We start from the raw sequence: 127530 nt of genomic DNA, 5'->3' as shown, positions 1-127530 counted from the left end.
ATGGGAAGGGGATGGGAAAGGAAATGGGAGGGGATAGGGATGGGAGGAGATGGAGATGGGATAGGATGGGGAAGGGAATTGGATGTGATGAGACAGGGATGTGATGGGATGGGAGTAAGATGGAATGAGAATGGAATGGGATGAGGATGAGAATTGTATGGGAAAAGGATGGAGATGGGAAGGGGATGGGATGAGAGGGCAGTGGGAATGGGGATGGGATGGAGACATAGATGGGATGGAGATATAGACGAGATGGAGATGAGGTGAAATGGGAATGGCTGGGAAAGGGAGAACTGTGGCAGGGAGAGTGGTGTGCATGGGGGAAAAGAGGTGAGGAGATGGGACTAGCCAGGGGAAAGATAGAGAGCAGGGATAGAGATGGGGAAAGAATAGGAGAAAATGCAAGAAAGATGAGTAAGAATTGAGGGAAGTTGGGAAGACAGGCACAAAAGGCTGGGAGAAAAGGGAAAGAAAGAGAAGACAGTGCAAAGAAAAAGGAGGAAGGGAAAAGAAAGGGGAGAAAAAAAAGAAAACTCTCTGAATGTTGCAGGATCTCAACAGCCCTTCTAGTGCACAGTAGGGCTGGGTGAGGGGGAGCAGGGAACCCAGGGCAGCTCTTGGAGCAAACCCACCCACATGGGGCCACAGCTTCCCCGGAATACAGACACCCCTGGGGGCCGGTGGGTTCAATACCTGCTGTGTTATGCAATGAGAGACCTAACTAGAGTAATTCACAGTGGGACTGCTGCTCAATTATCCCCAGGATTCTCAGCAGCCCTAATCCTGCCCCTCCCCAATTCTTAGATTTTGTAAATTTGCTGCATTTGGGATTGACTTTGGCTTCCTTGAAGCCTCCCAACTTCAAGTGGCAGTTTTTAGCTTTTTCCCATCCTCACAGGGCCAATCCCATCCCGGCTGTGGCCCCTGGGCACCACAACATCCCTCCCTGCCACCACAGCAGCTGCTGGAGCATCGCTCCCACTGACACCCACAGAGCTCGTTTGCTGAGATTTATGGGGGTCCTGTCACAGGCCCGGGACCTGTGATTTGCGAGGGCTGAGATTCCCCCGGCAGCGACAGCGGCGCTCGCTGATACCATCTCTTAATTATGTTTGCAGCAAACCCTTTAACGAGCAGAGCATTAGTGCCCTTCATCCGAAACGCCACACTCAGCAGCCTGCCCGGCGCTGAGCTCGGCACAAGCCGGCCAGGATGTCACAGCTTGACTTACATTTCGCAGGTCACCAGCTTTTGAATGCATCACCTTGGCAGGCGTGTGCCCGATAACATCGCCCGGGGGCTGAGCCTGCCCCCGCAACCATCCGAGGCACCAACGGGAGCCGGGACTTTGCGGACCTGACCCTTTGAAAGCTGTGGGGCTTCCAGAGATAACGTGCAGCGTGGGGGAGAGAAAGGGATTACGAAATAAATATTCCCTTTATTGTTTGCTGGATGCCTTGCCTGAAATACATCCCGAGATGTGTAACAAGCGAATATCTTCTGATACGACAGCTTGTGAATTCCGTGATGGAAAATAACCGTCCCCCCTTCCCTTTATTTATCTTATACTAATAAATGTTATTTATTGACATTAAAAAAAATGACAGACAATAGCAGGGGAGGCAGATCAGAGGCTGGGCTCCTTCTTACCATTACCCTGTAGCAAAAGCTCCATTTAAATATCTGATTGGCAACTCCCTGCCTCTCCTTATCAGACACCCTTTGGGACCACGCTTAGCATCATAGTATTTCACTGCTCTGCTGGGACTCTGGGCTTTCCGACTCCTTCAAAGGTTTCAAAACTCTCAGCTCTGCACTTCCAGGCTTTGGGGGAGGAAGGTAGGAAGGGAGAGAGGGCAGGAGAAGCCTTAAATGAAAGAGAAAAGGCCGCCACCGCCTGACTCTGCTGCCTTCTGCCCATGGTGGGGTGGAAGGCAGGCAGGGAGGATGCCAAGGAGGGATGGTGATTCCAGCTGACCCTGGTCTTGGGTCTGGATCACAGTCCCAATGCCTCAGGTCTGGATGCTGGTTCTCTGTGCCTCGAGTCTGGATCCCAGTCCCCAAACCTCAGGTCTGGATCCCACTCCCCATACCTGATTTGCACCAGGCTTCCACGTTTTCCTCGTCTCTTTCTTTTCCAGGAAAGAGTTTGCATTGTGATTTCCCCCGTGCTGTTGTGGTTAGGAAAAGAATCATAGAAGCAACGTTATTTGCATTTTTAAAGCAAGCAAGGAGAAGCCGGAGTGGGCTTTCCGCCAGTGCAGTCTGGCACTTGCTTTGTTGGGAGCGTATAGAATAATTTATAAATAGCATGGTGGGTTTTTTTAAAATGTATAATTATACTTTTAAACCTCCTGCATCGCTGGGGAAAAAGAAGTCTTCAAAAACAGCTTTAGAAAAAGAGCCTCGCGGAGGAAAAATTTCTTTGCTGGCATTCATAAAATCACAAAGAGGAGGGTTTTCCATAGCAGGAGACAATGCAGGATACCCATGGACACCTCTCCTCCCACCTCCTCCTCAGGCAGCTGGATTGTAAGAAGCCTGGATACTTAGGGGCATCATGGGAGGAGATGCTTTAGCAGCACGACCCTCCCTGGCCCCATGAGCAGAGCAGGATGTGCTGAACCTGGATCGTGGGGTGGGTCAATATAAGGGGGATCAGGGAAGACAAACTCATCTCCTCTCCATTGAAACCAGGAGAAATTATGCCCAAATCCAGGGGCTTGGGAGTAGCAGTGCACACCCAGCTCAGTGCAGAGGCAGCAGGGGCATCGTGTGAGGCAATAGCAGCTTTCTGGGTCCTTCACTGCCCTGCCCTGCCCATGAGGTGATTCCTGCTCCAGAGGGAAGACCAGGGGCTTCACTGCCACCACTTGGAAAGAAAGGTATGGAATAAATACAGAAGCAAAAGCAGGTCGGGGCGAGCTTGATGTGGAATGAAGAGGGAATTTAGTAAATCACACCAGAGATGCTGTCCCAACTTCCAGATCAATAGAGCATCAGCCCTGGGCTTCAAACACTCTCGGCATCCTCTGGCCAGCCCCAAACTCTCCCATTATGGGCTTCATCGATAGTGGTCTTGAGAAATGTGGTCGATATATCAGATTTCACAGAGACAGTGGTGAAAAATGCACAAATCCTCCGGCAGCCTGGGCTGGAGCTATTGATTTCTCACACATTTTCCCTCCCCACCGGTACTGATGGAAGATGAGGGTGTGATGATGAGCATCAGGAGCTGGGGGGGGGTCCCGGACCCAGGACAGAGGCAGTGCAAAAGGTCAGACCAGCAGCGGCACAGCCCAATCCCCTGGGAGCTATTAGGGTGTTCATGCAGCCAGGAGAGCTGCCTGCAGGAGGTTTTTTTAAGCCAGGAGGAGCAGTGGTTTCCAGGACAGAGTAATGCACTGATCTGAATGGGTCCGATTCCAGTGGCAGGGATGTTTGTGTCAATCCATCCCTCTTCCAAATTGTCCCGACAGCCATCCCCTCCCACAGCTTTTCAAAGCAGGGTAAGAGGATGATTTTGTCCCACTTCAGGATGAGACCTGCCAGGAGGGGCTGCCTTGGTTGCAGCAGGGTCACTTTATCCACCAGCTGAATTTGATCTGTTGGGACTTGAGCCCATCACAGAGGTGGATTTAGGACTCAAGGTTCCCTACAGCCATCCACAGGGATGGGGCAGACCTGGCCTCAACTGACAGCTCGTGGGAATGTGGGTCTGTGGGGGATAACCATGCCCTCCCAGTCTTACACATCTCCCCTGCATTCCCCAGGGCAGGATTTTCCCCATTCATTGCTCCTCCAGCGTCCACATGCCTGATGTTAAAAATCCCAATGTCAGGCAACAACGCAGCCATGACTGAAAGCCCATGTGTAGAGGTTTGATTGCTACTGACACACTTAGGGATGCAGAAACTCGGAGCAGAAAGCACTTCCCCTTTGCCGGGAGCCTGCTCCGTGGTGGGAGCAGGGCTGCCCCCGTGCAGGGGTGACCTTTCCCGGGATGACTCACGATCGACGTATGCACGGCCACAAGCAGGCAGCAGCTCCTCACGGCTCACACGTGTCCCCTCTGTTTGCTTGAGATCTCAGCCTTGTCCTGCCTGGAAACCCAGCCAGGGAATACAAAATAACCCATCTGCCCAGATGGTTCAAGGCAAGAGGTCCCTGCCAAATGGCTTCAGGGGTGCAGCGTCCCCCAGGACCACAGAGGGATGAGCCTCAGGGAGTTGTGCCAGTGGTGGCTGGGCCGGGGACTTGCTGTGCTGCCTTGAACGGGGAGCAGATGGGGGGTTTCACACCCTTCGCTGGCATGTAAGTGATTGCTCCTGGACGGTTTCCAACCCATATATATGTGTCTGGTTTAATTTATGCACGCTCGCTTTGTGCGAGGAGACAGCAGCTGACCAGTGGTTAAGAAAACTGAACACCCTGAAAAGGTCTAAAATTAGAGGAGAAAAAAGAGCTGCTTCCTCTGAGCCTTGGGGCTGCCTAGGCTGCTTCCACGAGAGCCAGGGAGGTGACTCCAACCTCCCTGATCCAGTCCCAGGGCTGCTCTCCTGCTCTGTCCCCCTCGAAGCTGAAGGGAGTCTGTCCCCAAAGCACCTCACCACCCATAGCATTGCCCCACCGTGCCCTGGGGCAGGATGGACCATTATCCCTTCAGGATGTTTTCCTGGGGACAGGGGCTGGTAAAGTGCCAGGTGGCCTTGGGACCGTTCCCGTCCTGTTTACCCCAACCTCACTTGCCTTGTTAAACACACCACCCCGGCTGCTGGCCCCTTCACAGGGGGATATATCACACGAGTGGGGCAAAGGAAGGGGTTCATCACCCATCAAACAGCAGGAAGGGAGGTGACCTGGGACAAGAAACAGCATCCATGGAGCTGCTGCTGCCAGTTCACACAGCCAATGCCACTGTCACAGTGGAGCCACAGCAGAGCCATACCAGGTTGTGTCAGAAACACTGGACATCAGCACGTCTTGGTGCATCTCTGCTGCAGGCACCCAGCTGCCACAAGCACAACAAAGGCTGGGGGAATCCCCTTTTCTGTGCCATCCCCACGGTGCAGATGGACCATGGCTGGGGTTCTGCCTTGGTGCTGTGCAAAGATGCTTTATGTTTGGCAAATGGTCCTGCTGGGAAGAGCAGCCCATCCCCACGTGTGACACCACATGTAACCACGCACTGGAGGACACGTCACTGCAATTCTCTTCACTAAATCTCTGCCTCTTACCCAGTGTGTCTGTAATAGCAACAAAAAGCTGAGTGCTAGCGAGGTTGAGGCGTGTGATAACAGCTATGGCAGAGGCCTTTAAAGCTGGCTGGACTTCCTACAAGTTTTTGGAAATCCTGTCATAGATTTGTGGGTTTTTTAACAACCTCTGAACCTTATCAAAGTACACAAAAGGCCACAGGTCTTCCTATTTGCAAAGACCACATTAGGAGATTATAATCACTTGAGGGTAGATCTCTTCTCCCACGTAACAAGTGACAGAACTGGAGGAAATGGCCTCAAGTTGCACCAGAGGAGGTTTAGATTGGATATTAAGAAAAACTGCTTCACAGAAAGGGTGGTTAAGCACTGGAACAGGCTGCCTAGGGCAGTGGTAGAATCAAGGTCCCTAAAAGAGTTCAAAAAACATGGCCATATGCTGCTTAGGGATATGGTTTAGTGGTGAATACAGTGCTGCTGGGTTAGTGTCCAGATTCGATGATCTTAGAGGGCTCTTCCAACTTTAATTGATTTTATGGCAGCTGCTCCTGCCAAACCTGGCTTGAGCCCTCCATCATGAGCATCTTTAGGGTGGTCAAGCCCTGCTGATGTCCCCAGTAGGTTGCAGGGGACAGACCTTGTACAGAGTGAGTCTGTTTGGTCATCTCCTCTGACAGCATTAGTTTAGGCTGTTCCTCCACGGAGAGTCTTGTTTGGCCTGGAGAAGGAATCAGGACTGAGTTTGAACCACACATGCTTCTGGTCTCTGACAGCAGCCAGGGACCAGACACAGCCTGGCTTTGTCTTCACTGTAGAAATTAGTCCTAGTGCTGCAAATCTCACATATGTGGAACCCCTACAGTATTTCTTAGTGTCACCGAGCAATGCCAGCAGATTTGGCAAGGGTCACCCTCACAGCCTGAGAACCCCATCCCTGCAGGTCCTCTCTGGCTCCAGACATCATTGTGATTTTATATGGCTGGCAGGAATTACTCTGAAACCCTTCTCTTGCTAACAGGGACCACTGAATGGGCAGGGGCTCTGATACCAGGGCAATGTGGAGGGGTGTCCCCTTCCTCTGAACCACCCCAGCCTGACCCCTCAGGACACACCAACCTGCAGCCTGAGCCCTGCCCGCTCTATTTTATAGCCAAAACAAGCCATAAATCTCCATCCACAGAGCTGGAAGGTGCAATTTCTTTTCTGTAGTGCAGGTTTTTCCTTGTAGCATCACGTGAGGGAAATCTGTAAGTAAAAGCCAGGCTGGAGCCATTTATAACGGCAGCGAAGTGATTGTTACTGCTGACAGCTGCAATTACAGGCACTCCCTTCCATCGCTCCCCGCCGGGAGGAGAGCGGAGCCGGCACCCGAAGCAGCTTTCCCAGAGCTGCATCCCTGCTCCTGTGGACCTTGTCACACACAGGCAGTGCTCAGGGAGAGTTTCAGGGAAGAATGTACGACCGGGAGTAACCCCCAGTAGGGAGGGTTTGGGTAGGGATGCAGGATGGTCCCCAGTAAGGAGAGCTCATCAGCTGGTGTTCATCTCCACGGGCAGGACAGGGATTTAACCAGGGGTTGCAGGGCCAGACAGCAGGTCCAGCTACTCACCAGGGAGAAATGCTGCTGATGGCCCCAGGTAATCCCAAGGCGAGGTGCAGGTGAGGGCAGCTTCCCAGTAGGATCAATGCCAGACACTTCTTTCCAACACCATGGTCTAGATCTCCTGCCTGTGAGATGCTTGGTGTGAGCAAGGCAGGTCAGCACTGGGGTTCCACCAGTCGCAGCAGCCAGGGAGCTGCCCGGGTATTTGGGAGCAGGGTACCAGAGGCATGCAGAGAACCTTGCCTGGGGGAGATGAAAAGGAATATGAGAGACATCTGTGGTCTTGCAGTGACAGGGCAGTGACAAACAGAGCCATTACTGGATGTGAGATGAGGGGAAGCTGACAAGGGGCAGGGGAGTGTGGAGGTGGCAGCCCTGCACCAGCCTGACCTCAGCTGTGCTTTCCTGTTTAATGCCTCAGCTCTGTCTTCTGTACACAGCTTCAGGGGAACTGAATCATCCAAAAACTGAGCTAAATTTCATAATTTTCTTAGGCGAAAAAAACCACCCGTAAGAAGTGACTTTTTCTTTTGCTGTTTTCAGTGAATAACACCATGGAGTTTGTTTCAAAACTAAGGACTCTGCTGCGGTTGTTGCATAGTGACTGCACCACCTCCATGGGCAGCCTGTTCCAGGGCTTGAAAACCCTTTCCATGAAGAAATTTTTCCCGATAGCTAATCTAAAATTCTCCTGGTGGAAGCTGAGACCATTTCCTCTCATCCTGTCACTTATTACCTGGGAGGAGAGACTGACACCCATCTCACTACAACCTCCTTTCAGGGAGTAGTAGAGAGCAATAAGGTCTCCCCTGAGCCTCTTTTTCTCCAGGCTAAACAGCCAGACTTTCCTGCTGAGAAAAAAAAGATGGGGAAAGTGGATGGATGGAGCAGGAGGCTGAGTAAAATGAAACAAAAATGAAGCTTTTTGTGTTTGTTACTCACCAAGCAAAACACCCCAGGTTAACCAAACTGACATTTCTCCTTTACGTTTTAATTTAGAAAACAGAATACATGCAGCACTTGGCTACCCCAAACCAAAAAGACTTAGTGCTGGTATCTCCCTTTCCACAGAAAGATCCACTATTTACATAGCTCTGGTTACAACCTTTGAACTGCTGATCGGTCTCTGTGTTGCAACCACACTGTTGCTGATGTCAGCCCAGCAAGGCTTCGGGCATGCTTGGGGAGCAGCACTCAGCACCTGCCACAGGAGTTTTTTCCATTAGTATTTAAGAGGTTTAATGATATGCTGGGAGAGGGGAGATTTATGCACTTCTGAGGGGGGGTTATGCATTTCTTTCCCATCGCGGATACTGATTTGTATTCAGCACAGCATGGGAATTTATGGAAGGAGGGAATCGATGTTTTATTGATACCTAAAAAAACCTATATGATGGATGTGCTAATTACACATTTTTCTCCCAGACTCCCTTTATTATACACAAACAAATGGCCCTGCTGCAATAACAAATGCAGGTATAACGTGTAGTGGAGCCAAACTCCATGGAGGTGATGCATGCGAGGGAGATCATGCTGGTGCCAGGGCAGAGACCTCAGTCCTTTGTTTAGCTTCTTCCCTGGCCAGTATTGAATTTTGGTTTCCTGTTGCCTGTGACTCCGTTTCCATTTCATGGAAATCACGTCCCTTGTCAGGGACAGGGGGGCACAGCTCTCGCAGCCATGCTGTGGGCTCCTGGCTGCTGTGGTAGTTATTGATTCCCAAAAATACTGAGCAGGATGTGCATGTGCTGTGCCTTGCTAAGAGGGGACACATAGGGTGAAAAACAAGCAGGGTTCTTTTATCTCTCTGCTAAAGCAGTGACTGTGCAGAGGAGAGGGACAGCAGTCGGTGGTCGTATCCTCTTCTCCCCTTCTCTCTCTCCCACTGCTGAGGTGAAGGAGAGCCAAGTGCTGTGACACATGTAGCAATACATGTAAAAAATCCATATTCCAGATGGTAATCACAGCTCAAGACAGGCAAACACCACCCTGTCCGTGCCTGACGAGCCTGAGCCCCGTGCCAGCCCTCCTCCTATGCTCTAGGCAGGGAAGGAGGATGGCTCTGCTCAGTGCAGGGAGGGTCTGTGCTCTAGGGTCTGCTTTCTGCATGGGGGATGTGGGATTTGGGGAGCCATGAGAACAGGGAAAGGACCTCCTGGGTGCAGCACTCAGAGGAGATACAAGAGGTGGTAGCAGCACAGAAGAGAAGGCAGGATTAAACACGGAGCCTGAAGCGTTGCCCCAAAGTGCTGCCAGCCAGAAACTGGCAGCACAGCTTGGGTGTTCACAGTGAGGGCTCTGTGATCCTGGGGCAAGGGGAAAAGCTCCACGGGGATGTTTGGCAAAGGCAAAGGCTCAGTCAGGAGTGAGTCCCTCTCAGTCTCTCCCATGCCTCGGCACGAGGATGGTGGGAGGCACGATGAGAAGGAGGGTTCTCCCCCTGGGACGTGGGTGCAAGGGGCAAATCTCCCAAGAAGTGATGAGTGAGACAAAGAAAACGAGAGCAGCAGGAAGAGGACATATGCAATGAGTAGCCTGGAGGAACTCAAGAGGCAGAAGGGGATATTTATTAACCAGAGGAGCAGCTCTGCCCGCAGCAGAGGTGACAAGCGCTGGGTCGAGGTGTGGCTGTGCTGTGCCACAGAGGGAGTGTGCCTGGGGCTCCCCCTGCTCCCTGTGCCCCTCACCCTCAGGAGGCTCCTCCTCCAAAGACAGGTGTCTCCCACAGTAAAACACATGGCTACAAAAGAACCAGCTCTTAATTGCCTCTTTCTCCTTTTGTTGTGGAAAAAAAAAAAGGTAATCACAGCTTAGCTTACAGAGATCCCTTCAGATGTTACTTTCAGGCTGGCCAAGGTTTGATGTGCTCAGTGGCCTCTGCTCTCTGCACAGGGACAATGACAGGTCTCCAGGCTGACCAGCAGGATGGATATGATAATTATGCAGGGATATTTTTTCCCTGCTTGGCACTGCTGGTCACAGCCTGTTATTGTGTCTCTGCAATCCCAGCGTGGGACCCAGAGCTGACTTGCACACGAAGCCCATGCAAGGGCCCTGCATTATTTTCTTTAATGCTTGGTGCCTGTAATGCTTCCAGTTTCGTGTGCTCTGCAGCTCAGGGATGGGATAATGAGCTGAATTTGGCCCAGCTCATACTGGGATAACTGGGGCTCTCCCAGTTTGCAGGGTGTGGCTGGTGCACGCAGAAGAAGGGTATTGGCACTGGTGTCCCCCAAGCTGCCATCCTGATCTCTCCCAGGCTGCTGGGGACGACCAACTACATAAACATCATCTCACAGAGCAGGTGCAGCGTGTCTGAGCCCAGCATCCCCATCCTCAGTGTTTCCATGCCAGGCTCCTGAAACCCCCGCGGGCGCCTTGCATCAAACTCGCTCCCACGCCTGCCAAAGCGAGGGGGTGGGAGGAAGGATCAGGCCCTCAGTGCTGTCGCTCTTTAAAAAAAAAAAAAAAAAGGCAAGGAAAAAGTGAGAGAGAGCTGGTAGGAGCTGCAAGTGCTCTAGAGAAGAGATCCAGCAAGGCAGTGAGGCCTCTCTCACCATGGAGACGCGCCGGAGAGCGTGTGGAGGCTGTGCGCTCCAGTTCATCCGCTGCAAGGACTTTTCCCAAGCTATTCAAAGGGGATTTCACCCTGCCAGCCTGCCCAGCTGCCTGCTGAATGCTGGAGGGCTCAGACTGGGCGGTGCTTCCCCAAGGCAAGAGGGGCTGGTCAGGGTGGCACAGCCAACTGGATGGAACCCGAACAGCTTGTGGTGGGGAGCGGCGGGAGGAGGAGTTCACTCTAAATATTGCTGTCTGTTTATGAGGCTGGGTGCTAATCAGTCATAGATAGATAGATAGATAGATAGATAGATAGATAGATAGATAGATATTTTTTGTTTGCAAGTGGCACAGCCAAGTTGTATTACCCCCTCCCCAGTGCAAACTTGGGCTTTATTCCACCCCTGCACAGGCAAGGAGGCTGTGGAGGGCACAGACCCACTCACAGGATACTCTTTGTCCCCTCAGCAGGCAGCTATGGGCAGAGCAAGTACTTGCAGGCACATTCCTGGCTCCAGCACAGCCAAACCAATCTCCACTCTGGTGCTGAGCAGATACTGGCATCTCACTGTCCCACTCAGCCTGGGATACAGGGGTCCCCTCCGGCCCTGTGCAGGGCTGTGGTGCTGCTACACCCCCGTGGTTGGATCCTAACTCCCTACTTGTATGCACAGCCCAGGGACAGGCCCAGTGCCTCGGCTTGGTGGCCCAGTGGGAGAGTGGTGGTGGCCCTGCATGCCCAGTGCTCCAGTGATCACAGAAATACAGAATATTCTGATTTGGAAGGGACCCACAAGGATCATTGAGTCCAACTCCTGGCCCTGCACAGGACAGCCCCAGGGATCACACCATGTGCCTGAGAGTTTTGTTCAAATGTTTCTTGAGCTCTGTCAGGCTTGGGGCCATGATCACTTCCCTGGGGAGCCTGCTCCAGTGCCCAACCACCTTCTGGGTGAAGAACATTTTCCTAATATCCAACCTAAATGTCCCCAACACATCTTCATGCTGTTCCCTTGAGTCCTATCACTGTGATGCTCCAGCTTGCTGTTCTGGCTGTGTTGTGGCTCTTTCCACCCTAAGTAAAACCTCCAGCACTCAGTGAGGCTGTGAAGAGAGTTAAGAGGATAAAAACCGTCTTATTCCTGTACCTAATGGAAGCTCTCTTTTAACACAGCTCCTGCATCTCGCCCTGCAAGCCCCAGGATGGAAAGATGGGTGCGTGCATTGCTCACAGGCTGCATGAGTGGAAAAGATTCTTCTCCCAAAGGGTGGTTGGGCACTGGAACAGGCTCCCCAGGGCAGTGGTCACAGCCCCAAAGCCTGACAAAGCTCAAGCAGCGCTTGGACAGCGCTCTCAGATGCATGGTGTGATTCTTGGGGCTGTCCTGTGCAGGTCCAGGAGCTGGATTTGATGATCCTTGTGGGTCCCTTCCAGCTCAGGACATTGTATGACAATTGCATGAGGGAGTCTGTAGTGTCTCAGGCAAGGCTGGGACACACGGCGTGGAAGGAACGCTGCACGTCTGGGATCCACCTCCATCCTCATCCACCACCCAGAGTTTTGGGGTGACACAGGAATCACAGCTCAGCACGAGCAGGTCGGGGGTCTGCAGGGTGGCCGACGGCTCCCCGAGGGACTCCCATTTGCTGCGGCCAGGGGTGGAGGAGGGAGGGAGGGAGATGGACTTGACAGCTGTGCCCGGGAGGGGCGAACTTTCCGCCCGGAGTAAATTCCGGGATAAATATAAACGGCATTTGGGCTGGCGATTGGCCGGGACACCCGGGCAGGGCAGAGTCACCCCCGGGCAGGGCAGGGTCACCCCCGCGAACCCGGCATCGTGCCCCGGGAGGATCCCGGCTGTCCCTCGACACCGTGTCCCGGGAGGATCCCGGCTGTCCCCCGGCATCCACCGCCCCGCTCCCGCCGGGACCGTCCCGGAGCGGCCCGTGAGTGCCCTCCAGCGGCCCCGGGAGGAGGAGGAAGAGAAGGAGGAAGAGGAAGAGGAGGAGAAGGAGAAGGAGAAATGCTCTGCTCTGGTGAGACCCCACCAGAAATGCTGCGCCCAGCTCTGGTGTCCCCAAGATAAAAAGGACATAGAACTGCTGGAGAGAGTCCAGAGAAGGGCCATGAAGTTGATAAGGAGACTGGAGCACCTTCCCTATGGAGACAGGCTGGGAGAGCTGGGGGCGTTCAGCCTGGAGAAGGGAAGGTTGCGTGGAAACCTCACAGCACCTTCCAGTGTCTGAAGCGGCTACAGGGAAGCTGGGGAGGGAATCTTCGTCAGGAACTGTAGCGATGGGACAAGGGGAAATGAGTGCGAATGGAAAGAGGAGAAATTTAACTTAGATATTAGAAAGTTCTTTACTGTGAAGGTAATGAGACACTGGCACAGGTTGCCCAGGGAGGTTGTGGATGCCCTAACCCCGGCAGTGTTCAAAGCAAGGTTGGATAAAGCCTTGAGCAACCCGGTGTGGTGGGAGGTGTCCCTGCCCGTGGAAGGGGGTTTTGGGACTAGATGAGCTTTAAGGTCCATTCCAACCCCTTAACATTCTGTGATTTTAGGATTTGGCTTGTACCAGCCGTGGTGTGGCCAGCAGGACCAGGGCAGTGACTGTCCCCCTGTGCTGGGCACTACTGGGCTCGGTTTTGGGCTCCTCAATTCGGGAAGGACACGGAGACGCTGGAGTGGATCCAGAGAAGGGAACGGAGCTGGAGAAGGGTCTGGAGCACAAGTCCGATGAGGAGCGGCTGAGGGAGCTGGGGGGGCTCAGCCTGGAGAAAAGGCTGAGGGAGGCTCAGGGGGGACCTTCTCGCTCCCTGGAACTCCCTGACAGGAGGTTGTAGTGAGCTGAGTATCAGCCTGTTCTCCCAGGTAACAAGCCACAGGATGAGAGGAAACGGCCTCAAGTTACGCCGGGGGAGGTTTAGATTGGATATTAGGAAATTATTAATTTTTTTAAGGAAGGAGTTGTCAGTCATCGGAACAGGCTGCCCAGGGCAGCGGTGGAGTCGGCACCCCTGTAAGCGTTCAAAAAACGCCTGGGGACACGGTTTAGTGGTGAACACGGTTGCGCCGCTGGCGGAACGGTTGGACTCGATGTTCTTAGAGATCTCTTCCAACCCGAGCGGTTCCGCGATCCTGTAATTTATGACAAATCGCCACTCGCCGACACGCCGTCCCGCTCCCGCCCGCGGAACTCTGGGTGCGCGGCCGCGTGTTTCCCGCGGTCGGCGCGGCGGCGCGTACCGAGGCGGGCTGGGGGGGCTATTTAGCGGGCGGACCGGCGCGGGCGCGGGCCGCCATGGCGTCGCCCCCGCTGTCGGCGGCGGGCGGGAGCGGCGCCGAGCACAGCTCGGGCTCCGAGGCACCGCCGCCGGGCCGCGACCTGCCCGCGCTCTTCGAGCAGGCGGCAGAGCGGCTCCCCGCGCTGCTGCCCGCCGCCAGCAAGGAGCAGCTGCTCTACCTGTACGCCCGCTACAAGCAGGTGAGGCGGGACCGGCCCGCCCGCGGCATGAGCGGGGCTGCCGGGCTGCGGCGGGGGGCGAGGTCGGTGCGGGGCCCGCGGGGCTGGGCGTGGGGCTTTCTCGGGGCCACGGGGCTGCCGACCGAAAGGCGGCGGTGTCAAGGGGAAAGTTGTGTCCCGCGTCTCTTTCCCCCCCCGGTGCCGCCGGCTGCACGTGCGGTGGGAGGGGGTTGGAGTCCGGTGGGACACGGCCCCGCGGGATTTGGGGGGAGAGTGGTTGGGAAGTGTCCCAGCGGGAAAGGACCTGCGGGTGCTGGTCGTGCCCCGGTGGCCCAGAAGGCCAAGGGCATCCCGGCCTATGTCAGCGATGGTGTGGCCACCAGGGCAGTGACTGCCACCCTGTGCTGGGCACTGGTGAGGCTGCACCTCGAATCCTGGCATCACTTTTGGGCTCCTCGATTCAGGAAGGACATTTAGGTGCTGCAGCAAGTCCAGTGAAGGGAACGGACCTGGGGAAGCGCATGTCCTGTGAGGAGCAACTGGGGGAGTTGGGGGAGCTCAGCCTGGAGAAGAGGAGGCTCAGGGGGACCTTCTCATTCTCTACAACTCCCTGAGAGGAGATTGGAGCCAGGTGGGGTTGGGCTCTTCTTCCAGGTGACAAGTTACAGGACGAGAGGAAATGGCCTTCAGCTGTGCCAGGGGAGGTTCAGGTTGGGCATCAGGGACAATTTCATCACTGAAAGGGTGGTCAGGCATTGGAATGGGCTACCCAGAGAGGTGGTGTAGTCCCCATCCCTAGAGGTGTTTAAGGAAAGACTGGACATGGCATTCAGTGCCATGGTCTAGTTCCCAAGGTGGTGATAAGTCAAAGGTTGGACTCAAGGATCTCAGAGGTCTTTTCCAACCTAAATGGTTCTTTAAATCCATCACCCTGGCTCTTGTTCCCAACCTCTCACCCTCGTGCAGTGTGGGTGGCCCTAATGCTGTGTCCTTTGGACTGGCTTTAAGTGGTGCCAGGGGACATTCAGGTTGGATGTTAGGAAAAATTTCTGTATTAGAAGAGCAGTCAAGCACTGGAATGGGCTGCCCAGGGGAGCAGTGGAATCACCATCCCTGGAAGTGTTCAAAAAATGAGTAGGCATTGCACTTCACCATACCATTTAGTGGGAATGGTGGTGTTTGGTCAAAGGCTTGACTTGATCTTGGAGGTCTTTTCCAACCTTTATGACATTGGTTTGCCTTTGGCAGACTCCATAGTGGGTTGAAGTCGGGTGTTGGTGTGGAGGATTTGGCCTTGTCCTTGGTAGGGACATGTCACAGGTGGATTGACGGTCTGTCAGTGTGTCCCTGAGGCTTTGGGGAGAAACTTGACTGGTAAATCCCGCTGCCTCGCCTGTGTTTTCCCAGCTGCCTGTGTCTGCTGGGAGATGAGCTGCTGGGATGGGATGGAGAAGTAGTGCAGAGTGCCCACCTCCTCATCAGAGACAGCGGGGACCTGCACTGGTGACCCAGGGTGGGCACTGCAGCTTTGGGGCTCTGCTGTGACCACACAAAGAATGTGCCTGGGAAGGTCTGTCAGTGAAGGGCTTTAGAGAGGACTGGGAAACTGAACTGCTTGGTTCTGGTTGTAACCTTGAACAGGACTCCTTTACACGTTCAGTCCCTGTGAACTGAGGGAGCTGTAGGAGGCATCCTGTGGGAATATACACAATGTGACTCCTTCCTGCTCCCGCGGGAGGCGTTACATAAAACAAACAAACAAAGCACCTAAAACAAACAAACAAACAAAGCACGATTGCAAAGCTCTGTAATAATCACTTAACTTGGGGAAACAGAAAAAGTGTAAGCATTGTTGCACCTGGAAGATTAAAAAGTACAAGTATAGGCTGGATGGGGATTGGAGCAACGTGGTCTAGTGGAAGGTGTCCCTGCCCATGGCAGGAGGTTGGAGCTGGATGATCTTTAAGGTTGCTTCCAACCCAAACCATCCTATGATTCTGTGGCTCCAGTGTGTGACAAGAGGTGCTGCTACCTGGCCCTGAGAACTGAATCCCACTCGTTTGGATTAATAGTCAAAGTTGAGAATGCACATCTTCCCCATATGTTCCTCCCATATGGATTACCTGTGTCCTACTACTGCCATGTGTAAGTGCTTTCATTTTTTAGGGCAATATTTAATTATCCTCTAAGCTGGCAGCTCCCAGGCTGTGGGTTGTGGACTAGTAATTATATTAAAAGCAGGCTGGTCATGTGAGGTTTTGTTTTCAGATTGTGCCAGTGCTTAAACAGGTCTCCAGGCTTCTCTTTCCCTTGTAAGAAAAGGAGGGTAGAGAAAAAATACTAGGAGAACTTTTAAAAATAATAAGACCGTGCCCAGGATGAGATGAAAAGAGTGGGGTTTTTTCTCTTCTGTAATTTTTTTGTATTTTTTTGTCTCTATTTTCAGGAGGTTTGTTGTAAATAACCTTTTCTTTTTTGCTCTGTTGCAAATGCTTTGTGACTGACCTGGGTGGAAATGGGAAGGGATCGCTTGTGCTTGTCCACAGACTCCAGAGGGTTTCCTGGTGTTAGACCAATAAGGTGTTCAGTGTTAAGAATTACTTAAATCAGAAGATATTTCACAATAGTTTCAATACTAGTCAGAAAAAAGCTGATAATTAACACTGTGTCAGCAGAGATTTCCAGTTGCCTTCCACTGAGGGGAACAGGGCACTTCTGTGTCCGTGTCCTCTGTCCCTGGCCAGGCAGGATGCAACAGCAAGTGCCTTTGTGCTGCTTGGTTTCAGGCTGTGCTTGGCTCCTGGATTTCCATGCCTTTGGCTCCCTGGTCCAGAAAGGTGCCATGTCTGTTGGAGTGCCAGGAGCGTAGTGCTGGCACTGGGAAAAGTTTGCTAGCATAGCTACTGTAGGATTAAGCCCTGCTAACTTTGAGTTTTGCAGCATTTCGTGCTTTAAATCAAAACGAGGGCGCTTAATGCAAGTTTTCTGTATTTAATTACAGCAGCCATATCAGGATGCATAATGAGCTGCTGATATATTGCCCCTGTGGACGGTGGAATTGCTGGCACACAAAAGGTGCTGACTCAGATCTGTCCACTGCCCTTGATTTGGCATCCTTGTCTTTCCTCAGTTTAGTGTTTTGTGACACTAAAGGCTTTGATTTAAGATACAGCACCGTCATAAAAGAGGTGACAGTAACAGCTGAGCTCTCTGTTAAAATACTGTATATTATTTATTTCAAACTGTTTGGGTATATAGGCATTTTCCTGCAATTTTATTACCTTTTATTGGAGGCCATTTCAGGGTTTTATTACTTTTCTCTCTGATTTTGTTTATGTGTCAGAGACTTGAAAATAAGGGGATTGCTTAGTTGTCATCACCAGTGAGGTTTTTAGAAGATGTTGCTGAGTTTACGACTCTGCCCCAGAACAGGAGGAAGAACAGATTAGTCTGTAGGGCTCTGAACTGGGACTGATTTTCCTTTTCTTCCTGTACTTTCTGTGTGTCTTTGGGCAAATCACTTGTCTGTGCCATGAGTCTGTAGTGGTGAAATGAAGGGAGGACTTTACTCTGGTGTTGAGGATGTAAAAACCTGAGATTCAGAGGGTGCAGTAATGGAGACCAGTGTAGTGGTTGTGATTTGGAGAGGGAAAGGAATCCAGAACTTGCTGGAAGTGATCAGAGTGAGAAAACTGCCCTGCCAGGAGGAGGATGTGCCAGTGCCTACATAAATGCTGCAAAGACAGGGCCACTGGCAAAATGGGGCTTACGCTGACTCCCAAGTGTAGGCTCAAGAATATAATCCCATTTTTGCATGACTTCCTTCAAATATTGTGGAACATGATGCCCCAAACCTGCCCTGAATGTGGGAATTTCTGCCTGCAGCTCCCTCTTGCACAGAACCGTGTGATGGCACTGACTCAGTTGTCACTCTCTGTCTCTCAGGGACACGCAGCCCCTTGGTCATCAGGACCCCTTGCCTTCTGTGGCTGGTGTTTGCTTGTCCTTCCTTACACCTCATTTTTAGTCAGGGCTTTCCTGTGGGTTGGGGCAGAGCTTTGGGCAGGAATGGGCAGGAATTGCTGTCTTGCCAAAGAAATTCAACTTATTTGGCTTGTGTACAACTAGACCTTAGTGCTGCTGTCCACGGAGGTTCTGTTCCTGTTACTGCTCCGTAGGGAGGCTGCAGATATGATTCACCTTACTAGATTTACAACCAGGTAAGAATATTTGGCTGGGATTCCCTGCTGTATGAATATATTAGTTGAAAAATTAGCAAAGAGCCTTTTTACCACCACCAGGGAGGGAGAACCAGTCGTGGAGTAATGAGAATCTCAAGTTTTCTGGTAGTCTGGACCAGCAGCTGGAGTTGTATGGGGATGGTATACAGCACTAACACATCCCTGAACATCTCTCTCACTCTGTTGTGACCTTCAGCTCTCAGGTGAAGGCCTCATCCAAGGTTTCCAAATTTCCATTTTGGCCACAAATGGAGGTGACTGCAGACACTGCCCATTTGGGGCTGCCTGGGTCGTCTTTGTACAACCCATGAGAATAATGCCTGCAGAAAGAATACTAGGGAAGTTTTAAATGCATTTTGGCTGTCATATTCCTTTAATGCAGCTGATGAAATGAGCTGTAAATGAGGAGAGCTGAGCATCAAGTGACCAGTCAGCATCCCAGAGACCTTCAGTAATTATTTTGTGGGCACAGAATGAGAAACTCTCAACTTAAAATACTAATATGGGCTCTTGTCTTTCTGCTGGTTATGGAGAAAAACAGCTATTGAGGGCCTCCAGGGAAGTAGCAGGAGGACAGAGTCCTCCACAAAATTTTTCCAGTTTGTCATCATTGACCTGTTTAGCTAGAAGTCCCCTTCCTCAGCTCTCAGTCTCAGGTCCCCTGATATGTTAAATTCCTGGTTGGTTTCTCATGCGTTGTGGAGTCTTGCGGCAAAAAGAGGGAAGCCAAAATCTTTATTTTATTCTTTCCAACAAAACCACTCCAAGCCTTTTTAATACATCTTAAAAATAGCAAACAGGGCAAAAGTGCACTTTTTTCCCTCCTCTTCTTGATGGATGAAATTTAACTACTGTTCCTTGATTTGTATTACTATCGATGTTACTAACAGTCTTCCCCGACGCTGGAACAGCCTTTGAATGCCAAATCTCAGGAGAGGAAACTGCTGTCATGTTTTGATGATGGCAGTGGAAAATTAATATTAAAACAGATTTATTTTTTTTTATCCATCTTGGCCAATTTTTACAGGTTGCCTGTTGAACTAAAGAATTGCCAAGCAGGCATTTTCCATACAGATAGTGAATTTGCATTTTATTCCCCTGTTTGTTTTGCTCTTTTAAAACAAGTGGTCCAGTCCACCTCTGAGCACAGAAGAAAACATTTAGACTACATGAATTGTGACTGATTTATAGGAGTTAACTGTTGCTAACCTGTTCTGCTGTTTCTCCATGAAATGCGATATGTTGTTTGAAGGGCCAGCTAAGATGTTCTAATTTGGATGAATTGCTCACTGGGAGACAGTCAGATGTACAGAAAATTAATTTCAGTTACAGTCGCTCATATCCTGTAACACTTTAAATGAAAACATAGTGTAACTAATAAATATCTCTCAGCACAGGCATGCTCTCTTTAAAGCCTGATTAATGATTCCATCCTTAGCATAAAATCCCCACCCTGTTAAGGCGAAGAATTGTTAGTTGATTTAAGCACTTCACCTGCCTGAACACTTGAGCATATTTCATAAAACATTTGCTGAATGCGGTTTGGTTTTGCTTGGCTAACAAAATGTCCATCCAGCAGCCTTTGCCCACCTCTGGGATGTGCCTGTGTTCCCTCCCTGGGGTCCCCAGCTATGCTGGGCTTTCTTGGCACGGGGCTGTGCTCTGTCTTACAAGGGACTTGGTGTGATAACTGTTGCATTTGGAGCCATAGTTGTGCTTTGCCTTCTAGTCTTTCATCCATCATCCATGTGGGATATACAGCACTTTCATTAAAAAATTTTACAAAAACCCCCAACCAACAACAACAAAAAAACCCCCAAACAAACAAACAAACAAAACCAGCAAAGGAACCAAGAACCAACCCATGTTTCGTGCAAATTCATTCCCTATCACAACAATATTTTAATTTCAGGGAGATTCATTTGCCTGTGACAGCTGTGTGCAAGGGCATTTATTTTCTGTGAGGAAGTGGCACTGATAACAGGGAGATTTGGTGAGTCCTGCCCCATGTTCCCTGGCTTCTCCAAGCAGGGACAGACACACATTCACTTACACGTTTTCCTGAGCTGACCTCAAGAAAACATCTCTGTTACCTGAATCTCAGCTTGCTAATTGCTCTGTTCTTGAGGCAGTTGTCAGTGCTGGCCACAGGGCAGGAACCTGGTTGTGCTTTGGAGCCCTGGGCAGCTGTATCCTCTGTCAGACCCCTGTGGTCCCATTTGTGGGGAGCTTACAGAGGACATGGGGCTGCTGGACTTCCCTGCAGCCACTCTGTGGAAAACTTCTGAGTCCCACTGGCACCAAGTCCACTTTACACTGGCCATAACATTTTTTTTCCATATATCTATCCACCAGTTCTGGCTCGTTCCCTTGCTTCCTTGTGTTTCTTATTTCCCCACACACATTTTAATTTCTGCCTTGTTTCTGACAGACTGGTTCATCTCTGGCACTCAGGCCTTGACTTGTCTCTCACACAGCGCTTCCATGCATCCAGGTGCCTCGGAGCAAATTCAGAAGCTGCCTGGCATTCCTTTACTCTGAGTTTGTCCCCTTGCCTTCCAAAGGACTTCGAAAATAATTAAGCAGGGTCTGTTTACTTGAGCTTTGTGCAGAAGCAGGTGAATTTCAGCCTTAATGAATAATCATCTCTGTAGAAACCCTAATCAACAGAATTTTTCCTGATACTGGTGGGGGATGAGGCATTTGGCAGGGTAATAAACATAACATTAGTGAGAAATCACTGGCTGGTTATCCCTGTTGGGTAATGCATGCAAAATAAATGAGCTGCATAACAGAATTGCTTCCCTTGGGAAGCACACACAAGGGAAACACAGGGATGCAAGGGTGCTAAAATGGGGTTAAGATGGGGTTGAGTTGTGTCACTTGTTTCCCCCCCAAAACCTTTCTTCTGACCTAATAACAAAATTATCCTGAAACCATGAGAACCCAGAATTTTCCTTGAGCAAGTCCCCATTGCTTTGTTCTAACAGAAGAAAATTTCTTTTCTTTAGGTGAAACTTGGAACCTGTAACACCCCCAAGCCCAGCTTCTTTGATTTTGAGGGAAAGCAGAAATGGTAAGAGGAAGTCCTTGTAATTCCTAGCAATTTCTGGCTCTACTTTTTGTTTGTCAGCTATCTGTTGAGGGATTGTGGACCTAGAGGATGTCAACTCAGGGAGTCTGCCACTGAACTGGATTTAAAATCCTTTGTTTAACAGGCAAATGTTTGCTGCTGTGCCTGATGCAGATGTGAAATACAAGACTCCTCTGTTTCACCTTGTTCGTCCAGAACGAGCCCGCACACAACAAAAATGTGAAAATAGCTACAGCTTTGTGAACACAAAGTGTGTTCCAGCCTGGATCAGGATCCCCTGAAAGATCCTTTCATAGCCAAGTGCTGCAGTGACAGTGGCCATTCGTGGCTTCAGAGAAAAGTTGACCATTCCAAACTGAAGGAAAGACGGCTTTGCATCCTCTGAGAAGATTTAGACGAATCCGATCACTGATGACACTGTGGAAACACGCTGTGCTGTCTCTGAGGGACTCACTGATGTTTTTCTGTCTCTCCTAGGGAGGCCTGGAAAGCCCTGGGAGATACCAGCCCTCACCAAGCTATGCAGGAGTACGTTGCTGCAGTGAAGAAGCTCGACCCCAGTTGGAATCCACAGGTAGGAAACGTGAAAACGCCGCTCGGAAAACAAACCAGCGTTTGTCTTTGTAAAGCTGGCAATGGTTCAGCTTCACACGGATTTTTAATTGCTGCGTGGCAAACTTCATTTTGAGCAGATTAAAGTCTAAATTCATTTTAAAAACTCTCCTTTTGTTACGACTGGAACATGAAAAACCATCTCTTTCATTCATAATGATCTTCGTTGCAGCGAGCGCATGCACAGGGTTGGTTTGGCTGTAGTGATCTAATTTATTTTGCTCTTATTGGTTCATGCTGTATTTAGCATGTAAAGATACTTTTTATCCTTTTTTTCATCTTTCCCTTCTCAACTACTAGTTAAATGTTGATCAATAGAAAGCAATCTCCATGAAAGTGACATGAACTGAATGATCAATTCTAAAAATGTTTCCTTTTTGTTTCGATGCAGCAAATTACCAAATCTGATTATGATTAGGTACTCCAACATAACAAGTCCTGTGTCTGTGTTATAGGGAGACTGTGCTGTCATTTTAATTAATCTCTCTTTCATCTACCAGGTTTATTACTTGATTAAATCCTTAAGGATATCTCCTGTTTATAGACTGACTTTTATACAATTTTTAAAGAGGATTGCTCTTTAGAAAAAGTATTGCCTTTGGAAATAGAGATATTTCACTAATAGCAAAATGCTGAAGGCATGGTAATTTCTTTTCACGGTAGGAAATTGATTCTTTTTTGGTCCTGTGCTTTGGAAGCAAAATCTTGTATGAGCACAAGCCTATGAATCAAGAATTTGATTCTCATTCGTCTTCTGATGCTGTTCTGGAGGCTTAAGAGTAATTGTTTTTCCTTCACTAGTTCATGTTTCGTGCCATTGATACTGTTTTTGCAGGAAAGAAATGTTGTCATTTAGAAAAAACCCTTTTAAATGCCCTTGGGGAAAATACTTTTATAAGCTGTACAGTTAGCAAAGTTGCTGCTTGCTGTGTAAATTCTTGTCTGATCTAAAATTCTCATAAAGAAGTGAAATAATTTGTAAAAATCTGTGTATAATTCTGAACAAAGCAAGTGCCAAATGAAACATACAAATATTAATTTAAAAAAATAGTTAAAAAAAAAAACCCAAAACCAACAGACAAAACACTCAGTGCTTTCCTGAACAGATTTCTCAGTGCAGTGACAGGCTTAGCTTTGGTTATTCCCCTCACTTTCTTGCCTCAGAGAAATACTTATTGTCACAAGTGTGAACCTCAGGTTACAACTCTGTCAGCTAGAAAAGTGGAATGTTAGTTTTGTGCAAAACAAATATTTTAAAGAAGGCATGCAGCAAACAAAGGATGGTTAGCAGCAATGCTCCTCCCTTATTCCCCCGAGGTGAGGAGGTCACCTTAGCAGAAAATGTAACTTAAAAGTTAGCATTAAAGTACTGGTGGCATTGCTTTCTTTACATAAGTCACCTGTCCTTCCTACTACAGCTTCCTTTTAATTCCACTTTTACAGGACCAAAATGCTGTCAGGAGTCCTCTCACTCTGTCTCATTGCTGCTCTGCTCTTGTTTTCTTTCCTTCCCCCCACTAAATTCACGTTCTGGAGCCACGAGAGGGAGCTCTGTTCTTGAAAATGATGGAGGTGCATGTGTCAGGGGATGGAGATAAAATAGCTATTTTAGTCTTCAAATTTCAAATTGGATTTATAGAAAAGATCTGTGGGTACATTACAAGGTGCTTCATCACTGTCATTGTGTCCCCTTTATGTGCTCGTCTGCGGGGTGCCTTTGGATTTTTCTTACATTCAGTCGATCATGAATGAAATACTCCCAGTATTTGGTTAAAAGCAGCATAAAGTGCCTGGTACAAATTTGAAAAGTTCATCTTTCAGATCGTTATGAATCATAAATAGTAATTACAGTACAAAGGTGTTGAATTTCTGATTGTGGAGCTTCATGAATTTTGCTGTTGTAAAGCTTTCTCAGTATTACCTACTTATTTTCTCTTCGACAGTTCATCTCATCCATTAAAGTTGTTCTTTTGTGTTATCTCAAATCCTCCTCAGGCTCCTGTTTCATATATTTCCAACAGGGCTTTAATGTCTTGATCCTTTAGTACTAAATATGCAAAATTTTAAACTTAGAAGCAGCTTATATTTTTCATAAGTTCATTTTTTCCCCAGCACATTTGCTGCTGTTCTGGAGCTTTCAGGCTGTCGGTATTTTTGTTAATAAAAATAGAATGGAACTAAGTGCAGTATTTCTTACGCAGTCCAAATGGATCCACTTCTTCATTCCTTTTTCTTGATTCTCCATTGATTCATTCTTTCATATTGATCTTGCAGTTTCTATATTAATACATTTTCTGCAGCAGGCTGTAACTGCTATAATTTAGTATCTTTGTTTTGGATGGTGAAAAAAACCAAAGTAAAAGGATCCTGATGCAGTTGGAGTGCCCTGAATTTGTGTTCAGAAGCAATGAAAACACCAGTAGCAGCCAAAATCTGATCTGCTGCTTCTACTGCTGCATGGAGTCTTGAGTTAACTGCACTTTGTTAGAAGACAACTGAATGTGGAGAGGCAACAGCACAGCGGTTTTCTCCACTCTTTGAAGCTGGTATTTCATTTTTGACAGTGGAGGCACATCTGTTGGCTCATGTCCATGGCTTTTTCCAATGTGTTTTAGTTCCCTCTTCACCCTGCAGGTTGTCTGATAGTCCTGCCAAGTCTCTTCTTTCAGAGCTTAGTCTAAAACCTGGAAAGAATTGGTCATACTCCATTTATTTTCAGCAATTTTATTTGCTGGGAAATCTTTAAAGTAGCAGATAACCGAAATGATATTGAGGTGAGATCCGTTGTCTTTACATCCATGAAGCAACAGGAATGTCCTTGCTGTATTTGTCTTGATCTCAGAAGTGTAGAACCAGTAATCTCAATTGGCTTTTTGGGATGCTTAGGCCCAAGACTGTGTTGGCATAGTCTTACTGTGTGTTGTTTTGTTCCTTTTCCCAGGAACAGCTGTTAGCAGGAGGCCAGGAACATTCTTTTCCATGCAGTCTCCATTCTCCTCTTGATGCAGTCTTCCTTCGTCATCTTCTACCTTTTAGCACATCTTTTGTTTCTTGTTCTTGCTTGTGAGTCATTCCTTTCAGTCTGAAGTTCCAGGCAGTGGAAAGGTAATTGCTTGGACCAGCTCAACTCTATTTGCATATTTCAGAGACATCACCTGTCCTTCAAGTCTATTCACTCTTCCTCCAGAGCAGAGAATAATTTATGAAGCCATTCTTTTGCATTCTCTAGCCTTAAACAGAAACGTTTCATGTCAACACCTCCCACTGGTTTGGGTCCTTTGGAAAGGAATATGTGTCCCAGCAGATTCTGGTATGTTCACCTGTCATCTTCCTGCTTTACTGGCAGCAAGTGACACGTTGCTTTTGGTGGCTTTTGCTGATGTGTGTGGGTTAGGTGATGACACTCAGCTGCCCTCCCTGCCAGGCACTGTGTGCCCATCCCTCTGACCCACCACAGTGGTGCTGTCCTGCAGCCATAGCAATGGGCTCAGGGGTTTTGGGAATATCACCTTCACAAGCTCATGTCTTCCATCTTCATGCAGTGACTGTGTTTTCATGTACATCACTGTATAATCGGATACTTTAGTGCTAGTGGCTGTATTTCCATTCCCTGACACGCTCCAAAATTCTAATCTGTCGTGTATTTCATATCACAAATCCCCACTGGCTTCAATCCAGATTTTTTAAACCTCAGGCAGCCATGGGAGAAGCAGAAGCAGGCCAGCACCTTTCCTCAGCAGCACTGAACACATCCCTTCCACCGAAATCCCATCTCCAGGGCTGTGGAGGGAGGGGGTGTGGCACGACACTGCAGTGGGGTGGTCGGGAGCTGCTATTGATCCCTTCTTGTTACATGGCACAGCTCGAACAATAAAAATAAATAATAAAAAAAGCATCCAGATTTGCTCATCTGTTTTAGCCTTCCATTTGCTGATTGCAGTTTTGGCATCACTCGATTCTGAATATTTCCTTTTCCTATTTCTTGTACTGCGCATTTACCAGTTCCAATCTCAACAGCTTGTCACTACCAACTTCAGTGGCATCCTTTCCCAAACACTTAGAGGCCTCTTCCTATTTGCTTTGACTGCTGAAACTCACAGGAGGGCTTAATGATTTTCTATTTATATATTAAAATTCTAAAAAGCGGCGCTTTAACTTGTTTGACTTGACTTCACCAATAATGCACTTAGCAAGATTTCTGCTGTGTAATGAGGAAAGTTGGATATTAGGAATCTGAAGAGCAGAGACTTGTCTCGAAGGCCAAGTTGGAAGAGAGCTTGAGCTCACAGGAAATAGACATTCACCAAACATCTTTTTAAGCTCTTAAAGGTATGAAATTCCGTGGCTGATGTTTACAGGGGAGAAAGTTGCCCATAGGTTTTTTTTCAAGTACTGTTCCATGCCTTGTTTGAGTAGAGGATTTGTTTCTCTGTACTCTGGGCCAGGTAATGAATGGGAGTAAAATCCCCTCATTGCTGTGTTGGTGTGGGAGCACCGAGTTGTGCCAGGAGAGGACCCTTGGGGAATAGACAACATCATGAAAAAGAAAACAAACTTCAGAGTGAATAAAATAGCAAATGCACTGTTGCTGCAGGCTTGGAGCAATCCAGTAAGCTGGAAAACCTGTGGGAATAAACAAATGGATTGTCCAGTGGGTGTTTTTGCAGGAAGTACTGCAGGGGGCAATATTTGATAAGATGGTTGGCCAGGTACCCTGCACCCAGGGCTGGGCTCTGTCCCCCCTTTCTCCTGGTGAAATAACCTTTCTCTGTCACGTTTTAAATGCAACAAGCAAGTTGAAACTAAAATGTGGAAAAGAGAATTTGCAATCTGAGGATACAGTGAAAAGCAGAATAAACAATTCCCAGATTTGCAGCACAGCTGAGTTTATATGTGTGCTTTTGTTGGGTTGCACCAGGTGTTACTGAGATATTTTAACAATTGATTCAAATTAATGAGCCTCTTGTATTTAAGTGGGATCTCTAAGTCAATTTAGAATTTCTGTCATGTAGGATCTCCAAGGGAACTTAAAAATTTCTGTACTGACTCAAATACAAACTGCATTTCCAATGACATTAAAACAAGCATTTGGAAATCCAATCCTCATTTTTCTTACATTTGGACTCATTGCTCAGGTCTGTCCTCTTCATGTCTGGAACAAGAATCTTTGATCTTTTGCAGCTTACAGGTTTTATGTGTCTGGTCAACTTCTCTAGGAATTAGATTAGTGGCTGGTAAATCACACTGTGGTTTCAGCGTGGGTTTCTTGGTTAGTACTGCAGGCCGATGGAATTCCTTCTGGAAATTAAGAAACGCGTTAGAAAAGCTATTGTCTGTAAACAAAATGAGTGCACCCATGGTGTTTTCCTGTTTTGTCTGTCAGTCAAACAGATGTCTCCCGTGATAATCTGTCCCAGCAGCCACCGTTTGCTCTTGGGGAAGAGCAGCAGAGTGGTGTGGGCAGGATTACAAGGGGGATGGGAAGAACAGGAAGGGAAAAGACCTGTTTGGGTCTCTCCCTGCTGTCACCAGCAGCAGTGTGCTTACATACCTGCTTCATTTGGGTAAATATCTCAATTTATGGCTTGCTGGGCTGCGAGGTCAAAAACTTGGAAAAACAGCGACTTTATTTCTTTTGTAGTATAAAAGCAATTTAATTGCATCGTGTAAAGTGGGCACTAATCAAATTATGGCTGTGCTCCTTAAAGCTTGCTGTCCTGTGCTGTGCTAATGCAGCACCCTGGGAAGAGGAGCAGTGCTGGCAAGGTCTTTGCTTTCTGGGTTTGTACAGAGAGCTCCTTGTGTGGCATTTCACCCTGAGGGAATTTCATGTTTGACTTTGTGGGTTTTTTTAACCCAAATGTTAATAAATGAAATGTAGAAAAGAAACAGCACTGTTTACTATACATATTTTGACAGCTCTTATTTCAGCGAGTGGCCACATTGGAAGATACAAATCACTGAGATAATTCATAAACTCTAATCAGGCTCTTTCCCTTTTGAGGAAAAAAAACCCAAACCAAAACCAACCAAATCATCAAGTCAGGGGTTTTTTTGGTGTTTGTTTTTGTTGTTGTTGTTTGGTTTGTTGTTGTTTTTGGGGGGTTTTTTTATACTTCTAACAGAAAACGAAACACTAGAAATTGAGTAAAACCAGAAAACTGATCCACCCCAGGCTTCTGGCTTTAGGGCATGTAAGACTGTAATGTCCTCTGGGTTTAGCACTGGGATGTGTAATAGTTTTGAGGGTTTTTATGTCCTGAGAAGGGTTAGATCTCAACACACAGAGGGGTTCTTCTGCCCTGCTGCCTTTTGCCAGCTGTATGAGGGACAACCTCTAGCATGCAACTGGTTAGTGGAGGATGCAGCCTTCCTGTGGGAGGGAGTAATTTACTGTGCATAGCTAAGAAAACCTTGTAGTTTCACCTCCCTCCTACCTGTGAGACTACAGGTGGAGTGACCTACCTTATTTTATCCAAGATGGAAAATATTCAGTTTATTAACTGCACAAATTAGATCTTGAGTGCTTTGCTTTTCGAGCATGCCTTCAGAACCAATTCTTTTATTAACAAGGGGATGTTTTCTTGTTTCTGTTGCGTAAGAAGCTAAAATATCAAATCTGAACAGATATCAATTAAATTTCCCCGTTCTTCTGCAATAAAAGTGGGTAGTGTTCCATCCTTTGCTTCTCTGTACCTTCTCATGAGGAAAGTGTGCTGATGCTCTAAGTCTTTGATGTAGGTCCTACTCATAAACAAAGCTGTCCATAGGTGATTTGCTGCCTTTCTGTCCCTGTCTTTGCTCATGTAACTCCAGCAAGTAACACGTTCTAGCAAGTAAACTCACTTGCCAGGCACTGGGGTGTTGTACTGGTGGAGCCATCAGTCACAGTGGGCTGGGATTTTTGCCTATGGACACGCTTGATAAATCACAGGGCTTTTTCTCTCCTGCAGTTGCATTTTACTGTAGAGCACAAAACAAAATGCCAGACGCGGGGTGAGATTCTCAGTCGTTTGGAATCGTGGCTCTGGAAAGCTGTGCAGAAGTGAAGAAGTTAAAATGAACAAGCGTCTCGTAGTAGAAACATAAACAGCTGGAATATGTGCCAGCCTCCCATCCCCTGGGAGCCTGTTGGATTGTTCTCTTTGATTTTACATCTCCGCAGAAATTTATGGTCTCGGCTCCTTTTATTTATGACACTGCGATCCTCGATCAGGCGATTGATTGAAATGCAGGAGTGCCAAGCTGCAAGCCTGTATTTTAGGGAGGATTAGAAAGCAAACCAGCAATGCAGTCATGTATTGCAAGCTGCACTGGAATCCTCTACAGAGGTTGCCCACGTTTCTGTGTCCCTGAACTTCTTCGAAGTAAAGAATTATCATGACGAGGGTTCATACCTCTTTTCTTAGCCTCCTTTTAAGGTGCCTGTTCTGGCTGAAAACATACTGTGTGTTACATGTGCAATCTTACTAGCCCTACAAAGGGTAACTTCTGCTTGTAGAGATGTTAGCTCCTATTTTTCCAGCTCAGATCCAGCAGTGCTGATGCACCATGTTGTGAGCGTGCTGTTGGAAGCATAATATGTTCTCTTGCAGCTGTTTGAATGTAACAGTAGTTGTTTCTGGGATTTGCAAGCAAGAAATTGGGGGGCTCACCATTTTTTGGCTACCAATGTAGTGATTTTGGCTAAATATTTAAGCAAGGATGAAATATTTTTCCTTTTGAATATGTCAGTGAATTAATTTTCATCATCTTGCGCTAATTAAAAAAATATATATTGTACTATTTGGAATGCATTCAGAAAGAAAAAAGAATAATTAGAGGCATAGCTCTGCCTTGCTGAGTGTGCTGCTGCAGCACAGTGATGTGTGGCATCCCAGCATCACGATTCCTGGCTTACAGGGGGATGAAGACACTGCATGAAAGCCAGATACACCAGGAGCAGCTGAAAAAAGATCAAATAAATTTAAATGGATATATCAAACTATTGGCATTCAATGATGACAAGATGTAACAGAATGAGGCAAAGTACTGTGTGACTTTCTGTGCAGTAGGGATTTAGTTGCTTTTTTCTTTTCCCCTTAATCATGCACCAGAAGTGACAGGTTGTGCTGTGTGGCTGCAGTGCACAGGTAGCAGTCCCCCAGCACTGGTTACTCTGTGATCCCATGGCTCTGGGATTGGAAGCACAAGACATAGCTGAGCTCTGGGACCTTAAAACTTCACTTGAGTGAGTGCTTTTCTAGCTCAGAGAACATCTCAATATCAGGGAAGGTGTAAGTTGCTGCTGATCCTCTGCTGAAGGTTATTGCTTCTGTGGCTGAGTTGACAGAATATGGTTAGAGATGCTGATAGTTCCAGGGAGAGTCCAAGATCTTGGCTTAAACTGAGAAGGCAAGGTTGGGTTTGTGTCAGACCACAAGCTGAAATGACTGAGATGCAACCAGAGGTGCCCTCTGTCATTTCTGCCTTGGGGTGGCAATTTCTGGCAAGGCAAGGAAGGGGTTCAAATGCCATGTGCAGTTTTCTTTTGTTGCAGATTTTATCAGCAATGCTGCTGCTCCTCAGCAACAAAAATGTGTATAAGGAAAGTATTGAAAAGCTTGTTTTTATGAAGCAGCTGTGTGAGGCTGGAAGCAGGAAAGAGCAATGCTGTGACAGGAGAAGGATTCTGCCAGTAATGAAAACTTTCCTGTGTAGGTTCATTTCTGTACTGAAACTCCTCTGGCTAAAACAAATTGGTAAATGAGGCTTTTGGTAGCGCTGGGCAGCGTGACAAAAGTGGGGTCTGGGAAAGCTGCAGGGTGGGCTGGCAGAGGAGAGGTGTTGAACCAAGCAGGATGCTGCCATGGGCTGTAGGGACAGGGCAGGTGAGCAGGCAGCGAGGGGCAGTTCAGGAGCTTGGGGCAGAGAGCAGAGCAGGCTGAACCTCAGCCTGATGTAACAGGAGGAAAAATAAATAGCGACTTGCAAGGGAAGGTGGGGAGGACCAGGAGGGTAAGAGATGCTTTCTCTGCTCAGTCTTAGCTGAAGTTGCAACTAGATGACCTTTAAGGTCCCTTCCTACCCAAACCATTCTATGATGATTCCTGCTGGCCAAGCAGCAGACAGCCTTCCTGACATCCGTGACCCCAATATTGTCCTGGAGTGCCCAGAAACATGGAAAAGCCTGATTCAGTGCACCCAAGTCCTGTTGCTTGGGATAGCCCAGTGGGGTGGTGAGTGAGGTTGGGTGGAGCAGACACAACCTCCCCTGCTTGTGGCATGTGGTGGGCATTCAGGAGGGGGGCTTGGACTTGCTCTGCAGCTTGCTTGGGAAATTGTGATCTCCTCTCCTCAAACTCCTCTTTTGGCCAGCAACCCACCAGGCTGGGTTAGCAACCTGGCTGCCTTAAATAGGGGAAGGTGCAACTTCTAATAAAATAATCTAATTTTTCAAAGTCATTGAAGCTGTTGCAGAACTCTCAACTTGATGTGTCAGAGGTTGTTAAAAAAATTCAGAAACTTGGGAAGAAATTGTAAGTTTAGCTTACTGTGGAGTATGTAATGCCTTGATTTTTAGGTATGGAGCTGTAGACATTTTCTTGATGATATTCAGACACAGGAAGGGTCTGTGTACCCTGCTGCTTCACACAGTGATGTAAAAGCTGGTTTAAAAGAGAGAATGTGTTAAATAAAAATAGCACATGCTTTTGGTAAGGAGGGAATAGCTGCAATTGTTTTGTGTATAAGATAAGCTGTAGCATAATTAAGCTGTTTCTTTAGTGAAAATCCAGCTTTTTGTGTTGGAAAAAGGGTAAGTGGTTATGTTTAGCTTGCTCTTCACAGGAAGTATCAAGGAGGTATTGAATGTAATTACTGGAGATCAAGATTTTGTTTGGATGTTAACTAACACATCGGTTAATGTCTTGTAAATGTTATTTGTCTCTTGGAGTGGAAAAGGAGTTATCCCTTAAAAGAGCAGGATTGTTACTACTTAGATTCTTGGGCACTCTTGTACCAAATTAGTCCTATTGGAAGGGAAGGTGGCACTCCTTAAGTGCCTGTGGAGCATCCTGTAAGTATTTTGAGCTGAACTAACCAACACCAAAGGCACGTAAAGGCTCAGGCACAGCACTAAAGTTGCCTCCAGATCCTGCTGCATCCTTCTGGCTGAGTCTGCCAAGGGTTACACCGTCACTTCAGAAACCTTCTGTTCCTGCTGGGGTGCTCAGATCCTTCCCTTGCCCGAGACTGTGGGGATGGGGACCAGCAAAGATCTCTTCATTTTTCCATTTCTCTGCCTGCAGAGCTCATAAATCCATCCTCTGCCTTCACAGCCAGATCTGTTGGAGGAAACAAATGTCCATGGCGCTGGTCAAGTTGCCAGTGGGGACATTGGCCACTGCGGTGCTGTCTGGCCCAGTGTCACTCCAGAAAGTAGAAGATGAATATGTCAACAGACAGGCTGGGAGTCCTTTATTTATCAAAAGTAGTTAGAGTTGCCTTCAGCTTTCAAGCCTCAGAGCACCTGTTTCATCCCAAGCTGTGTAGTCCTTCAGTATTTCCAGTTTGGCTCAGAATATGTTTCTTGCTCATACAAATGTCTGTGTAAATCTATATAAATATCTGTATTAGATTGACAAAAAAAGCAGCAATTACAGTCCAGGCTGTGTTTGTGTCTATAGCTTGGTCCCCTCAGCTTGGGCATTTGTGGATTTTCATAGGGGTGATGATACAGAAACCAAAAGCTGTGGGAAGCCACTGCATTGGGTTTTTTGACTGAGCATATTATTTCCTTCTGTGCATATGCTAAAATGTATAGAGTGAGTGATGAAATCACAGCTGCTAGCAAGCATAAAATTTGTGCAGAATTATGTTAAGCATTTTACATTTCTTTCCCTTCCCCTGACTGTCTTTACTACTAATTTCCAACTATGATTATGGTGCAGTTATTAATTAAGTCGTTATAGTTAAATGAGTAATCTGCAAGGCTTTGCTTTAGATCACAGCTCTGTTTAACTATGGCATTAATTATAGTATGTTTGTTTTTATTTTTTTGAATAATCTGGAAAATATTTTCCCTGTCTTGGATTGTGTTTTTTAAGAGGAAATTCTATGATGATACTTAGAAGAACCAGAAAACTTTTTTTTTTTTTTTTTTTACTTGCCGGCGTGGAAGAAAAATTAAACACCTCCTGCAATATTGAAAACCAAAAAAAACAAACCCCCCCCGTTCGTTTCTGGGCGGTGTGTTTTTTTTTTTTTTTTTTTTTACAGGGCAGTTTGCTCAGATGGTTCGGATCCTCAGTGGTATCTTGAAGAGGCTCCAGGTGCTGAGTCATGTGCACGCTCCGGCCGAGCTGCTGCTGGGAGCCAAGGAGGGATTGTTGAGAGAGGAATATTAAAATAGTCTGTTTATGACAGCCATTAATACGGCTGGTGCGGAGGGGATGGCAGCGGCTCCTGAAAGGTGGCTTTGCAGCAGAGCAAGAGGGAGGCTCAGCCACGGGTGATTCGTGTCTTATTTGGGTGTAACTGGCTTCCACGGAGTGGTGAGAAATGCTGAGCTCATATTTGAGTCAGGAAGGAAGGATTTTGTGAATTTAAACAATGTAAAACACTGCCTAATTTTACGAATGGTCAAAAATAGTAGCGTCACCACTGAAGGGTTAAGATTTACCTTCCCTCTCGCTGCAGGTAGTGTGAAGTTCAGCTGAGCTGTAAAGACAGAAGGATATAGGTGGAAAATACCTTTGGAAGAGAACATTGTTTGTCCTCATTTCACGCCTCATTAGCCGCGCTGCTGGAGGACCCTCCCGCATTGTTATGGGGTCAGGAGCCTCCTGCGGTGCTGGGGGAGAAGGGACGTCTCCCTCCCTGTCCAAGGGCTCTCATTTTCGGACCACCTGCGTTTGGGGTGGAGAGCACCCTCCTCCCCTTGGCTCTCCTGGCACTGGCCTTAACTAGTAAAGGAAAAGACGGCAGCAATTATGGCACACACAATTAACGAGCTTCTAATCTCCAGCCTTGTGTGTAATTGCTGCTGTCAAATACAATTAGTGTCTGCCCAAGTTCCATTCCCAGAGGGACGGGACAGGCTGTGGCACAGAGGGAGAGGAGGGGGGCAAGTCTCTGAAACTTTAGGAGAGTTTACATTTTATTGTTGCCTCCCTAATAATCCTCACTCCTCGAATAGAGAAATGTTAATCCAGAGCATTAAGGGGGCATGGTGACCAGCGGAGAAAGCCTTAAGGTTTGCTCTTGGGTTAGTTCTGAAGTATCTTCTCAAAAATTTCTCACCTGAGACTATAGCAGCTTAATTACAATTCAACCAGCACTCGTCAGGGATTTACTGGTACCTTCCTGTGGGCCTGATGGGGTTCCAGGACATCACCTGTCCTGTTGTAACAACACACTGGAGTTGCTACACCTCCCAGGTGTAGTTTGGGGAGCTGGGACATGGGACAGGGTTTCTCCTACCCATGCCAAGCAGATCCCTGTGAGCACTCAGCACTTGCAGCTCCTCCAGGCTCGATGGCTCAGGACCCTTGGTTGCACCCCAAAGCCCTGCAGCACCTTGTGAGGCCAAGAGAGATTCTGGTGGCTTCTTTGGTGGCTGCTGGAGGCTGCCACATTCCTGTCAAGGAGACTGTTTCACTGCTCTGCTGCTGTGTATGCACCTTGCTGCAGCCTGGGATGGAGTAAGGAAGTGTGTCCCTGTCCCCAGTGTGGGGTGCTGCTCTGGGCAATGCAGGAAAGCCCAGGGAACGTGCCAGGCTGACACCTGTGCTGGAGGAACAGGTGAGCTGGAGGGAGGTGAATTATACAGAACAGATGCAGATTGGAATCTGCACTATGTGTTTGCTGCTGCGGAAACGCTTGGGAAGTTTCGACTGTAGTCATTTTGCTGGGAGTATTTCTTGTCCCCATCCCATGGAGCCGGATACAGCTGCTACTCTGACTCAAGCTGCATCAGACTCAGAGGAGGAGAAAAATAATACAATAAGTAGCACAAACTTCTCCTGTGCAGCGTGGTAGCTCAGCTGTGAGATCCTGATAACACAGCTCTCGTTTAAGTTGTCTCTCTTTCCTGTTTCCAAGGTGCACAATGATGAAAAACCCAAGTCTTGACTGTTTTAAGGCACTAGCGAGGATAGCTTTGGAGATAAGCAGTTGGATGAGATTAACCTTTTTTGCTGATGGCTTTCTCTTTTTTCTTAAATATGTATTTATGAGAAGTTATTTAAAGGGTTTGGGTATGGAGAAAAGCCAGAGTGAGATGTGAGGGAACTAGGGGGATGATAGATGTGCTATGCAACACAGCCACGTGCCTTGCCAAACAGCTATTGCTGTGTGTGCTGGGTGTCTAGGCGTGCAGAACCAGCCAGGCAGAGTTCCCATTTTGCTCTGGATAAAACTGGGATGCCCTACATTTAACCCATGCCTGGGATCTTTTGTTAACTCTTCTGTTAATTCCAAGTTATGGCATTCTATTTTTTTAAAAGCCATACTGAAACCTGTGCCATTCCTGCTGTTTTGTAGTACCTCTGTAGGATTTCTCTCTGCCTTTCCTTCTGTGAGATTCAGGAGTCCCTTGCCCTACATATAAATATCTGTGTACCATTTGGTCCCAGCTAATCACTGATAGTAACTTTATTTGCATCTCTATGGTAAGTTCTGGCTCTTGAGTTTGAAGTGGGTCACTGGAAGGACCCATGAATGTGCCATCTTGTTAAATCTGTTGTAGCCTGGTTTGTGTAGATGGGAACAAAGCTTGGGCTTGGAGATGAAAAATAAAACAACCCTGTCCTGTCTTTAGGGATGTAGCAAAAGATTGACCCACTAAGCCAACCCCCATCAGGAAACTACTGCTCCTTCTGTTAGATGATAATTTTCATCCCACTCCCCAAAAATGCAAAAGGAGAAATGGGTCATGTTGTGATCATGGGCAAGTTTTTAAGACCAAAATAGAAGATGAACTCAAAACCCTACAAAGAAAGTGTTTTTGTCTAATTGTTTTGCATTTCCATAATGCTTAGTAGGATAAAACAGTCTTCTCTTTCTCCTTTATTTTTCAGTCATGATTAGACTTTAATGTTGTTAAAGCTTATAAGTGAGTTTGAGGCACTGTCTTGTTGAAGAGAAGATGGAGCTGAAATTTTCAGTGAGGCATTGGACAGGGTTTTTAATGTGTCTGTCATTATATGTTAACCTCTGAACTGGGACACGACGTCTGTTTTATGGCTGACAACAATTTAAAAATATACATCTTGACATGGTGGATAAAGGAAGAAGGGGGAGTGGAGAAGAAAAAAAGAATTAATGATGTTAGCAAATATTAGTCCCTGTATTTCCATTTTGCTCCGAAAGTGGTTGTCAGGCTTTGAGGCCGCCTGGAGCAGCATTGCCAGTGACAGGCAACCGGGATGGGATTGTCCCTTGAATCGAGCCGGGCTTTTATTGACACACACGGTGCTCCGAGGCAGGGACCGGGACGCTCTGCTGTCTGTTCCGGGATGAGTGCGGCTTTTCTCCCGGCGTTCCTGGTGACATTTGAGAAGGATAGTTCTGGGCTTAGTGGAGTTCCCTGCGCTGATCCGTGAGCACATCGGGAGTCAGGGGAGTTGAAAGTGTCTCTGAATGAGTACAGATGCTGCAGCCAGAGACACGGATCTGTCCGTGATTTATGCTGGCTCTGGTCAGCCAGACCCGCCCACCAAAGTTGACTGTCAGGAGTAACAGTGACTTTGACATCAACCTTAATTGTGCACGAACCAGAAAGCATCAGCGGGCAAGAATTAGGGGAAGACGTGAGAAATTCCATGTACCATTCCATATACCTGTTTAAGGCATCTCTTACACTTCATCATCTCTTCCTGAATCTTTTATGTGCCCCTACCTGTGCTTTGGCACACAAGTGCAATCCTCCAAGGTTTCTTCATGTGCTGCCACAGATTCCTCTTTATTCCCACAATTTTTAACTGGCAGTTTAAGAGCAACCCCCTCGTGCTCATGGAGCCCACAACAATTTTGCCTTTGCAACATCATCTCTCTTGCGTGGTCTAACTGTGGATAATACTGCTGTCTTCTCTGTCAGATTCAACTTGGAAATTATGGGAGCCTGGGATCATGTTATTCCTTAACTATCATTAGTTACATGTGTATCTGCAGTGCTTCTGGGCAGCACTGCCAACAGTGAAAGAAATGGAGCTGGCTTAATTGAGAGCCACATACTTAATTATTAGTGCCTTTTTAGTGGAGGAGAGAGGAAATTTGCAGTGTCAGTTTTTAATTTCATTGTGGTATGCAGGGTAATGTGACTTAAAACTCACCAGTCATTGTCTGTGTATAGGTAGCACTGAGTTTATCCTCCCAACCCTAAAAGCCTTTTTTTTTGCTGTAGAAGTGTCGGGAGATTTAAGAAGGAAAAGGGCATCTCTGGATTACTGTTCCCTTCAACCAGGGTGGGCAATGATTAAAAACGGGTTGTTGTCAGTACAGTGGCTGTGACGTGGTTTGGAAGGAGCAACTGCTGCTGTCCCACCTTTTGTGTCACTGAGTTTAGTTCATTGTGCTTGGGTGTTGCTGGGTAGCACAGATTTTGGAATGAGCTCTTGGATAGGCAGGTTGTCAAGGGCAGCCAGAAAGAAACAGATTTTTATCCACGTGGCAGCACAATTAACATTTCTGGGAAGAAGTGTTCCTCGTAACCTGGGCAGATTCCCCTTGGGAAGTGCAGTGGGGATGAGTGGTGGAGCCATGATGGTTCATTCATGGCTTTGCAGAGTAGGGGCACACATTAAATCCTGGGAGAACAGCTGAACCTTTTCCTGGACATCCTTCATGAACTTGTTCTAGATATCAAGCGCCCTGATGGAATAAGCTTGGTTTGACATTCATAAATTGCATATTGAGTTACTTGTTTCTGTGTGAAAGAGATGAGATAAAAGCTACTTGGACAAAGTAACTTATATATGGATTAAAAGCCGGAGAAGTTTTTGCCTGAGCATTTTTGGTAAAGTCTTTATCGCTGAGTTTCCCAATGACCTTATGTGTACTCAATCAGCGTGATTAATCTTTGGTAGAAATGCATTCGTTGTGCAAAGAAGGTGAACTTAATCCCAGAAACCTTTTTTTTTTTTCCCCCTAACAATTTCTCTAGAAAGATGAAATGTATTTTTTCAAATGTGTTTTTCTGACTTGGGGAAAAAAAACACAACCAAAAACCGGAGTAGGAAGAGGTAAAAGAATATAGATTAAAAATTTTTTGCAGTTTCTGGTGCTGGTTGAATGCCCATCATCCCTCAGAATCAAACAGAGTAGTTGTGAGCATAGCATTACTGTATAGGAATAACTCTTGCATGCACTTGCAGATGATCTGAAATTAATTTTCTTTATAAGTGGTGTGGAAATAATTGATGGACAGTAAGGTTCTCTGCTAAATAATTTTTTAAGAGGGGCACTGCACTGTAAAGACTCTGAAACCCTTTCTCTTCAGGAACTTCATGTCACCTTCTACTCTAAATTAGAAAAAGCCTAAATGCAATAGAATGGTTTTCAAAGCCAATTTCCTTTCCATTTTTTCTTATAAACAAGTATGTCTGTGATATCTGCAAACCCAAAGCAGTAAACGGATTTAAAACAAAAGCAACCTAGGGAGCAGGAAGAAAGATATATAAGCGTGGGAGTTTTTGGAAAAAAAATACAAACAACCCACCATATTTCCAGATAGAATTCTGATGAGGCAATAACATTTTTTGGTGTAAACAAGTTGTTTAGAGGGATGGAGCACCTCTCCTGTAAAGAGAGAATTGGGATTGTTCAGCCTGGACAAGAGAAGGCTTCGGGGTGACCTAATTGCAGCCTTCCAATACCTGAAGGAAGCCTACAAGAAAGATGGAGAGAGGCTATTTAAAAGAGCATGGAGTGACAGGACGAGGAGGAATGGCTTAAACTGACATGTTTAGATTAGGTATTAGATAATTAGGAAGAAATTCTTTAATGTGAGGGTGGTGAGGCCCTGGCACAGGTTGTCCAGAGAAGCTGTGGCTGCCCCATCCCTGGAAGTGTCCAAGGCCACGTTGGACAGGGCTCTGAGCAACCTGGTCTAGTGGAAGATGTCCCTGCCCATGGCAGGGGGTTGGAACATGGTCAGCTTTAAGGTCCTTTGCAACCCAAACCGTTCCAGGATTCTGTGATTCTCTGATTCGATGTATTGCAGCTACAGAGAGGCTTCTAGAGGCTGCAGCTTTGCTCCTGATTTTATTCACCATAACTGTGACAGTCTCTCACCACAGAATGCCACAGACCTGTCCACTGACAACAGCAAGTTGCAATTAATGGACTGGTTTTATAAGGAATTACTGTTGCAAACTGCAAACCAGTTTGGACTGCTTACCTGAAAACCAAAATACTACATGTTGTAGAAGAGTTGGGGTTTCTGATGCCCTGCACCCCCTAATTGGGTCAGGCTGTCAGACAGCAGGCACTGAAAGTCTGGCATCAGTGTAAAGTCAGGCAATTGAAGAGCCCAAGCTGCAGGATGGTTTTTTGAAAAGGTAGGCCTGGGGCTCTGTATCGATCAATCATTATTCTAATTGTTCATTTCTATTATGGTGGGAATCATTCAGAATCCTAGAGTTCCTGGGAGTAAATCATTTGGAAATGCTGCCCATTATAAAATTTAATTTTAAATCTATATTAAATAGATTTATAAAGGCAAGCTTTGCAATCTAGTAACAGAACATTATGCTGCCTCACAGAGGCTCGGATTTGGGGTCCTAAGGGGCCGGGAATGCTGCGGAGGAAACGCTGTGGCTTGTGGTGAGTGGGATGGTGAGGCTGCCAAGCCTCTGGACCACCTTCACAGGAGCATCGATCCCATTTGCTGAGAGATCCAACCAGATGTTCCGGAGGGAGTGGAGTCATGGGGCACTGTCTGCTGTGAAATGAGGCTTCCAGAGGGCTGATCCCATCTCTGGGGCAGGGAAAAGGGTGGGAAGTGACAGAAAGCTGGGAATGGGGTGGGAACCAGAATGCTGGACCAATCTTTCTTTTTCTTTCAGACAACAGAGAAGAGGGCAAAGGAAAGCAAAACTGTATTTGGAGGACCAGTCGTCAGCTCATTATATCAAGAAGAAACAATCAGGTGATTATCTATGCTGGAATTCAGTTGAAAACAGTATTTTTCTAATGTCATGTTGCTAAGCTTTTTTTTTTAATATTGCACAAGTGTGGTGGCAACTACAACAGGATAATAAATGACAGGAAAGAACTTTTCAGGTCCATAATCATTTAAATCAATATCTGCCTGTATCATTGCCAGGTAGTAACCTTTCCCTAGCACAAGATGTGGGGGAAGGGCAAGGCTTCCCATTTTTCAGTTATATGGCTAAAAAAAGGTAATATTGGATATTTTTAATAGAAAGCTATTCAGACACTACCTTTTTCAAATAGTTATTTCTTTACCAATACGTTCATTAGGGATTGTTCAGTGAAGGTTTTAGTGTTGGACAATGTTTGCCTTCAGGGAGAGTTTGTACCTTATATCAAATTAATTTTTTTTTTTCTGGCCTCTGCAGCTAGCAAAGCAGAAATGCATTTACTGAACTAGAGTGGCTGCTATTTAAAACTGTCAAGGTGCAAGTAACAAGTGACATAACCTACTGAATAAGGACAGCTGGATGTTTTTGGTTTGGTTTGGTTTTCTACTGTTCCAGTCAGAGAGAAGAGTGAATTCTTGAGCAGTGTTTGCTGTCATGTTGCAGTCACCCATTTATGTGTATGTGACCCCATTTTTTACTGAATGTCTTGCATCATTTCAGTCCCAGGAAATTAAAAGTTAAACCCTGATTTCTCTATACATAGCCTCCCAAGCTTGATGAGAACTTTCCCAAAGGGTTAAAACTCAACACAGCATTTCTTTGACTTGTTGTCACAAACCAGTCTTGAGCAGGTGGTTCCAAACCCTTTGCAAGGAGCTCAGGTAGGAATTGATACAACTGTTGTAAGCAAATAGGGTGGCATTTTTGTGCTTGGCAGTAACACAGGTATTTCCCTCGGGATTGCAGTCCACTTTATAGTGAAGTGGAGCAGCTGGCCAGGAATAGCCTCCTTCCCTCACATGGGGAGCCAACACGTCTTTAACTTGCCCCTGGACCTTGACCAGAGGTGGTCAGATATGACCTTGATTTAACACAGTGTTTGAGGAATGGCACTTCTGGCAGACACAAGCTCTTTTTTCTTCCCTGCTCTGTCAGTGCAGGTCTCAGCCACCTCCTTGATCTCGTAGTTTGACCCTGTAGTTTAAATCCTGTTCCGGCTCTCCTTTTGGGAATGGAACATACCCCTACAGTGCTGTCAGTCTTGGCTATCCCAAGTGCTACCTGTGTCCTTTCTTGGGTATGAAATGCAGCACCCTGGTTGGCTTGACCAGCTTAAATCTTGCCAAATGTTTGGTTTTATTTCCATGAGAGCATGACTGGTGCAGGACTTGAAGATAAGTGCAGTTCCAAATACTCTTTTTTCCCAAACATGCCATGAGGAATATATGTGCTGTGTGTTTAGCAAAGCACAGCTGTGGTCCATACAAATGAGGCAGATGTTGTCTCTGACACAATGAAGCGTCCTGGCTCTGCTGGCAGAGTGGAAACTCATGTGGTGCATTAACACAGCTTGGCTTGCAGGCGTCCATGTCTTCCTTGCAAGATAGGAATGAGCAAGTGTCACCACCATCTCACCCACACAGAGCTGTACAGCTTCAAATTTCTCAGTACTTCTGTCTACTGTTCATTCCCTTGCTGGAACAAGAAGTAAACATGTGGAAGTATAGGCACATCCCTGAAGTGATAATTATAATAAGAAAAGCATAGCCCTAAATAAGATTGCCCTGATACCAAACCTGCAAGCAGATGAACCAAAGAAGAATGACTCTAGACATTCAGCTTGGTGGCCAAATTTGTCTAGAGCATGAATTAGTTTGGTAGTTGTAGCACTCACCTGAGAAAGGTGACTTTTGTGAGCCTGTGAGTGGTTACTTACAAGAACATAAGGTTAGCATTCAGTAATACTTCATAAAACAGAATGTAGTCTTAAAAAACAAGGCATTTTCTGTGGAGGAAAAACATGCAGATGTTTAAAGAGAAATAAAACTGAATAGCTTGAACCAGCATAAACTTTAACACTTTGATTATTACAGGTGAGTCCCGTGCTGTAAGTTCAGTGTGTACATTTGTGCTACCTCACAACCTACTACCTGAGAAAAGAGACTTTGATGCAGACTGTTTATTGACTGGGTTTTCTATGGTGGGTTGACTGAAGTTTTACGACGAGCTTGCAAAAACTGGGATATAAATCAAACCGCTTTAGTCTCTGTTTCCCAGGGCTGTCGATAGGATAAATATTTTCTTGTTACAGGATCATATTGAGGAAGATCAGAATAAGCAAAAAAACCCCCTTTGTTTTGTACTAAAAAGTAAAACTTGAGTCCTCATCAGCCCTGAGCTCTGAAAGCAATTTCTCAGCAGGCATTACTCTGCCAAACACAGTCTACCATATGCCCTTTAGGATTCTGCTGATGCAAAGGCAGGAAAAGGCTGCTAATCTATCTGGAACATCGTCACAACCTCACCTTGCATCAGGAGGTAGACAAGGGTGCAAGTGCAGAGTTTTGCAGGTTCACCTAAGCAGGATCACTTGTTTTATTCTTGCCAGGAGCTTTTGAACAGTTCATCAAAAAGTTAACATCCTCCAAGCTGCTACTGCGTAATAAATAGGAAGAGGCTTTTGTTTAAATGGAACAAACCACCAGTTTGCCATCAGCAGTAGTTACCAACAAAGCAGCAGTGCCATTGCTTTCAAACTGTGTGTCTAAAATTATGCATAAATAATGCTTACCTTCCTCTTGTGGAATGAAATGCTTGGATTTTAGGATGCAGAGCTATAAATGCTGGACAAAGTGGAGTTACCATATCCTGCCCGAAACTGGATCAGCAGTAGGAGGAACCCAGTGCCAGGCCTGATTTTTACCTTATCACTAATTATCTCAAATGTTTCTGATTGAGAACAAGATAGAAAAGTGGTCAGTCTGGCTCGCAGAAATACATCACACTGATTCCAAATAAATTCGAGGGCATCCATAGAAACAGGTTACACTGATCTAATTAAATCAATTTAGAAAGAGATTGGGTTAAATCAGTGCAATTTGTGTGTTCATAGATCAATCCTCAAATCAGGAGAAGGTCTCTTGAGCTAATGAGGCGTAGCAGTTATTTACTTTGGGGTGCTGGGCACTGGTCATCAATTAGGAGTCATTAATAAACCCTGGCAATAAAGAGCTCGAGTACCCCCAGTGAGTAATGGGGAGCAGTTGCAGGATGTATTAGCATAGTGCTCTGCCTCTGGGCTTCTCTGCAAATCACTTATCTCCCCTCGGGCATTACACAAAAACCCTGTGTGCTGGTGACTGATGATGGGACTTGGAGGTTCCCCTTGGAAGGAAAGATTTAGAAATTATCTGTGATTTCAGGATGTGTATAGTGGTGGTTTGTTTCTTTCTTCTTTTTTTTTTTTCACTGCTACATAAAGCTTTATGTCTCTTTTCTGGTGCTATTACCAGAACAAAGCCATTGTAGTGGAGCTTTTTCATGATCAAATCGCTATAATTAGAGTTTCACAAATGTGGGAAATGAGCAGGGAGCTGAGGTTGACTGATGTGTTACCAGTACAAATCTCATCCAAGACACAAACTGAAGGAGATGCCGAAAATACCATAGCCTTGCAAATTCAGCTTTGAAGTTATTTTTCAGGTGCTTTTTTTTAAAACCAGGGGAAGGAGAAGCAGTTTATAAGTGTTTTCAGCAAACAAAAACCTTGACTTGGCAATGAGAAATTATTATGAGAAATAATTTTGCCAAATGTCCATGTCCCTTTGCACTGCCGCTGGAGGAACCCTCCTGCACTCTGCCATGAGCTGCTTCCATGCAGTCTTGGCATGCTGGCATGGGAATGACATTTACCAGTTGGCAGAGAGGCCTTCCTGAGCTATGCTTTACTCTTCTGCCATCCAGAGGGGTGCTGAAGAAGCCCTTTCCTGGTAGAAACTTCCACCCTTCCCCCTAACGCTTGGGAGCAACCCCGGTCACGAGTGGGGCTCCGTTTAGGATCGGGACGTGGGGCGGGCACCCCTCGGGTTTGGGACCTGCCTGATGCCGTGTAATCTATCAGAATTGTATTAATCCCACTAACGCAGCCGCCATCTGGCCCCGCTGCCGGGCCGGCTCGCACGAGCCCCGGTGATGGATGGCCCTGGGAATTGATTAGTTGTTGTGCGAGACAAATGAACTGTTTTGGCAGAAAATACCAGAGGTCGCTGCATGTGGTCAGGCACAAAGGCTGCTGAATTTTAAAGAGCTGCTTCCAGCATCCATTGCAAGGATGGTGCTTCGGAACAGTTTTGAGACGAGCCCAGTGCTCCGGAGCACGGTTGGGGTTTTGTTGTCTCCCTCCGGGCTCGCTTTCGGGAACGCTGAAACTGGAAATAAGTGCCAAGCTGCAGGGATGTGGGAGCCAGCATCCCTGCTGTGTTGGGAATTACGGGCTCGTGGTGGTATTGTGGGGGTGGGTGGCTGTGCCACAGACGTCTGCCGCTCGGGTAAATGCCGGGCTGTGCAATCCCTGTGGAAGAGCTTTCCCGGTTGTGTGGAACCCAGGCGACCTGGCGTGCTCAGCCGTGGCGCCTCACACAAAACACCTGCGGGTACAGGCAGCTGGGGTTTGGGTTTTTTTCAGGTCAGTGTTATTTAGTAATGGATGCTCTCCTGGTGATGTTCAGCAGGCAAATCTCTTGACTTCAAGACGATTGCCAAGTTTATTGCTCCCTCCCTTTTTGTTGTCCCCGGAGCGGTGACCCTTGGGGCTTTTGCTTTGTTGTGCAAAGGGGGCCTGGGCATAGGCCTGCCTTCTCTCTGGGAGAGCTCATCCTTCAGTGGAGGCTCCTATTTGGGGTTTTCACGGCCACCTCCTCTCCGGTGCTGCTGCTGATGTGCCAAAGTGTGCGTGGCGGGTGGGGAATTGGATGACACATGTCTCGCTATGTCCCGGCGGCTCTCGGAGGACAGCACACAAGTGTGCCGGCAAGTGGGCAACCCTTCCCTCGGGACGGCCTGCCGGCTCAAAATAAACTTGAGTTATGGATTTATTCAGCTTGTAAAACCTCAGCTGGCATAAATAATTGAGAAAGCAAAGGTTTGTCTGTGGTGCGTACCTCAGGGACCCGCTCCTGCCTTCCTCCCTCCCACCACCCTTTCTTATGAAAATGATCCCAGTTGCACTGATAGATAATAACAACACCAAGCAATTAAAAGCTATGGGTGGCTGGAGAGAGGAGAAAAGGTTCAGTTAATGAGCTTTTCCTCTTCCTGTGCCCAGGAGAGCCTCAGAAGTGACGAGGCGATTAAAGCGAAGAGATAATTATAGATTATGTGAAAATGGGTCCCTTGGGGGCCGAGGGCCTTGACATAAACAGTGAGTGTTGCGTGTGTCTCTGGGCTCCCCGCACGCGTCCTGCCCCGCTCCGCCGCGCTCCTCTTCTCTCAGCAGTGTTGTGCCAACCAGACGGGCAAAGCCACCTGTTAGCGGCACCCGGGGCCGCTCCGTGACGAGTCCACTGGGACACGGCTTGGACCAGCCCTGGGAAAAGGGGTGAGGACGCCCCAAGTAGAACCTGATCTCAGCCCTCTGCCCTGAGCTTTGCGCTGGAGGTAACCTGCGAGGGGGGAGGAAGGGCACGGGGCAAACCTGGAGGATGTTCTCTGCGCGAGGGTAAAATGTCTGCATGTCAAGTCTCTTCTGTGCCCTTTTTAGTGGCAGCCTCGGTGGCAAGGAGGTTTATAACACTCCAGGTAAGAAGGAGGTGAAGCCTGATCAACCAGCACCAGATCTTTTCCATGAGCTGTTTAAAAACTGTTGGCTCAATACGTGTGTTTTGGATAGCTTGTGGAGAAGGCTTGCGAAGCCTTCCAAACTTGGGGGAAAGATGGGCTTGGTGTAAGTTCTTCCACATCCTTTTATTCAAGGATGGAAAAAGCTGCCCGTGTGTTACTTGCAGGCAACAGGTACGCTTCAACTCATTGTTAGATCAGAATTAGCATCTCTTACTGGGGATGGGGGAGAGCAGGAGAAAACAGCTTTGGGGGCTGAACATGTGTCAGCAAGGGAGAAGAGAAACCCTCTGACCCTCCTCAGGAAATAGATGTAAACACAGTCACTGCCTTTACTGAGTATCAAGTGATCACTGACTTGAAGGCTCCTTCCTGGCTCAACAATCTGACACGGAAAGAAAATTGCATCCAAGTCTTCCTTTTAGCTACAAGTTTTAAATAACTGTGCACATCTCCATTAGGTTGAGTTTCGTGGTCTTTCCCATCCATTCAGATATGCTGAATACTCTGTTTTTTACATGAATTGAGATTTTTCTGAAAATACTGATGGAAATGCTATGGGTTGTTTCCCTCATAGCATTATCTGAGCAATGTTTTTGCACTGTCACTTACTTCTGTATTTCTGACGTGCTTCTGTCTGGTTTTATACTGTTTTAACCAGTTTCTGGGCCTTCCTGTCAACTCTTACCAGTTTTATGAGGAGTGCAAATTCCTGCTGGGAACAGGTCTGATAAAAACATTACATCCTTTTTGTTTTCTTGTAGCTACTACAGTGGAGGGATTATTAAGTATGAATACATACACACATGTGAAATAAAGGGAGGGAAAAAACTGAGTTGCCAAGTTTTCAAGCTGTGTTTCTTATTTGTCCTGTATGGTTTTAAATGCAAAGTTAGCAAATAACAGTAACTTGTCTTTATTCCATTCACACCATTCAAGGGGAATGTTTTTGCTAGTACTGATCCCTCCAAAAATCTGGTTTTAACTCCTCTGAGCCCTTTTCTCAGTGTCCCCTCATGGTTTTGGCCTGTGTCTAGATTGCATAGTTTTAATTGTCTGGAGTCTAGCTTCATGTGACTGTTTTATTTGTAGGTAAAATGTCTTTGTTGTGACTGTGTGGACTTCCCTCAAATGTATTCAGGAAAGGGCTTGTTTCTCTTTGTTAATATTTATAGAAAAGTTGGATATGATATATGTTTAATTTTTTGAAAGAGGGCATCAGGAGCAGGGCAGTGGTTTAAAGCTTGAGAAATAAATGTGGAGCAGAAGGACGAAATTTCCCGAAACCTTATCTTCAGGTGGGGAAATTGGTATTCTGGATTAATTCCATTGTGGAGACTTCTGAAAGAAAAGTGGTTTTTTGGAAGGGGGATATATAGAGCATTTGCAGAGTTGGTTATTCCAGAAAGCTAAATCATATCCAAATAGCTGTGTCAGGTCATTTTCCCCTTGCAGACAATAATATCCTTGGAAAAAGACTGTAAAAGTCCTGTCTGGAGGCTGTGGTGGAAAGATGGGCTGGGTTTGGTACATCAGGGTTGCAGTGCCCTCTCTGCTGGCACAGGCCCTGCACACACTCCCCCTGGAGCACAGTCAGGTGCTTTATTGCTGCCAGATACTTGCTGGTGCCTCTGGTGCTGCCATGTGAGGTCTGTCAGGGATGGAGGGATGGAGGGTACAGCCCGAGCTCATGATTGTGACATGGAAAATCACCCAGGAATAACTGAGGACTGTCGTGGACTTCTCTAGCAAGGAGACACTGGGGTTTGCTTTGGTGTAATGGAAAAAAGAGTGATCTGCTATAAATGAGAGGTGTGTGGCTGTGCAGTGGGGAGCCAAGTTACTGCACAGCGTTGTCTGAAAAGCAACTTCTCCCAAAAGGCTGCTGTCAGCAGCCAAGGGTGTGTTGGAGAGGATGGACTAACAAGGTGGGACTGGAGGGACTTCCCAGCATATCAAATCAGCCCTTATTAGTAGGGGCAGGCATGTCTCATGACCTCCATCATGAGTCTGTCAAGCTCCATCTCGAGCAGTACAAGCTTTTGCCTTTTCTAATCCCACCATGAGGTTCTTTTTTCCCCCGGAATTCAAGGTAATTGCATCTAAAGCATGCAGTGACCTGTTTCCCAGGAGCTTGTGTGTAGTGAGTGGGTAAGACCTCTACCAACAAATGAGTCCATGACAGACTGGTTAAGAAACTGGGAGACTTCTGTAGTGTCCCTAGGCCTGAACACAGAGTGTGAAATCTTGTGTGGCTCCCAGCTCTTCACTAGAAAGGTGCAACTCAGTTGTCTGCAAGGAAAAATAAGGGTGATGTGCTGGAGACCAGTGCTACTAAGAGAGCAAGGTGAGAGGGAGGTCAGAGGAAGTGACTTCTTTGGAGAAAGTAGTGATCTGCTGCTGGAGAGAGTGTCAGCACTTTTTCCCACTTTTTTCTGGCACCAAGGAAGGAAGGTCTGAGGAATTAGATGCATAACAATCAAAGACAAAGTCAAAGGCATGTCATGGAGCTCTGCCTGCCCTGATGGGAGCAGGGGACGTGGTCTTGGTGGCATTGGTATTTTCTTTTTTTGGGGATTGCAGGTGAAAGAGCAGCCCTTTTGTTTGTAATCCATTGCTCAGAAATACAAATATTATTTAGATTTTACTTTCCCTTCTCCTGACATTATTCAGCCTGTGAGGTTCAAGAGCAGTGCAGATGAATAGGAGGAGTGTTGCCTTTTAGCACCAGTTCATCAGTTTTCAGACTGCACTGTTGGATTTCTCCTGCCCAAAAGGCCCACAACAGAATGACCTCCTGACTGGGTCTGACCAGCTCCAGCAACCTCCCATTTTTACAAGTAGCTGAGGCTGTCAGTCTGAGTTCTGCTGAACATCCAGATGGTCTTAAGTTAAGGTGATTGAAAACTGGGGATGTCGTGAGGCAGCGACTCTGTGTTTAACTCTCGTGAAGCTGCCAAGTCCCTTAGCAACACTGATGGGTTCATTTGAACCACAGTTTTCATTTGGAAACCAGAAAGAGAGGGGAGTGTGTGGGCTTTTGGCTTATTTTGGTAAAACCTGTGGCCTCTTTTCTTTATTCCCTGTTAGCAACACAGTGGGATCAGTGTATTTAAACCTAAAGGTATTATTCTTTTAAGAATCTGGGAAAGGTCTTAACTTCATTGGAGGTTCTGTTTGTTTTGGCTGGTGAGGAGGGAAGCTTTAGTGTGTCTGAAGCCAGGGTATTGCTTTTATCTCTAGAAGAAGCTATAGGTGTGACTCAGGCTCTCGTGACACCACAATTGGATCTTCCTGCCTGCAAGCAGTCCTAAGTGAGCACCTGCTGGTGTTACGTCCAGGATCCAATGTGTAATCAGCCAGATTGCTTTGCATGTGTCCTGCTTGCTCTGCTGTTTTGTCCAGGCCACTGTCCGAGATGGATGGGCATCAGGCAGGGCTTTTGTGGGACACAGAGTGGCTGGGACCCAGAGGAAGAGCAGCTTTAGCCCTTTCTCTTCTGTGGGATTGCAGTGATTTATACCAGAACTCAAACATGGATTTTTCTGGCTAACTTCATACATTTCTTGTGCCATTTCACAGGAGTAAGCTGACTTTTGTCTGGACATAATACTGCTAAAAACCTTTGTTTTTCTAGGAAGCAGGATCTTCTGTCTCCTAACTTGGGAGAAAAAAACCACATTATTTTGCATGTGCAGTACTAGGTGCCTGTTTCAGTCCAGTGACAGCATTGAAATGTCATTGAAATGAACATGTGATGTGTATGTGGCCTTTGTGTTGTGCAGTAACACGGTGCTTCTTTGCTTTTGTTTCCTGAATAGGGAAGAGGACAAGAACATTTTTGATTACTGCAGAGAAAACAACATTGACTATGTAACCAAAGCCATTCAATCAAAAAAAGTGGATGTGAACGTCACAGATGAGGAGGTATGGAGAAAAAGGAACCATTAATCTTTTAACTGTGTTGTGTATTAATTCAGTGCTACTTCTTTTTAAAATTCCCTAGTTGGGTTTGTTATAACAAGGTACTGTAACAGTTGGACAAACACTTGGTCATTCAGACAGGGATAATCTATTGGAAAACAGCTTTCCACTGGATTTCTAGTAGTGTGTGGATGTAGTAACTGTGATGCTTTAGCATATCAGACACTTATTTTCTATGTTATTTTCAGCAGCCACTTGCAGAATAAGATCTCCTGAATACTTCCCTTTCCCCACTTTGTATACTAAATATGATCAGAGTTAGGAAGTGAGGGAAATGTGGGGGTTTTTTTTGGCTGATGACCTCTGTTCAGACTTGAAGTAGGATTTCTGTCATGCCACCAGCTTTTCATCATTCCCAGGTGGAGGGCAAATGAGTGACACTGGCTTTCCAGCTTCACAAAAATAATGACATCATCAGGTCTTTCTCTCCTCATCAAACTCAAAACACCATTTCTCCACAGGGAGATACTACAGGTGTTGCCAGAAACTCCCAAGAAAAAGCTTGTCTAAAACTGTGGATTGGCTTGATCTTTTTCTTGGTAAGAGCAACTGTCCCAGTGTGGACAGTTTCATGTTAATCCTACAGGAACTGTGGCTGTACCAGGTTTGTCACCTTGGTTTCTGTGCTTGCACACTGCCACCTATCCCTGCTCCTGGTCCAGCCTGTGCACAGCTCTTTTTGCCCACTGCCTTCCAGCACGTTGTGTTGTGGTGAACAGATGAAGTGCTTAGACATTCATAGACTGAGACGCCACAAATTCAGTTGGGTTCTCCTGTAGCTCTAAGCAGATTTCTGCCCTCTGAGCCATGACAGCCCCGGCTGGGGCTCTGAATGCTGATGGCAGGGTCTTTTATTATTAATCAGGAATTCATGTGAATTAATTTTCAGAGGAGAGGAGGGAGGGTGTTCACGATCAGGGCTGGAATTTCACATCATAAATTCAATGAACTGAAACTGTCATGTGCCACACAGTCACTGCTACAGCACCGGTCCTGAGCTCCATCCCTCCTCCTGCTGATCACAGGCTACAGAGGGGAATGTCCAGGGCAGTCCCACAGAATACAACTGCAGTCCTTTCATTAAAAAAGAGCTCATTTTTGGGATCAAACGCTTGCAATAAGTGTATAATAATGTCATGTTAACATTGCTTTGTTCCCACTGGCAAGGTGCTCTTTTGTGGTGAGCAGCGTTCAGAAGCTGGTACCTTCCTTGCTGTTCAAGCAACAAATGGGCTTGTTTTCAGCCAAAGAAAGTTTGATTTTTAAAAAACAAAATATTTTGTGAAAGATAGCTGAAATATCTAAACTGTGTAAAATATATTAAGCCAGATCTGAAAACTGCCAGGTGACACATCCTTCTTGGGAATTATCCATGAGTCCTGATGTAAGAGAAGTCCTATTTCTAATGGATAATCCTGTTGCTAATGGATATTAGCACATGACTATTGCAGAGTAGGGAATTGCTTCAGCAAAGGCAGGAGCCAAAAGCACCTGCCTACTGGTGAAGGGCTCGTGGGATGTGACACTAGTGCAGAATTCCTCTATATATGAAATTCTCACAGCTTCAACAATTTTGGTTTACCCCAGCAAATGTGCAAATAGAGAAGTGAAAACCCTTTTTTTTTTGGCAAGTACTGACTTCTTTAGGCTAACCCTAACTGGTCCAAAAAAACCAAAAAATAGCATACCAGAAACAAAAATGTGAAAAAAATACTTATTTCCTGATATGTTAAGGAGCTGAAACCATTACTAGTGTGGTTTGGTATCCAAACATGTTCTTCCCAGTCTGGAGGGTAACTTATTTTCTAATATCATGCAGGTTGTTTGAAGTTTTAGAACCCCTTTTAGACTAGAGATATGCCAGACCGATCCTTTCATAGAGTGAAGTGTGTGCAAGCATAATCTTGTCATTTTTATTAACTATTTTAGTGTAACTGTGTAAATACATCCTGCTGTATCTAAAAGCTGCCTCACCTGGCCTCTGAACATAACTCACGGTGTCAGTCCTTTGATTTAAATACCTATAAATTTAAAATGGCACAGGGATACATACGAAGAGTTAACTTGTAATGAAACAAAATCTACTGAAGCACCAAATAGGCTCGTGCTAAGCTGCAAAGACACTCGGCTCATCCTTGCCTTGAACAATAAAGACCTGGCTGAGGTTGTAGGGTGTTTAGATTTTGTTTTTATGTGATATGTTAGTACTGCATCCACTAGTACCCCCCCCATTTTATGCAAACTTGAAATAAGTCAGCGAAAGGAGAGAAGAAATCAAGAATTAAAATGTAAAGTGGGGGATGAGCCAACTGACTCGAAGCAAAAGGATTTCAGAAAGGGGTTTAGAGAGATGCACTTGGAAACTTCCAAAGCATCAGTGGTCTTCTCCACATAAGACATAAAGCTCTTCATGTACAGCGTTCAGACCAGCATGCCTGCTAACAGTTCAGATATAATAAACTTCAATTTGGAATTAAACAAAGAATCTAATGACAGTAATCATGTACGAGCTTCCATTTACTGTGTCTAAATTGCCCAGAGTTCAACAGAATAGCTTGCACTCACTTATAAGTAGCACAGACTAAAGCAACCTGTTTCCCTTGCATATGTCAGCAGGACTAATGGCATAAGAAATGTCCTGTGGCTGTGAAGTCGCCCCAGGCACATCCTGGGAGTGTGGCTCACTTGCTGCCTTTGCGAGAACAGTGTTTCTTCAACTTCTAACAAACCAGGAGCTGCTCAAAGGCAGAGATGAATTGCTCGTGTAATTTGTGCCGAGGACTGTGGAGGTTGTAGCTAGATAACTTTTTTTTAATTGTTGGATAAATCCCAGTAAACAAACATATTACCTGTGTGCAGTGTTTTAAGTCGTTGCCAAAACTTTAATGAGAGGCATCTGACAAGTTGCTCACTTAGTCCCCAGTCCCCGTGCTTTTGAGACAGCAAGTGCCAAATTGGTGCCAGCTTGCCAAGGAAAGGACAGGGGAAAAAATGAATTTGAAGGAGGATCACATACTTCTGGATTTACAGGCTTGCTCCCATTAGAAAAACTTCACCAGACGTTTCAGAGCTCTGAAAGGGATTCACTTCCAAATCAAGTTTACCTGTATAATTGCAACAACAGCCCTTCCATTCACTGTTTCTGCTGTCACAGAGGGATGCAGTCATTCTCTCTAGATAGATATCTATCTCTTCTTAATTACTGCTAATAAAACACCACAAGTTAGAGTGCCTCACTGCTATACAGCCATTACCGCTGCAAACATCGTGCCTAGAAGTATAGCTTAATATTGTAGCACATCCATTCGGTTTGGCTTTGTTCTCCCCTTTCTGTGCTCCAGCTAATTGATGTGAAAATCATTCCCATCCATTTGTCTGCCGAGACTCGGTATATCAGAGACAAATCCCTGTCCTGTGCTTTGTTTGTGAACACCCTGTGACTTGGAGCTGAGCAGAATTGATGTGCTGTTGGCTTGAGAAGCTGCTGCAGAAGCTGGCCAAGCTGGCAGCGGTTAGCCAGGCAAAGCACGGAAGATTTAAGAGGCAGGGTTAGTGCAGTGGGGCTATTTTTATGCTTTTTTTTTTATTAAATACTTCAAAGGCTGGGGAAAATGCATCCTCTCAAGTAACTTCTGCAACAACTGTCGTGTTTGAATTGCAAGGAGGGAGTACCTTGGTGTTTGATTGCGTCTAGTCAAGACCTCACTGCTGCAGTTCTTCCCTACGTGAAATTATTCATGTTGCTCTGAATCTCTCACTGCTTAATGAAACAGCCATGTGGGAATTGTTTTGGGAAAGCTCAATCTGTGGCTCTTAAGATTTCTGCCATGTTATTTAAACACACAAGCACATGTTATGTGCTGATCCAAAGCAGCAGCTGTGTGGACTAAATAATTTTGCAGCATTCAGAGGTGATATCCATGCTATACAAAAGGCTGGACTGTAAATTCAGTTTAAGTTTCTTATCCCTAAGGCTTATTTTAAGGAAGATATGAGAAACAAATAGACTTTGTGGCTGTATAGCTGCCTAAGTACATTAGCTAGAACTGTTGATTGTTGTTAATTTGCCTGATGCTATGCAAACAGTAGTGAATATTATCTAGTTTTCATAGAATCATTAAGGTTGAAGAAGACCTCTAAGATCATAGAGTCCAACTGTTTTAAATACAGATGCTTTTTGTCACGCAGTAAGTAGGTTGAGATTCTTCTGCAGGTGTCTTTACTCCCACATCTCATGGTGTGCTCTTGCACAGGAGGTCTCCAAAGTCCCTTACACCCTTTGTCGAGGGCGTGGCTGCGAGGATGCAGACATTTCTTGGGTAGAACATGTCAGCTATTTAATAGTGCACAATTACAATGCAGAGCCATTTAAGGCACTAATTAGAAAATACTGTATCCATTTAGAATTGCAGAGAAAATATATAGGTAAGCAGAGTGTAATTACCCAAAGTGGAATTGGCCCAAGGCTTGAAATCCATACTCCTGCAAATAGCACAAGGAGATTTTTAATGACTGTAGATGGTCAGGCTTCAGGTTTTTGCCTTGTTCAGAAGGCAGCATGTGCAGCAGAACCAGCCTTCCAGTGTCATGGGCAAGACCAGCTGCACGGTGCTGTGGTACCCCTGAGCTGTCAGAATTAACTGTTGGTTTTCCTTTATTGGTCTCAGCCAAGTTCAGCACCAGTAAAATGAGATTCTGCTTGTCCAGAGACAAAAGCAAACCAACTTATTATAGCCACTAATCTGTAATGTTAATTTTGATTAAAAATATAGAAATGCCTTTATTATATCATGTAATTGCACAGTAATTACACTTGTGTAATTACACTTGTGTAATTACTGTATGTATAATTATGGTATTATTCCTCTACACATATATAAAGAAACTGAAATCATCTGTTGAAGTATTTATTGCTATTATACATATTGCACATAGTGCTTCTTTCTTTCGACATAAACATCTGTGGCACAAAAAAAGTTGGTATTTGTCCAACTAAAATCCTAACTCTTAAGTAATTACCAGTCCAGAGATGAGTTAAGGATGCTAAACATGAATTAAGGATCTTTCCATGTTTACCCCTTGTTTTAAATTGTACTCTTTCCCCCTTGTAGACTTCAATAGTGGCATTGAGTGCAAGAACATTAATCATTAAATGGCCCATGGATGTCATCAGTGCTTCCATAGAAAGTCACTGTCAGAAAATTCATTGTAATTCAAGGTTAATTAGTGTAACATTAAAATTATGTGTTACAAAAATTAATTACTTACTGGGTCAAAACGTGTGCATTTCCTGACTCAAAATCATGTTCTACCTCTGCTGCCCTGCCCAAGAACATCCAGCAGAAGCAGCGTGAGCTTTGATCACAGGTATCTTCTGCCCCTCCTGCTTTCTGGCACCGTGGTCAGGAAATTTGGCTCACAGTCCCCATTAGCAGATAAATGAGTCGCTCACCTTGTTCCTCACTGCTCTGTCAAGAGATTTATAATCAGGCATGGGCTAATTTAACTGATTTCATCTGTGAGGGTCTGTGACTGTTTTCTGTGGCCTACTGGAAAACACAGGTCAGTCTGATGGTGTCACAACTTATGAGGTGTGATTCCTGGTTATCTGCGGGGTGATTTCCAAGTTTTCCCCTGCAAACCAGGAGAACCTAATAGGAACAGTAAGTATAATTTACCGTGTGTGCGTAGTAAACAAAGAAGAAAATCTATCTCAGACTACTTTGATCTCCCTTTCTCAGGGATCCTAAGCTTCTTCCCATATCTTTAGCAGGCAGGGTGATCTGTACTTCCATTGTATCCCTTCCCATGGTGGCAGACAACTGTAGAAAACGGATGGGAAGAAAACTGCAAAGGTCTGGGAGGGGGCAGAGGCACGGATGCAGCAGCCCATGTTGCAGAGCTGAGAGGGGACAGTTGTGGGTGATGCCTGCCCAGACGCCCAGTTTTAATCTTCTCTTGCAGCAAAGACAGGACCTGTGGGTTAAGTGCTTTGGACCTGCCAGAGGAATGAGCTTTTGGGAACTTGGCATCCAGGTGACTTAGGCAGCATTGAAAATCCTATCCTTATTGTGTAAGTCGTTGCTCCCAGAAAAGTCAGAGGTGCCAAAATCCCAAATCTGTACAGGAAAAAAAATCATGTCATGGCTCCTGTGTTTCATGCTTTCCTGTTTTTCCTCTCTAAGTTTTTTGCTGGCTTGTGGGCTTAGTGCTAAATTAATGAAAAATTGAACTGTGTGTCACTTTTCACTTTTCAAGCATTATTTTTAAGTTCAAATCACAAGGAATAATAAGCTGCATACTAACATTATTTTTTTACTTTGTCTTTTAACTCTGTGTTAATTTGGTTATCGGTGCTCAATACTTATTAGCAAGACTGATTCTTTGTGGGTTTTTTTTGCCTGGCTTTGTTAATTTTTCCCCTGGATGTTGCAGGGCCGGGCTCTGCTCCACTGGGCATGTGACAGAGGACACAAGGAGCTGGTTTCAGCACTGTTACAGCACTCTGCTGATGTCAACATCCAGGTAAGAAAGGAATACAAAGTTGAATTTGATTGATGTGTTACAGAGCCTCCTGACCAAATGTTTCACATGAAGCTGAATTCTTCCAATATACTCCATAGCAAGTTTTCTCAGGGTACTTATCACAGAAAAGCTGCTCAGCTCTGGTGAGACCCCAGTTGGAGCCAGTCCAGGGGAGGCCACCAAGATGATCACAGGGATGGAGCACCTCTGCTATGAGGAAAGGCTGAGAGAGTTGGGATTGCTCAGCCTGGAGTAGAGAAGGCTTTGGAGTGACCTAATTGGAGCCTCCCAGTACCTGAAGGGAGCCTGCAAGGAAGGTGGAGAGGGACTATTTACAAGAGCCTGGAGTGACAGGACAAGGGGGAATGACTTCACACTGACAGAGAGTAGGGTTAGATTAGATATCAGGAAAAAATTCCTCCCTGTGAGGGTGGTGAGACCCTGGCCCAGGTTGCCCAGAGAAGCTGTGGCTGCCGCATCCCTGGAAGTGTTCAAGGCCAAGTTGGACAGGGCTTGGAGCAACCTGGGCTAATGGAAGGTGTTCCTGCTCATGGCAGGGGTGTTGGAACAAGATGATCTTTAATGTCCTTTCCAACCCAAACTATTCTATGATTCTATTATAAGAACATCCAAAAAGGTAGCCTTGGAAAAATACAGAATTTTTAGCCACCACAGTTTTCCCCCACACATGTGAGCTTAACTAGCAGCAGTTTTAGGGTACCTGAATAGCCCAGGTTTTGTCCTACACTGGTTCAGCAACTGCTTTGCAAGTGGTTCCTTCCAGCCAACCAGCTTGGGTCTGTCTGTACCAGTGAGTCAGTGCTCCCAGTTTTGTCAACTTGGTGCAATTAAGAGCTGAGTTGTGTAGATTTGATTGTGTTCAGAAATAATTATCTAATGTATTTCTGTGAAATTATGATTGACTGCTCTTTACCTGCGTGGCTCTTATTGGCTCTGCTCTCCTACCCACAAATAGCAGTGTTGGTACTTAGACACACATGAAATTGTTGTAAAAAAAGGTCTGTTTTGCCCTTTCCTGGGCAGAATTGGTGCTGGTGGGATGGTATGAGGAAGGACAGCTCTGTGGCACCTGGTGACAAACATATGTTCATGCTTAGATCTCCGGGGTTTCGGTTTTAATGGATTTTACAGGAGTTTTTCCTTACACAGAAGGGGGCAGTGAAGCCAGTACGAAGGGGTGCTTTGCATACCCTGTCCATCACCCTTCAGTCAGATCTCGTGAGTGATGTGTTGGATACATACAGGAACAGCTTTGCACTGAAACTGCAGAGAAGTTGGATCAACCTGTTCCGTCACCCTGGCATCCTGGAGATGGTTTTGGGCTCTGTCTGAAACATCTCTTCTCTTTGACACCTGTCTCATTCCTTTGGAGGTAAAGTCTGACTCTTAGAAGAAAAGACAGAAGGGAGAATCATCATAATTTTTTTCCCCGAGCATTCATTTTTCTCTTAAATTCTTCTCTTTTTTCTCTTTGATGCATTGCACATGTTCTAACCAGATTATTTTTGGCCAGTAACAAAAGGTTAATAATAGCCATAAAAAGAAAATCAATCTTTGATATTTTTTTCCCCCATCGAGGTAATAAAGGAGAATTTTTATAAAGGTCTCTGTTTGCAAGTGGGTGTGTTCCCAGAGAAAGCAGACACGTTTTTATTCTCAGCCATATATAAATTGCAATAACATTTCAAGACTTTGTGACTTAATGTTTATTTCTTTTTTTTATTATTATTTTTATTTTAACCTTTACCCTGTAAGAATTCACATCCAAAGCAAGAGCAGGAGGAATTTTAAGATCAACCAGAAGAAAAAGGGAGAGGGAGAAACTCTGGCTTCCTAACAGGCCATAAACACTGCAGTACCTGCTATTACACATTACCAAATCAGTTAATGTGTAGGCTGTAAAGAACAGTGGGTTAAGTGTGAGGGAATCTCTGGTGACTCGAATCTATTATTTCAGAGCAATGCGCTCTCAGCAGAGGTTCCCTTCACACCTCTGTCCAAGCAACGTCCACAATTCCCATCCACCCCTCCAGGTCTTTGGGTGTTCTTCTGTCTTGTTCAGTTTTGCAGCAGCACCTGTGTGCAGGCAGCATAGGAGATCAAGAATAAATTAGGGATTAGGAGGGTTATGAGCAGGTAGTGAAGGAGAGAAATGTTATAGACCAATTTTTTTTTTAATTGCCTGTGTTTTAGTATGCTTCTAAAAAGTTAGTCAAACAGCGTGACAGATTTATGCTCTCTTCCATTACCTTTTTAATAAATGTTCTTCCATCTTGGCTCTCTTGGAGTGTGCTAAAGGATTTAGCTGCCCTAAGCAAACAATGACAGTAGTGCTCTGATAGGTGACCTGGAGCAAGTCAGACCAGTTCACTGTGCCTGTAGATTTGCCTTAATACCTTTTTGCTGCCTTATTTTAGTTACCTTTGTGTTATCTATTGTCAAAGTACTACAGTCTCTGGATCAAGAGGGTCTGCAAGTGTCAACTTATTACTCTTTACTGATAAACAGACAGGTTGGGAGCAGGAGGAGAGGTCTCCTCATTCCTGCTCATTCCTGTAGTGTGCTCAAAACCACTTTAATTCTGGAAATAACCCCACGGCCCAAGACTGCAGTGGTCCAGCCCCTGTGCTTTTTGTTTTTCAGCAGTGCTGCTGCAGTTTCCAAAGGGGGGTTCACTAATGTCACTGAAAAGCTGCAACCATTGAATTCTCTGGTTGTTCATAATTAGCTCTAATAGCACGTTTGAAAAGAGGTGGTAAAGCGATTGCCATGGGCGAGGGGATACAGAAAGGCAACAGGCTGCTCTGCTTTGTTGAAAAGGGGCATTTGTGTAATTGAATTACCTAAATCTTCAGAGCCAGAGGCCGTGTCAAAGTGGGTGGTGGGATGGTATTTTGGAGCCGAGTCTGAGAACAACCTTCTTCCACTGGAAGTGTTTGCCTTAAATGGAATATGTTCATAACGTAACAGTTATGAAGGAGCTCAGCAACGTGATTATAATTTTCATTTCTAGCTTTAAAACACACGAAGACGCAAGTTTTCCTTGCAGAGGATGAGCAAAATTGGAACATCTTTTTCCCCTAAAGAGAGAGTTTTTCCTTGCAGTGTTTTCTCTGGCCTTGGGAAGGAGATTTTCTGGGATCAAGGGAGGCAGTGAATGCGAGCTGTGCAGAGCTGCACCCCAAGCAGCTGTACCATGGCATCCTCAGCATTCCCTGTGCCTGGAGCAGCAAGCTGGCCTGGTCAGAGTCTTTATTTTATAGCATCATGGAATGGTTTGGGTTGCAAGAGACCTTAAAGATCATCTGTTTGTCCTCAGTTTTCTCTGGTGCTGCAGTGCCAGTGCAGAGGAGACAGCAGAAGTCTCCTGGGTGTGAGGTGCTGCTCAACCACCTTCAGAGAAGCTCCTTTAGTGTGTTTGGGGGGACGTTTAGGCACAGTGTGCTGCTTCACTGCTCTTAGGTGGAAGCGTCCTCTTGGGGCAGGGTCTGGACACCTCTTCCTGCAACAGCAAGGCAGGTAAAGGGGCTCAAAAAGGAGAGTTCTGTGCCCTGGTGCCAAGGCCCCACGTGATTGCTCATCCTACTCAGGGTATAGGGGGTGTGTGTGTGTGTATATATATGTATATATCTACTGCAGGTATACAAATTGCTAGCACAAATCTAAGAAAGATGAAGAACATCACGATACAATAATTGTCCAATGAGAGAGAGAAGGACAAATAGCATCTCCCACTTGTAATGTCAAAACAGTAGACCACAGACTCTCCTCCTGGACTTACTGTGGCTGCACTTTGTTCCATTTGTGGGCACTCCTTACTCCAAAATAGTAATGCATGTGTTCAAGGCGTGCCTTTGGGAATGCACAGGAAACTCTCCTGGAGTGGTTGCCACAGCTTAGCTTACTCTGATTAAGCTTTTCAAGCCTATCTGGCCATGCAAGCAAGTCTTAAAAACTGTTAATTGTCAGTGGAACTGTACCACTTGACACACAGGATAATTAAGGGCTGTGTACATATCTATGTGCTAGAGCAGCTGAGTCAAAATTGTATCTAAATATTTTATGATTTTTAAACTGCATCATTGTGCAGTTATCAGTGTTATGGTAATAATTTTCTAGGCTTTCAGTTTTTTTCTGAAAGGAAGAAAAAGGCTATAACTGATGTTGAGTTTTTATTTGCTGACTTTTCACTTTCCTCATAAAGGTGCAAAGCACTGCACTGAGACTTTAAACCTCTTGCCAGCAAGTTCCCAGTGGTCATCCATGGACCCTCAGAGGTTTGAGAGGGAAACTTGAGACCAAAGCTGAAAATCATCAGGTTAGGAAATCTCTTGCTAGTGTATGTGGGTTTTATTTTTTATTCATACATATACAGCAGTAATTTTGGTGAAAAGCATCTAGTGTCTGTGCTGTCTGCAGAGAGCATTGGTGGATTTTTGGTGACAGTGTTGGATTTTTGTCTTTTACCAGTTCATGCAAAACTACCCAGTCATATTTATTCACTGAAGTGATGCTTGTCAACATGATATTTTGAGTTAGATGGATTTTTTTTCCTCTTTTTGTTGTTGTTGTTGCTGTTGTTGTTTTCTAAAAGACAAAAAAAAAAGCAGAAGGAGCGTGGTTGTCTCCCCAGGTGGTTTTTTTTCCCATTTCCCTGCCACACACGTCTAGGAAGACAGCAACTTCCCTCTTCTGTTTGCAGCTAAGACACTGTTGAGTCAGAGGGCTCCTGGAGACAGGAACATGTAGCAGCCATCCCTTGTAATACCTTCACTCACGTCCTCGTTGGGGATAAAAAAAAAGAAAAACCTTTTCAAATGAAGACAATACAAACATAATAAGTGGCAGGGAAGGTTCATCTCCCTCATGACTCAATCCCTCTCAAACAACATTATTATTGACTGGCCTATTGGTTGCCAAAAAGGAAAATCAATTGTACCAGAAGTAGTTGCTGGGCCACAGATCACGGTACTAACCCGGCGGAGACAGGTTGATTTTTATCAACTATCCAAAGACTAATTTCCACCATTAGCTAGAAGTGAAGTAGAAATTATGGATATGTCGAAGATTGCTAAGATTGGTGTGTTCTGTTGGTTTTGTTTTATTTGTATGTTTTTACTGTTTTCCTGCCTGACTCTTAAAGGGATTGCATCTGAATAGGATGAAAAGGAGCAAGGAATAGTCAGGCTTGCCTGCCTGTTTTTTGTTCTTTTCAGCCTTGTTCATTTGGATTTCACAGTAAAAATGCAAACTGCTTCAGTCTTTGCACTGGGAGTTGGGTTTTGGAGGCGTTGCATAGACATTTAAAAATGATGCTGCTCTCAGTAAATGTGTGTCCCTTCCCTGCCTCCTGCACTGAATATGCATCTATCCCTCATGCTTCTGTGTGTCTGTAGGGAGAGGAGGAATTTGATGTGGGCATCTCCACTGTTCTGACTGAGGACCAAAGGCTGTATCTACACATCTTTGCCCCTCCCCAGTGACGTGGGGGTGTGTCCATGCAGCCCACCACCCTTGCTGCGAGCTGGTGGGTGCAAACACCTTGGGGGTAGGATGCCAGCTGCCAAAGGTCTCTGCTGTTAGGACCATTCTCTGAGTCTCAACCTGACTGAGATTAAATAGGAAAATGTCTGAGCCTTTTACCCTTGCATTTAGTGTCCCTAGTATCAGTTTCCCCCTAAACATACTAAAAGCCTGGCTCAGAAAGCCAGGAGGGATTCAGTCCTGTGTCTGATATTGCTGCAGAGGGTTTGGCTCTCAGCAAGCAAAGGATGTCGCAGGTGCTGCTGAACTGACCACTGTGTGCTAGGGAGGTACTGTGGCAAATGGATGAAAACACTAAGCAAAGATGAAAAGCAAAGCAATAAGAGCAGATTTATTAACCACAGTAGTGTCCTTCTTCCCTTAACTGTCCCTTGTCCTGATCCCTGTCTCCATGTTTCCGTGTCAACTTTGTCAAGCAGATCTCCAAAGACTCTGCAGGCTGTACCCCTTCAGTCTTGACACTGTTGCCAATGGGTGTGAAAGCCATTAGCCAAAAGAAAGGAGAGATCTGCTTAGTGACAGAGGGTAGCATTCTACATTAAAGCATTGACATGGTGCCAGTCACACAGTTATTACAAGTGGCACAGCTCCATGTCTCTCCTGCGGGTCTCTCTGTGGAATGTAGATTGGCAGCAGGTTGAATGTTAAATGGTCACCACTCAGCAGATGCTGATTTTACCTACTGGGAGAAAAGTCCCTTTCAGCAGAAACATTTGGAAAATATTTTCAGCTCTAAATATATTCCGGGAAAGGCAAAGATTTATCCCTGGTTTGCTCCTCAGCTTCTGAAGACACCTTAAGCCTCATCAACACAAACTGTAGGTTGTACAGATGTTCCCTTCAGCTTGTGCAGGCTGGGCTTTTTTGCATTGTTTCTTCCAGTCTTCCAGCTTGATGTGTCCAGTCTTTGTTTCTTCTGCTCCCTGAAGACATATGAATCACTGCTTCGTGGCTGGTGCAGCAGAGCAGTTGGCACCCTTGCTCAGGCAGCACACGTTCAGTGTTGCCTGCAAAGCAGGCTTGCCAGCCAGGAATGCTGCTGCAGGCTCCCGTGCTGTGCAAAACCAGGGCTGGAAAAGTGAAATCCAAGAGCTGGTCCTGAAAAACTTAGCAGTGGTCTTTGCTGCTTTACCCTCAAAATCCAAAGCTACTTTCAAGGTAATGAAAATGCAGAGTTTAAAGCCAAGACTGAGGACAGCAGCATGTTTTAGTGGCTTACTGTGGGACTGTGTGGCTTGTGGGCATCACCTTGTACCGAGGGCTGTGCTGTGCAGAGGGAGGCACGACCCATGGCCAGTGCTGGTGCAGGAATGCAGTCTGGCAGAAGGCACATAGTTTTAGCTCAGAGAGCATGAACCACCCTCTGCATCAGGGAGCCTTGTGCCTGATTCCATTCCTGAGCAGCACAGCTCTTCTGTGGTACAATCTCTGCTAATGCTCACAGTAGACAGAAGCCAGCAGCAGCAGTGAGCTTTGGGGTCAGTGCAGGTGGCACCATGGTGCTCTTGTGTGTTCTGCTTCAGAGGAGAAACTCCCTGTTGTCTTCATATGTCCTTGCAGAGGCAGAAAAGAGCCTTACCTTGAATGCCTCCCTGCAAGGGCAGGGGATGATCCCAATGCCCCTTGGTCTCAGGGTCATCTTTGAAATAAGCACGTGTTAAAACACCTGTAATTCCTGAAGTCATTGTTGGAAATGCTTTAATCCCTCATTAAGGTGTTTGGTTAACTGCGCAAACAGGATACCACTGGCAGCCAAGCTAGTTCTTCAAGTGAGCACATCACCATAGGAATGGTCTCTAATCACCCTAGGAATGGTCTCTAATCACCCCAGGAATGGTCTCTAGCCTTGCTTCATTTCCTATGGCCTTGATGTCACCTCTCCCTGCCAGAGGAACCACCTCTGCCAATCAGCTCCTTTTCACTCTGGAGAGATGGTTCCTAGAACATCATCTTTTTAGTTCAGCCCCTTGGAAAAGCTTTCCCTGTTTTGAAGAGGTTAAATTCTGCTGCTCACCTTCTCCCTGAGGACGTTTCAATTTGAGAAAGCTTGGCTTTCCTTTCCAAGTGGAATTTTGTATTCATCTGTTGTCAGCAGTTGTCTCTTCCGGTTTCCTCTAAAAAAAACTAAACAAACCCCCCTACACAACAAAAACCTACAAAAACCCAGTTCCAGTTGCATCACTGGGGCATCTGGAATTTGCAGTCTTTGGTGCAAAGTACTTTTTTTTTAGTTTTCCTAAGATTTTTCTAATGATTTAGATGTTGGGGCAGTAACTCTTTATGCTTACTTTCGTTAGATTTTGAGTAAGATTTTTAATGGTTGTTGCTGTCTCTTGGTTCCATGGATCGTAAGTGACAGAATGGCATTGAAAATGGAAAGCTGATTTAGGATGCTTCTGTCTCTCAGCTTGTACATGTTAATTCAGCATCCATGAGAACAGTGTCAGTACACAAGACTTCCTAGCTTGGCATCGTGTCTCCAGTGGCAGGGAAGAGTGAATGCTTAGGAGAACAGAGTAAGGTAAGGATACAGTGACAATTTCATATATTTTCCCAGAGTCTGTGGCTTGGAGGCTTCCTGAACCATTGGTATTATCTTTCCGCTCCTGGATTTTATTTTGATACATTTCTCTCATCCTTCTTTGGATTCCCAACCTTTTATGCCAGTGGGAGTTGTGTAGTTTAACTGTGCATTTGCTTTGCACTTGCCACAATCTTTCCACATGAGAACCCATCGTTCTTGTGTAATGAGAAATAGTAATTGTTCCCCCAGTTACCTTTTCTGTCTTGCTTTTGACTTTATGGGTCTCCTTCATTCCCCTTGATCACTTCTTTTTCAGACTGAGGAGTTTCATCTCTTTAATCCTACCCCATTTGGAAGATGCTCAGTAACTTTGCTCCTTGTCAATTCTTTGAGTCATTCCCCGTTCTTCCTTATTTCCATTCAGATGAAGGGAGCAGCACTTCTCCCAGTGCCCAAGCTGTAAGTGCAATATGAGCTTTAATGAAGCAATATAATGATGTTTTCTTATTTCCTCTTCTTTTTCCCCCCCCAAATGTCTCCTTGTTGTTTTACCTTTTATTAACTACCACTGAGTACTGTGCTGGTGTTAAAGAGCTGTCTGTAGTAACTCATGATCTGTTTCCACAGAGGGAATAGCTAGTTCAGAGCCCATCGCTCTGGATTTAGACTGAAGATTGTTTTTTCATGTGTGCATTACTTGGTGTTTATCAGCACTGAATTTCACCTGCAGGTTTTTCACCCTGTCACCCTGAGATCCTTTTGCAGCATCTTACAGCCAGGTTCTGGTTTAACACACTTGGATGCTTCACACTCAGCCTGCTTCCCCTGTTCATTTGTGTGGTTGAACAACCCAAGCCCTTACAACAGGTCTCTCAAAGGCTCCAGTGATCACCAATAATTGTGCAAGCTGGTGGTTTATTCCTGTTCAATCTCTACTTTTGTGATCAGTTCTCAAGAAGTGCAAAGACCTTCCCTCTTGGTCTATGACAGCATCATTTAATAGCCTTTGGTGAGATGGAGTGTCCAAAGGCTTTTGGAGTTCCATGTGGACAGGCATCCCCATAGCAGAAGTCTTGGTGCTGCTTGCCTGCATCAGGAAGCAAAGGCTGGTACCATCCTCCCTCTGCCTGTCACAGAAAAACTACTCAGTTGCTCCCTTCTGCAACAAAACAAGTAAATTCTATCCTTGAGTAACCTTCTAGTTTATCTAACAGACCAATAAACTGTCCCAACTTAGAGTTCTAAGTTGAAATGGGTCTTCCACCCTCTTTCGACAAGGCTCAGCTTTGCTGGAATAAAGATTTCTTACAAAACAGAGGCCTGAACTTACACAAAGGTGCATTGAAGTTGTCTGTGGTGTTTGTTCTCAGGTTAGGAGTTGACTGTCTGCAAGCTGGGTACCACTGTTGGAGGCACTGGTAAACTTGCATCATCCAAATCCGTTTCTGCTGTTCCAGCCAATTAAACATTAAAATGAGCATGACAAATAAGTGTTCCTTTATGGGTCAGTAGCTCTGTAGTATGGCTGTGACATGGCTGGCCGAGACAATCCATTTCATACAGGCCTGGGCAACCCTACATCTTTCTTTGGGTATGTAATTGCTTTTGTAGGGAAAGAGAAGCAATAAGGATAATGTAGCCATCAGGCCCTGACTCACTAGTTCGGAAACTTCCCCTTGCCAATCAAATTCCTTTGGTATTCAACCCGTCTTAGCCTCGTTCCAAAGGCATTATTGTGATGTCAGAAAATGTCCTGATGGATATATGCATTTTCTCCAGTGTTAGATGTTACCTTCTGGAAGACACTTGGTTTTGTCCACCAGCCAATAAACTATCTGTACAGAGAGCCCTCAGTGCACTCTTTATGGCAACAGACAGGCTTGTCTTGTCCCTCTCCCTCCCTCCCCCCTCCCCTATTAAATATATTTTTTTTCTCAGCACTATTAGATTATTAAATGCTTAATGACTATTGCATTCCTGCTAACTATACTTTTGATGAGCTGCAGTAATAAAACTTTGTAACAGCAAAGCATGTGTCTGGTTCCTTTATAGGAAGGGCACATTTGGGGAGCTGAAGTAATGGGGGATAAAACTCAATTAATGAATAGAAATAAAAAGAAGTAAATGAGGTAATCAAACTCAGAGAAATTAGTATTGGCAGGCCCTGAATGATGCTCTTGGATGAACAATCTTTCAAAATCCTTCCTTGTATGCTGCTGCTGTCTCTTTATTTATTATTAAAATAACATGATCCATGAGGCTCTCGGGGTGACTCCCAGCCTAGCTAATTCTAATTAATCCAGTCAGGGAGAGCAGCAGGGTAAGTGGAGCAGTCTATCGGATTGAAATTCATAACTTAATTGAGGTCAAAGTCCCGGGTTGGGAGAACAAAAGTCTTTCGCTGGGACCAGGCAGATCAATAGCAATAAATATCTGGCTTGGATGCAAGTAGCTTATAGTGACGGATTATCTGACACTGGCCAGAGGTCTTGGTCTTGTTCAGGGCAAAGTCCTATGGCATCTACAGTGTAGGGTGACTTTTGCCAGTGTTCCCTCCAAAACCCTGAAGAACCCTTAAAGAGTTCATAGGAGGCACAGGAGAGGGATACCCATAAAGAAGTCCATGTGAGTCAAGCTGAAATTTGGATTTGGTTTCTCAAGGTGTGGGTGTCTCATCACTAGCACAAGGGCAAGTGTCACATTAGTGCTGATGGAGGCTGGAAGAAGTTGCTCAGGCTTACAGGAACTTGGAGCTAAATCACATCTTGTCCAGAGAAAGACCTTTAGGACCGGGGGAAGCTGAGCAGTGGATTGATGGGCTTTATGCCAAGTCTGTATTTATAGTGTGTTTACATAAGAGGAGAGAGGAAGGTTGGAAGAGGGAAGTGTAAATAATCATTAAGGTAGGTTTGTAGTGTGAGAGAAACCAGCAGAGGCAGATGCAGTGTTGCCTGTTCCTCAGAAAAGCAGCCACTGGCTCTGCTCTGACCTCCAAAATGTTGTGTTCAAAGGGATTTGCATGTGCTAATGATGGCTGGTTTCCCAAGCACTGCATGGCTTTGGGTGTTGACTGCAACACTGATCCTTTAACTCCTAAGCCAGGGAAGAAGCGTGAGGTGCTGGCCTGGGATCTGTGGCCTTGCACTGTGCACACAGCCTTTGCTGGGAGTGGGCACTGAAATATTCATCAGTACCAGCAACTGAAGAAGCTTCTCTGAACTTTTAAATAAGCAGGTACTTCAGCTGGAGTTCAGTATTAAAATGCAATCTTCACCCAGCCTGTTATTAATGCAATGTTTATGCAGATTTGACTGTTCAGCTCATATCCTCTTTGCAGAGGACAAATACTGCTGTGGTCAGCATTCGATACATCCCTGATGGATGTTGTTCTGCCAATGCACTTCAACACAGCTTGGAAGAGAGATGGAAACCGCAGCTTGGACACAGCCAGTGACTTAGTTTGACATACCTGCTCCTCCCATTAACAGTGCATAAGTCTAAAGCATCTGTTCCTGTCCGGCTTGCCAAAATTGTTCAAAAGATCTCTTTAGCTCCACAATTCAGATTAGAGGTGTAGGACAAACGCCTTGGCTGGTCAGGTGTCAGGTTTTAACATCTAGGTTTCTGTTGCATTGTTGGTGCACTCCTGCTTCACTCCTGCCCAGCCCAGACAAGAGCAAAACAGTTCCTGAGGCTGTTAAACAGCACAAACAAAACTGCATAGGCAGCTGTCATCAGGGGAAGAGTGGGGTTGAGTGATTTATTTTGTTACATATAAAAACTAGCAGAAAAATCCAAGTGCTGAACAATTCACCACTTAACACTGAGATGTTTGTGAGCAACACATGTCCTGAATGTACAGAACTTTGAGATGGGTATTTTCCTTTAGCTTGAGTTACAGCTCTGCTAAGAATTAGGAGAAAAATAAATTAAAATAAGAATGTTACCATTTTTTCCTCTTCACAGAGCCACACCTGTGTTGCAGACCTGCTGTTTGAAATTTTCAGAACCAGCAACTGGTACCTTTAAAGTGCTTTGGCTAAACTTCAGACTCCTCCCACCTGGGAGTGGTAGTGTAGCCATAAAATTAAGTGGTAGCTTAGTTTTATTTATTAGTGAGAGAATTTGCTTTTTTTTTTTTTTTCAGCTGAGAGGAGTAACAGAATCTGTCCATTCAAAGCTGGGTTACCACAGTTATATATGTTATTAAAAAACATAGCAGTAGATACCCAGATCTGTAGAGTCCCTGTGGATTCAGTGAGGAAATTCTCCTTATAGCTCTTTTCAGAATCAAGTTCAGGTTTCTGTCTGTCCAGTTTTGCTACAGGATCCTGGTGTGACCTTGAACAAGTCACTTGATTTCTTTCTGCCGTGGTTTCCCATTTGGGAAATGGTGGGGCAAATAATCGTTTTTTATCTCATGGATATAACGAGATTATAAAAATATGGTACTTTTAAGAACCTCAGAAAACTGATGAAATGAAATTAAACAGATCTTGCAGTCCAGATAAAATGAGATGAAACAAGCATGAAACTATTAGTGAAAGAAATGTTTCTTTATCTTCTACAAATAAAAATGCAAAGTGATTAAGTGGGTCTTTTCTAGCTATTAGCAATAGCAGCTCTAGCCAGCTGACTTCTGCCACCCTTGTAAATTAATTTGCAGGGTACAGTCCTGAATTTAGTATGCTCACAATAAATACCCCTAAAAATGTTGTCACCTTCTCTGATGCACGATATTACTGCCACCATAGTACTGCAATTACTTGCCCTGCAGATAAAAAGTGGCTGCTCTAAAGGAGATGCTCTAACATGATGGTTTGCAAATTTCTTTTAATTGATTTTTTTCCCCCCTGTGATATTTCCTTACTTTACTGTACATCCAGCAGCATTTTTGTGAGGCGAGGAAAGGAATGCGAATAGCATTAAAGGTTATTCTTATCCAGGACTGGTCTGGAGGTCTTGACATGTGTTTGGCCTCAGCCAGTGGCCATGTTACATCTGTGCAGAACATTTCAATTTACTTTTTCTCTTTTTGTTTGTTTTTTTTTTTTTACTCAGTTTTAATCACGTTCAGACTGCACAGATGAAATCTGAGTCAGAAGCTGGGTCTGCCAAAGCTGCCTGGTTCCCTCCTCTGTGATGCCCTATTCCTGCTGCTATTGTCAGGACATTTTCAAGCAGTGCTCACAGATTACATGTTAATTTGGCTTCTGAAGAGGTATGAAATTGAGCATTACACTTTGAATTCCAGTGGTCAGACTCTGAAGAGATTTGTAAAGTTACGGCTCAGCAATTGCAAATGATCAATTTTTCACAGCCTAATGACCAACTGCTTGTTTTTGGAACGGTGGGAAGTGATCACATACCCCCTTACCTCCAGTGCTAATTGCAGAGTAAAAGAGGTTAATTTAAACCATGAAGGCTGTTTCGATCTGGATGTTTCACAGCAGCAGGAAAACTCAGAGCTGTGGTGACTTTAAATCATTCATTTCACTTCTCAGGTGGAAAAGTTAAGTGTGGACGTGGTCGGTTTGCACTCTTCAGCTGATACAAAACAACTTGCTAAGCCCAGTCACTTGGGATAAACCACGTGTAAAGATCATAAATGTGTACTGAGTTGAAGATGGAAGATTATATAAATTAGTCATATAGACCTGGTTTAAATCATTGGGTTTGTTGGGGTTTTTTTGCTTGTCAGCTCAAGGGTTCCTCTTGTGCCTGTGTAAATTGTAAGTCCAGGCATCAAGCAAAAACAAAGACCATCCCTGTCCCAAAGAGAGCATCTTGGCATCAGATGCAGTACAACAGGTAGTGCAAATGGAAAAGCTGAGTGAATGGAAGTAAGAGAATAAAAAAGAGATCAGCAGAAAAATGGTATTCTTGGCTCCTGGCTTCCCCAGGTGATGCCAGACAGCGATGACACGGAGGGTCATGGCAGAAGGAGTCTTACTGAGGATTTAAAGGATGATAAGGTGTCATTACTGAGGACTTCTGACGAAGGATAAACATGTGAATTCCCCACTCAAGTCAATGGGACTTTTATGGGCATTTATCTTAGGGCTGAGTGTGTCCCTTGCTGTGATCAGTTAAAAAGAACTCTACAAGTGCTGCATTTTATCAAGTCCATTGGGAGAAAAAAGTCAGTTATGGGGAAGAGATTGGAGAGTTTTCATAGAGAAAAAAAGAAAATTGCTTCATTTGCATAGGAATGTACACAGTTGTACCCCATGCAGAAAATGTTTCCTCTAGGGATAGGGTGGTTTAAAAACACAGTCATCCAGCTGCAGAATTGGTTCTGGTTCAAGCAAACACTGGCACAGCATTTTTGGGTGGATGATGCTTTCAAACCTTGTGCCCAGCTACTGAAAACACCTGGCACGCTGCTGGTCTCCAGGATTTCATCTTCCACTTAAAGGAGTGGAACTCCATTGGAGTTTGCTCTTTCTGAACAGAGAATATCTGAGCAATATTCCCTAACTGGAGAAATGTTCCTCTAGATTTGCCAGCCACAACCCATCTTGTGGCTGCTTGTTGGCTTCTATGGTGGCATCCTGCATCGTCAAATAGCATATAAACATCCAGCTTGGTGCTTTTCTGTCCTCATTTGGTTTTTGAGACACTTGGTTTGTAGCTGGTGCTAAATTCCAGTGGGTCAGCTGTGTGTCCTGGGAATCTGAAGATGGAGCAAGCCACAGGTGGTCCAAGAGATCAGAAATATAAGATTATGCCAGGGGTATCTGGTGTGCTTTTAGCAACACTCCTAATTTCCCAAATACAAGCAGATTAGTGGTTCCTTTATCATGCTGGCTTTCAGTGTGTTAGGCAGGAAAGGTTGCTGCAGCTCTGGAGAAGGAACAAGGTAGGAAAAAAAGGAGGGTTTTGTCATCTTTTGTTGGCTAAATAAATTCTCTTGAAGATGTGAGTTCTAGTTATTGTTGCTGCCACCAACTTTACGTCCTGCTCTAAGCCTAGGAAGTTATATTTAAGATGCAATGTCTTGGCCAGGTGTGGTTTTCCAGCTGTCTTCCAGTCCAGCAAGATCCTTTTTGCTTCTTCCCTTTTTAAAATACTCATCCAGTTTTTCCCCTCCATTTCTCTCATGTGTCCTTCATAGCTACTGGGCAGCTACAGGTCTACAAAATGTTGGGTGTCCTCTCTTTGAGGAAAAAGAGAGAAATGCAGTAAATTTCTGATCTTTAGCACTGAGGGTTCTGTTCTGCTGCAAAAAAAAAAAAATCCTGAGCAGTGCTTTAGCATGAGATTCAGAAGGTTTCAAAGAGACATCAGTTAAACCTGCCTGCTCAGTGAGAGCCAACAAGTGGATCTTTCAGATGTCTGAGTGTTCCCTGGGGGTTCACATTATTAATATCTGCCTTATGACAAGGTGGCTGTGCTGATGCCAGGCTTTTTTTCCCAGCCGGCATGATTAATTTTTCCTTCCTTTCTTAATATCTCCGAGCCAGATGCTTCTAAATGTCCTCACAGGGGTGTATTGCTGTTCTTTAGCTGCTCCTCCTTCCCCCCACCACCCCTTTCCAACTAATTCTTATAATGGCTCTGGGGATGGCGTTTTGTAGCGTCACAAAAAGCAAAACTTTGAAAGCCTCCTGAGGTGACGGACTTGACACGTGCAGATCTGGCCTCCCGACGTTCCTGGTGGGTTTGAAAGCTTCCTGCCAGGTAGCCTGTCAATAACATTCCCCAGTTCAGAGTGGTGCTTATTTGCTTAGCACTTTACAGATTGTATCCATGCAGAACTGCTGAAATGCAAGTATTCCTGGTGGGCAGAATGACAGCGGGGTGTTGGACTGACGAGTCTGGAGAAAGGAAGTTCTGGCTGAGGAAAAGGAGGAGCACTCGTGTTATTTATGGAAAGTGCTGTGCATCTTCAAGCACTGATTTATTTTAAAGGCTTCCAAACATCGTGATACTAAAAAGGTCTTTGTTCTGCAGACAGAAATTAACTCTCCTTGTTCCAAAGTGCAGCTGCACAGGTTTGAGTGGCACCAGCTTGGGGAGAGAAGAGCTTAGCAAGCTCTACAGCAAACAGCTTGTTCCTCAGATGTTCCTACAGCCAAATCTATCCATTGGTACCCTTCAGACAACAGATCTGTGCATCTTCTGTACTTATCCATGGCTGTTCTCAGCCATTAGTGCACTCACCTGCATCTCAGGGGATTTTTCCTAGAGGAAGCAAAACCCAGAAGGAGAATAGTTATGGTAAATAAATTAGGATTTAGTATGTGTTAATATTGTCTTTGTGAGGTAAATCACTGGAATTAATGATGACAGTCTTAATTTAAGAAGCCTGGAAAATAGTGTTTCTTAATTTCTTACAGGGTAGGCTAAAATCTCCTCAGATCTTTGAAGTTCTGCTATATTTTTTTGCAATTTAACAGTGAGAAAAGGTGTGATATAAAGCAATGGATTTGCCAGTGCAAACAGAGCTGTAATTACGGGAATCAAGTCTTTACTTTCAGTCTCTTTTTTTTTGTGGCAAGGTGATACTAAGAATATCCTCGGAGTAAGGATGCTCTTAAGAGTATCCTAAGAAAAAAGCAGGAGGACTCATACAGCTTTCCTTTCCATAACAGACAGCTGGCCACTTAGCCATGTATCAAGCAGCCTCAGACAGCCCTTTGGCCCACAGCAGCGTGGGAATTAAGTTAAAATTAACCTGAGTTTGGAAAACAACTAGCACCACTTTATTTGTCCATTTAATTGAATTATATGACGCTGTGTAAGTATGCTGACCCACAGACGTAAATTGCTCCACCCTTCCCATTTCCCTCCTTAATTCTTTCATGCTAATGGAGCTGATGGGGATGTTGACTGCACAGATAGAGAGAGAGAGAGGGAAGGAGGCTGGAAATAGAAGGGGCTGTTCCAGCCTCATGCAAACCTTCCCCTTCAGTGAAATGCTCTGAGTGTCACAGCTGCAGTAACTGTGCTGTGATCTTTGTTGCCATTAAGCTGATTATATCCACTGAAGGATTCATCCAACTAATCCCACGATGCTGCAACCGGTTGCTTTATATTTAAACACTATTTTTATTTTCTTTCTAAGAAGTAAAAGTCAGTTCACTGGACTCTCAGAATGGATCAGGCTGTTACAGGGACCCACTTTTTTATGTTTGGTTAATGCAGGAAAATAGGGCATATTAATGGGCTCTGTGCATTAACGGATGTGCTCAGTTTGAGAGAGGTCTGGGCACACATTTAGGACTCAGAAGAGTCTGGTGTAATTTTGGGTGGGTGTACTGGGAAGGTGCTGTGTATTGCTGTACCTTTGGCACTGCATCATTTTGTGGTTTGCCTGGGTGGCCAGACCATATAGGCAGCAGCTCTGCATCTAAGAGTGACTCTAATGAGGGAGATTCTGACAGGTTGGATTGATTTAATTGATTTAATAATCAATTTAAATCTAGTTCTTGGTTATTTTTCTAAGGAAAGGTTGATTATCATTGGTTAGTAGTCATTAAAATATGTTCATTTGTAGCTAAATATAGCCTTTATAGTAAATTTAGTTCTTCATTTGCTAATCAGATACACTATGTCTGACCATGTTTGCTTAATTATGTAGTTTAATCCAGTCTATTCACATTCTTAATTTTTACATTTGAATCAGGCTGGAAAACAGCAAATTCTTCTCTGATAGACTATTAGTTGTTTTGTTTTGTCTTGTGCCCAGGTACATATGAATGGAATTAGAATTTAAAAGATTTCTACAAGGAAATTTTCAAATGCTTCTTAAAAATAAATTAAAATCACATCATACATATGATGGGTTTGCTTTTGAAGGGAAAAACTAAATAGAATTTTCTTTGTATTTATGAATAACATACTACTTAAAGGAGATGATGGCACATTCAAGTAGTCAACTTTCCTCCCCAAGTTTTGTTAACAAAATCAAGGATTTTAGGAGTAAAATGAAGGAACAACTGGAGAAGGACAATGGCCTGACATAGGCTTTAATTCTGTCATTAAGTATTCAGTGTTTGATAAAGTTTTATCCTCTTTTTTCATGCTGTCTGTTGTCTGCCCTGAGACTTTGGGCTGGACTTTGGCTGCCTAAGCAGCACGCTTCCCATGTTCCAGGCCAACTGAGAGTGGAAAGAACATGCCGTGCATTCAGCGACATAAATTATAGAGAAGTGTGCCTAAAGCCTTGCCATGACCTTCCTGCAGGGTTCTGCAGGATTCTCCTAATTTCTTGTCTTCTAAAAGCTACTCCTTCAGATTTAGTGGGTATTTATCACTCAGACACTTTACCTTTTTACAGCTCTCCCACGCTACAGGCGCGGCTGTTGTATACAAAAGCATATGGTCGTTCTTTCCATTTTCTCAGGATTTTAAAGCTAGTAGATCTGTTGTCTCATACTTAATTTGTATCCATTAGTAGTCCAAAGCTGGTCTAATAGCTCAAAAGAACAGTTATAGAGTGTCTTACCTGCTCAGTAGGTTTGACTTGATTTAGAAAGTAGGTATCAGGTGTGTGCTGCTTGAAGACATGTATCGTTTTTCACTGAACTGTAGGTATTTTATGGAATTGTATTCTGTTGGGCTATCACTTGGGGTGCCCTAACTTTGGATATATTAGGGAAGTACTTTTTATTTTAGCAGGGAAAAAAAGGCATTGAATTTCACCCTTCCCAGGCCATGATTATAACCAGCATTCTTTGGTTTCATAGGAGCTTCCAAAAAAGAATTGCTTCACAATTCCAAGTACAACTTCTTGTATAAACTTCAGGGTCCCTTTAGAACTTGTGGAACAAATTATAGTAATTCCTTTTAGATTTTTGTATTCAACACATAATTGACTCATTGACCAAGACTTGTAAAGCTGCCTGAGAGTGGTCTTTAGCAGAAGTGGAAGAAATCTGAGGATAACCATCCAGAAGGCAGGTGCCAGCCCAGTCGTGGTGGGTCTCCATAGCAGCTGGGAGAGTTTCAGTTCTCATCTTATGGTTTTCAACTTGTTTCCTTTCCATATTACTAAATTAAGGCAAGAATCTCACTAAATGTAGGCTTAGGTGAAGACAGATCTTACAAGAGGGAAGAAAAATTGTGGAAAAGGGGACGGCATGTCCTGATAGTCACAGCACAGCACTGGGAGCTCAGCATCCTGAAACTAATCCTGGCCACAGGCTGTGCTCCTCATTTGACCTTGAGCAAGTCAGACAGGGGGGTTTTTTTGTGTGTCTCAGTTTCTGTAACTAACATGGGAATACTATGTGCATATATCCCTGGGTCTTGCCTAGATTAATAAATCAATATTTGTAAAGTAAGGCTTGATAAATGCTAACTGTGTTAACACGTGTACTTCAGCCTTGCACAGAACTTTGGGAATGTGCCTGCATTTCTGCTCTGTGAGTGGGTAAGGTATGTGGGGGCTCTGGGCTGGGGTGGTCAGCAGTGAGAGAGACAGGTTTGGGTCATTTTCTTCCTCCCAAGGGACTGCCTGTAGCACATATCTGCAAGAAGGTCTTGAATACAACTTTTCCACTTAACATGCTCCCCCATCACCCACAGTCAGCAATGAGATTAAATTCTGTGCGACTGCAGAGGACGTTGCATGATTAAAATCCTCTTTTAGAAATTAATATGTACCGTCGCTCAGCAGTACTGTGCCTCCTCACGGAGAAGGGTATTGTCTCCTGAGCACTCAAGGTGTGAAAAGCCACCCAGGGAAGCTGTCTATCTTTGAATTTTATGCTGTTGCACAGTTGCTCTGATGGCGGCTACGACTGCATAAAAATCACAGGGACTTCTCCCTTCACAGGGTCACGGGCTGTGGGGTGAGTTTTGCAGAACAATTAATGGAATACGAAAAGGAGTGTGGGAACTACAAGTCCTGGTTACAGGACTTCAAGTTCTGTAGGAAAGGTTTGTCTTAGAAAAGGTTTTGTGAGGGAGAAGGATGGTCAAAGTCGATATTCACCCCTTCTCCTTAGGAAACGTCTCTCGTAACGGGGTGTTCTGGAGAAGAAAAACAAACAAAACTTTGTCCTCAGATATTGCCCAGCTCTTCCTTACCTTGCTGCCTGTATCAGCCCAGAGAAATACAGTAATCAGTGCATTTGTAGATGCAAATTGAGCCTTCAATTAGGCATCAGACATTGATGCAGCCCACAGAAGGGCTTTATACTTGCCTAAGCTTAGCAAATTATGTATGCGGGGCTGCTGCGTTTGGTACAAACTGAAGCTCTTGCGCCATCATTTCCATTCTGCTTTAGATGCTGGGAGACTTTGTGGCATGACCAGGAGGTGCAGTAAGGTGATTTATCCTGGATGGAATGATGGCTTTCTGGAGGAGCTCTTCAGGAAGCAGCATAGTTGAATATCCATGTTTAGCATGGCTAGGAGGCTTCCTTTTGCTTTGAGGGGGGGCTGCAGCACAAGTGGCTGACTTTGCTGAGAGATCTCCCTTTCCGCTCACATCCTTGGTGGCTGCAGCACAAAACAGCCAATGTTAGCCCATCCCACAGGTGTTCCCTGTTAAATAGACACCTAAATGTGATTCCTGTCAATTTAAAGCAGGCAGATGCTCTGCATCCCTGCTTCAGGCCTCATTGGTAAGTGCAAGTATATTTGCTGGTGTCTGTTATCCACCAAATGACAAAGTGCTGATGTTGCTAGCTCAGCCCATGGGGCTGGTGTTCCCTGAGTTCTCCTACACCTGCAGGGACACCCCAGTGGACAGGGGTTTACCCTACCAGGCTCTGTGTCTCCTTCATTAAAGCTTTCCTATCCCAGCCCTTGCCAGCTGGGATAGAAAGGGAGAATAGCAACTGTACCTTTTTTATAGCAATTCGTATTTTGGTTTAGATCTGGCTTGGTGGAGACTGGAGCATGTTCTCAGGTTTGTTCAGGGCTCCTTCAGCTGCAAGAGATTGTTTTAGGTCACTGTTAATAGATGGAAATCAGTGTGGAGGATGTTGGTCTATTCCCCTTTGTCTTTCTTTTATGGTTCATAAAGAAAACTTTGAGATTATTTGTTTATTTAAAAAGGAAGGGGGAGAATTCATCTTGTTTAAAGACAGAAGTTGTTTTTATCTCTGAGTTTTTTCTAGCATATATTTAGGAATTCATAAAAATATGTATTTGGGATGGAAGAAATCTCATTTGGTGGGATGATCTTTCATTTGAGAGTGTGTAAAACTGGCTTTACTTGCAGTTACTTTTTGCCTGGCATTTGAGTTTAAAATGCTGTTGTTAGATCACTCTTCCACATTGCCTTCAGACAGCACTTCACTCCTGTTGCCAAGGCTTTCAAAGAAGATTTCCTGTGAAATCAGGTTTTACCAGTTTAGGCTTTTTCTAACTTTAAAAAAAAAAAAAAGAGGTAGGAGAAGTCTTTAAAAAACATAAAGTTTGCAAATGTTTTTCTTCCCTCCATCAGTAATAGTGAGCTTTTTAAATATTGATCTTTTTCTGGACTGTTTTCCCTGCCAGCCTCCCATTGTGTTTGATTCCTCTTCCTCTGAAGTACTTACTCCCTGTTTGTATCTGATAGGATCTTGGGAATCAGATGCAATTTGGGCGTTGTACCTGGTGGCTTAAGGCACCTGTGTGTTTTTAGACTGTTCTTTTTTGTGTACAGACAGTGAAGTTGTTCTCAGGATGTGCACTTGGTGCACAGGAGCTGCTTTCATCCCATCATTCAGTCCCTCTTGCCTTAACTCCTGCTCTCCTGACCTGCCCGAGCCTGGCTCACACGCACAGCCCAGCTCCAGCTGAAATTCCCTTCCTGTAGTTGGAAGCACAGGGAAAAATGCCTCAGCTGGAAGGCACATGACATGTTCCCCCTTTTACAGGTAGGGAAACTGAGGCACGGGGTTTGTCCATTCTCTTTGGCAGGGCTCCTTCTCCACACACTGTGCTTTCCCTGGCTCCCTAGGGAAGATGGGCCAGAGCTAAGACTCTGAACACTTTTGCTGCAGGGACTGGATTATGTGGGAGGCTGGATTTGTGCTTGCTGCTTCATGTTCTGAGTGTGCATTTCTGCTAAAGCCTTTCCCTGGCTGCTGGCTGGCTCCTGGCTTCCAAGAGCTCAGCCCCATTTTTCCTTCAGAAAACAGAGGATCCGGGGGAATTTATAAGAGCACTAACTCAAAGCAGACACGTGGTTTCCAAAATTGAATCTGGCTTTCCACGGCTTTTAGCAGAAGGGTTGATTTGGGTCAAAATTAATGCAAACACTTGCGTAGACCATTTAACGTTTAGTTTATGGACCTGTTAAGGCAGCAGGATAATCCCTTTAGATTACCCATGTAATTCCTAGTGAATATTTATTTTAAAGTGACTTCAGTGCCCTTAGTCATTAGCGAAGGTTAGTAATGCCTCTCACAGCTGCCAGGCTCGGTGCAACAGCGTTTGTCAATGGGAGGGTTTCTCCTTTTATTCCCCCTTTTTTTTTGGTTTGTTTGTTTTTTAACATTTCTCCAACTCTTGCCGGCTTAATCCCACGAGCTCACCTCAAATCGCAGGGAAGCACCCGAGCTGCCTTTGCCAGTGTTGACTTCCACTTGGGTGAGGCTAAGGAGGGTGCCTAATCCGGGGCTTTTCTCCTGCTGTCTGCCGAGGGTGTTGGGTACACAGCCTGCGTGGGCTGTGGGGGGAGGATGGAATATTCTGCGGGTTCAAGGACACGCTCCCGCTTTAATGTGCGCAGACATGCTCCCGCTCGCTCTCTGATTGGCAAGGTTAACTCAGAGAGGCTGCAGCTTTTTAAACTGATTTGATTAGACCCACTACTTTATCCCATTCCCTCCCCCACCACTTGGCCCACCACCTCCTGATCCTTTTAACACAGCCCTTGGTCCAATAACCAGCCAGTCTGATTTATTTTTTTTTTTCACCCCCTTTTTCCAATTTTCCTGCTGAATTTTGACATTTTGTAAAATAGATTATGCAGCCCTACAGGGAAGATCAGGAGGCAGTATCTTAGTCTCAGGACTGGGTTTTATTGTGAGTGGTTGAGAGGCTGGGATGTGCCTCCTCTTCCTCACTCTCCTTGGCTCTGCACCTTTCCCAGCTCTCAGTGCACATGTGTGAATTCAGGGACATAAAGGTTTAAGGCTTGGACACTCCTTGCCCTCCAATTCCTCTTTCCTCTGCAAAACCAGGGCTGGGGAGAATTACATGCTCAACCCAAATTAACATGGCACCCCAGGTCCTCTTCTGCTCTGGTATGACGTGTTCACTGTCTTCAAAAATAAACATGGACAGTGTGGATAGAAAGCTCCCATATCCTGTAGGAGCAAAATAATCGTGTATTTCAGTAGCAAGCATTACTAGTTGGGATTACTTTGGGAGATCAGATCACCCGCAGCTTCCAGGCTGGCTGACAAGTGGGATGGGCTCTGAGGGGCCATGAGAAGCTGTTTTGGCACTAATGCCCTCAGCCCTTGGTACAGCAAGGGTGGAGTGGGCACCAGCCCAGCCTTCCAAGGGTCTGTGGCCCTGTTGCCATCTTTAGCTGTTGTGCTTTAGCACGTTGTGTGCTGCCAGTTTGCAATCCTGGGCTCTGCCTCTGGGACGCAGCTTATGTTTGTCATATTAAATATCTCAGGGGAATTTGGAGCCTTGTACACATAGGCACCTCTTGCCAAGTCTCTCTAGTCCTTCTGTAAATAAGTAAATAAATCACAGGTTCTCCCAAACCCAGAGAGCCCCAGTTTGCAGAACAAAACCACTGGAGAGTGACCAGCACTGCTGAATTTTTGGGAGTCCCAGACTGGTCCAGGGGAGGCTGCATCTCATCTCATTATCACTTACTTATTTGTTCACCAGACCTGATCTAAAATGATGTGTGGGCTAGTTGAGCAGCTTGGTGCTGGCAGGGTCAAAATCCAGCGACCAGGACCGACCCTCTGGAATCACCCTGGTGAAAGAGCACAGAATATAGACAATCCCCTACACACAATGTATTAAACCTTGACATGCTGCATTACTTAAGAGGTCTCGGGGAAAATTAAAACCCTTTTGACTGGGTTTTGCAATGCAGGGAAAATTTTAGTGACGTTTAAAAGGTTTCTCTTGTGTTCCTCTAATGGGATAAATAAAAAAAGGCTTGTTTTAGGCCAGCAAATGGGGGGACAATCCAATTTCCCTGATTCCATCAAGACACTCTTAAAGCATTAGCTTGTGCAGTTTTAAAAAAACCCACAACAGACTGACCCCTCTGCCTGATGGCTTTGAAAAGTGTCCTGATGTGGAGGTATTTATCCTACACCACATGCTTCATCGAGGCACTCCAGCAGCACTCTGAAATATACTCCTTTGTTATTAAACTATTTAGGAGGACAGCATGCACAGGAGGAAACTCAAACACCGGTTTATTATGTACTGCAGCCATCCACACTGGGGCTGTGCTCAGAGACTAATGTGTGATGACATGCTCTTTGAATTCAGTGCTTGGAAGGGGAAAAGGATGTCATTAACATTTCTGATCAGAGACTGAAACCTAAGTGTGCCCTTAACTTTCTGGTTTTAAGCGTAGTTTTGCCTCAATATAAATAAAGATTCCCCTGTGGAATATTATACTTGCAGTTTGTTTCCATCAGTCAGAAAGATTAATGTATCAACACTTACTCCAGAGGGGGCTCTGGGGATTGATAATGGGAGATACGAAGCCTTTCACCTCGAGGTCACTGGTTCAGCTCTGCCCCACGTCGGCCACCACCACCAGTACCTGCCATCTGCTCCTCCCTGGTGTGGAATGGGCTGGGCCCAGTTCCGGGCCCAGCTGGTCCCAGGAGGCTCCCTGGGCTGCTTTAGTAAGAAATGGGATGGACCTGCTCATCTCAGCCCCAGATGTGACGGCAGCCCCAGCCCTGGGCTCAGACCGCGCACCGCCAGGGAACTTGACCTTCTGCCATGCTTGTACAACCCATGAATGGTGAACCTGTTATCCCTGCCCTGTGCAGAATAACTCATTCAAAGAGTAGGACATCCCTGAACATAAATCTGTCTGTTATAAAGTTGGCTGCGGTTTTCCCTGGTTGCCTCCAGCTCCTGCTGAATTTCATTAGCAACACCTCTATTATACAGCACAAGGAGGGAGCAAGTGCTGCCTCTAGACTTTGAAAGAGCCCTTTAAAGTGAAGATCAATTTTGCATCTCACTAAATAAGTAATGACAGACCAAACTGCAAGTACTTAGTTCAGCTGTATTTTAATAGCACTGTGGCTCCATCGAGAAATTTCAGTTACTGATGTTGTTTGACGTCCTGAGGCAGTTTTCTCCAGACATTTTTCCTTTTTTTTCTTCAGTATTGGCACTTCATTAATAGCTGTTTGGAAAGCTGACTGTCTGTGAATAAGCAGCACCAATAAACCTTTTCCCTCACTATTTATTTCTCCTTTCTTCCATCGGGAAACAGCCCCAATGATCATAGACTGAGTTTTCAGAGTCTGACGTGTAGTTGTACATGGTGGTGGATGAGCAAATGAAAGAGCAGCTTCATGCCTTATAAAATAACAAATGGTAAATCAGCTACTAATACAATTCACAGAGGCTGCTAAAAGGCTGCTGAATGTCACAAAAACAGCAACCCTTTGAGGTGATGAGACGGGAGCTTCTTAAGTCAGCACGTGCAGTCGGCTTCTCCCTGGCAGTGGTCCACTTCGGGGCAGGATCCAGGCTCTGCTGCCTTCCCCCTGTGGCAGACAGCTGTGAGTGTGCAAACGTCCTCTCTAATTCCAGATTAGCCAGAAAGAGGAGTCCTCATCCTTAAGAAACAGTGCTTGGGAAGGAAAGGCTGTCTAGAGGCTGCAGGGCACAGCGCTATCCTGAGGTGCTTTGAGTTGTCAGAGCAAGGTTCCTGGCACTGGGTTTGTCTGAAGGAGAATTAAAAAAAAAAGTGCCTTTCAAGCTGAGGGCTGTGGCTACTGGAAGTCAGCTCCCCTGCTAGCCCAGGCTTCCCCAAGCTTGGCTTAATAAAATCCAGATCTCATTTAATGAGTTCAGAGGATGGTTCAGACCATCCCAACATGGAAAGTGCTGGTTTTGCACAGCAAGCCAAGGAAGGTTTATGGGACCAAAACAAGAGTCTCTGGAGTCTTTATCCTCACTGACTTAAAGGAGAAAAGGCTCCCTAGGCCATTAGCAGCACCTCTGCTCCTCCTGCAGCACACTGTGGCTCTGCTTTTATTGCAACTGTGCCCATCACCATCACAATACCACAACATCCCTGACAGTGCTCCAGCACTGCCATGGGATTCTTGGGAATTTCAGCTGACCTTGCTTTTGCCCAAATCAGGGGAATCAAACTCATGGGTTCATATGGGCACTGCTTTAGCCCACACAGGGGTGGTTTCCCTCCTTTCTTTTGGATTTCTTCCTCTCTAATGGTCATTCAGTTGTTGGCTTTAAATGACAGTTTATACAAAGAGGACGCCCTGAAATGCAGAGTGGCAGCACTGAGGCCATTGAAGATGACAATTCAAAGTGCAACATCTCCTTGGCCACCCAGGGCTGTGGGTTCAAGCCTGCAGAGGAAAAGAGGTTACTTCCAAAGCCCTGAATCCCTTTAAATAAATATCAGCCAGCATTTGCCTGCCGTCAGCAAGGACCGAGGTGAACCTCAGTGGCAGCAACGCTCTCGGCTCCCGCTGTCTCCCGTCCAGCCTGCTAAATTTAGCAGCCTAATCAAGCTTCCTTCCCTCTCTTTAATCGGGTGGAGCAAGTGGCATGTTGACTTGCTGGTTGCCGCTGGATCCCATCCTGCTCTCAGCGTTCCAGCCCTCGGCAGTGCCCGGGGCAGCCATATGTGGGGGAGCAGCATGACTGATGGGCCACCTCGGCAGCTCTTCCTCCTAATCTCTGTGCTCCCACCCACACGTGCTGTCCTGATATCCGACAGCCGGTCCCACGCGGGCACGGGGCCAGCAGTGACTTTACAGGCTTTGTGGCAGAGATTATTTAAAGGAGATTAACCCTTCTAAACCCCTTAGATTTTAATTATTTCTGTATGTATTTATAAAACCTGCAGTCTGCTAGTTCCAGGGCACAACTGCCCCAGTCCCCATCCTTAACCTGGATTTGTGAGTATACAGCGCAGCCATGTTACGGGGCAGGGGCTGGGCTGGACAGGCCTCACTGGACTTATTTATTTGTTGCCATTCTGGAACAATTCACATCTGGGATGAAAATGAAACATTGTGGTTTCAAATTGTAAAAACAGCTAATAATTTGGATGACTTTCAAATACTAACAGGGCATTAATTGAGTTGTTTGAGTCAATGCAACGTCTCTCACTAATTATTTTGGTTAGGGTAGCTCTGTGAACACGAAGGACTATGTACATCTCTGAAGACAGGGCTGTCTGTAGGGCTGATACACTGGAAGCCAGGAGTGGGAAGGCCTGTTTCTTTCATTCAGTCTCCTAGCAAGATTTTTATATGTATAATGATGCTGTGAAATCACGAAGTCTGGAAAACTGTCATGGTTAGCAGGTACTGGAGGGGGGAAAGAAGGGAGGGAAAAAAGGGTGTGCACCTCTGTCCTCTCATGCTTTCTCTCCTGTTAGTTGTGTTAGTCAGTGCTGGGCTAATTAGGTTGTTGGAGTAAAGGAGTGACAGAGGGAATGTTTCCACTCTGCGTGCAAGCTGTAAAATCTAAATACAGGTGGAAATATCTTATTTCTGTTTCACAGCACAACCTGGCTTATCTCAGGTGATGCACACCTTAGATCTTTAAAAGTGTAGAGAATCATAGACTCCTAGGAGGGGATTGGAAGAGACCTTAAAGATATCTCATTCTAACCCCCTGCCACAGGCATGGACACCTCCCACTAGATCAGGTTGCTCCAAGCCCTGTCCAACCTGGTCTTGAACTCTAGGGATGGGGCAGCCACATCTTCTCTTGGCAACCTGTGTCAGTGCCTCACAGTAATACCCTCACATATCTGCCTGTTCTGTAAATGCAAGCATAAAAGGTGGCTGTTAGAAGGAAACAAACCCCACAGCATTATGGACGTCAGTGATCTGAGAAAAAAAGAGGTCATTTTGAATGCATTTCTTAAAATCAGATGAATTTTATTTATTCTTGTCTCCCAAGCAAGGAAATAAATGCAGACAGTGCCAAGGAGTCCATAAATAATTCTTTTTCTTGGAGAATCTCTTTAATATGCACACTGTCCTGCTTCTGTAGTAGTGAACATTTGACCAGTAGCAATTAATTTCTTATCACAGTCTTTCTATGAGGTAAGAAAACATTAGTGTCTCCATTAGGAGGTGGAGAACAGGAGCTCTCCCAGAGCGAATGATGTGCCCAGCTTCATTCTTCTGCCCCAGGGCTTGCCAAGAGCTGCTGAAGGGAGAGGGCATTGCAGGGATGCCTCTCCTGCAACCTGGCTGGGTGCTCCTCTCCAGGCAGATCCATCCTCCTGATCAAATGATAGACTCAGAAAACGTTCAATATCTGTATATTTCAGGATAAATGTCGCTAAGCTAATGAATTTTCAGCAGCTTACTGTGAAGCATACAGTATTTCCTTTAATGGCAGATGGGAAAAGGGAGAAGGAAAAATAATAAAAGTCCCTGGTATAAATCTTTTCTGTGTAGAAAGGATGAAAAGAGAGTTTCTTACTGAACTGACCTTATGGAAAATAGCGTGTGATCCCATAGCATGTAGATTATTAGGCAAAGTGTCCCAAAGGTTAATATATCTTTTCTCATTAAAATGGGTAGGATCTCCAGCTGAAAGTGCTGGACCCGTGTGTCCAGCCCTGGGGAGGGGGAATGGGAAAGCAAAGGGTTAAATTTCGGGGCTGTAGAAGCAGATTGTGTTTTCCTTCTATGATGTGGGCTGACAAGACATCAGTATTCTATTCATCTGTTGGGAATTAGGCTGTTAATCCAATCAATGACTCTTGAGCTAGCTGCAGCCTGCCTCCCCACTGGGGAACAATCGGATCAGACGGGAGATTGTTTAAGAGCACAGAGCGGTCCCGGTGTCAGGTGGAATTTCCAAGCGTTCCCTAGTGAATTGGGGATGGGAAAGCTGTCTCAGCCCATTTATCCTGCCCCTTAAATAACCAGGTATCTGCCTCAGCCACGCTAAAGTGATAAAGCAGTACAGGAGCGACTAACTTTTACGCGAGGAGGGGGCAGGGAAGCACCCTGATAGGAGAGATTTTGGGATCTTGCCCTTTGGAATACCATCCTCTTCACAGCCTGGGATCACGTTTGCGTGGTTTGTCAGAGTCTGGCTCAGCCACAGCGCCGTGACACTTGTTACAGCTTTAGGCATTGACTTTTCCAAACACATTTTTGATCCCCGCAGCTTCCTGGCAGCTTTTCTATTGCACCAACACACTTGTTTGATGACCAGCAAGATGCCTGGTGCTGGAAGTAACAGGCAGCAGCAAATATTCTTTGGATAACCTATAAATATGTCCAAACACACAGCTGTGCACAGAGTGCTGGCTGCAAAACAGGATGAAAATACTCAACAGCAAAACAGCCCTGAGAGTTTCGGTGCTGCTGCGTGAGCCGCTGTGTAGGTTCAGAAATCGGTTTGTTCTGCAATTAAAGACAGCCATGTCTGCATTGGGATATTGAGAGCCTGTATCTGTGCCAGCAGCACTACATGCTGATCATAGTAGATGTGATAAATCCCACTGAAATTGCACTTGGAAATTTAGGTACGGCACCAGTTAGAAACTAGGGCGATGAGGGATTAGTGTAACCCTGGCACACTGAACTCCTCAGGCTGGGGGCGTTTGGGTGCATTAGCAGATGCAGACTCCAGGAGGGAGCCAGTGGTGCTTCCTGGGCATCCTGTTCTCTCTGAGCTTTCTTAGAGCTGCTTTTAACTCCAAATTAGTGCTCCTAAATGAACCATGAGTATGAGCTCTGGCAGCAAATACGAATAGGGAGGTCCCCAGACAGAAAGATCCCCAGCTCATAGGCTTGGCTTTAAAGGGCTTCAGCATCCCTCTTCCCTTGATCATAATTTTGAATCAAACAAAAGCTAATGCAATTTTCCTTGCCTTTCAGTAGCAGATTGTGCTGTAAGGGTTCATGCCATTAGAAATGTAATAATTGCTTCTCTATGCAGATCTAATTTATCTGTGAGGCACTTAGAAGATAGGCCAAATGATAGCCTGGCAGTAGACTCTGGAGAATGGCCCAAGAGGTGATGATAAAAATCTGTCTAGCACCTTCCATCCTCGGGGATATCTGCCCAGCACAATGCAGGAAAAGTTCTGAATGGTAGGAAGGGGGCAGAGGAGAGAGCTGAGAGCTCTTGGGGAGGGACAGCTCAGTAAGAGAGGGGTCCCTGCCAAACCTACCCACTTGCAGGGGGAGGTGGAAGTTAACTGAGGAACCAAACTTTGAAGATACCCAAGCCCTGCACTTACCAGCCTGGGCTGTTTGCAATCTCCAGATAAAAGCTGTTCATGACCAGTGCATGGATTTTGGTTTTTCTTCTGCCAGAAGTATTGTATGTCCCATCCTTGGGGAGTGCCTGAGCTGCCTTCAAGCTGGGACCAAGGGTGTACCTGGTGATGTCTCACAACAGCCTATGCCAACATTAACAGCCATAACCTTACAAGCACTTCACAAACACCAGCCAACTAATTATCCCCATATGGACCACCTACTTAAAACACCTGGTGAAGGTGAGCAGTCACAAATATATTTTGCTGTAGCAAAACCAAAAGTAGGGAGAAAACATAAAGATCTGCTTTATTTTTCTGGGGTCAGAGCTATTTGGGATCCTAGACTTTGGCACAAAGCTGTTGGATGGTCTTGTTCCTCAAATTGCACTGATGCTGGCATTGCTTTAAGGCTCAGGAGGCAACTAAAAAGCAAAAGTCTATGTGTATGTGGGTGCACACTGGCCTAAGATAGGGATTTTAAAGGAACAGGATCACATGTCAAACTAAACCATCGCTTTTCTATGCCAGCATTTGCCACTCCTCTATCTGCTTCACTTGGGCAAGCATTCAATTGACATGTATTAATGTATGTACATGTACAAACCCAGTCTGCTGCATTCAAAAGCAATGTGAAAATGAATATAAAGGCTGGGTTAAGGCCACCTACTGAATTGTTTGATGGAGTTCAGACTGGTTATTTTAACCCCCATTGCCTGGTTTTACATATTTATTTGTGGGTATTAACATGTGAATTCTGGTGTGCTTTTAGCTGTAGCCTCACCCTCAGTCTTGTTGGAGATAAAATTTCTGAGAGAGAATAAGAAGATGATGAGGTTAAAGTAAATTGTTGGGAAGTTGAAGTCTAAAGTGGAAATAAATGAGAAATAAAACCCTTTTTAAAAGTGGAGGGAAGTATTTTCTTGCTATTTTTCATCTCCCTGGCCTTGAGTGAGTGTGTGTCGTGAGGCTGCAGAGATTTATATTACAGCTCCTAAGCACCAGTGCTTGTTCAGAGGCTGTATTATTCTGGCCCTTTTTATTCACTCACCTTCTAAAGATGTAGTGTAAATATTTATCTTCCCTCTGGCCCATCCCTGCTGCCCAGGACCCAGCAGCTGTTAAACACTCTTATCACCGCATCGTTCTTATCTCCTGCGATCCCTGCCAACATTCGGTGCCTGTCAATGGGAACGAGTGTACACCTTGAAATTTGCCACAAATGAACAGAAAAAGAGGTGACATGGGGGGAAAAATACCTTAAAATGAAAAGCACAAGTGCTATCCCTCAAAGGGAAAGGACAGTGTAGATGTTTTCTGCTGTGCTTTTCACGGTGCGCTCACGGTGTCTGCGCTTGGGGATGTGATTGAAGGCACTGAGATGAGGCCTGTGTGGAGCAGCACTGGAGTCCCCTACAGACTCTCGTGCTGGTGTGGAGGCTGTCCAGTTCATTATCACCTTCATCACTGGTCAGGCTGGACCAAAGCTCACCCAGGTAACCATCATGGACTTGTTCTTCCTCTTTCTCTACTAAGTGCTTAGTAAAACAGGTGAGATGCAGAAGAGGTGGTGTCTCCCTTAGGGCTACCCTCCCTCTCACAGAGATTTCTGCACACAGCTTGTAATGAGGCAGGTCTGGACAATCAATGTTTACAGCACACTGTTTAAAACTGTCCTGTGAAGCCACAGCCAAACGCTGGACACTCAAGGTCTACTTGCAACAGCAAGAAACAGCAGCTATGTTTTATAGAGTGTACAGCATCTCAGTAGGGCTCAGCTGAGCCGTTTCCGTGTCTCTGCCCTTCAGTCCAGAACTTGTGTTAGGTTAAGCAGGGAACAGAAATTCCCAAGGAATGAACATGGGACGGCAACACCGATATAATCCTATCACTTATGAGACAAAATTGACGTACAGTAGCCATAGTACCACTTAGCGGATAAGACAGTTGGTCCATCTGCGCTCGGTCCATCTTCTCTCATTTCTCTTGCTTAAATTTCTCAGGAGCAGCACAAAATCCTGTTATCCAATAAGTTATCCACTGGTAGTTGGATTTTCATTGAGTGACATCTGTCGCAGACCACTGCATGTAGGAGGTACTGCTGATTTTGTAGCATCTTTTGTTTGGATGGGTTTGGTGGACATGGACATTCGGGGTTTGGTTTTGAAGTATTTGGAAGTGCTCTCATCTCCCTCAAAGCTGTGCAGCTTGGCTGTCATCCAGGTGTGCCAGGAACTTGTAAAAGGCATCCAGGATGGCACCCGACGTTAGGAGGCAAGGAGAAAGCTTGGAATCAGATCTGTTGTTGGTCAGTAACATTCATGTGTGGGACTGAGCACTCTTACACTTGAGTGTGTAATGGTCTTTCTTTCTTTTCTGATTGTTTTCTGTCTACGTGTGTGGGTTTCTGCCATTTCCAGGAGCTCCTCCTTTCTATAGATGGAGCATTGCTGAAAGGGCTCTGGGACAGGCACCTATCAGGGCCTTGCAAGCCTTTACAGAATGTGTATTACTGATTTGAGCCTGGCTTTTCCCACCTTTTGTGTTGAAGTTCACTGAATTAGAGCAGGTTTCCTCCTTTTTAACCTGTCACACTGACACATCCCAGCTAACACGTGATGATGAAAGGGCATTTCTCAGAGGCATCCTGGCACAGAGCAGAGCTTGGCATTGTACACTGGCCCTGGAGCTGCTCATCCCTTCTTCTGCACTCCCCAACATCAGCTCCCCTACTCAACACCTTCTCTTCGGTCCATCTGCTGAAACTATCCATCTGATCACAATCAGCATCTCTGTTCCTTGATCGCTGTCAGCATCTCTGCATTCCTCCTGGCTGTGGAGGATGCGCTCCAGGTGCCCTGCTCCTGACTGGTGCCACTAGGATGAGGCTGCACCAGGTTGTCCCTGTCCACTCACTGGGATCACTCATCCCAACAGAGGCACATCCTGGGAGAAGAACACACTGCACCTCCCTAGGATGCTCTAGGAACCGCTGCTTTCTGTCTCATGTCGGGAAATATCCCTTGCATCAAGGCCATCTTAATTCATCTTCCGCGCACTGTGTTTCATTGCAAAACAAACATTTCCAGCTTCTCGTGGGCAATATTCATCTCACATAATTCCCACAATGGGAGCTGTAATCCTCACTTTCACAGCCAATCTTTGATTAGTCTCCAGGTGTGACCGTTTTGCTCTGAAGGCTCAGCGTTGCCGTACCTGGAGCAGCCGGGCACGTCGGGCTGCGATTAGCCACGGTGCTCCAAAAAGCCAAATCAAAGAGGGATTGAGATCAGCAGCTTCCCGAGGGCATTTCAAGGCCTTTAGTGAGTGACCACGCTAAAGCTTTTTCCATTTACCTGGATTAAAATTTGTCACAGAGGAAATACAAGCAAATAGCACAGCATCTGAGGAGTGTAACAAATAGCATTTGGCCAGCCCGAACGCTCAAAGGGGGGTGGGGGGAAATCCACAGCGTAAATAAAGTGCAAACCATGTTTGCATAACATTGGATTAATAGTTCTTTTTAAAAAACCACACTGGGATTAAAGACATGGATCTCCTATGCCAGGACTCGTGCTCCCTCCTTAGCCCAACAGATGCCAGGAAGTACATCTAAGAGAAATAAAAAGCCTCGTTAGATCCAGCCGGCTGCTGAAGCAGCAGTGCTTTCCACAGGCCTTTGGAAGAGGAACAAATGGCTGTAGTATTCCTGGAGCAGTCCTGTGTGTTTTATAGGGAGTTCTGCAGCAAAGTGTTCCCGTGGAAAAGGTATTTCTGCTGCACAGCTCCAGTGCCATTCACCTGTGGGTTTTGTCAGCTGCAGTTTCGAAGGCGGTGATGCAGAGGGGAGCTGGCTTCCCATCCCCCAGCCCACATATCTGACATCCTGCCTTTCCAATAACTCATCTGGAGTGCTGCTGCCTCTTCTTCCCCAGCCCTGCTCCATATTCTGCTGAAGTCAGTACCGGCCCTGTCACTCCTCCGAGCAGGCATGTGCTTAAGGAATGCTCGGGGGCTCTGGCTCAGATCAGTTACCTTATTAATGTGGAATAATCAATGGATACCGTCCTTGATTCCTTCAGTTCTTTGGCTTGAGGTATCTCTAATGACACCCATTTGCATTATGTCCCCGCAGTTTGGGCAGAAAGAGGCTCCTGAAATGAGGAGTCTTCAAACACTGGTGTGAGTTCACTGATGTGAATGGGACATAGTGGCACATTCCTTTGCTTGGAAAAGACATGAAATGGATATTGAGGCAGCAAATGCCTGTTACATCTGGCTTTCCTCTTTTGTCTCTGTTGCTGTGGTTGTTGTGTTGGTGCAGTGTCCCAGAGCAAAGGGTGGCACCTCCCACCCTGAAACACAGATGATTCCTAGTTTTTCAGCTCAGCAGGGTTAATATCAAACAGAATAGCAGGTGGGAAACCAGAAGTCTCCAGCTACGGGTGAGATTTCTACCTGTTTTCCTGTTCTCCTTTTCCCTTTCGCCTGCTCCAGAATCCACAACAGACACCAGAATTTGCACCTTAATCCCAAAGATGATGGTAATTAAAAACTTAAGTCTCCATAGACAGATGCAAATAAATTAAGGAGGCAAAGAACTGAATTAGAGGCTAATCCTGATGGGCTAGTGAAAGCAAAGTGGCCAGTAATTCTTTCCTTCTGTTATTTCACCTGTTCTGGTGGCAGGAGGAGGCTGTGGCGGTGTGAGGTGCCTGGGTGTGCACTGCTGGATGTGCCACATGTGCTCTCTCCAGCAGAGCCTGGGGAGGGACACAGGAGCCTGGGAAGGGGACACACTTCCCAAAGCACTGCAGCTGGTGCAATGGTGTATGTGTTAAGCTGGAAGAGGAGGCTGTGTGCCAACACCTGCAAATCATGTGGTTTGCTTTGCCCTTGTGCTGCAGGTGTTTCACAAGCATGAGTTCGGCAACGTGCTAATCCCTGAGCACTGTACCCTTCCCTCACCCAACAGAACCTACCTGGGCTTTGGGTAGACGTAAATTCTGAAGAGCAGGAACCTAAGATTTGTTCAGTTGGAGAAAAACTGGATTTTTTTTCCTTCTGTGTGATCCTTTGTGCTGAAGAGTGCAGCACAGTGTCCCGGTGCTTTACCCTTCTCTCAAGTAGGCCAAGGCTGGGCTTGCACTGAAACATCTTGCACTAAAGCATCAGGATTAGTGAGAATCCCAGAGTAAGGCCATAGGACTGAAATCCTTCATTTTTATGGGATGGAAGCGATAACACTATGAACTGAGTTACACTCAAGTCATGACGTGATCCACGCACTCTTACAGGTGGATAGATATTGATTATCTGTCAATATGAAGTGATGGTAGATGATGATTCAAATCCCAACTGTCAGGTAGCTGAACGTCCTGGCCTTTTTATCTAGTCAATTAAAACATTGCTGTGATTCAGCTTATTTATTTAAAACTGTGATTTACTTGTGTCCCCACGACATTGCCTGTACCTCTAAAATCAAGTCTCTCTCTCTTTTTTCAGGATGGGGAAGGCCAGACTGCACTCCATTATGGTAAGCTGCCTGTCGTCTTCATTGTCCTCTCTAACAGGATGGATTTGCAGCTGGAGTAAATGCTCAATGCACAGAAAGCAAATTTCAGGAGAAAAATGAGCAGGGAAGCTGGATTTGATTACCTCCGCCATCAAGTCCAGCATGGTAGGAGTAGGAGCTGTGGGAGAAGCAGCAAGGAAGACTGCTGTCTTCCCTTCCTTCTCCTCTGCAAATGTCACCTTAAAGCCTTCCTTTACCCCCAGTTAATGATGCAGAGTTTTCCTGTACACCTGTGTGTCTCTAAGATGTGGTTGTGCCACCTCCAGAGCCAGGAGTGGCTCTGATTAGGGAATACCAAATCCCTGGGCCTTCAGGGAGGATCTGTATCAGTTTTAACAGGTTACACAGGTGAGGGGAAGGGGATGACCAAGGTGGCCTCCACCTCTACGTGTCCTGGTGACAAACCTGTTTGATTGCAGCTGAGAGAGCAGCAGCTTCTCTACTACAAAAATCAGCAGAGGGAAGTCACAGTTACAGGCTAATTAGATACATGATTTTATGGGAGTCTTTAATTGAAAGATTGTCCTATCTCCAAATGAGACTGAAGTGATGCATGCGGTGCTGATGTGTGGGGGAATATGAAAAAAAGTATCGATTTAATCTGGATCATAATTTTTTCCCAAAATTAAGACATAACCAGTTATTATTTTGTACTCTCTCTTGATGCCTGTCACTGTAATTAAGAGCATACTTGTCATTCTGAAGTGTTTGTGTCTTTCTCTCTCTCCCTGATCTCTCCACAAGGACATTAACAGGATGGCAAAATTGCTTTGCAGAGCATCAGTCCAAAGCACAGCATTTGGATCTGGAGCTAAACTCCCAGATTCCAGGGCCCCTGAACTGAGGCTGTAATTACAATAATGTGTGATTTCTCCCCATGTCATCTTTCCTGTAGGATACTCTATTTTTCAAAATCCTATCATTGTGACTGGAGCAGTGAATCTGCTGCTTAGCACAGCGTTGTCCACAGATTGACAACACTTAAAATGCCACATTGCCTCCTTCTCTGCCTAATCCATTCCACGTTTTGGGCTTTCTCTCTCCTGGGAAGATGCTTTCCCTGCTCCCAACTCCAGGACTGACATCTGCCTATGGAGGAGTACACATCACAGTGGGTACATTACATTACTGTAGGTCTTGCACAAGCATAGCACATATATAACTTATCCATGAGAATCTGATTCAAGCAAGGCCAGTATGTGGAAAAAAAGAGTGGATGCATCACCTGAGTGTAAATTCTGTGGAGGTGGATCACTCTGGCTGGTGACTGAGGCAGCCTGTTTAACAATCAAACAAACATAACTGATTTAATGAACGTTATTTCAGAAACAGTCTCTGATCCACCCTGACAGCTCAGATATTTCAATAGTGGCAGTTTACCATGGTTTTCTTCCCAAATCCTTTGAGTGTTAAAATTTTTTCCTCCCCCTTCCCACCTCTCTTCCCTGTATATTGTCTTAGGGAGGCCTTTTTGGCACACAGGTCCAGTGTGTCCATGGGTGCCCAGCTATTCCTGGTGACCATCACTGCACTCAGGCCATCCTCATTCCCTTATCTGATCATAAATCCCCCCGATCTTGGAAACAGCTTGTTAAATGAGGGACTGGTTTGAATTCAAGTGCCTGTTGGCCTGAATGGAACTCACTGAAAACCCCCCAATACCATTTTGGTCAGCACTTCACAACCAAGCTGTTAATTGCAGAGGAGAGGCGTGAGAGCTCCTATGAAAACTGTCTCTGAGCTGAGCAGTGCCTTCACAAGGCCTTCCCTTTTGCTGGAGGCTGTTCAGGGAAGGGTTAAATCCCATCAGCAAGGCCAGCGAGGCAGGCACTGCTTTTAGGGTGTCTGCATCCCTTTTTATGAGGCGGCGTGGCCTGACAGCTGTCCTTGTGGTGACAGCTCTCCTGATTACAGCCGGTGTCAAACTGCATCCTGCTGCGGGTTATAAATCCTGCCTCCTTCCGATGGGCGCCGACCCCGGGTTTAATCGGAGGTTAAGTGGAGGCCATCGGCAGCGTGGTCCGGAGGCACCGGATCACCGGTGGGACCCACTGCCGGGCCCGCTCTGCCCCGGGCTGGTCACTCTGACCATGGTCTCCCTGCTGAAGGGCCTGTTAGCCTTCGGCTCCTCTCCATCCATCCATCCACTCACCCACTGGGAATACTGAAATCATTGCTGCTGCCTCTCCCAGAGGAAATCAAGGCTTCTCTGAGCCGTGGTGGCCACGTGGCCGTGGAGTGGGCAGGCTCTGTATCCTCATGGGCGCTCCGGCTTCCCTGCAAAGCACCATCTGTTCGGCTCTGTCTGCGCTGTGGCAGGGCAGTGGGAGGGGATGCTGGAGGGAAAATAAATAATAAAAAAAAAAAAAAAAAAGAATTCATCATCTGAACCCTGAGGATTAATGGAGTCGGGAGGCGAACTGCGCTGAATGGAAATTCATCTTCACCCGTGCCAGTGTCAGGGCTGCCGCTCCGGCCCCTGACAAATCGAGGGTCCCAGGGTGCCATAAATCCACCAGCTGTGCTCATCCCCTGGGATGTCCCCAGCCCACTCAAGGACATGGGCTGTGCCCAACGGTGGCACCAGACGAGAAAGTTGCATTTCCCTGTGTGGGCAACCAGCTTCCCATCCCCAGAACCTGCCACAACAGCTTCCTTGGCATCTCTGGAAGTCTGCTTTCTGCAAAGGGATGTGCCCCCCGGCTCTTCAGCTCAGCCTCACCCACACCCCCCACCTGCTTCCTCACCAACCCCTTCCCCCTTTTTTCCTCCTTGTTTTATCTTCAGTATAAACTCCAATTGCACATTGACTTTATTTTAATGAGATATTGCTGGATCAGTAGAGAATTGCAGAGTAATGCAAAAGACTCTCTAGTTACTAAAAGAGTCCGTCAGTTGCATTATAAAAGCACCCAAAATACAATTAAAACCAATTGCTAACAATGCAAGAGGAAAGGTACCACCTTCACAGCCTCATAAGACAGTTTTGGCTTCTCTAGGATCTGCTTTGCATGGCCTTAAGGGAAAATCCAGGGTCTGGAACTTCAACTGATATCAGCCAAGTCCATCTCTTAAGTGCTAAAGAGTTTTCCTGATTTTCCTGGTTCTTTTATTTTTTTAGCATCCTTAGGTAGGATTGTTACATCCTGGGGACAGAGAAGAGCTCAGGTCAAACTTGATTCTATCTTGGCAGAGAAAATCAGGGATTTAGAAACAGTTCCTAGTGGAGGTGCAAGTGTGTGTGCCATTACCAGCTGTCCGAGGGCACAGACACAGCCCCTTGGAGCTGGTGCTCAGGGAGGGGATGGCCAGCAGCTAAAAACCATCCGAAGTTTCTGCAAGGAGAAATGATGGATGAAAGCCAGGAGCAAGGCAGTTCTGATGATGTCCTGCCTGGAATGTGCTGCCTGTGGAGCCCTAGGAGGTTCAGGAGGCAGGTGAGGGGCGGGGACTTACAGGGATGTTATACATAAATAGATACGTTAGATATAGATATAGGTATAGATACAGATAAATGCATTATAAATTGTTGGTTCAAAAGCAGACAGGGTATGCTTTCCCAGGTAGCCCTTTGGGGCTCTCTACAGTGCTGCACCAGCACTCTGGGGCCCTTCCCAGGGTCAGTCTCCATTCCTGGATGTGAAGGAGCCCTAGCCAACTGTGCCCAGGCTCCCTCTGTGTCCCAGGTGATGCCGTGCAAACCCCTGGGCTCCCGGCAGCTCCGTGTCTGGGCTGTGGGCTCTGGGGTGCTGGTTGCACCAGTAACACCTCCCCTGGACTTCTGGCTTTGCTCTCACTCTGTCTTTTCTCCTTCCTTTGCACTATTAAATCCAAAGTAATACATTGTGTACTGAACACTGCCCCGAAAAATGATCTGCTGCACCGGGCCAGGTGCTGAGACGGCGTTTCCTGCCTCCGGCACACGCATGGGAAGTCGCCAGCTACAGCCACCGCTCCAGCAACGCCCATCACCGCCGCCTCGGGGCAGGATCCCCAGACTAACCCTTCCCTCTCTCCCTCCAGCTGCCACCTGCGAGTTTTTGGACATCGTGGAGCTGTTGCTGCAGTCGGGAGCAGACCCCGGGCTGCGGGACCAGGAGGGCTGCCTGCCGGAGGAGGTGACAGACTCCAAAGCCATCACTTCGGCTCTGCAGCAGCACGTCACCGGCGAGCCCTGACCCTGCGGGGGGACAGAGATGCTCTGCAATAACACCCCTTCCCCCCCTCCCCGCTGCCCTCCCCAGTCGCCTCGGGTGTTCAAGGGGACCTTTTAGAGCACAGGGTTTGGCCGGGCTCTCCAGCACGAGGGCCAAGCACATACCCTGGGCAGGATGGGATCAGAGTTCTGCATGCTCTGACATTTATCAGTATTTGAGGGGGGAGGGAGTGGGGAGAGGGCCTGGAGAAGGCCCCAGGAATTATTTTAATGTATCAGACACAAGTACTGCATTGGCTGTCTCACTGGAGCAGCCTGGGCTGACTGGTCGGCTCCTCCATGGGGAGGGTAGGGTTGCTGGGCCAGGTGAGGGATGCTCATCTCTCGCTTTCAGGTTGAACTTTGGTTTATGGTTTTTTTTCCCCTGGGTCCAAACGAAATATTATAAATAAAAGCACAGTGTCGGGATGGAGTGTTTGGGTTTTTTATTTTTTTTCCTCAGGGAGTGACTTGATTCCTTGGGAGCAATAAGGATGGGAGGTAGCTCAGTGTTGCCACAGCTCTGCTCAAGCTCTTGTCCTGTGGAGAGAGGCCTGCAAAGACAGGAGGGTCATACAAGTGTCTGTCTGTCCCTCTGTTTCTCACATAACACATGTTGCTAACCAACCCTTCCAAGCTGACAGGACTTTTACCACATCACACAACCACTTTGTTGAATAAAATGGCTTTAAACCCTCACCTCCATAATCAGCTCCAGGTCCTCCTGCCATGTACCAGTCCCTGGAGTGGCTCATTCAGAGCTGAGGTTTGGTAAGAGCTGGGCACAGAGATAAACCTGCACCCACCTTGTCACCCCTGTGGGCCTCTCAGGTACTTCATGGTCTTCTCAGCTGGCCAAATGTCCAGAAAGTGGGAAAAATATGCCTCATGGCAATGCCCAAGTGCTGGAGTTAGGTGGGATGGTTATTGGGCTTCCTCCTTCCTCATCAGGGCTGGGTTTGTGCTTTGGGATAGGTGGGAGGGAGGCTGCTGCCTTGGGTGAGTGTGTGGCAAGAGGAGACCATGCCTTTCCTGTGGGACATTGCTGTGAGTTTGTTTTTCCCCAGACAAGATTTACAACCTTGAAGGGAAGCATAGGAAATCTCCGTTGCTGTGACAGGAAGCCACTTGCCATCAAGTCCTTTCTGCAGCACATCCAGCCTCAGGAAAAGAAATGGGAATGTTCCCTTCGCTGAGGACCGGCTGGGCAGGAGGCACGTGAGGGTTTTGGCCCCTCACGGTGTCTGTGGCTCCTGCCAGCACTGGCAAAGTCACTGCTCTGGCTCCAGCACTGCCACTGCACCACACACAGCACGGGCCAGGCTCCATGGTGGGGAAAATGGCTTGGAGAGTTATTTTCCATTAATATTAAGCCAGGGCCTACAACAGCTTCTGCTCCCCTTCCTCCTGCCCAGGGCACCCCCAGGCTGGCAGTGCCCAGGCTCATCACAGCCCGTAGCTTTTGCATCCGGGTAGCAAAGACCCAACCGCAGTACTGGGGTCACACTGGTTCTGTGATGGTGGCATCAAGGCTGGGGACAAACGAGACCACTGCTGTGCAGTGCCATAATGCACAGCCACTGCCTGGCTTGATGGACACACTGGGTAGTAAAAAAGCTCTTGTTAAAGCCAGGATGGAAAGCAGCAGCCACGGTGCTGGTGCTTTCAGAGAGCACATTTGGGGCCCGAGCGCTCAGCCCTGGAGATGTTTATAGCACTTTAGGTCTGTTTGTGAGGTTGGAGCCTTTCCAAAAAAAAAAAAAAAAAAAAGAAAAGCAGGGGTGGGGGGGAGGAGAGAAAGACATATATTATTGTTTATAATCTGCTTTATTCAGCCAAACCTTTCCCCAGCAGCCTTGCGGATTGCTGTTTAAATCCCTTGGTGCCTTTAACTACCGATACAGAAAGTGGTTAATGTGCATTCGCCCTAAGCTTGGCATCTACTCCAGGAAATCACTTTAATTGAGAAGCATTAAATGTTAAAATGATTAAAATATATAAAACCAACACACCGGTGCCCCCACGGAGGGGCTTGGACTCCCCCCCATCCCGCCTGGCACGGCTCTTCCATCTCACCTGTGCTGGGCGAGCGCTGGGGTGGCACAGCCGGGCACCGACTGCCACTGCTGCAGGTGGCAGGAAAGCTGTGGCACCTTGGGGTGCCGTGTGGCACTGATGGAGATGCCCACCCTAAACCCACCCACCTCTCTAAAAAGCCAGTGCACCATGACCAATGTCACCTGTTCCATACAGGAATGCCAGCTTCCCGGACAGGATGCCAGCGATCCCGATCCCAAACAGCCAGGGGTGCCAGAGCAGGCAGTGCTGATGGTGACCACGGCCCTCCCACTGAGGAAGAAAATCCCAAAGACAGCAGCTGCTAAAGAGCATCCCGAGTTTATTTGCCATCGCTTTCCCTCGCAGCGGAGGGGGTGACTGTACACATCTCATGCCAATGCACCGGGGGCAGGGAACAAAAGCAACGCCCTGGGCCCGAATTCAGGGGCGCTGGGCAGGATCGTTTCTCCCCAAGACATGGCAATAAATAAGGTTTTATTCTTTTAAAATTTTTTTTATTATTATTTTTGTTGGGTTTTTGTTTTTGTGGGGTTTTTTTCCTTTTTTTTTCCCCCCCCCCCCAGGAAACAAGACTCTCACTTTCTGGAACTGTACAAAATTTACACAGCGAGGGGAGGAGGAGACATTTGGCCTTGTCGAAGGGGGATGGAGAGCAGCGGGCACGGCTCTCCCCTGTCCCCCTCCCCACCAGTGCCAGCAAGGCCGGGGGCTTGGCACGAAGCAGCATCCAAGGATGGGGAGGGAGGAGGCACGTGGATGCAGCTGGGGCAGCTCCTGCAGCACCAATGCACCCAGCTGGGGGGGCAAGGAGGGACAGGGACAGACCAGTGATGTGCTTTCTTGTGTGGCTTTTTTTTTTTTTCATTTTTATTCTTTTTTCCTCTTTGCTTTCAGAGCTCCCAATGCCCCTGGCAGCAGCCAGCTGAGGGGATCCACCCCCAGCCCTCCCTGATGGATGGCAGTCTGGGATCATCAGCATCACCCCAGAGCCAGAGGGGATGGCAGGGATCTGGAGGCTGGGGCATCCCTGTGGGGTTGGGACAGAGCTGGGCACCCCGGGCAGAGAGTGTGGAGCTGGATTTTATCCATGGAGCTGAATGTCTGAGGGTAGGGGATGCGGACTGTGCTGGGGGAGACAGGCACATGGGTTTTGAGCAAGGGGCTGGTACTGGGTGGGCATGGACAGGAGCAGACCCCATGGGGCTTGCAGGATGTGCCAAAGCCACCTGAATCCTCCCTGGATGCCTGCACCCACCCTTGGTGCCATCAGCCCCACGGCACCAAAGGACATCGGTGGCCTATACCAGGGACATCTCACACCCCAATCCCCTCCACTCCCCACCACGCAGCTGCTTCTGCAGCTGACAAAATACTCTTTTTCCCCCTTTGGGGGGGAATTTTTTGCAATACCCTCAGAGCAAACATTGACCACCTCTCCCACCCACTCTTCCAGCAGCTGCTTTCCAGGTGCCAACCCCAAGCATCCCTGCTGGCTCCACCACAGCCCAGCTTGGCCAGTGGGCATCCCGAGCCAGAGGCATTGTTTTTTAATTCCTCCCCATCGCGTGACCATGGTGAAACCGCAGTGATGCTCCATAAACACTCCTGTGTGCCCAGGGATAAATCATGGCCCCGCGGCCACGAGGCCAGGAGCAGGCAGGATCTTCCCCGGCAGCATCGCTCCGGGCAGAGGGGCAGTGGCCTCGCTCGGACACGTCCCCGGCAAAATAAACCCTTCTACAATATAGATTTCTCTTTCTGCTGAGGCTCCGGGCAGCGCCGAGTTGCATTTCAACTCCGTATCGAAAAATAACTCTTGAAAATAGCAGCGATGCTCGGCCGGGGGGTGTGGGAACTGCGGGGCTGGCGCGGGTGCCGGGACGGACTCTGCCATCCCTGATTGTCCTTCTTTCCCTCCCGCTGTCCCACACCACGGCCGTGCCCCAGCCCTGCGCCGGGTCCTCGCCGTGCATCCCGTGCGCCGACACCTCTCTTGTGCTTACACCCGAAGGCATCCGTGCCCCTCGCCCCGAGCACAGACGCCCCTACCCACCGCCAGTGCTGCCCGCCCCTCCCTGCAGCCCTCCGGGGCCAATTCCCATGGGAAATCCTGGAAAGGTCAACCGCCGGCGGGTGCCCTCAGTGCTGCGCTTGCTGGCTGGGGGGGGAGCGAGGGGGCCGGGGCGGGGGGCGAGCAGCGCTTAGAAAGGGGGGTGATCCATGTCGTCCAGCCAGGAGGCCGGGCTGGTGGGAAAGTCTGGGTACCCGACGCTGCTGCCCGTGGAGATGTCGGAGGTGGGGCCCCCCCCGGCCATGGCCCGCAGCGTCTGACTCACCCCCTGCGCCCCGTGGGCCACCAGCCCCAGGCTGCCGTCCATGGCGTAGTCCAGCCCGTTCAGCAAGGGCGGGTGGGACGGCAGGGAGGAGATGGACGACGGCGACTGGGGGAGGCCGTAGGGACTCCCGTCCCGCAAGTCCTGGTACGACTGTCCCGTCCCCTCCATGGAGAAGCCGCCGTTCAGCAACTGTCCGCCCGCCACGTCCCCCACGGTGCCGTAAACCCTGTTGTTGTGGCCCAGCTCGGAGAGGATCTGGTCTTCTGCCGGGGAGAGGAGGGACAGCAGAGGCGGGGGGTCAGCGCAGGGGGTGGCCCCGCGGCCCCCCGGCCCCTCGCGGGCGCCCCGCTCACCGCGGAAGCTGAGCTCGCTGTCGCTGACACCGCAGTCCTCGGCCGAGCTCTCCTTCTCCAGCTTCCCACCCCCGCGGCTCCGCTTCACGCTCTTGTAGAACTGCCCCCAGCGGTGCCGCCCCGCGTCCTTCTTCAGCCGCTTCTCCTTGGCCCGGCGGTTCTGGAACCACACCTGGGGCGGGAAGTGGGGACATCGATGGCACCGCGGCACCCTGGCACTCCTGCGTGCCGGCGCTCCTGCATCCAACGCCCGTGGAACCGCTACATCCCAGCATCCCTGCACCTCTGCTACCCAAAGCACTCCAATCCAGCACTCCTGCACCTCAGCATGCCAACACCCTGGCACACCAGCATCCCAGCATCCCTGCAACCCAGTATGCCAGCTGGGGAGGAGGGGGCCACATGGATGCAGCACCAATGTGCCCAGCTTGGAGGGCAAGGAGGGACAACAAGGAGGGACACACTCATACAACCCAGCACCCCTAAACCCCTGCAACCCTGCATGCCAGCACCCCCACACCCCATCTCCCACACCTCCATGCAAACCAGGACCCCAACATCCCTGCAGCCCAGCTCCCGAGCAGCCATGCCACCCCAACACCTCTGCCACCCCTGCATCCCCTGAAATGCAGCACCCAGACACCCCAGAGGGACCCCAGTGTCACCCTTCTCTGAGGGCAGGGTGGAGAGGGGCACCCCCACGGCCTCACCTGCACCACCCTCATGTCAAGCCCCGTCTCGGAGGAGAGCTGCTCCCGCACGTGCCGGGCGGGCTTGGGGGAGTTTTTGTAGGCATTTTTCAGCGTTTCCAGCTGCTTGGCTGTGATGGTGGTCCGGGGTCGCTTCGCGCCCGCCTCGGAGTCATCTGCAAGCGAAGCAGGCGGTACCATCTCTGAACTGCCAGCCCACGGCACTGGGAATATCTCCCCAGAACCAGCCGTCCCGGAGCCTGCAGGGACACCTTCCCACAGGCTCACCAGTGGCACGAGCCATGGCCGGCCCTCGGTGTGCTGTGCCCCTCGCAGCCCCTGAGGGGTGCCTACCGTTCTGCTTGGCAGTCTCGTAGTCCTCCTTGCAGACCAGCCGCCCGTCCTCCATCAGGTAGAACTCATCCCCCGTGGCCAGCTGCCGGCTGCAGATGATGCAGGCGAAGCAGTGGAGGTGGTACACGAAGTCCTGAGCCTTGCGGACCACCTGGGTGGGGGGGATGCCCTGCTGGCACGCCGTGCATTTGGTCCCGAAACGCCTGCAGGGAGAAACGGGTGACCCTGAGCCCCCCGGCGAGGTGAGCTTTGCTGGGCAGAGATGGGACTGGGACCAGCAGACAGGGCAGAGTTTAAACCAGCAATCAACCTTATTATGCATGACACTTCACACGGCGGGGGTTTATCTTCCTCAGAGTGAGAGACCGGCCTAATGGAGCTGAGGAAGGTTTGATTTTAATGGTTCTTTTAACTAATGCTTATAGGCTGCCTGATTTTCCCCTGCAAGGACAGTACATATTTCATCGACATTAATACCAAATAAATTAATTACGCCGCCCCGCTGGCAAGATGAATCCCAGATTAATGCAGAATGATGGGGCTCTTACACCATAACGAGGGCCTGGCAGGGGCATTGGGTGGGCTGCTGTGGGGCAGGTGTTGGAATGAGCAAAGCCACCAGCTCGGCCGCAAGGAATGTGCAAGGAGTGTGAAACAGCATGAAAGGGGTGTGCAGGAATGGGACAAGGAGTGTGGAAGGCACATGCAATGGGTGTGTGAGGAGTGTGCTAGAAAAGTGAAAAAGCATGCAAGGAACATGTGGAACGGTGCAGGAAGTGTGGAAGGAGCGTCCAAGGAGTGAATTCCCTGAATTAACAGCCTGAGGGTGACACACGCCATGAGGCGGTGGCAGCACAGGAGAAAGTCAAAAGCAAGTGGACATTCCGCTGGTGTTTTCAGCAACAGATGCTGTGGGATTGAGATGGGGCAGATGTCCACCTCCCATTGGCACCACAAGGGCTCTGCAGGGTCTCCCCTGCTCCCTGCAGTGCCCCTAAACCCCCCATCAGCAGGACATCAGGACCCCATGGAGTCACCCTGGCATTGCAGCAGCAGCCCAGGTGAGAAAGCTATTGGAATAATCTGTCCTCTACGCCTTAAATGCTCCATCTGCTTTGAAGGGGCAGCCCAGGAACACCCAAGGCTTTTGGCCCGAAGGCTGCAGGGGCAGGCAGTGGCATTCAGGGGAGCCCGGGGGGTGCAGCCATCCCAAGCACTTCTCACTGTCCCCTCAGGGCTGAACATCCCCTGACGGTGCAAAATCACCCTCAAGCCCCATGGCTACCCACGCTCTCATGCCCTGTGGAAAGCCAGGACACAGCCACCAAGGCTGGGTCCTTGAGACAGTCCCAAAGTCACGCAGGTGTCACCCAGGGACGGGTGGCAGGCACTGGGCATGAGTGGTGCCAGCACTGTTCCAGGGTGTTGGAAGCAGAAGGTGAGGAGGAAAACCCTGGTTTGCCTCATTTTCTGGATTTGTATCCTAAAGGGAGAGTGCCTGGACATCTGCTGGGGACACCTCAGCTGGGAGGGAAGGTGTGGGAGGGAGGGAGGGCAGAAAGGAGGGAGGGAGAGATGGGAGAGGGATGGATAGGAGATGGACAGAGAGAGGGAGGGATGAAGGGAGGGTTGGAATGGAGGATAAAGGGATAGACGAAGGGATGGAGGGAGTCATGAAGGGATGGTGCGAATGGAGGGAAGGAGGGAGGCGGGCATGTACATAGGGAGGGGTAGGACAGACAGACGATGCTTTTCTGCTCCAAAGGCTGAGCTGGTGCCTGCTCTGCAGCCCCCATCCTAGCTCTGCCCATTCACCCCCTCTCACAGAACACTATAAAAGCCATTTTAACACCTCCTCCAGCATCCCGGGGGGGGGGGTTTCACACCGCCTGGGAATGGCCGGTCCCAGCACAGAGACACCCACGGCTGGGGACCAAGAGCTGCGATTCAGGCGAGGGAAAAAAAAAGATAAAAATCAAAAATCAATCTGATCTTTTCTGAAGCAGCTCCCACATTTCCAACTGCCTCTGACGTTGAGCCGAAATCCTCACGTCCTCCACAGGTTCCCTATCCCAAAATCAATGAGCGGTGAAGGAAAGGTGAGGCAAGTGCCCGGGTGAGCGCCGAGCTGCTATTGATTGGCACCAAATAATCCAAGCAGGACCTCATCTGAGAAAGTCACTGATCTTTCAACTCCAATTAACATTGATTACCCGCACCTTTTGGGCGACTATTTAAATGACTTGGAGATTAATAGGCTGGAAAATATCAGAAGTGAAGTGTTATTACCCAGGCTGGAGCGGCTGCTTTGACCGTCGCTGGGAAGGAGAAATTCAAGCTGCATCTTTGGTCCTGATGGATGGGGAGGAGATGTGGGGGATGTGGGAGGCCTGAGAGCCCGGGGATGGGCAGGCAGGTAAAGTGCTGTCTGGGGAGTAATTGTAATGGCCATCGGTCGGTTTAGCTGGCTGGTGGTGAGGGGTGACAGGTGACCCTCTGCCATCCCTTGGGAAAAACTCCCAAATGTCACCGGCCGCCAGGGACCAGAGCATCTCCACTGAGAAGTCCATTTTTAATGGAGAACAGGTTGTCCTGTCTCATGGGAGCAGGGAAACGCCAAGGCTGGGGCATTGCACAGCTCCGAGGCAGCTGCCAACGCAATCAAATGAGGTTTTCACACTAATGGGAGCAAAAAAAAAAAAAAGGATAAAAGAAAAAAAAAAGGGAACAAAAGAAGAGGTAAAAGGTGAAGGGAAAGAAACGGCATCAGCAAATCGCGGCGAGGCGAGTGAAGGACTTGAAAGGAACAGGCAGCGTTATCGCTGCCTTGTGCGGGTTTCTCCTGCCCTCTAGCTCCGAGCGGAGCCGGGGCCGCTGCCGAACCGCCGCAGGTTGTCACCCCGAGGGGCTGAACACCCGCACAGGGGAGGCACAGGAGCATCAGGGAGATTTGGGGCTTTCAGATGGCTAAATCCCAACAACCAGCATCCAGCTTGCGGCAGCTGTAAAGCACCAACATTCCCTTCATTTTTCACAACAAAAACAACAACGACAAAAGGCGTAGGAAGATTTTGGCGAAATTATGCTTAAAAATAGGTTGTGTGTTTGCTTCTCAGGCAGGGAGACGCCGCTTTCGGGGGGGCTGTGCCCCCGAGGGGTACTCACTTGAAGAAATCCTCCTTGCAGTAGACGCTGCCGGCCCGGGAGAAGCAGCGGTCGGCCAGCTGCATCTGGCAGTCGGCACACTTGAGGCAGGAGCTGTGCCAGTGCCGGTCCAGGACCTTGAGGATGAACTTGTCCAGGATGTGCTGGTTGCAGCCGGCGCACTGGGGGATCTCTGGGCAGGGGGGGAGAGGGATGGAGAGAAGAGCAGCGTCAGCCCCCGCAGCCCCGTCGGCCCCGCGGGGCCCCCACCCGGCTGGCAAAGCCCCGCATGGGCACATGCCAGGGCTTTGTGGGGTGAGGAGGTGCCCCAGTACATCTGCCTTTGCCGACCTTTGCCAAAACCCTCTGGGATAGCAAAGCCTACGGTCCCACCGGCTCCTCTGGACACAGACACACACACGTGATGCTTTTCCTTTCTGCACCCCGTTTTCCAGACCACGTCCTGCTCCCTGACACCTGTTTCCCTGCCTGCCTCTCGCTCCCTCTGGAACGGCATCCCACAACTCCCAAACAGGAACGCAGCCTGTTGGTCCCCATGGGACCAACTGTGGGGTCCCAGCTGTGACCCGGGGGTGCAGGGCACCTCCACCTCACCGCCAAAGGCTTTGTCAACACGGACAAAAGTCGCTTCCCCTCTGCTCCCCCTGCATCCCGAGGACCACGAGCCCCCGTGCTGGCCATGCCGGCCCCTCCTGCAGGTGCCCCTCTCCCTGCAGTGCCAGGGCAACACATGCCTTCGCATCCTCCATCGTCCAACATCCCTTTGGACTCCGGTTTCTCTGTGATGGGGACGGCCTGCTTTCTCCCATCCAGCCAGGGTGTTACAGACTCCTGTCGCTGGAAACGGCTGGAAAACGTGGGCTAAAGCAAGGCCAAGCTGGAGCAGAGCTATCCGGGGGTATCAGGTCCAGTCCCATCCAGCCCTCCCCGCATCCAGCCTCTCACACTGTGTGAGAAAGAAGGCTTGCAGATGGAAGGCTTTTCTTATGGCAAGATGTATCCCTGGCTATCCAGATTCCTACACGACGTTCGTCTATAGATACACAGCTTCCACAGATCTGGAGAGCTGGATATTCCTCTGTCTCTCTGCCCGTAGCTTGGAATAAATGGGAGGTACAGCAAGAGTCTGCAGGAGCAGATTTCCCGGTAAAAGCCAGGCACATAAAGCTCACCCACGCACATGAAAGCAGATAGATTTTGGGGGAAAATCCACCACCATGCCCAGAGCTGGAGAGTAAGAGCAGGAGAGATGGTTTGTACAAGGGCTGCTCCCTCCCCAGCCTGAAGGTGCTGGCAGAAAATTACGATGGGGAAAAGGGGGTGGGTTTTTTTGGAATTATGCTGCTCCAAAGGCTGAGGAGGCTTAGGAGGGGCTGGGTTGTCCCCAGTCGGAGTGGCACAGCCAGGCTGCAAAGGACAAGGGATGAGAATGGTGGAAGAACGTGTCCTTGTGCTGCCCAAGGCATGGGGGAGGCGATGGAGAGGGAGAGGGGTCTACCTCTCTGGCCTGGGTGCTACCGGGAGGGAAAAAGGGGGAAAAAGGAGAATAAAAAAGGAAAAAGGGAAAAGATTAAAAAAGGAGAAAATATTTTTTAAAAGGGAAAATGTTTTAAAAAAGGAAAAAATGTGAAAAAGGAAAAAAGATAAAAAAAGGAACAAGATTTTAAAAAAAAAGAAGAGTATAAAAAGGAAATAGATTTAAAAAAGAAAAATATTTTAAAAGGAAAAGGATTAAAAAAGAAAAAATATTTAAAAAGGAAAAATATTTTAAAAAGGAGAAAGATAAAAGGGAAAAATATTTAAAAAGGGGGAAAAATTTGCAAAAAGGAAGAAGATAAAAAAAGGAAAGGGAAGGAAAAAGAAAGAAAGGAAATGGGAAAAAAGAAAACAATAAAGGAGAAACGAAAAGGAGTGAGAGAAGAGAGAAAATCAATTAAACTGGACAAGGGAGAAAAAGAGAATAAAGGAAAAGGGAGAAAGGGAAGAAAAGGGGAAGAGGAAAAGGAAAGAAAGACGGAAGAAGGAGAAAAAAAGAGGAAGGAAATAAAGAAGGGGGGGAATAGGAAAGAAGGTGGGAAGAGGAAAGAAGGGGGAAAGGAGAAAAACAGCACAGAAAATAATTATATTGTTACAGCCTCAAGTAACATTATTTCAAAATCCTTTGGGGTACTGACACGTACCTCACGTGAAGGCAGCTTATTTCATTCCCCACGTTAGACAGTTACAATCCCAGCGCCCTTCAGACCGTAGTTATTGCTGGCATTTTAAGCCCCTGTCGCATTAACAACAGCAGAATAAATTCAAAAAGCAAAATTTCTACAGCTTGCATAGGTCCCTGTTTTCCTTCTCGCTTTGAGAACACCTGGATGCCTCTCTCCCCTCTCTCCACCCCCGCGGCTGCAGGTGGGCACCAACCACATTTTCCACACTGGATTTGTTAAACCTGTTCGAGAGAGATGCAAAAGCCGCTGGCACCGGCGATGGCACCAGCTCAGCATCAGCCCGAGGAAATCCTTCTCGGTTATTTCACAAACGCCAGCGCACCTTTAGGAAACGTTTTATATATAAATGACTGTTTATATAACACGTGTCTGTATTTATATGCACACATTCTACATGTATATATACACACACTCACAACTAACAAGCAGCTTTCTCCTCCCTGAGAGCAGCAACACAGCTCCATTTCAACAGGCAAACAACTGCAGCCGATAACGCAACATCTCCCTTCGAATTTCCAGAGAAAACTACTTTTTTTTTTTTCTCCAAGAAGCGACCGATTTTCCTTCCAGTCTCGCTGCAGAAGTACAGCACCAACCCCATGCACTGTGTGTGCAGTGATGTCTGTGCGTGCACACAGAAGTGCAGAGCTCGCACCCAGTTGGCTGCTTCCCCCTGTGCATAATAATAATAATAATAATAATAATAATAATAATAATAATGGGGGAGCTGCCAGGGGAACCAGGAGATGTCCCAATCAGCCCAATGGTTTGCAGGGAGAAAACATCTCAAATTCAAGCCCCGCGACCTGCTTTGTGCTCTGCAAGGGACGCGGCTGCCTCCCTGCCTCGCATTTATTGCGCTCGTTTCCACTAAATTATTTGGTAGAATAGGAATAAAGTTAATGGATATAATTGATACAACAGGAATAACGCCCTCCCTTGCTGTCTTTGCCCACCAGCAAACCCGGGCTGGCTCCGTGCGCAGGGTGGTTTGATCGATGCTCCGGGGGTGGGGGGGTGACACAGCCGCGGGGTCCCCTCCTCTCCACCCCGGGACCACCCCAGGGATGCAGCAGCCTCAATACAAACCGCTCCCCGGGGCATGGGGGGGGTAAGTTTGGGAGTCACGCCCCTCCCCGGGGTGATGTGCCTCCCTGCCTCCTGCCGGCGGCTGCCCGGACGGGGATTTGGCCGTATCCCATTAAAACCCGTGGGCAGATCCGCAATCCCCCGCCTCCCCACGCAGCCTCCCACGCACGGGGGCCCGAGCGATGGCCTGGCAGGGGCCCCACGCCCCCGCCGCCACCGTGATTTATTAGCGACGGGTCCAACCTCCAGCCCTGTTTCTCCCCGACGGGGAAAAAATTAAAGAAATAACGATGGAAACGAAACAAACGCGCCGGTGGCCTCAGTAATCCCTCAGACCGCAAAAACCCCTCTGAAACCGAGCGGGGGGGGATGTGGGGGCAGCGGCGGGGGAGATGCACTCCCCGGTGCGCCCCCAGCCCGGCCCTGCCGGGCACCGGGGTGCCGAACCAGCCCCTGTTTTTGGGTTGCGTTTTGCTCTTTTAAGGGGAAGGGATGGTCACCCGCGGATGCTGCAGAAAGGGTTCCCGGGAATGCGGGTGGAAAACCGGAGCACAAAGGCGGCCCCATTTACACCCCCTCCTTCCCCCCGGTACCGGAGCCTGCACCGAACCCAAAGAAAGCAACGCACTGGGGATTCCTTAAAAAGTCTTTCTGCGGGGAGGAATCATCATTCCTTCGCATGCAAAAACCCTCCAATTCATTTCTCTGCTGCGGGCAAACGACTTTCCCAGCGGCGATTAATCACTCCCCTCCCTCCAGCCCCTTGGCCAGAGCCTGCCGGCACCCGGGCACCGTTCCCACAGGCTTTGGCACAAGTTTTGACTTCGGTGAGATTTGCAAAACAATATTCATAAATAATATTTGGAATTTTATTTTTAACAATCCCGTCTGCAAGGCTGAGCTAGGTCTGTCGGGGGCGGGGGAGGAGGGGCTCAGCTCCCCAAAATCCTGCAGAAGAGGGTGATGTAAAGAGGATGCTGTAGGACACAGTCTCTGCTAAATAAGGTGGTTAAACTGAGAGGAAAATCTGCGACTTAATAGCGATTAGAAATTAAAATGTCACGGATTTTCCTCGCACGTACGATGAAATACCGAGGGGCTGCTGGGGGCTGGGAGGAGACCCCGGCTCCCCCTTGGGAAGGGGTCCCCTGCCCAGGTGCAATTCCCTTTGGCCCAGAGGGGACTGTGTACTGTGTAACTGGGGCAGGATCAGGCCCCAAAGCTGTCACGACATGAAAGCAGGTGGCTGGGAGCTGGCAGCGGCCGCGGGGATCGGGCTGGGGCAGCGGGAGAACCACAGAACGATGGAAACTTTTATAGCAGCCCACCCTCCTCTATTTTACTTCTGCGGCTGTTTTTTGCACTTAAATAAACAATGATAATAGTAATAATAGCAATAATAGAAATAATAGCAATAGTAATAGTAGTAATAATAATAATAATAATAATATCTCGTTGGATTCTTTCCTGCTAATTGCTGACATCCATCAGTCGGTACAGGAATGACAATGTCACGGGCAGGGGAGTTTGGTGGACCCCAGAAGGGCCAAACCAGGAGCTGTGCTGGGGCGATGCTGCTCCAGAGTGATTTAGGCACCTCATTTCTCCCTAAATCGGGGGGGGGGGCCCGAGGCCGTAGAAGTGACCTTGCCGCTGGGAACCGGTCGGGATGCGGCCGTGGGACAGACCCTGGCTGTCCCCGTCCCTGTCCCTGCACCGGCGCCGGCTCTGTGCTCCTGACCGGGATTTTTCTTCCTCTCTGCTGCGGTGAATTACGGCTAAACGGGCCCACCTGCCCCCCTCCCGGAGCCCAACAACGGGACCGAAACGAGGGATAACGGGGACAGGCCTCCCCCAGCAGGATGGAGACCGGTCGCCAGCAGCCTCAGGCAGGGGCACCGGCCTCGCTCCCCACCAAACACCCACGGAAAACGAATTACAGCAGCCCGGGGGGGGGGGGCGGGGGCCGGTGCAGGGCTCGGAACGGCGAGGGAGGCTCTGGGGGGCGACGGTGAGAGGTTGGGGGGGAACCCGGCCCGGAGCGGGCAGGCGACAGGGTGCGCACCCCCCCGTTACCCAGTGGGTCCCCCGAAATGCGGCCGGACCCCGGCCGGGCTCTCCTGGGGCTCAGGCCCGTTTCTACCCACGCCGCTTCCCGAGCTCTCCCCCCTCGCCTGGGCTCCCTCCCCTGAACTTTTCTGGTGCCGCTCTGGGGGGGCCGAGCCTCGCCCGACTGCCGCCGGCGGGGTCCCCCCGTTCCGGGCCCGTAGGGACGGCCTGGGTCTCGGGAACCGTTTGGAAACGAGGAGAAAATAAAATAAAATAAAATAATAATAATAATACCCGCGGAGGCCACCTCTGCTCGCCTGCGCACCGGCCACGGCCGCCCCCCGCCATCCATAGGGGGTATCCATAGGGATGCGTGTGCCCATAGGCTCCCCCCCGCGCGGGGCTCGGCGCTACAGGGAAGGGGGGGCCGACGGCCTCTACACCCGGCTGCCGGCGCGTCCTGCTCGGGTCCATCCACCTGTGGGGTCCATCTGCCCTGTGCGCGCACACACACACACACACACACACACACACGCGTATCCTATTTGCACCCCCACGAACGCGCTACCTGTAGCTGCTTTTTGGACAGACACGGACACGGCGGCACCGCTCCACGGCGCCCGGCCGGGCTCGCCATCCCGGCATAACCCGCACGCACACCCGCGGGTCCCTTCCCAGCGCCGCCGTTCGCTGCCTTGTCGCGATAAACGATATAAGCGGGGTGTCGTGCGCTGCGGGCCCGGGGGTGCGCGGGGGCGGGAGGGGATCGGGGCCACGCACACACACAGACAGACACACAGACAGATAGACACACAGACAGACAGACACACAGACAGACAGACACACAGACACACACACAGACACACAGACAGACAGACACACAGACACACACACAGACACACACATACACACACACACACACACACGCACTTGTACACGCACAGCCGGAGCCGCGGCCGCACCGTCCTCCCCATCGGGGCCGGGCCCGCATTCCCCCGGGGCGCCGCTCTCCCTCCCGCGCGCTCCAAATTTTTACGTCCATTAACGGTGCTGCACACTGGGAAAAACAAACGGGAAGGGCAGAGCCGGGAGCGACCGGGAGCGGAGGCACCTGCACACCCGCAGGGCGCTGCCCCGCCGGCCCGGGGCCGCCCTTGCGGCACGGAGCGAAGGAAGGAGAAGAGAAAATGGTCCTTACGTTGCACCGGCACACCGAGGATCTCGGGAAGCCCCTTGACAGCCCCTTCGGCAGCGAGCGCGGAGCTTTGCATCATTTTATTGGCCCGGGGGGCGGCGGAGGGGAGCGAAGAGGGGCGGGAGAGCGGCGGGCCGGGCCGGCGGAGCCCGGCGGCGGGAGGTGGCGTGTCCCGGTGCCGTGTCCCGGTGTCCCGGTGCCGTGTCCCGGTGCCGGTGCCGCCTCCCATTCATTCCCCTGCGGGGAGCGCGCGTGACGTCACCGCCCGCAGGGGGGCGGGGGCGGGGCGGGCCGCCCGCGGCCAATCAGCGCCCGCTCCGCGCAGGAGGGGGCGGGGCTTGGTGACGAGGAGGCGGGGCTTCTACACGGGGGCGGGGCCTGCGGGGAAGGGGCGGGGTCTCGAGGTGCCCCGGGGCCGGGCCGGCCTCCAGCGGCTGTCGCGACACAGCGCTGTCGCGACATGGTCCTGTCCGGTGCCAGGGAGCTCTGTCCGGCCGAGCCTCTGCTGGGAGAGTGAAGAGCCAAAGGCCGTGATCTCTGCTGTCCGGGCTCTTCTCACACTCCATGGAAGGTGTTGGCAAGTCCCCACTTGGGGCATACAGCTCCAGCCCCGTCCCTCCTGCTGCTGGCAATGGGGGCGTAGGCAGGGGGGCACCTTTCCTTGCTCCAGCAGACACTGGCACAGCGCCATCCCGTTGCTATCACGCCAACACCGGTTACTGCCCGGTGACTGGTACCTCCTAATATCAGTTATTGTCCGGTGGCTGGTAACTCCCACGGCAAGCTCTGCTTCCACAGAAGCACTGTAACACTCACCCGGAGCCCTTCCCAATCGTGGCTCCCTCAGGGACACACGTGGGCATGGAAAGAGCCAGCCCAACTCCACAGCATGCCCAGTCTGACAGCCCAGCTGGCAGTGGTGGCACAAGGGTGGTGATGCCAAAGCCACGGGGCAAAGGGATCGGCGTGGCTATGGCTCCCAGGAGGACCCCCACGGGACTTTGCCCAAGGAAAACCCTGTGCCACCAGAGGGACAGCAGTGTGGCGGTGCCTGGTGGCAAAGGGCTGAGCAAGGAAGTTCAGTGAAATGCAGATGAAGTTAAGTCAGAGAGTGGGTGCCTCGAGCATCACCTTTCCTGGTGCTCATTGTGTCACCGGCTCGGGGACAACGGTGCCAAACAGCCCCGATGTGCTGGGACACTCTGCTCTGCCTGGCCGAGGGGTGCTTAGAGCGCTGGGCAGGGCGGAACCCCCGAGGTGATACACGTGGCAGTGCTGGGAGGGGTGCGGGAGGATACTCACCCAGCCACCCTCAGCACATGTGCCCTTTCCATGCCTTCATTTCCACTTTGAAATGCGAATTAGGAAAAGGCTTTTCCCACCTGAAAAAAACCTGAACCACCCCGTCAGGAAATATTGCATGTGGGACAAGCCAGCAGCTCGGGAAAAATTGGTTAAAAATAAAAGTAATAGAACCAAAAAAATGTATTAAGCCTGAGGGTTCCTTAAGAAAAAAAATTAAGTTTTTCTATGAGCTGCTGAGTTTTGACCCCCAAATCTTCATTTTTACAAGCAATACCCTGTCAGGCTCATCTCACGCCTCCGGGCAGAGACTGGCGCACACTCATTGCAGGAGATGGCTCACCCCGCACTCCACAGAGCCCCAAAATCGACTTCGCACGGCGGGGGAGATGAACCTCATCCTCACCCATCCGCTTCCCTCCCCTTCTCCCCTAAACCAAGCTCCGGCTCTTAAGTGCATTAAGCACAAGCAGCCCCCGCCGCCCCCGGCCACCTGCGCTCCGCAGCCCCTCGGGACAGGGGTCACCGTCCCCCCCAGTCCCCAGCCAGCCGGAGTGTGGCTCTCAGCAGGCAGAAAGGCGGGTCCCTAGGGCAGATTTACGGGAGAAGTTTAGCCGGATGTGCGGACAGACGGACAGACGGACATTGCCCCATCGCCTCCCTGTCCCGCTGCTTTGCATTTCCAACCTATTTCCCTAATTATTCCACCGCTGCTGGGAGTCATCTCAGTCCCCCAGCTCTCCGGCACGCTCTGATTTATCTCTCAGCCGGGATAACAGCTCCCCCCACCCCCTTCTCCTCGGGGAATTCAATTTTCATTCATTTTTCTGCCTTGCCAGATTGATCCAGCCCCCTCTGCCCCGCTCGGGATCACTCATGGCAGCGATGAGTGGGCACAGGGAGTCGCACAGCGCCGAGTCCTCACCTGGGGGGAGCATCGTGCTGCAGGGGGGGCTCCCACCACTAAAAAAATACCCCACCAGCATCTTCCCCTCTGCTTGCTCACGGCTCACCACATCTTCCCAGCAGAGCCTTCATCCCCTCCTCTCCTTGTAGTACTGCTTTGTTCCCCTCCGTCCTTCCTGCTGTCCATCTGTTCTTCATGTTGGTGGGGGTGTTTTTTTGGTCTCTTTGGGTGTTTTCTAGGTCACTTCTGGGCTTTTTTGGTCTCTTTTGGGTTTGCTTTCCCCAGCACACAGTTATCTCAGCACATGAGGAGGAGGGGATTGTGGAGATGGGCACGAGCTTCTTGACCAGCAAACCCCCTCAGTGCCACCCAAAATGCTGCTGGGTCCTTCCTGGTGCTGCCCAAGCAGGGAGGTTACAGGTGACGGGTATGAAAGGCCCCCCTTCAGGCTTTCTCCTCCTCCCAGAGCTAAAACAGAGCCAAGGGGCGGTGCAGAACGGTTGAATGTCATAATTTTCATCAGGTTGCATTTGTGAGGCAGTCTGGGGGGGTCTGGCCCCGTTCAGTTGCCCCACTTCCACCTTGGCATTGCCCAAACCCCTCTGGCCCTGCAGCTGGATGAAGACACAAGCAGTGTGAGGCAGTGATGGAAAACCCACAGAGGAGCAGGGACGGTGCTCCTGCGCCTTCCCTACCGGGCTTAATCATTAGTAAAATGCAGGTAAACCCCAGAGCTGTGCCGACACACGGACCCAGCCTCCCCTTTTGCGCCTCAGCACTGGGCACGTTGGAATTGGGGCTGGTTTGGGCAGCGCGTCACCGAGGGGGACATCGGTGCATTGTTCCCTGATGCAACAGGGGAGTTTCGCGGCAGAATTGGGGGCGGGGGGTGTAAGGAAAACCCACTCCTGACCCAGGCTGGGCGGTGCAAGCACAGCTGGGTCCCTCGTCAGCAAACTCCGAGTAGGTTTGGAGGTGCTGGGGAGCTGAGCCAACAGCCAGGCTTTGTGCCACCCGTGCAGTGAGTTTGCCAGGTCTCAGCCCAGCCCCCCAGAGTCCCCTTATGTGACAAAACCAGCTCTCCCAGCCCAAGAGGGGAGACATCCTTACAGCAACAAAGCTGCCACAGCCACCCTTAGGCATGGGGCCACCTCCCCTCTGGGCAGCGCCGGCCGCAGCACCATAACCCCCACCACTCCCAACTTCTGATTTATCCCAGTAATTACCCCCTCCCACATACATCTCTATTGCCAGGGGTGGCCTGGAGCGAGGACAGGCATATTGAGACCCGGGTACTCACCAGCAGCCGAAGAAAGCCTCTCCCCTCGCAGGCACGGGGCGTCACTAATTGTAATTGAAAATTAATTGGCGCTCAGCGAACCCCCGGTGATTTTACGGCCGGAGCGCGGGTGGAGAAGGGATGCCGGCGGAGAAAGGCTCTTGCCTGCGCCGAAGAGGGAAAGGGAAGAGGGGCAAGGCTCGAAGGAGCGAGCGCCGAAGGGGTGGGAGGGTGGCTGGGTGTGTGTGGGGGGCGGCCACCGGCCTCGTGGAAAATTAAATTGCACTTGAGGGTAAATTGTATTAGGGAACAGCGGCCGCCTCACGCCAGCCTGAGGCCATTTGAGTAATTAGCCCCAGGGACCCCCCGGCTCGAGGCAGTGCCGGGAAGGGGTAACTCCATCGGGGAGGGCACCTCGCGGGGCTTGGTGTGGGGATCCCCCAGGACAGCCTGTCCCACCTGTGAGTGTGGCCACGGCACAGTTTGATGCTCCCCCTGTGCCAGGGCTGGGGTGGGGGCCTGTCCCCAAGTCCCCATCCTGAGGGGGGGACACAGTGTGGGGGCCACCGAGCTCTGCCGCAGCCTCCTGCCTGCACTGGCCCCTTTGCGCCCTGAATTGGGGTTCCCCAGGTGTTGGAGGGGGACGCTCCGGTGCCACAGCCCGGAGAGCCGGGGCCGGGAGGATTGGGACTGCACCAAACAGGATTACGGAAAGTCTATTTACTAGACTCTCTTTTTCCTGCGTGCACGGAGCTTTACGCCGCGGGCCTGTCGGGGGTGCTAATCTGGGCATCCCGCTAACCCCCTTCCGGCAGCGCCCACCTCCCCAGCCCTAATCCCCCACACCCTCCTGCCGCAGCCCCCCGTGCACCCACCTACAGCGTCCCCCTGCCCACCCCTGGCACTCCCGCGGAGATATTTTGGGGCTGAGGTAACCGCGGGCAGCCCCACATCGCAATCCCTCCGTCCCCCACGGGGGAGCAGCTGGCGGGGAGGGGGTGCAAGGGAGGTTATTGATGTTGGGGGTGAACCCCTCAGGGAAATCAAGGAGAAGGAGGCAGCAGCGATGAGACCTTCCCCATCCATCACCCGGTGGTGGGCAGGGCTGGAGGGACACAGCCCCCCTTCCACGCTGGGATGAGGCCACTGAGTACCCGGCAAAGGGACATGGCCAAGGCCAAGTGGGCCAGCAGTGGCGGGACCGGGGTGCCAGCACCACAGCCCCCGGAGGTGTGACCACGCACAGGCGTTAAAGAAGGAAAGACCGAACAAGGGAATTCATCTCAAGGGCAGGGAGGAAGGAAAGGATGGAGGAGGCAGAGCTCCCGTGCCTGGGCAGGAGCCGAGCCAGCCGCTCCCCTCCCCTTCCTGCCAGCCCTCGCCTCCCACCTGGGCAAAGTGAAGATATCAAGAAAAAGGCTCCAAATCGGATTGACACCCCCCCTCCCCCTTAATAAAGTTTATTATCGGCCGGGCTCTAATCCTTTTAAATCCCCCACGCGGGGGGATGGGCCAGGATTAGGGGAGGGCAGCATAATCCAAATGAATTTGTTACAGGGGGATTTAGGCAGCGCCGGGAGAGCAGATGGCCCCAGCCCTGGCTCTGGAAAACAACCATTTTCCTTAATGATTCCTAACAAGGATAAAAGGGCAGAGAGAATCGGGGACAGGCACAGGGGGCCCACGCCCACAGAGATCCTGCTCCCCAGGGATACCGCCGTGTGTCTCCCTGCTTTGGACCACAGGCATGGCCAGCACTGAACTGCAGCTCCACACTTGTGCCAACTTTTTTCCAGCAGCTTCCTGGTCCCCACAGATTCTTTTCCCCTCACTCTGCCTGTGGAGAAATCATGAGCCACACCAGGGACAGGGACACATCAGCTGTATGAGGGGGGAGGAGGAGGGGAGGGGGAACAGCTACAGGTGCATCTCAAAGCAAAAAGCAGGAGAAAATGTACAATCATAATTAAAAATATTTAAAGGATTTTTAAACCAAGTGCTCTTCTCTGGGCGATGGGGAGGCTGGAGAGGGGATGGCAGGAAGGGAAGATGGCACCCCAGTGTGCCCACACGGCAGGGACCAGGCAACACAGCAGGACAGGCGTCGGCAAAAATAATTTATTCCACTAAGACAAGCAGAGAACGAGCAACAGCGCAGGGAGGCGGCGAGGAAAGGTGGGGGGGTCCGGGCTCTGTCTCAGAAGGGGACACAAAATGCAGCTGAACCCATGACTGCCGCCCCCACTCATCAGCCCCCGCTTTTAGGGGGTTAAACCCCCACCCTCCTGGCCCCACTAGTGGTTACACCCCGAAGGGCTGCTCCTCAGCACAGGACTGGGCTTCCCAGTTTGAAACCAGCCCCACGTCTGGGAGCTTCCAAGGGCAGCTGGGTGCCAAAACACAAACCACTGTTGGTGTCCCAGCTCCTGCATGCCCAAAACCATGGCACTATGACCTGAGAGGGGGATGCTCCAACACCTTCCCCCAAAAACAGCCCTACACCCTCCGCCCCCTACCACGGGTGAGGTGACTGCCATGACTGGGGCAGCTCCCAAGGGGGGTGCGCCAAACCCCTTCCTGCTGGGGGACAAAACGCTGGCCCAGCGGCGCTCTGACTCAGCCCACCCTCCCTACGGACAGCCCCCAGCCCCCCAAACCCCTCTCAGGCCATGGGGAAGCCAGGGCGGCCTTTCCGGGCACGGGTGCGGAGGCGGAAGAAGGTGTACATGGCCAGGAGGCACATGGAGGAGAGGAAGTAGAGGGCGATGCAGAGGCTGATGTCCAGGCGGGAGAAGCCCAATCCAAGCACCCGGAGCCAGGGGCTCCTCCGCAGGCCCTCCCCGACATCCTCCTCCTCCCGGAGCACGATGCTGGGCGCCCGCCGGCGCTCCCTGCCCTCGTCCTGGGGCAGGGCGATGGTGTCCCGCTTGCTGATCCTGCGGCGCCGGCCGGACGCGGCCCGCAGGGCCTGGGTCTTGAAGTGCTGGTCGCTGAAGGAGTCCAGGTCCACGATGTCGTCGCCCATCTTGGGGATCAGCCGCACGATGCTGGGGCGCCGCGGCTCCGTCAGGGCCGGCCGCCCCGCAACCCTCGCCTCGCCCTCCGTCTCCTTGTCCTCCTCTGCCTCTTCTCTCCCCCTCTCCACCCGCGGGCCCTCGGTGCCCAGCCTGGCGCCAGTCCCCTCCCTGGCCCTGGGGACGGGGTCGGGCTCGGCATAGTCCATGTAGATGTTGGCCGGGGAGAAGTGTGCCTTGAGGAAGGTGACCACGGCCGGCTCCTCCCAGGCATGTACCCCCCGCTCCTCCTTGTGGCACTGGGGACACATGTCCGGCGGAGGCCACTGCAGCTTGGGGAACTTGGGGTCCTCTGTGTCACCTCCTGCAGGGACCAGAGCCAGTGAGGGGGTTAGAGGGGACATGTGACACCCTCCCCCTGTACCAGTATAAACACGCTGGAGAGTCCAGCAGCTGGGGATGGGGACATTTGGAGGAGCCATCTTGGGAGGAGGGGTTCTCCAAGGGCATGTGGCAGCTTTGGGGAGCTCCCTGCAGGGAGCATGTAAGACCCAACTGCATCTCCAGGGCGGTCTGAAGCTGGGTGACCAGCTGCTGTCCCCTGTGATGGGGGACAATGGGATGTTCCCACCGCTGCCCCCTGCAGCCATTTGCCAGATCCATCCAGGAGCAGGGATGTTCCTCCCCCTCACCTCCCCTTTTCCCTGGGGAAGCTGCTCTGACTCCCCTCCTGGCAGCCCCCCTTACCCGCCAGACGAGCGTTGACCTCGTTGTGGTGGGACCAGAGCCAGAGCACGGCCTCCTCCCGGCTCGACACCCGGTCCATGGACTTGGCCGCCATGGCCTCGAAGTGCTCGGCGCACTCCTGGCAGCCGAAGAAGTTCCGGACGTAGCAGCGCATGGTGCTCAGCACCTCCAGTGGCAGCTCTGGGGGGAGGCAGAGGATGGAGGGGGGGGAAAAGGGAGGGTGAGCCCAAACCCCACAGTGCCACCACTGCAGTCCCACAGTTGAGGTGGCAACCCCGCACTGTGACTCTGCGTCTTTTGTGCCCCCTGCAAACCTGCCTCTGGATGAGATGAAGAAAGGGGGAAACAAGCCTGCACACAGCCCCCCTGCCCATGCCACAGCCCACCCAGACACACCCTGTCTGAGTCCAGTTCCCCCAGGGATGCCGATACCTTTGTCAGGGCCGTTCTTGGCAGCCTGGACGGTCAGCAAGTGGAATATGGTCCAGAGCCCACAGGGGTAGCCACGGAAGTGGCGTTCGCTGCCCTGGCAGCCCACCCAGGTCACGTTGGTGGGGAGCACGGCGGGGCTGGAGGCCTGGTGGACAGACAGACAGGTATTGCCAGCTGGGGGACCAGGGGCAGGGGTAATGAGAGCAGGGGCCAGGGTCCCCTTGGGCATCTTACATCTTTGTTATTCTTCATGGCCTCCTTCAAAACATCGCGGGGCAGCTCGGGCTCCGTCCAGTTCCTCAGCCAGCCATCCAGGGTCTGCAGGTAGGTCTGCACGCAGGGGCGCCCGGGGAAGTACTGCAGAGAGGGGAGAGGGCTGAGGAAACACAGACTCCATGCTGGGAGCAGCAGGGCAGCCTGCAGGCACCGCTGGCTCACCAGGACAGGCACTGGGCAGCACCAGCATCCTCTGTGCAGGAGGGCAGCAGCATCCTGGCAAGGTTTTGGTGCCTGTGTCCAAGGGGCTGGGCGCTGTTGCCTTGTCCCCCCACAGCTGGCAAGTCCCCTGTGTGCATGTTCAGGCTCCAAACCTCAGCCCCAACTGAGGGAGGCAAAAAGCCACTCTGACCATAAGTCTGGCAAAGCCGATTAGCAGCTGCACTTTAAAACCACTCCAGGGAGTGGGGCCAGCCCGTGCCACTGATGGATGGACAGACAGACAGACCGAGGATGAGACCAGGAATACACAGAAAAAGTGATGGGGAAGCGAAAGAAAGGAGCGTTTTGCTGAATCTGACCTGTTATTTCTGGGCCTGTGGAGAATCACAGCGGAAGACCCAAATTCACAGACTTCATCTGTGACCTGATAGTTCTGCTGCAAAATGCACTGTCACCCCGGCTCCTGGGACAGGAGGAGGCTTTGCCATGCAATTCCCCGCTTTCCAGGCTTCTTTCCACTTCAGGATTTTTACCTCTCTCCTTGCCTTTAAATATCTCTTGGGATCGCAACAGTTAAGGCTTGGACCTGCTGGCTGAGCTCCCAGAGGCTGAGCCTGGGTTGGCAGCAATCCTGGGGATGCTGCTCCGTCCTGTGGAGGACTGCAGGAATGGCAGTGCTGGCTCAGCATCTTCGGGGAAGCACCGGCACCCACCACCCACCACTACAGCTCATGGAGGGGAAAGTTTGCAGGAAGGATTAATAGTGGATCAAATAAAACCACTGCTGCTCCCCACCAGCCCAGTCAGGGAGCTGGTGTGATGGAGGTTTGTTTCCCTAACTCTGTGGTTCTCATTAAAGGGAGAAAGAGCAAGGATGATGGCTGAGGGCAAGGAGAGGAGGAGCCACATGAAGTTCTGAGCTGAGGACTGAAGACTTGTTGCACCAGTGGCTCATGTTTGGAGCTCTTTCCTGGGGAAGAGCAGACAGGGGTGGGAACAGGGGGTGTCTTGCACATGTGCAAGGTCCAAACTGAGCATGAGACCCTGTGTGACAAAGGAGGGAGCAAAGAAAGTGGGCATGGCTGGCTGAAGGTCTGCCAAGGAGCCCAGGCTGTGACAGGGATGGGGTTGGGGACAGGGCTCCTGCAGACTTAGTGGCAAAACCTCAGCCAAATGCAGCACTCAGTCACAGCAAGAAATTAAACTGCCCTGCCTGTGCTGGCTCAAAGCTCCCACTCACTTCAGCTTCACCAAGCCCAACAGAGAAGAATAAAGGAGACCTTAAATTAGGCTCTTCCGGAGCCTGACTCAGAGCAGGAGTCCCTTTCCTGGACTGTTATCAAAGGAGCCTGCGGAGATCAGCTCCTGGAGCTGAGCATGGAGATCAGAGAGACAAACCCCTCCGACCATCTCTGACAACCCAGCAGGCAACAGCCTCACTTCTGAAAAGACTTGCTGCCTCGACACCTCCTGCGAGTGCCAATCGTGCTCTGCCCACCAAAGCAGACAACCCACATCTTGTCTGAAACACTCCAGCACCCTCTATTGGCTCTTATTGGGACTCTGGGCTGAAACTGGACATCCACAGGGGTGGGGACTGTCTGACAGCAGCCGTGAGATATGCTGAGCACCAGGACACAGGGCTCACACCCAAGGCCGCCACGCTTCGCTACCCGCGAGCACCAGGACGTGGTGGCCTGTCCCCTGCGCCTGCATTTCGCAAACAGCTCCTCTCCCAACACCAAAAGCTTCTCACCTTCACCAGGGCGGCCACGTAGCACTTGAAGGCAGCCAGCTGTGCTCCCGACAGCGCCGAGGCTCGCGCGGCCTCCACCCGCAGCGAGTAGTGCAGCGCGGACTCCAGGTCGGCCATGTACAACTTGGAGCTGGGGAGGGCAGCGCAACAACAGGGCCCATCAGTCCCTTAACCCGCACCCCCAGACACCCAGCCGCGACTCGGGGTTCTCCCAGGGGAAGGCACGGTCCCAGCCCTTTGCCCACCCGTGGCCAAGGCACCTCTTCCTCCTCCTCCCCCCAGCCCCAGGTTCCCCGGGATGGTGCCGGGGGGTCTGACCGGTCGGCGCGGATCAGCGGGGCCGCGTCGGTCTCGTTGGAGGTGCTGCTGGTTGTGTTCAGCTTGTAGGAGCCGCGGGTGATGCCCGCGAGCGTGCGCAGGTAGTAGGTGTAGAAGGAACGTGCCTCGATGTGCCTGCAAGGAAGGAGAGGCTGTGAGCACGTCCCTCTTCCCTCCCAAACAGCCCCTGGCCCCAAGCAGGAAGCAAAGGAGACGAAGGCGTAGCCAGGGGTGGTCTGTACTCTCCACTTGCCCTGGCAGTGGGTATCCTGACACACAACCTGCAGCAGAGCTGAGCCCCAGGCAGGCATGCCACGCCACCTCCACATAGATGTGGTGTGGGGATGGCTCAGTCACAAGCCATTTTCCCTTCTGCTAGCTCCAGGCAGGGCTGGCAGTTCTGTTCAGTGCCCACCAGCAACCCTCTGCCAGCCTCCCCAACCCAGCCACTGTCTCCTTCCTTCCTAATGAACTTTCCAACAATTACAAAGGAGCACAGAGAGATGGAGCACAAGCATGGCACCCCACCAGCACCCCCAGACCCACCCCGCCGTGTCCCACACTCACACAGGCAGGCGGGAGAACGAGCCGTTGCGGAAGAGCAGGTATCCAGAGGGGAAGGTGGTGACCCCGAACTTCTCCACGAGCTCCTCCTCGCTGCTCAGCACCCTCCTCACTGCCACATTCTCATACTGCAGCATGTCCAGGGCCACCTGCAAGCCCCAGGGTCAGATGGGGGGGGCAGAGGGACCTCCAGCCCCACCCGGGATGCAGCAGGGCTGTTTAACGCCCTGTGTAACTTTGCACCTGCTAAGCCACGTGCAAGCTGAGCAGGGAGCCTGCCTGGAGAGAACTTCCCTGCCAAAGGCACCCAGGAGTTATCAGGCACCAGGGACATGTGCTCCAAGAGACATGGGGGATAAAGGCAGCTGTACCCACCTCTCTGCCCACGAAGGAGTTGCTCTTCTCAAAGATCAGCGCCAAGTACTGGTCCTTGTTCCTCTGGAAGAAAGTGCGAACCTCCTCCGCGCTGCAAGAGAGAGGAGGGCGGCAGCAGGTGCCTCAGCATCAGCAGGATGCTCTGCCCTCCCACTCAGAAGGAGCAGGGCTGAGATCTGGCAGGGAATGCTGGTGCAGGTTCAGCCCCACCGAGCCAGCAGTTCTTCCCTGCTCAAGTTTCCAGCCCAATTTTCTGCTCCGGTACACAGGCTTTGAGAAAACCCACTGGGGTCAACCAAGGAGGTGAAAAACAAAGCACAGGCAGGGCAGGGCAGGAGGGAGCTGCACACTCATCCAGGGGATAAAATAGCAATGAACCTGAACCAGGGCTAGTGTTTCTTTTTGGCTAGGACACAGAGGCACCAGAGACCTGAAGCAAAAGCCCAGCTCAACCATTGCTTTGGGAAATCCAAATGCTCCCTCCCAGGACAGTGGAGCAACTGCCTTGTCTGGCAAGGACAACTCAGATCTCAAAAACATTGTACAGAATCAAGGAAACCCTTTTTTGGGACAGTAAAAACTCCTAATGGCAGAAGCCTCACTCAGCATGGCACGGCACTGCCATGTCCCAAGGAACTGAGAGCCCAGGAACTGCTTGCTCTAATTAAGGTTGATGAGCAGGTTCGTTAGGAGATGCAACAACATGGCTCATCTCATCTGGGCCACGTAAATGGCTCTACCCTGGCCAGGTTATCTGTGTCTCCCTGGGACATGGGTGATGCAGTGGCTGCTCCACGCTTGGTTTTGGTTCAGGATTTCCCAAGAAACCTGCTCCCCATGGGACAGAGGCCACCAGAGCCACCCCCACATCCCAGTGCCCCTACCTGGCCGGCTCCAGCGGAGGACAGGCGGGTGGCCAGGAGTCCTGGCTCTGCTCAAGGTTGGTGATGATGGCATGGCGCAGGTCCTCGACCGTGGCACTGGGATCTGGAGGGGGACAGGATGCCAAGGGGTCAGTCCCGGGGAAGCCAGTCCCATGGGCTGAGGCCAAGGGGAGCTTGGAGCTGGCTCCCACCGGACTCCCCAGTATCCCAATGCATGAAGTGCGAGGGCAGCAGGGACATTCACACCCAGGGTAAAAACCCCCATGGCTCTGAATACTCACTGGTAATCCTTATCCCATCCTCTGCCTTCTTGCTAAAAGCTCGGAAGAACTGAAAGGGAAAAAAAACCACAGGAGGAAACTGGAGTGAGTGTTTGGATGGGACGGGGGGCAGTGCAGCCCAGCAGGTGGAGGCTGCCCATAGACCAGCTCTGCCTCAGTTTCCCCACAACACTGCAGCACACCAACTGTCACCAGCCACCACAGAGGGTGTTCCCATCTTTTGGGGCATCCTCAGAGGGGAGGGCTGCAGGGGAGGCTGGGAGCCTGTCCAGCCAAGGGCTGAGCACTGGCAGGCAGTGGAGCAGGTGTCTCCAGGGGTCCCACGGAGGCAGCTGGAACCTTCCCAGTCCTGGAAACCACTGTCTCTCTGCTCCAGAGCTCTGACAAAGCAGGAGACAGGGGGTTTTCCCCCCTCCTGGCCTCCCACAGTGGCTCCAGTGCCCACAGTACAGCCACAGCAGTGACAGCAGGTTGCATCAGCCAGGTGTTTGCTTTGCAGGCTGGGCTGGGAGCAGGGACTGTTTGCAAAAGGTGCTTGGTAGGGACAGGGGATGTGAAGCAAGTGATTTCTTGCCGTGGACACATCAGCACAGCTCCCTGCCCTGGGAGATGCTTCTGTCAGTGTCCCAGGGCAGTGAGTGGCCTGGCTGGGACCAAGCCAGCCTGCCTGGAAAAGCCCCAAATCTGACCCCATCTTGAGCTGACCTGTAAGCTGAGACTGATGGTATGTCTGATAAAGCCCTTATCCCTACCCAGTTCCATCTCAAGGCAATCCTGGTTTTAACTGCCAGGTTTAGCACCTGGAGTGCTTTGGCTTCACTGCTTGTATTGGAGCAAGGCTCTGTTTGCAGCGGGAAGTGCTGCAAACCAGTGTATTGACACAGCTAAAGGGCTGGGCACAGGCCCAGGAGGAGGGATGGCACCCTGCCAGCCACCACAGGAGGATCCCAGGAGACACCACCTCCTGCAGCATCCCTGTGCCCTCCTACAAAACCTGCCCCTGCAACCTCTCTCTGCCCTCCAGCAGCCTTTCCCAGGCATTTTCAACTCAGGATTCAGACTCTCCCCTCCTAGGAGAGATCCGGCCTCTACATTTCGTCACGAAGCAGCATTTTGGTTTTCCCCCACCCTGTTGCTCCATCACCCGGCAGCTGTGCTGGCTGCAGCCTGGCCACAGCTATGTTTTGGGGAAGGGCAAAACAGCTCCAGCCTGCACAACCCCAAAGGGAGTATTTTGGTCCAGTAGCCCTGTCAATCTCATTGAGCAAGAGCAGGACAGGCCAAATGGCAGAGCACAGTGAAACCCAGGAAGTGCTCGGCACACACGGCCCTCACCTTCATCGTGGGGAAGCCGGTTATCCCAAAGTCGGAGCACACTTGCTGGTTGTCCTCGTCGGCACAGTCGATTGCCGCCAGGATCACTGCAGGCCTCCACTCTGAGGGGACAGAGGATGAGGTCAGCTCAGCTCAGCCCCTCTGTGGCCCCAAAAATTGCCCTGCTCCTGGCAACTGCTGTGGAGACAGCAGTGATCTCCCACTGTGACGGTGGCACAGATCCTCCTGTCCCAAAAATCACTGCTCGCCCTTCGCAGGATACCGACTAATGCTTTCCAAGCCCAAACATCCAGAGCCGTGGTCCATGCTGGTGTTTGGTGCCCTACTTTTCAGGCAGCAGGAAGAGGGAAAGCTGTGTGAGGCGGGACCTGGCTTTGCATGCCCTGCCCTCGCCAGTGCGGGAGCTCAGGCAGCTCTGCCTGACAGTGCCTGCCCAGCTGGTTCTGCCTGTCCAGCCTCTGCCCCAGCTCCCGGGAAGAGGCCACCGGGAGAAGGGGAGGGATGGCTAACCATGGCTCAGGGAGAGCAAGGAACATGGGCTCCACCTCATCTCACCCCAGACCAAGGGCACGGTCCATAACCGAGAGGGATCAACCCAAAACCAGTAGTCAAGCCAAGGCACTGCAGCAGAGACCCCCTGGTTTCCAAGCATCCACTCCCCCTTTGTGACTGTCCACCACCTCCCCGGTGAGGACCAGCAGGTTCCTGGGGTAAAACAGATGGAGAAATGGGGGCATGGAGGCATTTTAAGCAGCTGGCTCTGAAAACCAGAAGGAAAATGGAGAATAAAGCTCTGAAATGGCTTCTTTTTAGTGTAAAGGACACAAGCTGGAGAACACCCAGCCTCTCCTTAGAGCGGGACAGGGAGGGACACAGTGCCAGCACATGGATGGAGCCCGTGCTGCCCCAGGCTGGAGCACGCTGGAGGTGGGATTGTCCTGTGTCTCAGGTGACAGGGCAGGTGAGCCGCTTCCCACTGCCCTGGCACCCGTGGCACAGGAGGGCTGGTGACAAGCCCTGCTGCACGGAGCCAGGCACGCTCCTGGAATCATCTGCACGTGGTGCCCGCGGGTCACCCTGGCATCCTCCCCGCCCAGCCCACTCCTACGAAAATCCACCCGTGGGAACGGGCAGCGAGGATGCTGAGCAGCACGGGGGCGGCTTCCCTGCCCTGCCTCCACGGGCACACCGTCCACGGTCCAGCCTCCGGAGCGGGGAGCCCTGGGGGAACCCTGTTCTGGAGAGGGGCCAGGAGAGCCGGCGTTCTCCCCGCGGGGCCCGGGCACGCACCCCATTCCTCACATCCTGCCCCGTTGGGGAGCGCTGACGGCATCCCCGGGGAGGGACGGCATCCCCTCGGAGGGACGGGATGCCCGCCCGGCCGGCGCCCTGACTCACCCGGCAGCGACCGCGCTGTATCAATTACGGCAATAACAGGGAGCAGCCGCGCGCGCCCCGGGATGCCGCGGGAGGCAGGATGAGCCCCGCCAGGGTGAGGGGCACGGCAGCGGCGTGCGCGGGTCGCCAGGCGGGGCTGGGCACCAGCCAGGCCAGGCATCAAGGTCAAAGCTGGGAACAAACCAGCTGGGATCAGTGCCCAGCGCCCTGCCATCCATATCCATCTGGGCGCCGGGAGGAGCAGGGCTCAGGGAGGGTCTGGGGGGCAGCAGGACCCCCCTATGCCTGGGGCGGGCTCAGTCTGGGCTTCTCCCAGCTGAAGGGTCTCCAGGGATGCTGCTAAGCCAGGCCTGGATATCATGGGGAGGCCCTGGGCACCGTGGGGGGGCTGGGCCTTCCCACCAGGCTGCCGCTCCAGGGAGGCTGGGCCGCAGGGGGGGTCTGGGGAGCTGATGGAGGGTAGGGCAGAGGGGATGGAGGGTAGGGCAGAGGGGATGG

The 127530-nt window shown here is 48.9% G+C and overlaps 3 protein-coding genes across 3 annotated transcripts in view; 1 reads left to right on the top strand and 2 right to left on the bottom strand.

Moving 5' to 3' along the window:
- The first annotated feature begins 13680 nt into the window (after positions 1–13680).
- On the top strand, positions 13681–96902 carry ACBD6 (acyl-CoA binding domain containing 6). Its single transcript, XM_027658563.1, has 8 exons — positions 13681–13863; positions 21095–21159; positions 21655–21751; positions 39837–39919; positions 49532–49637; positions 56130–56219; positions 92207–92237; positions 96300–96902. The coding sequence occupies exons 1-8, from the start codon at positions 13681–13683 to the stop codon at positions 96452–96454; spliced, it is 810 nt and encodes a 269-aa protein (XP_027514364.1). The 3' UTR covers positions 96455–96902.
- A 2654-nt stretch (positions 96903–99556) lies between these two features.
- LHX4 (LIM homeobox 4) lies at positions 99557–112094 on the bottom strand. Its single transcript, XM_027658621.1, has 6 exons — positions 112006–112094; positions 105448–105619; positions 102283–102485; positions 101950–102104; positions 101240–101411; positions 99557–101149 (listed from the first exon to the last, which is right to left on the bottom strand). The coding sequence occupies exons 1-6, from the start codon at positions 112079–112081 to the stop codon at positions 100752–100754; spliced, it is 1176 nt and encodes a 391-aa protein (XP_027514422.1). The 5' UTR covers positions 112082–112094; the 3' UTR covers positions 99557–100751.
- Positions 112095–117593: 5499 nt separating this feature from the next.
- The window catches only part of QSOX1 (quiescin sulfhydryl oxidase 1), a 10725-nt gene continuing 788 nt past the window's right edge, over positions 117594–127530 (bottom strand). Inside the window, exons 2-12 of the mRNA XM_027658562.1 lie at positions 125635–125735; positions 124300–124348; positions 124019–124121; positions 123135–123225; positions 122763–122908; positions 122196–122330; positions 121878–122007; positions 119918–120040; positions 119684–119828; positions 119252–119431; positions 117594–118868 (exon numbers count right to left, since the gene is read on the bottom strand). Of these exons, the coding sequence (XP_027514363.1) occupies positions 118153–118868; positions 119252–119431; positions 119684–119828; positions 119918–120040; positions 121878–122007; positions 122196–122330; positions 122763–122908; positions 123135–123225; positions 124019–124121; positions 124300–124348; positions 125635–125735 (1919 nt within the window). The 3' untranslated portion in view covers positions 117594–118152. The remainder of the gene's footprint in view (positions 118869–119251; positions 119432–119683; positions 119829–119917; positions 120041–121877; positions 122008–122195; positions 122331–122762; positions 122909–123134; positions 123226–124018; positions 124122–124299; positions 124349–125634; positions 125736–127530) is intronic.

This window comes from Corapipo altera, unplaced genomic scaffold (genome assembly GCF_003945725.1).
Source record: "Corapipo altera isolate COAL_440 unplaced genomic scaffold, ASM394572v1 79, whole genome shotgun sequence".
NCBI classification, from domain to species: Eukaryota; Metazoa; Chordata; class Aves; order Passeriformes; family Pipridae; genus Corapipo; species Corapipo altera.
This window is presented reverse-complemented; position numbering and strand designations above follow the sequence as displayed.

Excerpts from the sequence above, each read along its gene's own strand:
- ACBD6 (XM_027658563.1), top strand. The coding sequence starts at position 13,681 with ATGGCGTCGCCCCCGCTGTCGGCGGCGGGCGGGAGCGGCGCCGAGCAC. Across the intron at positions 49,638-56,129 it reads TGAACGTCACAGATGAGGAG|GGCCGGGCTCTGCTCCACTG; the intron begins GTATGGAGAAAA and ends TGGATGTTGCAG. Across the intron at positions 92,238-96,299 it reads CCAGACTGCACTCCATTATG|CTGCCACCTGCGAGTTTTTG; the intron begins GTAAGCTGCCTG and ends CTCTCCCTCCAG.
- LHX4 (XM_027658621.1), bottom strand. The coding sequence starts at position 112,081 with ATGATGCAAAGCTCCGCGCTCGCTGCCGAAGGGGCTGTCAAGGGGCTT. Across the intron at positions 105,620-112,005 it reads CCTCGGTGTGCCGGTGCAAC|AGATCCCCCAGTGCGCCGGC; the intron begins GTAAGGACCATT and ends CCCCCTGCCCAG. Across the intron at positions 101,150-101,239 it reads CAGCGAGCTCAGCTTCCGCG|AAGACCAGATCCTCTCCGAG; the intron begins GTGAGCGGGGCG and ends TCTCCCCGGCAG.